The 112635-nt window shown below is 39.2% G+C and overlaps 2 protein-coding genes and 2 long non-coding RNA genes across 7 annotated transcripts; 2 read left to right on the forward strand and 2 right to left on the reverse strand.

Annotated features, from left to right (window-relative positions):
* Positions 1-12789: 12789 nt before the first annotated feature.
* Positions 12790-22101, reverse strand: LOC146544707 (uncharacterized). Its single transcript, XR_014882471.1, has 2 exons — positions 14463-22101; positions 12790-14133 (listed from the first exon to the last, which is right to left on the reverse strand). It is a non-coding gene; the product is annotated as an uncharacterized LOC146544707 (long non-coding RNA).
* A 15531-nt stretch (positions 22102-37632) lies between these two features.
* LOC100543458 (desmoglein-4) lies at positions 37633-59749 on the forward strand. The gene is made up of 16 exons (XM_085220943.1): positions 37633-37817; positions 44271-44306; positions 44660-44788; positions 45900-46055; positions 46208-46355; positions 46995-47158; positions 47472-47606; positions 47868-48053; positions 48233-48492; positions 49469-49611; positions 49747-49962; positions 51105-51683; positions 53544-53692; positions 54178-54238; positions 56313-56521; positions 58778-59749. Exons 1-16 carry the CDS (start codon positions 37770-37772, stop codon positions 59747-59749), a joined length of 3591 nt encoding a protein of 1196 aa, XP_085077069.1. The 5' UTR covers positions 37633-37769.
* On the reverse strand, positions 51299-67295 carry LOC109366780 (uncharacterized). Of its 3 annotated transcripts, none has more exons than XR_014882472.1 (3): positions 67173-67295; positions 53518-53739; positions 51299-51440 (listed from the first exon to the last, which is right to left on the reverse strand). It is a non-coding gene; the product is annotated as an uncharacterized LOC109366780 (long non-coding RNA). The 3 variants fall into 3 exon arrangements; XR_014882473.1 differs by having other exon boundaries at positions 53518-54848; positions 67173-67262; XR_014882474.1 differs by lacking the exon at positions 67173-67295 and adding an exon at positions 54956-56318 and having other exon boundaries at positions 53518-54848.
* On the forward strand, positions 67226-91952 carry DSG2 (desmoglein 2). 2 transcript variants are annotated; one of them, XM_085220941.1, is made up of 15 exons: positions 67226-67315; positions 75160-75195; positions 76112-76246; positions 76871-77029; positions 77268-77412; positions 78642-78802; positions 79606-79740; positions 79887-80072; positions 80954-81213; positions 82029-82171; positions 82833-83060; positions 83939-84169; positions 85264-85391; positions 86537-86884; positions 89378-91952. In XM_085220941.1, exons 1-15 carry the CDS (start codon positions 67241-67243, stop codon positions 90221-90223), a joined length of 3216 nt encoding a protein of 1071 aa, XP_085077067.1. In that variant the 5' UTR covers positions 67226-67240; the 3' UTR covers positions 90224-91952. The 2 variants fall into 2 exon arrangements, with proteins under 2 accessions (XP_085077067.1, XP_085077068.1); XM_085220942.1 differs by lacking the exon at positions 67226-67315 and adding an exon at positions 69463-69678.
* The last annotated feature ends 20683 nt before the right edge of the window (positions 91953-112635 follow it).

Below are 112635 nucleotides of genomic sequence, written 5' to 3' on the forward strand. Positions count from 1 at the left end.
AGTGAGGCTCCTGAATGGTTCAGTTGAGCAATTAGGAAAAAAAAAAAAAAAGAAAAAGAAAACAAAAAGAAAAAAAAGAAAAAGGAAAAAAAAAGGAAAAAAAAATAAAAAAATCCAGAAGAAAGCATTGAACTGATTCAGAGCACTGTAACAAGAGACAAGATTATCTTGCAGCTTAGCTTTAAGTTGCTGTCTATGACAGTTTCTGTCTTAAAGTTCTATTGTTTTTCTTTGCTAATCCTCACGTAGCTAGAACAAGAATAGATGATTGAGATAAATCCTTTGCTTGATCACAGCAGATGACTCATAAGCAAATAAATGTATCTACTCTCTTTTAAAAAGGCTCCTAAAAGACATACATACTTTTTTTAAGCTGTGATGAGACTTGCTGTATTTCTAAAGGATTTATCTTCTTTTATAATATGTGTAATGTTTTATGCGTTTTGCCGTGTTCAGAGTAGATGTTTTTAATAAGTTCATTCTTCATAAAGCTAAAAGTTTCAGCAGTGTTTACAGTATTGCGCTTCTTGTCTGCTCACTGCAGTCGGCTTGCAATGGAGCTCAGTGTGATCTCAAGGTTCCTGTCTCCTTTCTGCAAGAGAAAATTGCATTCACATGTAACTGCAGTTGGTCAAATATCTCATAAAACCAGTGAAATTGTTTTGAGTGCTGTAGCATGTCTATGAAATAGCTGAGCTTAGGTAGTATCTTCTCTAAAACGTCTACAAGCCAAAAGATAAACCTGTTAGACAACTTTCTAAGGTGGGGACATTTTGTGAATAATTAGCCCTCAGCAATGAAACTCTGGAGACACGCCTGGGCTGAGTCTTTGATCTGTCTTTATACAGCTAGAACCGCATTATGGAGTTTATGCATTATCCTGATGTTGCAGGTGATAAAATCTATACTCTTGCATGCACTCTGCAACAAGTATATATATATATTTGTGTGTGTATGTATGTATATGCATCATATATATATATCTGTGTGTGTTTTTTATATATATGGATACAGTGGATGCTGTAATATTTCTTCATTGCTCATTTTGGTGTGGTTTAATCACTTTTATGATTTGTTATTTTTTCTTTCACATAAAAGATGAAACTCAATGACACATTCTTTTTTGATAGCATCAGTTTTAAGAACAATATGTACAATAATCAGTGTGCTGACAGGGCAGGATCTGCACCTGACCTATTTAGCAGCTATACTTTTCAAAGATTGAACAATGAAATAAATTAATCACTTATACCATATATGTTTAATTTTTAGACATCATACCCTTGTTTTAAATAGGTTTTATTAAATAAGAGGAAGAGACAGATAGTCTCATATAACTGACAGAGCTGTGCATGGTCTTTTTTGGACATTCCACAAGAAGTGGAGTTGAATGATAATCAGATTCTCCTCTCTTTTAATCCCTGATGCATTTCCAGCTCTATCTGTAGCCTTGGGCAAATCCCCTGACTTCCCTGTCTGTCTTATACATGCAACGTGATTTAAAATAATATAGAATTAATTGGTTATTTGTTTCCCATTTTGAGGATTATTAGCCTGATTCTTATTTTGTTTATACTCATGTAATATCCCAACTGAATGAATTTGTGGCTGTGCTATTTAACGAAATTCAAACCCAGCTTCTACCCTCATACTTAACACTGCAATAGATCTCTTCTATCATTAAGTTCTACAAATACACATTGTAAAAGCCAATGTTGTTATTAAATTAAAAATAAATTCAAAAAAAACGAACAGAAGACTTTTCTTCTTTCCTCTCACATAGTGATAATTACTTCTGCTATTACAAAAAAAAAAAAAGTTAACTATGTATTAAAGCTATAAGATGATTAGAAATATTATTAGAAATTGTTTTCCTTACACACTAAACTCCAAAGTTCACCAGATCATTCAGCTAATAAAATAAGCCTATTTCTGTAGAAACATATTATTGTAAATACTAATTTTTTGCAATCTGTAGTTCTTCAGACACAGCAATATGTACCTATTTGGTTGGGCTCTTGAACCTGCTTCGATCACACTTCTCACATGAATATTCAAGTTACTGAGAAGTAACCATCTGAAGTCACAGCAGATAAATTATCAGCAAGTATTTGTGAGCTTTAATTCTTTCATCTCTTTTTGAATGTTGAAGTAATCAGGCTAACTTGCACACCCAAGGAGAAATTCAAGATGAGGAAACTTTAATTTTGTTTTCAGAATTGCCATATCCAAAGAGTAGAGTGTTTTATGAACTTCAACATTCTTTGGAAATTAAGTTACTCTAAAAATAAAAGAATAATAAATACCACTTGCCTTCTGTATTACTCAGGCACTTAAGCAAAATAAATGTTCTATACAGAAGGTTCAAATAACATTTGGTAATGACCATATTATAGTGTATATGATAAAAATACAAAATGTTTTTCCTTACAGACATGAAGTGACACAGGATATTAAGCATGAACTGTCATATATTTCTCTTCAGTCAAGCTTTTATGAGGCTGTGAGGATGATGTGTGGTTTATTCTCTAACATCAGCTCCAAGGAGTTCAATGTTAGGCCTGAGCTAGATGTCTAAAAAGGGATCAAAGAATTTAACACATTAATTTTCATCTTTGTTTGAGCAGATTTGTCCTTTTGTATCTCCATACTTTTAAGGACAAAAAATGATTCTCTGGTCCCTTGTGTATCAGGAGGCTCTGAACAGAATACCTTCCTTATTTTCAGGCTGCAGAACATTGTGAATCTTGCTTGTATTCTCTGCTCTGCAGTGATGACTCTGCCATGTGACATCCCAGTTGTGACTCCTGCCCTGGGGGGAAGAGGAGCCACTCCAGGATGCTCCAGGTGCAGGGTATCCCCTGGCTCCCTCTGCAGAAACATCGAACAGGATGAGCCCATCTGTCTTCACAGCTCCAGTAGCTTGATGCTTGCACTCTGCCATCACCTGGGCTTGTTTTGGGGCTTAGACTAACATCTAATCCTCCAACAACATCCAACAAATCTTGCATCTGAACAAGGTTTCAGTCAAAACCTCAAATTGGGTTAGTTAACAGCCGTGTTTACAGTGCTGTGGTTTCAACTTCAGGCAGAGAAAACAAACACTTAATGGGCAATAACTTTTTTAAGAGACTTGGAAAGCAGAGGAATGTGGTTTTGTTTGGCTGTATGCTGGCTCTCATGCTGAGATACCAAATAATGTGTTCATTGAGAGGTTTCTTTCTAAGGCCTGTGCAAAATATTTTCTCTGAGCTGTAAAACACTTCAGTTAGCATTTTACAACAGGATTCATGTATTCAAGCACTCTAAAAATTTTGCTAAGAGGGCTGGTGACAGCAGAATTCCAATGCATAGCTCAGAGCTAGGGTGCACTCCATTTCCTCATTAGCCTCACACCACACAAGCCTTTTTTTTTTTTTTTTTTTTTTAAGTCTCATATTCATCCTGTGGACATGCTGTGATTCCCATATGTCTCCTTTTTAAAAGCTCCAACTCTACCATCAGCATCTCACTTGCATGCTCAAGAATCACAATTATTTTTCTTATTTGCCCCATACTACTAAACCTATATAGCTACTAGTTAATACAGCACACACTCCAGAGAGGGGCCTGAACAAAACACAGTTCACACATAGGTTCAGGCTGGAGAATGATGGTTCCTTTAAGCAAAAAAAAAAAAAAAACTTGTGGGGAAAGATGAGAAATCTTCACAGTTGGAGCAAAGCAAGACAGCAGGGCACACAAGGATTTCTTCCTCCTCAATTTCTCACAGAGTCAGCAAGGTTGGGCCACCATTTGGCCATCATAATACATGGTTGAGTGCATTACATTAAACCAACATCAGTTTTGGTATAAGTTAACATGCTGGGAGGTGAATTGCCGCACCTGAGGAACTGGTTCACTATCACACTGGTGAGCAGCCACAGGCTGTGAGATGGGGCTGGGCTCTGAAGCGATAACTTTCTAAAATGTCTCCACGTTTATTTAAACGTGAGGTATTTATGCTTCTAGAACTGGCTAAAACTAGCTAGCACAACAGGACTGAGAAAATACAGGATTTCAGTGTAACCTTTACTTTTCATTCTACATAAAATCACAGAATGCCCTGAGCTGGAAGGGACCCACAGGGAAGGGAAGCTGTTGCTTTGCCCTAGCTGGTTTGCCTGTCTGCAGGATTCCCCGTTGAGGCATGGTTGCACACAGTGTGCTGTGGTTAACTAGGCCACGCTTCACAGCCTTGCTTTGCGTCCTCTGCCTCGCTCTGCGCTGCGGTCGCTCCACAAAAGCATGCAGAGATGATCTCCAGGCCATGCTGCAGGCTGCAGATGAAGGCTTGTCAGTGTTCACAGGAGGCTCAGATTTCAGCCCGGTGTTTTTGAAAATAGACCAGGCATGCCAGGGGTGAAATATTTTAAGATCGTGCCTTGTTTCCTTATGCGGTTATAACCTCCAGGCAGTAAATACAGTACGCTCTTCTCCCAGGTTGCTTGAAATAAGAAATATTTTTTGTTTGGTTTGTTTGAAAACATGCGTGTCTATGTACAACACAAATGCAACATATATGCAACATGCATGTATATAAACATGAAAATCATTATTCCTGCAATTGGAAGAATTCCCACATTGCCAATCAAATGCCCATTGAAATATATATATATATATCTGTATTTATTACTACTGAGTCATTTATTTCAGCAATATTTCTAAATCATTTTGATACTAAAGAGGAATTATTTTTTCCAGAAGTATGTAATCAGACATAGAACAGTTACCATTTTATACCATTTTATTGGGTCATTTAGGATTGATAATGCAAATAGAATACTTAGGAACACCTCACCCCCTTAATTCCTTAGGGCATACTCCATCTCTGTGCTTTCAGCAGGGAGGTTTACAGGTTCCCAGCTAGCTTGCAGCAGTACTGGGCTTTTCCCAGGCTAGCAGGGCATCATATCAGAGCTGGGGTGCATTATGCCTGCACACAAACCTATGATGACTGCAGTGAACTGGACAGAGCTAATGAAAAACAAGATTCAACAAAATGCACTGGCATGTCCCTTCCCTCATCAGCTTTGGCAAAATGATGCCAGCTTCAGCAAAAAAAGGAAATTTAGAGGAATAATCAATGCATGGAATTAACTGCTAAAGGAATGTGTCAAATAGATAAAATACTCACATCTCTTCAACACAGGAAAATTCAGTGTTCCTGTAAATGCAAAATTGACTTTTTATGGTAATTTTAATTGTATGTGGAAACTATGAGTGTCCTTGATAAATCTAATGCAAAACGCATCAAATTGTCTGGGCATTTCTCCTTTGAAAGCAAATGGAACATGGCTTCAATGCACTGTCAATAAATACACCTGACAAAAAACCTGCATTTTTCTCACTCTCTTGATACATAGGAAATGAATGTAAAAACAAGTTCACAGTTGCAGTCCTTTGTGTACCTTTTTCATAGCTATGATTCTATGATTCTATTCATTGCTTTGTACAATCCAGTACACTACAATTAACACCAGTATTTGATCATTTGGAATAGATTGTTCCACTTTGACCTGCAGTACCATTTCAAGCCTTTTTCTTGTTGCATGAGACTACATTTGGTTCAGAAAATCTGTTTAACATTTGCCTCCTGCCATTGAAAAGATTGTATTGAAAAGATAAACCTGTTTGTAAAAAATTGATTTTAGTATTTATCTGTTTAACAGCCAACATTATCTCAGTCCTTATCTATTGTTTGTTTATTTTTGTCAGCCTTTAAGCACAGTTGTTTCTCATCTCAGTCATGTGGGACTCTTCTGTCCCACATGAAGGTGCTCTCTTTCAGCTCCAATCATATAATTCTACAAAAGATTTTACTCCAGATGTGATAGCACATTCTCTACAAGCTGAAGTAAAAATGACTAATGGAACAAATATGATCCAAGAAGAATCCTCTCCAAGTATTATTAATTTTAGGAGATTAGAAACTGTCAAAATATTCTACAAAAATTATTAGCAAAGATGATCTTTTATTTCTATCTAAGATGTTGTTGCTCTCACAAAAGAGTTAATTATAACTAAGACTTCAGTAACACAATATACATGAGAAATATTAGCTATTTTTTTCTTTAGCGTAGTAAATCAGCTCAATACATAATAAATGATTTTGAGCCAAGCAAGAGCATTTTCACTCACACTTACTTCATAAGCATGATCATGTTATATGTCACTGGCCACATTAGTCATTTAGACAGGAAATGCTTTGAAAAATAAAAAGGAAGATGTTTCCAGAACAATTTAACTCCATTTACAGTCCTTCAAAATATTTTGCTTGACAGCAGAGTGCTGCAGCCCTTACTCAGTCAAAATGACCTTCGCAATTAAAAACTCTTGCTTCTACAGTCATTTGTCCCTGTCGAAAGTGTGCAGAAAATAATTACAGTCATAAAGACATAAATGCATAATTGGTACTTCTTGTTTTATAAATAACTGTAAAAGGAAAGAGACTAATGAAGTAGAGAGTGACTAGTAGAAAGCAACTTCTGTGAGCAACTATCTACACAGTGGGTCTTGTGTACTTATCAATTACACCTTTTTACATATGTATAATACCACTGATTTTTTTAAAGCAGCTCTTGATAAATTGATGTTAATTAAGTGAATTGAGAAACAAGCCCAATCAATATTCTTCAAAAAATTTAATATGTATGATGAAATACATTGAATTGCATAAAATTAGGTAGAGAACAACTTGTCATGACCATTTTCTGGTATTTTCTTGGACTGCTTTATTTAGTTGAAGCTAAGCAACAGGTAGTATCTTGTTCTGTATTTAAAGTCTGTATGCTTCTCTATATCTTCACTACTATATCATCAACATACAAAACCACAACAAAACAGATGAAAAAAGTTTGCCCTTCTCACTGTTTATGTTTTTCTAATGTGTTTATCGCTTTCCTGATTACTATTCCCTCAAAGATGATATAAAACCCAGCTCAGATCTGAAACACTCACTTGTCCTTTATGCGGTAAAATTAAAACTAGGAGGAATGATTTAGCAAAGTAAATCTACCTCCAGCCATTTTTACCCAGTCTGTTTTATCTCCCTTTTTGCAGAAAGCTAAATGAAAGTAATAACACTGTAATGAACATTAAACAGCAAATGTACTCCATCTTCAGAAAACTGTGAAGTTTAAAACGTTCTTACAAGTTTAGGCTTCCTTTTCTTTCTTTTCTTTTTTTCAGAGATATGCAGATAAGTAGCACTCCTGAACAACGCCAGTAGATACTCATAAGAGCAAGGAATGTTCTGATCTGTGTTAGTGGAATGCTATGAAAACCAAGCTGCAACATGCATGGTAATGCATAAATGCTAGGAGTGATTTACTGACATGATATACTCAAGCCCTCCATTCAACCGACATCAACACACACAAACACAAAATACACGTTCAATTTTACTGCTAGAAAACTAGAAAAGGGAACAAATTCTATGCGAGTTTGTCTTCACTGTTGTCCATCAATATATGTAGCCTTTATAATTTTAAAGAGCAGTTCTGTGTATGTAAAAAATATACTCTTCTGGATAAAAATATTTAGTTTCATAAATATGAGATGGAGAGCTAACTAGGTAACAAATATGCAAACTGCGCCGTAAGTCTTTGACAATCACAAGCTGAATTGGACCTGTGTGGTTCTCTCTATGCAAAGGTAAGGTGGTCTGTAACAAAACAGAAGAAGACCCTTTTCCATGCCATTTGAGCTTCCCTCATCCCCTCAACATGGGTAATGTGCCTAGCTTTCCTTCCTTATATTTTTCCTTCCTGAGATAGCTCTTCAAACCTTCCCTGAAAAGCAGAGTCCTCTGAAAGTACCAGTGTGTTTCCTTCTACAGTCATAACCACCACAGCACTTCCAGCTGTTTTACCCTTTCCTTTCACCGCCATGGATTAAGGCTCTATTTGCAAATGGCCTTGAACTGGTCCCATGTGAAGGCCCTGGAAGAAATGCCAAGAAATGAAATTGTGTTACTCATAGGACAGGATATATGCAAGTATGTTTTTGGGAAAGCCTAAAACATTTTAGAAACATTAACTACTTGAGCAGTCAAAACAGCATTTTAAAGTTATGTGGTCAGCTTTGTTTTCAGAGGGAAAAACAGATCCTGGGAAGTGGTACATCTTGCCATGCTTCTTCAATCACAGAAGCTATTAATGATGACAGAGGGAATAAGAGGTGGGAATTCCTGCACTTTGTGCTTTAACCTCAACATTCTTACTAGTAAATTTATCGAGAAGAAAAAAAGAAAAAAAAAAAAGAATCATTTTATTATTTGGCAGACTTACAGTCAGTTCATATCTTTAGCAATATGAAAACTAATCTGAAATACATATGAAAAAGAGACTTAAAGTGCCTCTCTACATTTGAAATGGCTGATTTCATTGTAGACTTTTTCCCTAATTTCTGCCTATGCTTAGATTACCTGTGCAGAAGAAATTTTTTTCTCCCTACTGAAAAACTTTTTCATTTTTTACTTTGTGAACTCATCACTCAATTTTTAAAGAATCAAAACCAGGTCTCGCATTCCACTTTTATCAGATGCTTGAAAAACTACAACTCATCCACATGGATTCATAAAATACCATTTCACTTATCCGGGATTTTTTTTTTTTTCATTTTGCATTGTTTTAGCCAGGCCAAAATATTGAACTATACCAAGTCTGAGCTTTGTTTTAGCTTTCAGAAAGATGTGGCCTGAAAGCAAAAACATGAGAAATATTATTGGTTTTATAATAGTTTGTATGTTTGTTTGTTTATTTGTTTAATGGATACAAAATGGATACTCCTCATTTTGAATATATCACGCATTCCAATTATGACTGCAATTATCTAAACATTAAATTTGAATTGCTGTACAAAATAAAACCTCCTCTGTCAAAATTCTTTACTCTTCATTCTAATGTTTGTTTTGCTTTGTTTGGTTTGTTTTTGTGTGTGTGTGTGTTTTTCTTATAGTGAAAGGGATTACTTCTCTTCTCACAAAGAAAAAGATCTAAAAGAGGAGAAATATTTATGTCCTAAATGTAATGAACTGGAGATGACATTTTACCAAACCCTTCATACAGTAGTTATTGCATATGGTACATATGGCGGCAATATTGAGATGATTAAATGATGCTAAGGTACTGTACACTGTACTGTGTAAGCCAAGAGAAATATTGTTGGTCCAGTGCCTTTCACAATTTCTTTGTGAAATTTGGAGTTGCCACAGATATCATTAGAAGCTGATTAGTAAGATACATATAGCTAGCCACCCCATTTAATGCAGCTTTTTCTGCCTTTTTCTCATAATTCAAAATGTACTCATTTTATGAATTTGTCATAAATGTATTTCAGTATAGGGGCAGCCTCTTGATTTATGCAAATCAACTTGAAATCAGAAGCGCAAATAAATTATTTATCTGCATTTAGCATTCTTAATAGAAATAAAAATAATTATTTATAAAAATGTAAATAATTTTCGGCTCTAAGTTTTTTGTATATTTGTATCCTTATCATATTCTTCCTATGAATTCTAGTATAAAATATGGTAATGTAGGAATAATTATCACTGAGTTTAGGGGGGGACAAAAACATTTTCCTGTAACTACAAAATATTTCTTCTTATTAGGAGATACTAAAATAAAAATTGCTATTATTCCACAGGTTTTTTCAACTGAACACATTCCATTTCCATCTTTATTCACACTTTTTTTTCTTAAATTTGCACACCAAAAAGGAAGAAAATTGCTGTTTTGCCAGGGATATAATACTGCCACAAGAAAAGCTGCAGTAAATGATACAGAAAGGGGCAATAGTTGAAAACTTATGCTACAACCTTTCTTTGAGAATCAGAAGAGCCATTATTTGGTAGTGATGCAGTAGGCATGTACTTATACCATTTCTTGTTTGCTCTTGAAACTAATTCTTCAAACAGGTATCTGCCTCAAATTCCTATCAAGGCGAAGTAGTTAATGCCTGATAGCATCCTCTCCTTTTCTGGATCCAGTCCAATTCCTATTGAAGTCATCAGAAAAAAAAATCTCTGGCTTGAGCAAAAGTTTAAACTGGGCTTTCTTGGGTTTGTGGTATAGCCCTGCGTGAGACACAAGCCCTTTGTCCCATGATTAATTTGTCTGTTTGCTACCTTTCAATATTACAGCAAGCCAAGCTAATACTGCATCTGGAGTGTGTAATTCTTTTATGCTGTATTTCAAGGAGTTCAAAGCAAAGTCTTATTTTATGTACCTGTGTATAATTATAAAACTGAGATCATAATACGTTAGAAGCAGATAAAATCTGTAGGGTACAAAAGGATATTACAAAGCTGTTGTGCTATGCTTTTTTTCCTTCCTACTGGATAATTAACTTTCTGTTTACTATATTATCTGGAGTAAGGACTGTGTAAGATGGTGACTGGTTGACAAAGAGTAATAGTAATAATATTCATGATATTTACATTTTTCCCTTATGATGTTTAAAGTTATGATACATGATACACTGATGACATAACACTGATTGCATTTCTGATATGAGAAAAAATGTATTTTATAAGCTAAGGTTTTTCTATCAGCATGCATTCAATTTTAGGCAGGAAAGCTTAAATTTCTGAGCAAATTCATAGAAAGATTATATAATAAAATATGAGCTTACAAATTCTTGTTTCAGCTGAAACAGGACAGCAAAAGAAAAAGAAAAAACATTTTTGCTTGGAGAGACAGCTTGAAAATTTTATAAAATATTCTGCATGCTTTTCTATGTAAAATACACAATGTGTAGTGGTACTGAAGGAACTGGCTACTGAAGGAAGCCTAGTTCACTAATTATCAGATATGGACAGTAAGCAAAATATGTTTGAACCACTGAAGACAAACATTAACACAAGTGATTGCCATTGTTATCAAGTCAGAAAATAAATATTTAGTAATTTTTTTAACGTCTTACCTCTTCATATAAAGATCATGAAAGATACAAATTTTGATATCCAGAAGGATTTTCAATATTTCAGAAAATTATGCATCAGGAGGGAGTTTCTTATTAAAATAAAGCTTGTAAACCAGCTGTTACCTTGTTGACTGGGGTCCTCAGGACAATGTTACAAATCCAAGTTGAAGCTATATTTTCAAAAAATCAGATCAGTCATAGAACCAGGCTTGATAACCAGTTAGAATTTAATTGTTTTTATAGAGTGGACTAAGTCTGATAGGTTAGAGGAGCGTGAGAAAATAAGCAAAAGGAAACATTTCCAAAAATGCACTGCATGCGTCCTTGTGAATTCCTGAGATGTACTGAAGGTGGGTAATTGTGGGAGACTGAACTGACTAAATGTGTGTTTACTACATAGATACAAATTTCTGAACTTGGAATTTTTTTTTAGTCAGCAGAGATTTGTTCATAGTTGATTAATGCCTTATTCTAAACCAGAGGCCCTCATTTGATCAGATTAATATTGTCCTGTGTGGATTGATCATATTTACTCTATTTCCACTGAATACAGACAGTGATCCTAGATATCCTAGATTACCTGTGTGACTAGCTCTGGTGAAGATGTCACAGATATGAAAAGTTGGACTAAATTAATACTATGAATTGAATTTTTGTAACATTCATTCATATGTTAAACATGTCTAATAAAAGGGCCTGAGTAAGGTACAGTGTAAAATAACCAACTGAATAGGCTACTTTCTTGGAACATGAAAAATTTGAGATATTTCTTCTTAGTTATTCAAAGCAAGGTCTAAAATCACAGCTTTACATTCTTGCAAACTGTATTAATTACAGGTCTACTATAGTCAATATCCTACTGCAAATAGTATTTAAAACTTTGGAAGATCCTCTTCTCATTCAAGGATAGTGCAGGATTCATTTGAACAATCTCTGATAATTCAAAGGAATGGAAAAATATTTTGCTCATTTAGTTCCACATCTTCTTTTGCTAGAGCTTGTACCTCTGAAGAGCATTTGAACATCTAATCCTTTTGAATCATATAGGGAAATGCATAAGCAGAGCTGTAGTAGTTTAAGTGAGAGTTGTCTTACTTTACACATTCAAAATGCTTTTTGCTATCTGCTTAACATAGCACACGTTTATCTGGTCCCTTGGCACATTAATGGAAGCAGCCTTAAATTGCCATTGAATTTCTTAGCCTTACACTATGAAGGCTAAATTCAGCGGTGATATATAAGATAAGTAAGGAACCCAGTTCGAGAGATTTACATGCCTGGGAATTAGATAAACACATTACTTCTAGTGTTATTTCATCTCACAATTACAGCTATTTTAAATCTATATAAAACTTAATTCCTGAAGGTGGCAGTATCATAAGCAAATCTATATATAGCCTTCAATGCATGCAGAGATTCAGAACATCACCATACAATTATGTGTTAATTTAACTGCAGTGCAACATATGGCCTGTGAGCATGTATAACTGAGAGTACATTCTGTGCTAGCATCAGGTAAGAGGTTTGCACTAAGTATTTTCAGTGCTTTTCCCCTGAGATAAAAATCATGTAAAGAACATCCTTTCCCTTTGATGCCTTTTAGCAGTTCATGCCACTGGTCTTCATGAATTATCGTAAGAATTGCTTAACAGAAGTGGTGATTTTTAAAATACTTTTCTGGCCCAAATCTTTGTTTCAAAAAGACTATTTTACATAAAACATGCATAGTAAAAAGAGTCACAACATAGATGCACTATCATCTCTGTTGATCATCTCTGTGCCTCTTCAGAAAGTAAAATGAATTCAGTAATTCTGAAAGTGTTTTTATTTTACTTTACTTTATTATTTACTTTATTATTTGAGAGCTGGGCAGTAAGAAACCGGATGAGGTTCAACAAAAGCAAGTGTAGGGTCTTACACCTAGGGAGGAATAATTGCATGCACCAATACAGGCTGGGGGATGAGCTGCTGGAGAGGAGCTCTGCAGAGAGGGACCTGGGCGTCCTGGTGGACGACAGGTTGGCCATGAGCCAGCAGTTTGCCCTCGTAGCCAAAAAGGCCAATGGCATTCTGGGGTGCATTAAGAAGAGCGTGGCCAGCAGGTCGAGGGAGGTGATCCTCCCCCTCTACTCTGCCCTGGTAAGGCCTCATCTGGAGTACTGTGTCCAGTTCTGGGCTCCCCAGTACAAAAAAAGACAGGGATCTCTTGGAAAGAGTCCAGCGGAGAGCCACAAAGATGGTGAAGGGCCTGGAGCATCTCCCCTGTGAAGAAAGGCTAAGTGAACTGGGTCTGTTTAGCCTTGAGAAAAGACGACTGAGAGGGGACCTGATCCAGGTTTATAAATATCTGAGGTGTGGCGGCCATAGCGGTGAGGCCAGTCTCTTTTCAGTGGTACGTGGAGACAGGACGAGGGGAAATGGACATAAGCTGCAGCATAGGAAGTTTCGCACGAATGTGCGTAAGAACTTCTTCACGGTGAGGGTGACGGAGCACTGGAACAGGCTGCCCAGGGGGTTGTGCAGTCTCCTTCTCTGGAGATATTCAAGTCTCGTCTGGACGCCTACCTGTGCAACCTGGTGTAGGGAACCTGCTTTGGCAGGGGGGTTGGTCTCGATGATCTCTAGAGGTCCCTTCCAACCCCTACAATTCTGTGATTCTGTGATTCTGTGTGATTATTCATAGTCAGTAGCTATGTCTGTGTAGGCTGGCTGGCAACAGAAAAAGATGGGTAATAAGATATTTCATGCACCTGTGTCATATACACAGAAGCATGAATCACCCACTTCTAAGTAAGTAATTTTTTATTTTTTTTTTAAATTGCTCTTGGTAGCAAACATTTGAAATTGTATTGAAATCATAGAAAATGAGTTTAATAAAATAAAATGATTATAGGATAAAACTTTGATTTAAGTGGACTGAAAAGAGCGAAAGCCGGGAAGATGTACAGCCCACTCCTGCAAAGTCCCTGGGACAGCCAAAAAGAATCTCACTCTGCTCCCAAAGGAACATCAGCTTGACTCCCTTTTCCTCAGAAAATGAAGGCTCTTGTGAGAGGGTGAGTCCAGCTTTTCCTGCATGGAAAAACAGGGCAAACCACTTCGTGCAAGCCGGCATTGCCACATGGAGGTAAAGCAGAGTGTGGGCACATTCCCGGGTGCTTCCTCCTGGAAGAAAAAAATTTGCATCACTTCTTAATAATGGCTACACCGGAATGCTGCAAACTAGCCCTCAGTTCATCCTTGCCATCATCCAGTATGCGCAGTGCATTTTCCAGTTAAGCACAACTGACTCCTATTGCCACACTGTCAGGCCCAGAGCAATGGCTGCCACATTGAGGCCAGGCAGAAGGCCCAGTGTCCCCTGCCTCAGAGGGCTTCCTGCGCTGTCACAGGGCATCCCACAAAGCTGGCTCCACAAAACATATATTTTTAAATTAGAAAAAGGAGAAAAGTGCCAAAAAGTGTTGAAATAGCATGAATAATTCTTAACTTACCTGCTTGTCACATGGTTTCCACATTAAACTTCTCTGGAGGGTTTGCCTGTGTCTTGCTCAGCCTTACCTCTGTCAGGGATTAGAGAGGGAGCTTGTGTTTCCTTCATGTCGGAACCCAGATTCTCTGCATTTTCATATCCTCCATCATCTAGCACTTCCCAAACCTGACTGAACTAGACTAAGTGAGTCCCACAGGGCAATACTTCAAAAGACTTTTTTCTGCTTAATGTTAGCATTATAATTTACCCTCATTATTTTTAGTTCTTTCAGCAAGCATTCCCTAGTTTAACAGATAAGCCAGGAAGACTTTAGATAGCTCTTTAAAACTGTGTATGTAACCTCAATAAAGTCAGGATAGTTACTGAACATTATATGCTGCTACAGCATCTCCAAAATCAGCCCAGATGAAATGACACCACTGTTGGCAGTCTGTTATTTTTATTGAGGTGTCCCTGATGTAGCTTCTTTAGAATTGTGCTTAAAAAAAAAAAAAAAAAAGAATAGCAATTCTCTCTGGCACAAATGCAGATGTTAGAGATCTACTGCACTGCCTGTGGCCTCAGTTCTACCAAAGCTGGATTAACTCATCTCTGCTGTGGTTGGACGATAGCCAGTATTGTGGCTGTGCGTTTGTTTTCACCAGGGCCACTCTGCACTCCAGACATGCTTGCAGACTGAGAAAAGAAGGCAACATGTTGGAGTGTATAGGAAAGAAAATGGAGATGGCTGAATGGTATTATTTCAGCAAAGGCAAGCATCACTTGCCTGCCATTCTGAATAATCATCAGCATAAAAAATAACAATTACAACAAGACTCAGAAAAATATATATAACACAGGGCAAAAGTTAAACCAAATGGTAACAAAGCCTGTGATCCTCCACTACCTCTGAAATAGACTAGTAGAAAAGTCCTGAGTGTAATCGTATATCTAAACTGGATAGCACCCAGATGAGGGAGAGTCCCCTCCAGACTTCTCAGGAGCACAGCTTGTCCCAAGCACCTTTCTTGCAGTGGCGGTTAGTCTATCTCCTGATTCTGTGGCCACTCTTCCCTGATGACCATCACACCAGAAGCGCAGGAATCCCAGCTCTCTATGCTGCTTTCCACACCTTCTTCTCTGAAAAGCAATACTTTCAGGAATCTTTTTTTCCCAATTTCTAGCTTCCATCCAGATTATGACTGTCTAAGCCATATCTGCTTTGTACACCGCTTACATCTCTAAATGAAGTGTTTCACTTGTATCTGGATTTCCGATTGTTAAATACATATTGGGACTTCATGGGAACCAAGAGCTTCAGAAAATGGTTTTTAAATCAGGATGACTTGGCTTGGGAGTTTACTTTGGCTTTTGTCCAAGGAGAAAGATCCAAAAGAGCCAATTACACCTCCACACCCAGTTAGAAAGTCTGCAGGTATTAAGCTGTTTGTTAAGTAGAGTCATTGCGTTAGTAATTTTAACTGTGTTTGTTCTTTGCGGAAGGCAACAGGCTTTTCCAGAACGTTTCAAAACATGGCAGGGCAAAACTTGATCTTATTAAAGCTAAGTTTCCACACAAGCTTTTGCTTCTTCCTTTTCTCGTCTCCTCTACCCTTTCCAATCAAAATCATTAATATAAAATACTCTCTGAAGTATTTATTTTAACAAATATTTATTTCATATATTACATCAGAATCATTTATTTTAGAGATGAGAAGCAAAATCGCAATGTCCTCAGCAGATTCCTTTGCCTCATTAACCTGTCTTTTTACAGGTGTTATTTTACTTTTCCTTGGAAAAAAAAAAAAAACAACACCTGTACCTCTCTCTTGCAGAAAAGTCTGCTACTCTTATTTAAAACAAACAAACAAACAAACAAAAAAAAAAAAAACAATGAAATAAGAAAGAAACATGCTTTCACAAAATCAGAAAATCAGATACATGCTCAGTAAGCCTCCTTAGACTTCTACACTAAATATTTCAGGTTCACTCAAAGCTGAAGCTCAGTTCTGAACAGTGAATGCCTTATTATATATGTCAGAAAGCAAAGATGACCAAATAACTGTAGTAATAATCACATGTTTCAGTTCACACTATATAAGTATACTAGGAAAATGTCTTGGAAGTTCAGAACGAGTGAAAAGGTCTAGAGTTGCTGTCTTTCCTCTGCAATAGCAAAGAAATATCCCAACTAGCATCAGTGAAGTGCAAAACATGCTTCAACTCACAGAGGTATAACTGAGGGTAGAGTTTAGTTCAAAGGATTTTATACCTTACAAGCCCAGCTTGTTCCTCTGGCTCAGTGAGACTTCTCATATGATGAGGGAAAACAGGATTTGGTTTTGCAGAGGGAAACATTGCTTGAACTCTTACCATATTAAACCACAATGTAATCCAGACGAAGTCTGTTATGCAGGAGTATGCAGATCCTAGCAAGAGTAATCTTCCTGGCAGAGAACTCCAGCATAATGCAGTGCCTTCAAACCTCCCATATATTATGGTGTCTGCAGACTACTGGCATATCCTGGTGAGAGGTATAGCTGTGACAATTGGATGCACAGGAATTGCAGGCACAACTCTCATGGGTTCCATTTGCCTTGCTTACCACTGTGAAATTTCTGTGCAGACTGCTATCTTAGGGATCTCAGCCGCTCCTCAGGCTCCATAACTGCTATCAACACTGGCTGAGGCAGTTTGAACTATGCCAGCTCTCTGAATGACTCAACTTCTCATGCCTGTATCTCCAAGCGTGCTCAAAAACAGCATAATTCAACTCACATACGTTTTCTAGATTCAGTTGCCATTGCTGTGAGTTGTGATTCATTTCCAAGTTTAACACAGGCAGATGCCTCTTAGTTGAATTTGTAATCTGCAAATGAGATAGATTTTCTTTTGTCTTGTTTTATCTCTGTGGAATTTGTCACAAATTCAGCCTCAGCTTGTTTGGCAAGCTATGTAGAAGTGGATTGGTAACGTATTCAAGCACAGAGTAAGCCTTGGTACTTCTTTTTCAGCCAGTTCTTCCAACACTTGAAACTGTTGTCTGTTTAAAGCAGTAAAAAACCGGTGGAGCATGGGCCCAATAGAATGTGTGGTACTCATTATCTTTTGAAGCTTACAAATCCTTCCTAATGAATCAGAGCTACAAAGTGATGAAGTCTTTGACGTCAGAAAGAAAGAAAGAAGCTTGGAAGAGGAAAAACCTCTGCAGTTACACAAATTACTCAAGATCTCAAGTTCACCAAACACAGATTTACTCCTTCATTAGAATGTTTTCATGAATGAACATTTTAACTTCTACCTGGCTGGGCTTCTTCTAGGTAGACATAGTCTACCTAGACTTCACCAAAGCCTTCGACACTGTCTCCCACAGTATTCTACTGGAGAAGCTGGCAGTCTGTGGCTTGGACAGATACACTCTTTTCTGTGTAAAGAACTGGCTGGATGGCAGTACACAGAGAGTGGTGGTAAATGGAGTCACATCCAACTGGTGATCAGTCACAAGTAGTGTTCCCTGGGGGTCCGGTACTGGGCCTGTCCTGTTCAATGTCTCCATTGATGATCTGCATGAGGGCACTGAGTGCACCCCCAGTAAGTTTGTAGATGACACCAAGTTGGGAGGAAGAGTCAGTCAGCCTTTGGGGTAGGAAGGCCCAACAGAGGGATCTGGACAGGCTGGATAGCTGGGCTGAGGACAATGGGATGAAGTTCAGCAAGACCAAGTGCCAGATCCTGCACTTTGGCCACAACGACTCCATGCAATGCTGCAGGCTTGGGGCAGAGTGTCTGGAAGACTGTGTAGAGAAAATGGACCTGGGGGTATTGGTTGATGCTCAGCTGAACATGAGCCAGCAGTGTGCCCAGGTAACCAAGAAGGTCAATTGCATCCTGGCTTGTATCAGAAATAGTGTTGCCAGCAGGAGCAGGGAAGTGATCATCTCTCTGTACTCAACCGTGGTGAGGCCACACCTCAAGTACTGTGTTCAGTTTTCGGCCCCTCACTACAAGAAAGGCATTGATGCCCTGGGGCGTGTTCAGAGCTGTGAGGGGCCTGCAGCACAAGCCCTAAGAGAAGTGCCTGAGGGAGCTGTGATTGAATCTAGAAGAAGAGGAGGCTCAGAGGTGACCTTATCACTCTCTACAACTACCTGAAAGGAGGTTGTGGTGAGGTAAGAGTCAGCCTCTTCTCCCATGTAACTTGCAATAGAACTAGAAGGAATGCACTCGAGTTGCACCAGGGAAGATTTAGGTTGGATGTTAGGAAATACTTCTTCTCTGAGAGAGTGGTCATTCACTAGAATGGGCTGCCCAGGAAGGTGGTGTTGTCACCATCCTTAGAGGTGTTCAAGTAACATTTAGATGTTGTAATGAGGGACATGGCTTAGTGGGAAATATTGGTAATAGGTGAACAAATGGACTGGATGATCTTAGACGTTTTTCCCGACCTTGGTGATTTGGTGATTTGGTGATTCTATGATTCTTAATTCCAGAATAATTTATAATAACTATAGAAAAGGATAGCATTTCCCATTTAATGGATAGGTTAAGCACAGAAGCCAAATTGTGAATATATCCTTGATCTCATGATGCAGAGGAAGGGTGAAAGGAGAGGGAATGAGGTATATGTACACTGTAACCACAGAATTTTCCTTCTCTATTTTTGGAAGAAAAGTTTACCTTCGTTGTAAATGTCCATAAAGGTCTATAAATGGCTCTGCAGAGAAGACAGAAAAGATAATATGTAAACAGTTTTTATTGCAAACTACTTGTTTATATATTATACAAGTATTGCAAACCGGAAGTAATGACCAACTTATTAATTTGTATATTTATTTGTAATTTAGTCAAAATGGCAATGGCACACAGGTCACTGCGAAATCTGCTGAAGAATTCATTAAAGCATCAAAAAAACAAAGTTTAGAGTTGGAACTGCCAAGTACCACATTTAGGTCATACAACATTATTTTTATCAGCATACTATGCAGAATAACTTTTATAAGTGAATAAATACATTTACAGTAGATTTCTTCAGAGGGATGGAAAGCCAGCTCGCTGTAGGCCTCTACCTGATGCTCTGACGTGCTAAGTTTTGTCACTCTGCACTCCCTCTGTAGTCATTGGGAGGAGATGAGCGTCTCCAGCAAGTAAATCAGATCTTGGATGCTCTGATTCATCTTCTACAGGTGATTTCTCTCTACTGACTGAACAGGGAGCATGTGCTCTTACTTGATTTTCCCAAGTTAGTTGCACAAAGCTGAGAGAATTAAGGATTCCTCCCGACTAGCCAGGGCACTGTAGTATATTTTTCTCTCTTTTTTCTTTCTCCTGGAAAGCAAGTTACGTTGAATTTGTATTTAAAATACCTGTATTTCTTTCTGCATATAAAAAAAATAAAAATAAAAAGCAGTTGACCCCTTTCCTTTTTAGCTATAAATCCTGTGCTCGTACAGCTAAAATTTTCAGCCTTATTGATGGGACTAGTTTAGATGGTAGGAGAGAAAAACCCACCTCCTCCTCAAATGTATTCGTTGTTTTTCTGGGTTATTGCCTTTCCACCTCTGGGAAGAGGTAAGATCTCCTAGGTATTGTTCTCTCAATGCTTGCATGAGAAGGTAAGGAGAAGGGAGAGCAAAGCAGGTTGTGGCCTGTTGTGTGGGGAAATTATGGAGAGTAGAAAGGAAATGGCATAGGACTGTTTGGGTATGGAGTCTCCCCTCATCAATCACACTCACAAAGAAAACAAGTTACTTAGGAGTTTTTAAACAGTTGGGCAGCTCTCTTACTTCTCCACTCTCAAAGTCTACTGTTGGTAGTATGTAATCAGCCATATATACATTTAAATTGAATTGCACAGTTCAGATGCAAAGAGAACAGAATTGGGAACTCTTGATTAAAAGATGAAGACTGCAACTGAGGAAAAAGTCTTGTAGTTGGAGATATCTTCTCCTAGAAGAAAAAGAGATTCCAAAAAACTGAAAAAAGAGTAGTCATTGCAGGAGCTGCCGGTGTTACTACCTGTGATAGGGAGAAGCTCATGTGCCATAAATACTTGTGTGAGGGGAAGATTTTGACATTAGAAGACTCTAAACATGATAAACTCAGAATCTGGATTTGTATTCTAGAGATAAACAGTCTGAAAGAACTGTGCAAATTTGTAAGGTGGATATACAGCACATATTAAATAAATAACCAAGGGAAGTGATGGAATACACAGATTCTATAAGTCAAGACTATACATATCTTTGAATTAGGTACACTAGGTATATTTCTGAATTCTGTACTTTCTAATCCATGGCAAATTAAATTATTATAATGGTTCCCTCTAGCTTCAAAATACATGCACTTGTTGCTTTAGTATAGCAACCTAACACAGCAGGTTGAGGGGAGAATGAATTTATCACACCAGACTCTACTATGTTCTGAAAACCACATCCCAAAGGTAAGGTGCTGGAGAGTAAATTGGTACAGTAAGTTAATAAAAGGCAACAATGACCAATGCAAATGAAGAATTCATCCATACTGTGCTCTGTGCTTGCACCATTCACAAAAAAAGCAACCATGTGAAAAAGCTTGTGCAAATCAAATACAAAGTTTGTACACTACTAATTTCTTTTTTGCAGATCTTTGAAAGTTTTCCAGATCTCCTCCACCTGTATAAAAACTAGATAAATCTGTGATGCATACCTTTTTGGGGTAAAGAATCAAATCTGAAGACACTTAGGAAAATGATGTTTTCTCAAATCATTTTGAATTTATAACAAAATCAGTCTTCAAAATGTTAATTTTATTCTGGCAAATCAGAAATTCCAAGTTTGTGCCAACAACTATAAATACGTTATTTTGTCATTCAGCTATTTCTAGTGATCAGCAGCAAAGGAGAGAAAAAGTAGAGTCTGTAGTGCAGGCTGTTTATTTTAACCTGATAAATGTGATAAATCATGACTGAAGTTTAATAGGATTCTTAGAAACATATTCATAGAAAAACTATTTCAGCTCTTAATCTATGCATTTCAGTGAACTACGTTCATAGAGGAAAATGACAGCCTGCTTTTTGCTTTCTTAGCAATTTCTGTACTAAATTACTGGCTGTGTGTGTCTTTCTAGCAGTTTCCAAAATCCCGTTGTACCAGTAGTGTTGGTTGCTTTATTAGCTTTCTTGTAACACTTTTGACAGCTGCTAAGAAGAAGGATATTAGGTTGTTTTACAAGGTCTTCTTTACACAGAAAGAATCAACACCATTCATAATATCCAAAATTCTCTTATGAACTTATTATAGGTAGCTAGTCTCATTATACATAATATTCAGAATTATTTATGTTAGCATAGATTTTGTCTTCTTTTACTTCTTATGAAATTTTTACATATCTTTCTTTGTCTCGTGTTTTCTTTCAAATATAAAATGTCTAAGCAAAGGAGTGGGGAGCAAAGGAACTCTCTCTTTTAGGCAAAGTAGCATATTCCTGCACAGCATACAGGATTGTATGCATTTCTTTCTCTGTTGTTGACCTAAAGGCAACACTTCACTGCCACATGCCTATTGCTCATGCTTCATTCTAAAGATCGGTTAGCAGGCTTGCACGTCTCTGATACTTAACTGAAATGGCGGATGAGGCATTCTGACTTGTTGGAGTGCTGCTTATTGCCTCAGATGTGAAGTACTGAAACTGTTTATCAGTTTCCCCAGTGACTGGTTGTTTTCCTAGGTGTGTGCCTGTACTCAGTGCACTATAAGGCCACACCTCTCTGTTCTCACTACTCTCATTCCCCGCGTAATTATATGTGCACTGTCATACTCTTGAGAAACCAAGTAGACATTTTTTTATGGTTGAGGCATCAATTTTATATCTAACAATGACAAAGACATTTAGAGCGTTTAATCTTTGCTTCTCTGACAACATCCCTTATTCATCACAGTCATAAAGGCATAAATTATCAGTAATGATTTTTCTTTTCAGAGCAAACTGCTGGTGTTGAATCCAAAATTTGAAAACTTGTTCTTAACACTTGTCTTTTCCACATTAGCTTCATTTTCTCACCCTACATGCATGAAGAAACCCAAATGGTTTTAAGGTATTTTGGAAGCCCAGTAAGGGCAATCATTGGTCATTGGTATGCGTTATATTTTTTTATTTTATTATGAGCAGTACCGTTTTCTTCAGGTCTGTATAAAGTACATCTCTAGCTGAGGGGTACTGTAGCTAACTGAACTGATAAATGGAGGAGTCGGAATGATCTCATGTGAATTCAGTCAAATAGTAGACAATTTAATATTGTCTGAAGTTACACCGATGTCTCACTATGATTTAGCAGATGCAAGGTATACATATATTCTTATCATTTCATTAATTTGTAAAGATATGTCCAAGTTCCCTGTCATATTTTATGCATGCATTAGATATGCCAGATAATCAGTAATAGCACCTGAAATAACCTGTGTGTCTTTCATAGCAGTGAAGAGGGCACCAGAAGTGGAAGCTCAAGGGCACTGCAGAGGTCAGAGGAATGAAGAATCCTATTAGGTATTAGGTATTTGTGCAGGACCTACACAAGGTCTGTCTTCCTGAAAGAAACCTCCAGGAGAACCCAAAAAATAGCATAGGATTCAGCACCAGTTGGTGATGCTGAGGATGCATGGCAGGTGCTAAAGAAAAAGGTCCACCTTGAGATTTGTACAACTCTAGCATGGACCACTTTATCTATCAAACATACACAGGGTGTTGATCAAATGGCATCAGTTACTGTAGTCTTACTGGCTCCATTCAGAAAAAAAAGCTTCCCTACAACAGTAACTCTTCATACAATATTAAAGACAGTACTGTGTTGACAGGGATGCATCTTTCTAACACTTTAAGAATTTGGAGTTCAGAAGTACATACGTAAGTTCATGATCTGTGTATTTTGCAAATAAATTTTCACATCAACATTTTTCCACTGAAATAGTGAAAACATTTAAGTCTTTAATGGGGAAAAATGACTTCAGAAAAAAGAAAAAAAAGAAAATATTGTTCCATGTTAAGGTCTAATCACTGTTTATTCTAGATTAAAGTCTCTTCAGAAGCACAAAAATGCATGCTGCCCAGAACCGGAAATAAATGAAATATCTGGAAATGTCTCCAATTTTCAACTCTTTTTTTTTCTCCTACTTCCAGCTGTCTCATGCTATGTGTCTCTAAGTAGGAAAAGAGCTTCCTAGATTCAGGGTGGCTGGGGACTGCATGGATCCAAACCTACTGAAATCTGAGTGAAACTATGGAGCTGAGATTCAGATCAGGGGTCAATCGCAAAACCTCAGGAAAAGGCTAAAAGTGAAAATGTCCTAAACGAGTTAGTTGCCTGGAACAGCAATCCTGCTTGAAAGAAGGATCTTTCCAGGGAGCACCCAAGTCCAGCTTGTTTCTCACCTATCTCCAAAGATCCCTGCCATGGGCACACCACTACCTGTCTGAACCAATTCCTCAATTACCCAGATTAGCAGGTAGAAATGTATTTCTGCCACACTGTAGGGGAGCAGGTTTTCAGTTCCCTTCACATCTGCATGACCAAAGGAAACGAGGCAAGAGGAACATCTCACTCAGTGAACACAGGCAGATCATCATCACTAAGTACCGGAAGCTGTGGCTGCTGTGGCAGGTGTTATCTGAGAAACTGACAGCACACAACAGAAGGCAAGGATTTTCAAGAGACATACTTAAAAATACATTATTTAAACTGGAGAGCAATAAGAACAGAAATTCTGTAGGAGGAACAATATCTTTCTTCCTTGTTATGTTGACCAAACTAGAAAATTAGTCTGCTGAGATTCAAGAAGAAAAAAACATGGTTTATTTTGAGATGCAAGAAAGACACAAGTATAACACAGAACTATGTAACAAACCTAAATTTCTGCACTGAATACACAATTAATGCAAATTAATAGGTGAATGAGTATGTAAGGAGTATTTAAAAAGAGAAGCTTCAGTAAATGCCAAAGCTGCTGTTTGCTTGCACAAAATTTCATTTGCACTATGTAATGCTGGTAATTGCTTCCTTCTAATTAGACTTGTAATAGGTACCCAACCCAGTCTAGATGTTCTTCAGCAACTTGTCTGAGATGTCCATGGGCCAGATTGCAACAGGAGCTGACACGACCAATGCAGCAACACACAACAAGCCTGTTTGTAATTAAGTGACCTGTGCAGGGGCTGTCACATCTTCAGTTCATGTAGAGTTTGTAACTCGGGCCCACATAAACCCCTCCTGACTAAGTGTCCATCCAATGAAGGCACCAGGGCAAGAAGCATAAGGTTAGAATCACAGTCATTTTGACTTCCAAAACAGCCAAAAGGAGCCATCTCTGGAAACTCATCTTAGGACTGTCTTGAGTATATGACACACTAGTGACTATATATATTCGTGATGCTTAAACTAGGTGGGTGATATGACTAGTCTTCAGATGGATATTTATATTTCCTTCAGGAAAGTTTATCCACACAGCTGGCCTGGTAGGCTGTGGGAAACAAATTGCATCAGTACCAATAGCAGACACACAAGCCAAAATTAGTAACTGCTGTTCAGTCAGTGGTGATCCACTTCAGGCCTTATGGGATTTATTTCTTGAATTTAGAAATTTAAGAAACCTCCACCATCTGTTCTTCAGTACAGCATTTGCAAAGCCCAGCTACCGTGACATTTCCAGGTCTTCTGGTATGGTGCTTAAATGCCCCTGTGACAGCTCAGGAGAATAAATTAAAAGTATGATTCACATAATTTAGGTATTCATGGGTCTATATTCAAGCCATGGGTAGAATTACATTAATTTGAGACACCAATCTCTCTTACAGAAGTGAATTTTCTCTCACAGGACTAGTTTCAAATTCAGCAAACACAAAGGTATTTTTTCCTGTGAATTCAGTTCGGGGTCAGTCACTTCCCAGAGACAGAATACAGAATGATTGGAGAGATAAAACAAGCTGATTTTTATTTCCAGCAACACACCATAATCATCCTTAATGGTACATAATGACTGTCATTTACAGGAAAGGCTGAATCTTGATTAAAAGAGAAGTTTAACAGTCATTCTTAGAAGGTATGCGCTTCATTTTGTTTTGTAGGTCTTCATCATTCAGTAGGTTGACAGTGAATGAAATGGACAAGGTGATTAAAAAAAAACTACTTGCTGCTTCTTATAACAGAGTGCATTGAGTGAAATAATCAGTCCTCATGTTTAAAACAACACGAGGAAGAACATTTTCGCACTGCACATAACTAAATCTGTGGAACTCATTGCCAGAGGATGTTTTGGTGGTATAAAAGTGCTAAAATAAATTAATGGAAGAAAGGTACATCAAATGCAATTAGACATAGCTGTATGGATGCAATTTCCAGCTCATGAAGTTCGTAACCACCAATGACTCTTTTCTGGGTGTTCCTTTCTGAACTTGCCTATTGTACTAAGCAACTGCTGTTATATTAGAGGAAATCTTAGTTTGCTGTCTACAGCTAGTGATGTGACACATGCTTAGGTCATTATCTCCACTTAACACTTCTCTTAAGACATCTTCTATAAATTCAGTATACAAGCGTAGAAAATGCAAAGATCTCTGGCTAGATACACTATTTTATAATATTTATATGAGCATTTGTGGGAACAATTCAGATATTACTAGAGCTCATATAAAAACAAAAAATAACAATGCTATTGCATTAAAGGTGATGTATAATATGTAATGTAAATAAAATGTAAAACAAGTATTACATTATGGAAAACACTAAAACACACATTCTCTTTTACCCAATAAACAAGAATTCTAAAATCTTAAAATATTTTGTTGGATGATGTGGACATTTGTGATCATTTCACAAAAAGCTAGTTGTTAAAAGTGAAAGAACGGGGTACACTACCTAGGAATTCAGTATTTTCCACTGGTTGCAGAATACTGGAATGCCAGTTCTCCCTCTTCAGAGGTAAAGGAAAATAATCTTAATTTTATTCAGTCACTTTCATGTCTAAGAGCTATCTTTAAGTAAAGCACTGTGTTAAGGAGATGTATTTGACTTTACTGTTTCCAATGGTGATATTTTAATAATGATTGCTGAACCATATGGCCTCCGCTTCCTACAAGTTACACAATGAAGGTCTTCTCTGAGTACAAGACATGAACATCCATCTGCTCCCAAAGGATTCGGAGAGGCAGAGCAGAGCCTAAAGCATAATCAATGTAGTAAATAGTAAAACAGCAAAAGCATGCAAGCAAACAGCTACCAGCTACTTTCTTCAGGACCATGGTTCACACTGGAGCAAAATTAGATTCAGGATGTCTTTTTGCTATTTGCCATACTATTCATAAAATATAAATATATGAATATAAAATAATATTCAAAAATAACTGCCTGAGCAGTCAGATGAGACAAGAAACTGCATGCTTTTCTTGTGACCCACATACCTTTTCTGTACTATCAGTTGAAAAGAAGTGATCACACTTTCAGTATAGTCATGACAGCTGATTAGTTAGTGCTGTGGAAGTGTAAATACTTCCTCAGCTTCATCAAAGCCAGTGTGTGAAGACCACTGATCATGCCTCGCAGCAGTGTGTATGAATATCATCCATTGCCACCTAAAACCTATACTGGGATTTCTGGAATCACCCATAAGCATACGCCATTAATTTGAACACAGATGTATGACCTAGACATAAAGACACTGCTTTGCTTTCCCTCCTTTGTCCTTCCTTTCTCCTTCCCAGGAAGAAGGGCAGGGAAGACATTAACCCTGCTAGGAATATCCACCCAATTAAAGTTCCTACTACATCTCCTCTAGCTTCATCACAGCAAAAGCTGGAGAAAGAGTGTGTCTCTCTGTCTGTACCTCACGCACACAAGGTTTGTAGGTGCAAAAAGATGGCCAAATCCATACTTAGGCTTGAAGGAAGAGAGATCCTCAAATGATGATAGAAATAGAGAAAGATGGGAAACCGTACCAGATAGCCTAAGTAAACATTTTATTGCTAATTACAACAAGAAACAAGTAAGAGTACATGAAATAAGCAGCTTAAAAAGCAGTGCTCTGAGATATGTCTGATGCTTTCCAATGGAGATTGGGGAAGGACAAATTTGTTAAAATCCTTTTAAACAGCTGAAAACCCTGAAGGTGTCTTCTTGAGGCTGCTGCCCAGAGTTAATGCTCTTGTAAGGCAGGGCATACCAGTGTCACTGCAGTTGATTGGCTTTGTGCAGTTGAGTGGCTAGTGCCACTCCCGACACACAGCCCTCTTCACACCCATCAGTTCCTATCTTCAGAACTCTCTCATCTGCCCATCCTACTCAGCAGTTTCTCTTTGGCAAGAATGGAAAATAGAAATGAAAGAAAAACTAAATGGGAGCACAATACTCCAGGGGGTTGTTCGCCTTTAGGTATGGTAAGCATTAAGGAAAAAATATAACACTGCTCAGGGTTTAGACATCGGAGATGTTTTAGTACAATACATTTAAATTAAGTTGGGGAGTTTACTTGTACGAGTTCAGGGATTCATTCCTGGTTTGTGTGGAGCTGATCACAGGCTTGGTGTATAGATATTGTGTGCCCAGGCCTGCATCTGCTCTTCCACTTGTTTATCTTAAGTCAAACCTTTGGAAAGTTATTACCTAAATTTTCACTACCTAAAGAAGATTCATCTTTATATTATGTAAGTGCATGGGTTCATGCTTTAGATTGTCAGACCTATATTTTCTTTTTTGTGACTAGTGAATGTAGATGCTCAAAATTATATTATTTCTTTTGAAGAGATACTGTGATGTTGTTACCCAATATATTTTTCTAATTAGTAGCTCTGTTTTTTAGCAGCAGTAAGCTGGTTAGGCTTGACATGATTGATAGTCATGCCACTTACTTAGATGCTAGAATATGATTTTAACAGCCTATTACTTGATCCTGCCTGACAAATCTTTTTGCTTTTTATGATAGTTTAACTGCATCAGTGGAGAAGGGAAGATCCGCTGATGTCATCTATCTGGACTTCAGTAAGGTCTTTGATATGGTCCGCCATAACATCCTTCTCTTCAAATGGGAAAGATATGAATTTGACAAGTGAACTGCTCAGTGGATGAGAAACTGGTTATGAGGTCATACTCAAAGAGTGGCAGTCAATCTCTCAATGTCTGGATGGAGATGTGTGAAGAGCGGTGTCCTTCAGGGGTCAGTACTTGGACCAGTGCTCTTTAACATCGTCAGTGACATCAACAGTGGGATTGAGTACACCCTCAACAAGTTTGTGGATGGCACCAAGCAATGTGGCATGGTCAACATGCCTGAGCGACAGGATGCCATTCAGAAAGACATGCTCAAGACAGGCTTGAGCAGCAGGCCCAGGTGAAAATCATGAGGTAATAAAATCAAAGTGCAAAGTCTTGCACGTGGGTCACAGCAGCCCCCACAGTCAATACCACCTGGGGGATGAAAGTATTGAGAACAGCCCTGCTGAAAAGGACCTGGGGGTACTGGTGGATGGGAAGCTGGACATGAGCCAGCAATGTGCCCTCACAGCCCAGAAAGACAACACTGTCCTGGGCTGCATCAAAAGAAGTGTGGCCAGCAGGGCAAGGGAGGTGATCCTGCTCCTCTGCACTGGTGAGACCTCACCTGGAGTACTGCATCCAGATGTGGAGTCCTCAGAACAAGAGACATGTGGACTTGTTAGAACAGTCCAGAGAAGGACCACACAAATGATCCAAGAGATGAAACAGCTTCCCTACAGGACGTGCTGAGTGAGCTGGGGCTGTTCGACTTGGAAATGAAAAGGCTCCAGGAAGAGCTATAACAGCCTTTCAGTATCTGAAGAGGAGGAGCTATAAGAAGGAAGGAGACAGACTCTTTAGCAGGGTCTGTTGTGATAGGACAAGGGGAAATGGTTTCAAAGTAAAAGTGATGAGACTTTGACTGGGTAAGAATGAAGTTTTTTGTAATAAGGATGGTGCAGTACTGGAACATGTTGCCCAGAGTGGTGGTGAATGCCCCATCCTTGGATACACTCAAGGTCAGGCTGGATGGGGTTCTGAGCAACCTGAACTAGCTGTAAGTGTTCCTGTTCATTGCAGGGGAGTTGAACTAGATGGCCTTCCAAATCAAAAGATTCTATGATCCAGATATGACTTATTACCTTTCATACAATACTGTGATTCAAAAAACTGAAAAGAAGATTTGAATAATTAAGAATTATAAAACTGTTGCTATTTAGCATAAGTAATAGACCTTTTTGTTCAGTGAGCTATAATGACTGCAAGATGCCTGGAATCAACATTTTATATTACATTTTATAACTAAGCTAAAGGCCTTTTGGAAAGTACTGTACTCTCTGAGAGCAGAAAGGGATGGTATTCTTGAGAACACCGTTTCCTTCCCTGCTGTTTCTCTGTACATACCATGCACATGAACATGTATACCAATGGATACATGGGACATATATTTGCCTGAATAATTATGGTTTTCAGAATTCATGTGGCTGAATACACAATATATTCAGAAACTGTGATATTATATTGACCTATATAAATAGTTTGTGCATCCTCAATTCAAAGAGCAGAAAGGAAAGCATTATTAGAAGTGTGGTTTTGACTGGTTTCAAATATTGTCTTGAAACTACAAACTCCTTTCTATACTAGTGAATTCCTTTCCTGGCTTCTGATGGATGTTTTAGATGATGTTAATCTCTTCAATTACTTTTGTAGCTGCCTGTGCTAACATCACAGGTAACGCAACAACCAACTTCCCAATAGCTTTCAATGAAGTAAGATATTTTTCCTTCATGTAATATTTACATTTCCTTTTATTATTTTTTTTTTCATTCATTTTAAGGGAAAAGACTGATTGCTTTCTGGTGTTTCCATAGTCAGACATTTAGCACTGTTCCCTTTACTCCTGAATCTCTGCATATCTAGTGTGAGTTTGGTTCTTTGCTTCCAATTCAGCATCAAAATAAAATCTTGTAGTGAGTTATGTGCAAAAGCTTCGAACTGCTGAAGAGACATTGGTACAACACAGGAAAGTACACTGGCTTCACCAAGAAAGTCAGTAAAGTTACCAGCTGAAATAAATTTTTAAATTGACCATCCAGATAAAATGGTTAAGCCAATGTACTGGATTAGCAAGAAGGAAGTTAATTATACATTACAAATGATGCTTCAACTGTTGCAACTCTATTTGAAGAAAAAAAAAAAGTAATAAAAACTATTTATTTTGCACTTGTATAACCTCTACCCACTGTCTGAATTGAACATGTTTCTACCGTCTTATCAAATCTTTTTATAAATTTGTTTTCTTTATTTAGTGAGCTAATAGAAAACTGATAGATAATGGACAGTTAGATTTGTTCTTACAGTGCAATATAATGCCATGCAGTGAAGCAGCACACAGGTCCTGCTGCTGATGTGTCCAACCTTCTTGCACCAAGAATGCTTTCACGCTCCACTCAGCAGGTAATGCCTCTCTTCTGTGCACAGTTTATCTCCGAGGCTGCTTGTCCTCATACCCAAAAAACTCTCCAAAATCACTGTCACAAGGGCAAGCTAGTGAAGATATTCATTCATGAAGACTTCACTGATCCCATCAGGAATAGAAAACATCAATCATTCTTTAAAATGAACTATAAGTCTTCAGCACTATTATTATCTGTGATATGAGGAAAAGAAACACTGTGCAGAAATTGCTGTACATCTCCTTCCTTTTGTTTGGCATTCAAGTAAAAATTAGGCTAAGTTTTCATTCATGACAGATTGCTGGTCACCCTCCTCCAGCACTTCAGTGTCCTACTCACAGCTATTAATCTTACACCAGAAGTGCAAAGAAGTGCACCATAGTTGAGAAGGGCTTGAAAAACACATCTTACAGGGAGCAGCTGAGGGAACCAGGATTATACAGCCTGGAGGATGCTCAGGGGAGACATTATCACTCTCAACAACTCCCTGAAAGGAGGTTCTAGTGAGGTGGGAGTTAACCTCTTCTCTCTGGTAACAGTGATATAAAAAGATGTAATCACCGCAAGTGGTACCAGTGGAAGTTCAGTTTGGATATTGGGAAAAATTTCTTCCCAGAGTGGTGAGGCTGCCCAGAAAGGTGATAGAGTCATCCTCCCTGGAGGTGTTCAAGAAACGTGGAGGTGTGCCACTGAGGAACGTGATTAATGGACATGGTGAGGATGAGTCGACTAGGGTTGGGTTGGACTAGATGATAATAGTGGTCTTCCCAACCTTAATGATTCAGTGATTCTATGATTCTATGATTCTATGAACTTTGTGCTTTGTGGATGCTGTGCGTAGAGAAAAGCCAGCTTTACATAGATAACACGACAGAGGGGCAAGTATGGCACACGAGTCTTGGACAGTGTTTTGGCTGTGCAGCCTGGGCCCAGGAGCTGGGAAGTGTTCCTATCCTCATCATAGCAGAGAACTGCCAAGAGCATTAACAGTGACTTCAGTGGTGGCTACCCATCATTCAGAATGAGTCATGGTAGCTATATGCAGGCAACACCTTCCTGCAGCTAACCCTAGATACTACTGCAAGCCCTAAAGTCATTGAATTTGACTTCATCAGAAGATAAAATTCACTAGTAATAATATACATATATGTAACAGAATATAAATAACTTCAAAAAATACTATATGAATCAAAGGAAAATTGTACTCCAGAACTGGGAGAATAAAAGTAAGACAGCCAGGAAACCCTAATGGCTTGAAAAAATAGAAGGCCACTGTTTCCTAGGGCACTTATGAATTTAAATGTTTTTCTGTTACAGGTCACTCCAAAGGTTTGACAGAGAAGGCAGACATCATGTCCAGAGTTGGCAATTTCATGATTGCACTGCTCTAATAAGTCTCAATTCCACACATATGTATGTATCTGTGTAACAAAAGATAGACCTGTACATTACATTACATGCATTGCAGAACATCTGTGTGCCTTATGTTTCAAGTAGTTCCTAGAAGCTACAGCTCCATAAATTTAAAATAAAATATATTAGAGGTGAGTGCATTGCCATATGCCACTTGTCACATATCCTAAAATGCAACAGGTGAGATTCTTCCTGTCCCTGCTTTGCTTGTTACAGAAAAATCACTTCATCTTTTCATGCCTTAGGTTCCTCATATTAAAATATGCCTAATCGTGTTGACTTCCTCATCCACTGCTTTGAAAAAGCTAATGATACTTCTCATTTGCATTCTCTTGGGTATATGTATGTACTACAGAAACTCTGTTCTTTTACCTTCCATGTAGGTCTGAATATAGCATTGATAAAATAAATTAAATGTATGTTCCTGGTTCCCGGAAAACAGACAATTTAGGAAAGTCCTACACTAGTTTGTTCTTTTAGAATAGAGGTCTATCTTGATATAGGAATGGCAGATCTTCCAGATAACTTCTAGAGAAACACACAACCTTCAATCAAGAAAATAATGCTATAGTAGAAGAGTTTTATTGTTTAGGTTGTTGTTGAAGGCAGGCTGGGAGGGTTGTTGTTTGTTGTAGGTTTTTTTTTATACTTCCCACATGGGAGACTTTCACTCAAGGCTATGTCTGAGAACTATTTCAAACTTCATTTTTAGGGTGTGTTTTTGTGGTTATCTCACACAGACCCAAGCTCTTGCTGTAGCCTGAAGGGGTTGTCCTACCCATCCTCTGCCCCTGGTTTTGCAGCATTACCTCTTTCTCCCTCCTATCATCTCCTCTGAGGTTTATTACCTTTAAAAATTGCACGTTTTAAGCCGTATAGGAAATCTGAAAATTATGTGCTGTCTGTCAGTCAAGGGAATATATGTATGTTCTTTACAGAGGTGGATAATGCAAAATTGTATTAATATGTATATCTAGTTCAGACAGAAAAAAAATATGAAAATATTTAACACAAATTATCTGCATGAAAGTTCCGTGAAAAAATCAGACCAAATTAAAGCAAATAATTATATATCTATATATAATTGAAAAATAAATACTAATAAAGAAGAAAATACTTACAGGATGTGATCAATACTATGCAACTGAAGAACAAAAAGGAATAAATCAATATTATTACAGTTAACAAAAGCAAAAATTTTTAATTTAAAAATTTAGTTAAATATCCACATTAATCTACTCTATGTCAGTTTAATAAAGTCATCATGAATTTATGACTAAGTTAGTTCAGGATTTAGCATCCAAGACTGTACTATGCTTGATTTTAAAGGTGCTTTTAATTCTTTTCATGTATTTTCCCCTTAAATTCTCCTCTTCAGTTAAGGTTATGATCTTGAGCCTTAAAACACTGAAAAATTAATGCTGGGAATGTGGAAAAAAAACAAAACCAACAAAAACATAGGTTGAGACTTGTCAGTGTCTGCTGGCATTATCTGGAGATAAGCAAACTGTTTAGCTTGGAGAAGAGAAGGCTGCGGGGAAACCTCATTGTGGCCTTCCAGTACTTGAAGGAAGCATATAAACAGGAGGGGGAACGACAGTTTATGAGGGTAGATAGTGATAGGACAAGGAGGAATGGTTTTAAACTAAGACAAGGGAGGTTTAGGTTAGATATTAGGAGGAAGTTTTTCACACAGAGGGTGGTGACACACTGGGACAGGTTGCCCAAGGAGGTTGTGGATGCCCCATCCCTGGAGGCATTCAAGACCAGGCTGGATGTGGCCCTGGCAGCCTGGTCTGGTGGTTGGCGATCCTGCACATAGCAGGGGGGTTGAAACTAGATGATCATTGTGGTTCTTTTCAACCCAGACGATTCTATGGTCCTATGATGCAAAATATTTTTGCTCCAAAGGAAAAGTGCTATTGTACCAGAGATGTAGTTTGCTTAAATGCTCTCTGAAAAGAAAATGTAGGAAGTTCACTAGCTACGCCACAATACTCAGTCTGCCACCATGTTTTTCTAAGTTCTTTAACATTCCTACCACATAGCTTTGTCACTTGTCTTGAAGGGAAGGAGCTGCTGAGCAGCTCTCCTTGAGTAAGGCTTTATGTCAGTATCCACACCGAAGCAAGAGCTGGCAACAGATTTATGCCAGTAGGAATGTCTTATCTGCAATTAAGTTATTTTATCATCAGTGACTACCTCCTTCTTCATATGTGACATAAGTACGCAAAAAAAAAACTTCAAATAGCCTCTTCTTTTGTAGCTATATCACATTTTAAGGTAACACTGACTCTCCTGAACCTGTTAATTTAATTTTCATTCATTTTGCAAAATGATATGTAAGTTGATTCATTTTGTTCAAGTAAGAGCACTAATATAAAGTTAGCAATCACAAAAATTGTTAGAAATTTCATGACATGAAAATTTTAGTCATATTTTGCCATATAGATGAGACACAAGCAGTTGTACCACTTAAACCATGTAAACATGGTGGAGGTTCAGAGTAGAACTGCATTATTGTTATTACTGCTTTCAATATATTTTACACGATTATCTTTTTTGAGCATCTCCCTCTCTGTGGACACCTTACAGATTCTGTTCCTTTTTGTCCATGAGACCTGAACAGTTTACAGAAGAATTCTCTTACCATATTACTTTAATTGTTCTCAGAATATCAAACTATGAATAATATCAACAATCTATCAGAATAAATAAATACATCTACCTTTTCTATGATTTATTATTACTTCATCATGCTCTCCTTTGTAATTTCCTATTCTTATTTTCTAGGTGAAGGTCATTTTTGCTCTTGCACATTGTGCACCATGGGAAATGTTAAAAAAAAAAAATGGCTCTACAATGAAGTATGAAAATAAATAATATTTCGTGGTGTGAAGTAAAGTAGCCTTTTTGAGTGCAAAGCAGATTTATTTATTTTGGAAAGACACCGAGTGGGTGCTGAATTGAAGAGGACAGTGACTGACTCTTGACTGGGGGACTCAGTCATTTCTGACTGGGAGCAAGAGCTCCCTGTTCCCCAGCTAAGGGGCATGGGTAAGTAATACTGGGGACTGTAATATCAATTCCTTTGTTTCCAAAGTGTAACACTGTGTGGTTTAAGATGTCTTCTCTAAGACAGATAAAATCAAAGTGTGAGTTCTTGCATAAGAAAGCATAGTCATAGCAGCCCCCACTATCAGTACAAGCTGGGAGATGAAACAATTGAGCACAGCCCTGCCAAAAAGGACTTGGGGGTGCTGGAGGATGGGAAGCTGGACATGAGCCAGCAGTGTGCCCTCACAGCCCAGAAAGACAACACTGTCCTGGGCTGCATCAAAAGAAGTGTGGCCAGCAGGGCAAGGGAGGTGATCCTGCTCCTCTACTCTGTGCTGGTGAGACCTCACCTGGAGTACTGCATCCAGATGTGGAGCCCTCAGTACAGGAGGCATGTGGACCTGTTAGAGCATGCCCAGAAGAGGGCCAGGAAAACAATGCAAGGAATGGAACAGCTTCCCTACAGGACATGCTGAGTGAGCTGGGACTGTTCGACTTGGAAATGAAAAGGCTCCAGGAAGAGCTATAACAGCCTTTCAGTATCTGAAGAGGAGGAGCTATAAGAAGGAAGGAGACAGACTCTTTAGCAGGGTCTGTTGTGATAGGACAAGGGGAAATGGTTTCAAAGTAAAAGAGATGAGACTTAGATTGGGTGTAAAAAAGCTTTTTGTGATAAGGGTTGTGAGGTACTGGAACAGTGTCCTTGGAGACTATTCAAGGTCAGGCTGGACAAGGCCCTGAGCAACATATCGTAGCTGTAGATGTCCCTGTTCGTTGCAGGGGAGTTGAACTAGATGGCCTTTAAAGGTCCCTTCCAACTCAAAAGGTTCTATGATTCTATGATTGCAAATTTTTTTGTCACTTTTTGCCTTAAAATATATTTTTTAACTCTTCATGTGCAAATAAAGTTTTCTAAAGTTTGACTTTTTTTAAATCTGATTTGAAATGTCATATGGCAATTTTTTCCATTGAAAAATTGTTCCTATTTATCCCCTCTGATAAGTCCATGTGCACTATTCTTCATAGGAGGTATGTCACAGAGAGATACAGTGAAATAGCTGGTGGGTTTTCTTTTATTATTTCTTTTCAATTTTGCTGTAACCACCACTGTTGTTTGGCACACTTTATTATAATCTGTAAATCAAATCAATTTTTCTGGTAATGAAAAAATTTTCTGAGCAAAGATGAGTCTGTAAAAGAATACGCATATGTTACATTTGCAAGAAATAACTTATATTCAGTGATCAGAATGGAAATACAGAACTGGCAGGAGCATAAAGCTTCATCCCAGGAGATGCTGAGTACACCTGGAAGTGCTGAACTCAGTCCTAGGAGATGCCTCGCACCTCAGTAGGCTCAAGGAACGAGAGCATGCTCTCTAAATTGCACTTTTGAAGGTGTACCCTCCTCACAAGTCCACCAGCACAGTGAATATTCAGGTTTTTGTTTTTTTTTCTCAAGTGTGCCAGGCGGCAGTTGCAAAGCCTTCAATGCAGCAAAAAGGCTGCGTAGGCTGAGTAGAGGTTTCTTCATCCCTCACGTATTTGTTCCCATCCTATCCCAAATGAGGCCCGAAGTGAGCACATCCTCCCTTTGCTTTCCACCACCTATCCCTTTGAGCAGTTCTCCAGGTTCTCTGGCACAAGAAGTGTTTTTTTTTTCATCTCCTTCATGTCAGCAAGAGCACAACCCATAGGAAAGTAGAGGTATGGCATACAAGTAATGAAAGCAGAAAGTCTCGTTTCTCTGCCTCTGAATGTTTTTTTGGTCCAATGAGAAAAACACTTTTTTTCCCAAAATTAATATGTCATTTTTTTAATCACAAAAAAGTGCTTGGAGTTTTGCACTTCTGTGGAAATGTGCATAGAACTGACTTCTTGCCTGACAGTAAGAAATGTTTTTAACTCAATCGTTTCTTAAAGTTTATATTCCCTACAGTAATGTTCATAAAGCTCCTCTGTTGTACTCGGTGCAAGGAGAAAACTGGCAAATGCATTCAAAGCAAAGATAAGTTACCATTTTAATGATTCCTTGTGTTGTAATTTATAAATCACTCAGTATCTTCCTCGCAAAGCTTGCCTTCTGTTTTTAAAACGTACCCTTTTGTATTCAACAAAGGGTTTCAGTGCAATAAGCATTAAGGTGTGTCTCTTAGCTTTTACCTGCAAGCAATAATGATGTTGTCAAGCGTTTCAGATGAGACCAGCCCAGGATTTTGGGGTGGGGAAAGACACTCTGTTATACAGCATCTTCAGTGCTTCCTTCAGAGGGAGGCAGAGACACCTTGAAAGGCTGAGTATAAGGACATCTACCGAGTGTCTTTTTACATAGACACCAGACTGGGGGGGGGAGGGAAAAGGAACAGGCTTGCAACCATAACTCAGTTGGACTTGTATCCAAGAAGTCAGATGCAATGGATTGGCTCCCTCACCGAACAGCTGCTTTTCTTTTCCTCTTATTGGTAAGTCAAATTTTACAACAATATCTGGAAACTTTGTGCCGACTGAATCTTCCTCAGCATCCCATTACATTTCACGGTTTAAACTAACAACTCTCCACCCCCTATCCCAGAAAATCTTGTGAATTTAGCACAACTCGCATTTTAAAATTCATTTCTAAGAATTCTATACAAGTAATTTAGGTTTTTTCATTAAATGCTCACAAACGTTTCTTTTGATTATGATTTTGTAGTCTTTTGATGCTTAATATATGTTTCCATGTTTAATGCTTCACTTTTCAGGAGAATATTGTTATGGGTACTATTTAAGGAGTCCCTTTTTAAAATAAAAATCTTATCATTTCTAAAAGAAATCCTGATAACCTGACTGGATATTATTTTGTTTTATGTCTTTATTTTTTGTTAATTGAGAGAAGGTGAAAAGCAAATGTATTTTTCTAAACTGGATAGTTTCAGAACTGGAAGAATCTCTAATCGAGAGAAAAGGATGGAATGTAGTGAAAATTATATCCAAGCAAAAATCAAGACTTACTATTACTTATTTCATACTACAAAGAACTCCTACCTTGCAGTGCGTGTGTGTCGGAGCATCCATGTGCCAAGCAAGCGAATGCATGATGAAAGTGTCACTGCTTGGGTTTGTTTTTTTTACTGTACAAGGAAAGTTGTGGCTATGGTGAAACAAAATACTTGTATAATGTGTTCATCAAGGCACGGAACTTAGCGAGAAATGACTTAAAGGAATTACGGTGGCCCTTTTACTCCTGCATTGTGTTTTTTTCCTTTTTGCATGGACTTTTTCACTCATCTGTGCTGCTCATTTAAATTTAGGTAGAGCTTTAGGGCCCTAAGACTGAAAAGGATAGAATTTATTGTATAGTTATGTTTTCTTGTTGCTTTTGATTTACATAATGTATTACTTTGTTAACTCCTTTTCACTGTCAACTCTGGAGCTATAGTGGTCAGGAAAAAAAGGAGTATGTTTTTGTAGCATACAAAATCCTGAAACTTGTTTAAAGAAGGTTATCCATGGGTTGTATCTTGCAGACATCAGTAAAGTAGAACTAACTCACACAAGGCAGCTGCCAGGAAAATAATGACTAAACTTGGCAAAAGCACGCTATGGTTCGGATATGTTTCTACTTGTATAATGAAGCAAGCAGGTCTCTGAGATTGGCATGTTGCACATTGTGCTAAGAGTGCCAGATTTTTATATAACATCAGTGAATATTCATTTTACTCAGTTACCTGATGTTACACACTCCAGATGGGTTACAGTTTAAAAAAGAAGTTCACTGCGTTGCATTTAAATCTATCAGTTCAGAAGAGCTTTTACTGTTTTATCTTCTCTCTTCAACCTTGAGTATTTTCATTCTTTCAGTGTATTGTTATGATTGTGACTGATTTGGGATGTGTCAAGAAAAAGGAGTGACCAAGAAAACTGACGCTATGTTTTGATGAGTATCAAATATTCAAACTCCCAGAGGAAATGATTGTTGCTCTTGTTGCATGCTTCCCTGCACAGCAGTGGTCCTGGTGGCATGTATAGCATAATAGTATCTTTCAGTGCTGCAGAGGAAAGTGATGGACAAACTGTAGAGATTAAGTATATTATGTAAATTATTTTAGTACAAGACTGAAAAGCAGTCTTGGCTTTTGGCTTGATTAATTTTTCATGAAAATTACCTTAGTGTATGTCTGCTTAGTATATGATTAATAACATGTATCAAATAAAAAGTCTGTGGAGTTACACATATTTTAGCACGCTGCTGCATCTCAAAAAAAGAAAAGTTACCAGCTCTGAAACTAATAATTCTCCATATGCATTTCACCATTGGTGGGACTGATTCTGCAACCCCTACTCACATGACTTCAAAGGCATTATTCTCATGAGTAAGGGAGTTCTGTTTGTGGTACTTGCGCTGACACGTTTTATGGAAATAACCTGTTTGATCAGGTATGACTCTTCTCCTGCCAGCCATCATGTGACAACTAATAATTTTAAATTCACCACATTTCTCATATGCATTTTTGTCTGGCTATATTTTCCCATGTCTTATCTATGCTTTATTTTCCAGTTGTAAGGCTCTAGTTACACCTCCTACTCATAAACTGGGTTGTACTTAAAAATATTAACGGGCTCAATCTTCTCCACTTTGGCACTTGCATACCAAACATCTACTAGGGTGTAGCCAGGAAACTGTAGGCTACTTGGAAAAATTTAAAAAATGTTGTAGAAATAGAAAATAAAGCAATTCTGCATCAGAAGTATCACCCAAGATGAGCTTCTTAAATCTGCAGTTACATTTCTGAGTAAAAATGGCTCCTAAATGGCATTCAGAGCCAGTAGAGTGCTAGCTTAGAGACTCTAATGTGTCTTATAGTGCAAGGACATATTAGAATTCTGACATTACTGATAAAATTTATTGAGGAGAGCATGATTAGAGCACATCTAACTTGAAAAACCAAAATTTGAATGATAATGGCTTACAATGTCCATCAAAATCACTTTTCTATTCATTTTTTAATGGTTGGGCTCAGTTACACTACGGAAATTCATTATTTCTGTATGACTTGTCCTCTGCCACTTTGCTCAGTAGAAAAGAAACAATATCAGTGGAATCTTTCCCAAAGTGGTCTGTTCTTTGAGTAAATACGTTTAAAATAAACACAATTTTGGAATTTATTCCTCTGACTGACATAAATATTATTATATTTCGGATGAAATAAGAGTCGGATCCTCCATCTGGGGTACAGTACAAAAAACTGACTTCACATGCTAAGGCAGGAAGAAACACAAACAGCTAACTTTTGCAGAAGACAAACTGGCAGAAAAATCATCCCCCGAAATTTCCCCTTAAACCTGAAAGCACATTCATTAGTGACCTGCAAAAATGAAAAATACAGACAAAAACCGATCTTTCTTTTTATTTAAAGTTATCAAATGGCTTATTTTTAAGACAAGATTGAGTTTCATATTTCAGGTTTGCTTGTCATTATTTCACATGCATTGGTACATCTTTTCTTAAAGAAGTGCAGAACGTATGATGGGAAAGGTTCATATTTCAACCCTTTGCAAGTCAAAGCTTTGGCTGAGTAAGACGTAAAAGTCTCAAAACGCTGACACAACCAGAGCTACCATGGCACCCTGATGAGTCATATAATGTATGTGAGTTCTCAGCACTCCTCCCATCACAACCAGTAACAATACCGCCGTTGACTTCAAAGAGTGAGAAGGAGATCCAATATGAATAATGCTGGGAAGATGTTAAAGGCATGTTCAGTCATTTAGATACGAGTAGGTGGAGGAGGGAGGATTCCGTAAGTGCGTATAATATATAATATTGCTCGGCAGTCAATTAATGATTAGTTAATTTGTGTTTGTAAATTGCTTTGAAGGTGCAAAGAACCATGCACATCCTATAGGCCTAATTCTGTTCCCAGTTACATCAGAATAAACCTAGAATAACTCCAGTGTGACTCTAAGGCATCATCTTCTGTATAGGGTTCATCATAATAAAATACAGGTTTTCAGACAGACTACTGTGAGAATGACTGTCATAATAAATATGTCTTCTGTTTGCACTTTTCCCAGCCCACACCAGAAGCAGCTTGTGCAACTAGCCTCAAGTTTCTCTGCATTTTTCAGGGACAGCACATCTTGATTTCATCCTGGTCAGCTTGCCTGCCCCAAGGTCCTCAGTATACATTCCACATATTTCAGTGCCTCCTCTTGTTTAAACTGTCATTAATCACTGAATCTATGCAACGTACAGCATGCAGACAATCAGATGCTAGTTTAAAAGGGAAATTTGTTCACTATTTAGAGAGTACAAAACTATCTTGCAAACAGATGTCAAAATGTACTTCTTCACTGGAAATTGCACAGAAAAAAAGAGTTTGCCTCACATAGAGATGTTACACATTGGCAGTTGGAGTTGAGGGGAGCCTTCTAGCTGCTAATGGATGGAAAACATTAGGAAGGCAGGAGATTTTTCAGCCCTGGATCATGCTGAATAGATGTCACTCCAGAACTGCTTAGGTTTAGCTGGTGAACCAGGCAACTTTATCTGGTGTCTGTGTGCCCTCAGTCCCTTAGCAGTAACTGAAAGAGAGTTACTGAATACAGACATCGGGTTCATCAGATCAAGATTTTCAAGAAACATCACAAACTGTACTGAGGACTCAGGATTCAAAACCATCAAGATTTCTTTAATGATTTTTCTATTGGCAACATGTAGTAGCAGGATTATTGCCTTCATCAGTAAGGGACAAAGCTGGAAACAGAGGGCCTTAATTTACAATTGCCAACATTACTGATGAATTAATTATTGGAGCTCCCATCATTGGTGCTCCAGTGGATGAAACTTGTGTAAAAAGGATATTTTTCATTTCTTGGAAGCAGAACTCCATATAGGCTAGAAGTAAGGGGTTTAATGAATATTATGTCTTTAAAAAAGAGAATTCTTTATAGCTTTTTCTTTACGGAGACACCCAACACAGATTTTCAGCTAGGCCTTTTAAGCACAAGAGTGACATGACTGGATGTGAGATATTAGTTTCACTGTTAAATAACAGAATATGCCATAGGTGCAGTCAGCAGACAAGATTCACTGGAATTGCATTAGAAGGTGTATACTCATAATTTTCTGGGTCAAGACAATTGCTTGCATGCCAGAAAGGATTTCAGCCTAAGGGTGGAGAGGATTTCGCTGTACTTGCCAAAGCAAGCTCTGTTATGACAGTGTGATCGACTGATATGAAACGCTGAATCAGTGCAATTTCTGGTGGACTTTATCAGTTAGCTCTCTGGTGAGGGTGTAATCAGCACCTTCCACTCTCCCATGTTTCCCCAAGCCACAAAGGGGATTTAAAAAGTACAGGCTTTAGTTGCTACCAAGGTGAAAGCACCCCACAGCTTAAATGGAGTCTGATACTGCAGACTGCCTTCTCCAAGATGAGTAATGACTGCAAATGAATGCCAACTGAAGATTTAAACAGTCACGAAGATATTAAAAGCAATACCGATGTGGTTAACACAGCATGAACATATCTATTTCCTTTTCAAAGACCTAAAACAACTGTAACGATTTTCCTGCAAAGTTATTTTCTTAGCAATTTGTGTCAATATCTTGCTCAAAGATACAAACAAACAAAAAAAAATCTTACTCCATGGGCAGTCTCATAAATATCAATGTACTGTACACAACAAAGAGGCAAAGTCACATTATAAACTCTCTCCTTCACAGATTAATCTAATCTTACTCTATTGCATGTAACATGAATATTGCATTTAAACATGAATTAAGAGGAAAATAGTCTGTGCCTATCTTTCAGTCTTGAGAGAACAACCTTGCAATACACTTGAATTTAGGAAACTCCCATGACGTGAAGTTACTAACAAAGAAAAGGTCATCACAGATTATATCCATGCAATGTCTGTCCTAAAATACACAAAACAGAATGTCAGTCAAAAAATAAAATAAATAATTAAACTTTACTGGGAAACTATATAAACTTGGAAACTTGGTAACTATAACCATTAGTCACATTTGGCAAGAAAAGGCAAACTCTGCACCAACTTTTTGAGTCACCTAGGTATTTTGTTTCTCCCAATGATGAATGAAGCAAGCATCCAGTCCTGCAAATCCACGTTCTTCACCTTTCATGATCTGAAGAGAGCCGAGAGATCCTAAACCTAAGCTCTGAAGAGATATATTGACTAAGTGAATTTCATTTTCACACTTTATTTAGGAAGAAGGTTAATGAAACTGTGCTTTCTTTTAAATTCTGCTAATCAAGAAATTGATTATTTTCTATGATTTTAATTTTAAAATAATTTCATATTGCATCTAATTCTCTGAACTTTATTTACTCAAGCCTTTGGTTGTGTAGTTAGACCTCAAATCAAAGCCCACTGAACTTTGAAGCAGGGAAGCCTACCTGCTGATTTCAGTAGGCTTCCCATTATACTTTAACTTCAAGAAATTTTTTTCTCCTTTTGTTAAAACTGTGTATTGAAGTATTTCAGGTCTACTGTAGACTAAGTAAGAAAAAAATAAAGAATAAATTATTTAGAATAAATCTTGCAGCCATTACTTTCTCTTTTTTTTCAGCTGAGATGGCTACAATCTAAGAATCCATGTGAAAGTTGCATTTTGATAATAGGTATAACTTAAAATTTGCTACGGCACATCTCTTCACAGTGCCCTGAAAGACAGAAATGATTTTGAATGTATTAATTTTCAAGGAATTGAAGTGATGGATATAGAAAAAAAATGAATGGTACAATAAAATTCACAGAAATACTTCAGCTGTGACCTAGATAGGTTATTGAAATAGACTTCAGAAAACATACTGCTCCTGCCCTGCAATTCTGCAACGTACAGTGGTTGGGTTTGAACTACTGCATTTTGCCCTGCATTTTTTATGCTAATATTTCTATCATTCTTGCAGGTACTCCTGGATTTCAGCACAGGATTTCATGTAGAGGTAATAAATATTTCTTTAGAAACTGATTTTTGATGTTGTGAAACATAATTTAAGAATGACATGGAAAATTCTAAAAAAGGGCATTTCTGAGCTTGAAGGTTGAAAATATATTTAAATATTAAACAGCTGCAAGTAACAGCTTGTTCATCCTCTCAAAAGAATTTCTCCTACACAGGAGTACTTGTAATGAACACATGCACAGTTTTTGAGTTTGGGACTCGTTAACATATTAAAAACATATATTCTATAAAAATTTCTTTTTTCCTTCTTGTTGTGGGATGCTTTAAATATCTGCATTAATTGAAAATATATTGAGGTTGCTGGTGATGTGACACTGTAACTCTGTATCATAGGTAAAAGAATGGAATGGAAATGGAACGGCAAGATGGAAAACTTTCAGAAGACAAAAACGTGAATGGATAAAATTTGCTGCAGCCTGTAGAGAAGGAGAAGATAATTCTAAAAGGAATCCAATTGCCAGAGTAAGTAGAAAGCATAGCAGAGGTGTCCACTGACAAGGAAGCTTTTTCTAAAGACATGCTAATAAAAGAGATTTAAAAGCACATTTGCTTAGACTAGTCAAAGCAAGGAATGCAGAATAAAAGAAAGGTGACTAAGAATTTCCAGCTTTGCTGAGACAGTCTCATAAGGCAAATGCACAGAGCTGCTGAGGAGTGACCAAAAGCTTCCTAGAATATTGCAGTCAGTCTCCTTCCTGGAGAGCTTCAACCACAGTCTCCTTACTGTGCAGTGTCTGTGTACTAGGTCAAGATATTCTTTTCTGACTCTTAGAAACTCCTTGAATGAGCGCAAGTTCAAGGATGGTGCCTGACTCATGTAGACAACAAAGCAAAGAACTCAAGTTCCACGTTATAAGAAGAATAAAAATATTAGTCCAAACAAGGGCAACAAAGATGGCGAAGAGTCCGGAGGCCAAGACCTGAGGAAAGCAGCTGAGGTCTCTTGATTTGCTCAGTGCAGAGCAGAGGAGCTGAGGGGAGGCCTGATGGTGGCTGCAGCTCCTCACAGGGAGCAGAAGGGCAGCGCTGAGCTCTGCACACTGTGACAGCAACAGGGCCCGAGGGAACGGCATGGAGCTGTGTCAGGGGAGAGGCAGCTGGGGGTTGGGGACAGGTGCTGCATGGCACTGAGTGCCGGAGTTCAAGGAACATTTGTACAAGACTGATTTTGTTTGGTGCTGTGTAGAGTCAGGAGTTAGACTTGATGATCCTTGCGGGTCCCTTCCAGTTCAGGATATACTGTGATTTCATGATTCTATTCTCTTTCCATGACACTGTCCCTAAGGAAGTACAGCTACTCTTGGAAGTTTGTCTCCCCTAACATCTACACTTCACTGCTAGAAATCTAAGAAAGAGAAATCTTGTCCAGTACTCAAGTACTACAGATGCAGCTGTAGGCTGATTGTTTTGTAGAAAATACCTAAATTTGTTCAATCAATTGAATCTTGTGATATGTGGTTGGGAGAAAAACTGCCATAAAGAATTTTTAATGAGTCTAATAATAGGGAAAAAGAGCACTGCGGGTGATCTCTGTAAAGTTCTCAGTATAAATTACTATTATTTACTATTGCAGATTCGATCAGACTGTGAAGAAAATAATCCAGTCACATACAGCATCTCTGGAGTTGGAATTGATCGTGCCCCTTATGGAATATTTGTTGTTAACCCAAGAACAGGAGAAATTAATATAACATCAATAGTGGACAGGGAAGTGACCCCAGTATTTGTCGTAAGTACACTTCAGTTTATTCCCTTTTTAATGATGGAGGTAGCTTGGAATAGGAAAAGCACAAGAAGAAAAATGTTCTATTTCATTTGTTTCAGATTGCTGCTTTTCTTCCTTTGCTTTTGGTTTTAAAATGAGTAAATATCTTTATCTAGATACGCTGCTTTGCAAAACACTCAGTGACTGGTATGGATTTGGAACCACCTCTTGAACTTCGAGTCAGAGTTCTGGATATAAATGATAATCCTCCTATATTTGCACAATCGGTATTTACAGGATCTGTTGAAGAATGCAGTATGGACAGTGAGTAACTACATTATGCCTATTATGGTAAAGTCAGTGAAGAATCCAGAATATAGTTCATATAAGCCTGGTGTGTTCATTCTACTTTTTCTTAGACAATGACATACTTTCCCCAAAGCTACTGGAGCAGAGGATGGCTCAGAATGTTATTGGAGCACGGCTCAAGCTCAGTGCTAGAGCAATGCTTCCCTCTCTTCTTTGCCCACGTACAAATACTGAATATTCCAGGTCCTAACTGTATGCTCGCACAGTTCCATTAAATGTGAAAACTTAGAATAAATCAGTCATATCTGAACTTCTAGAAAATCTCATTTTAAACCATGGAGATTTCTTATGTGGATATCTACAGGCTCAGTAGCCACCAATTTTACGTATTCCCTATGGCAGTTTAAGGAAGCTCAGTGAAAATCTACTTTATTTCACCTAACATTAGTCTTTAATGAATTTCGAAGTCATTAACATTTCATCATAATCAGAACAAAATTAAGCTGCTGTTTTTCTTCGTAAATGTCAACAGTAAGATAGCATTTTTTAATTTTTTTTTGCACCTGATATTTAGCACCATGTTCTTTTTCTGCAGGAACAAAGCAGATTTTATGATTCAGTTTTAATTTTTTTTTAATTTTATTTTATTCACAGACACGCTGGTGATGAAAATAATTGCATCAGATGCCGATGAACCAAATCACTTGAACTCTAAAATTGCCTTCAAGATAGAGAGTCAGGAGCCTTCAGGCCAGCCAATGTTTATTATGAATAAATATACTGGAGAACTCCATCTAGCAAATTATCTTGACAGAGAGGTATTATTTCTATTTCCCAAGTCAAATAACACGATGCTGTTGTGTATCTCTAACAGTGATATGATGCCAGGGCACATGGGGGGGAAGGTAAGCAAGGTGGGAACAGCATGGGGGAGGGGAGAGAGAGAAAAAGTGTGCCTTTTCCAAAAAAAGAAAAAAAAGAAAAAATTGGGAAAATACATGTTTATATACATGTTAAAATGAAACATCAGAGGGAAATTCCTGTATGAAGAAACAGTGGCAAGACATTATTATTTATATTTTATAAGATGTAGAGTTTCTTGTAACAGGATAATTTCTTTTTCTGCGGCAGCAACACAGTAGTTACACTTTGGTTGTGAAGGCATCAGACCGGGATGGAGCAGCAGATGGAATTTCATCCCATTGTAGCTGTCATGTGAAAGTTATTGATGTCAATGACAACTTCCCAACTCTTGCTCAAAGCTCCGTAAGTTTTTAAAACCAAAAGCATCATGATCAGAAAACACAAATCCATTTCTGCTAAGCTTCCTCTGCAAACGTTTGGAGTGACACAGCTCTTTATATCTGCAATCAAAATCAAAACAATTTACATAGAACACACAGGGTTTTTTTTATTAAATTTTATTTTTTATTTTTTATTTTAATATTGACTGTGGACATGACAATCTTAAATAAAATTATCTGTGGTCAGTTGTGTTTGCTAATAAATATTTATCTGTCATTCCAGTTTTCAGCAAGTATTTCAGAAAATTCACTCAGTTCAGAAATTCTACGAATACAAGCTCTGGATGCTGATGAAGAGTTTAGTGACAATTGGCTGGCAGAATTTTTCTTTATATCTGGTAATGAAGATAACTACTTTGAAATTGTTACGGATCCAGCTACAAATCAAGGAATCCTCAGAGTAATTAAGGTATGGATAAATGCAGTGATTCAGCTCTTGAAATAATCATATTAAATTGTTTTGTTAAAAAATATGAAAAATTAACAGCTCTGTCAGTCAAGTATTTAAAATAACATAGTTTGAATGGCTTAAATAAGATTGAAGTCCGGGAAGTTTTGTTTTCTGGTTTTCCATGTTTTCTTTTTTAGGAACTGAATTATGAACATATCCCAACTCACTCACTGAGCATCGGTGTCAGGAACAGAGCTGAATTCCACCATTCTGTTATGTCTCAATATCAAGTCATTGGAACACCCCTCATAGTAGAAGTAAAAAATGTGATTGAACCGCCAATATTTAACCCATCTGCAATGATCTTATCTGTACCACAAAGAACAAGGGTGAATTATGTTGTGGGAACATACACAGCCTTTGATGAGGACACAGGCACTACTGCAAATAATGTTATGTAAGCTCTGCTCTACTTTACCCCTCAGATGGAAAAATTCTTTAAGATTTCAATTGAATAAGTATTTGGTAATCTCTATTGCAGTCAAAGAAGTAGAAAGGGTACTTACAAAGGGTACATTAAAAACAGCATAAAAAAATTGTTAATAGAATAATAGAAATAGAATATTATATTCTTATGCTATGATTGTTCTTGTTTCCGACACACTTTTCTTAGCCTTGTGCATGAGACAATTTAAATAAATCAGAACTGATTTTTGTGACCTAACTTAGAGATATTCTTTTTGTGCAATCTGAAATATTTACTAAAAATAGAGAATCTGTCAGCATCTCTAAATAAAGCAAGCAGAGAACCACAATAAAGGATAATACTATAAAATCAGAATAGAAGTCACAATTGGCTCACTTCATAGTAAAAAAATAAATAAATTGATTTTGTATTTATTCCTCATGAAATTCATAACAGTTTTAATAGAAAAATACTTTGTTTTTAAACAAGTATAGAAATAAATGCACCCAATTAAAAAAAAATTGAAAAGTTTTCATATAACTGAAAAATTATTAGCGAACACAACCATAGAAAGATTATCGGAAGAGTCGTGGATTTAGCTATTTATATTATCAAGAGTTCTATTAAAGCTTTACAGGATCCAGATAGGTCTCATTTACTTTTAGATTATGATATCACTTTCAAAGTATAATGGGCTCTATGCACTTCCTTTATTACTGTTTTTTTTTTTTTATGGTGTACCTCTTTTGACACCTACAGAAATCTTACTTGAATAGGTCAAAATACATTGGCATCTAGCATAGCCTAAAGAAAAATTTTCTGAAGTGACAAGTATAATTTACAAAATGAATATGAAGTAGACCACTATAGCATATGGAGTCCATGTAACTGAAATAATTTGTTCCACTCAAATAACTAGGTCTCTTATTCAACTTTATTCTGAATATTTTTCCTACACCAAATACAGTTACAGTATAGGACGTGATCCAGGTGCCTGGTTCAGAATCAATCAAAACACTGGGGAAATCACATTGAGCAAAGTTATTGACTGGGAATCCTCCTATGTAAGAAATGGGCAGTACACAGCAGAAGTTCTGGCTATTACCAGAGGTAAGAAACAGATTTTGAGTTCTGAAACAAAATTCTTCATTCAATACATCTTTTTCAATTCCATGTTTTCCCATCTGAACTCACTGTTTATAGTATCAATATTACCTCCTGATCAAAAATACCTTCTTTTTACAGGGATTCCTCGATATACTGCTACTGGAACCATTGTACTTACAATGCAAGACACCAGAGACAATTGTCCAGCTATTAATACAGAATTAAGGAAAGTGTGTATGCATTCCCCATCAGTGATTATTACAGCAAAGAGCATAAATGATCAATACGCCCTCCCCTTTACATTCAGCATACATGGTGAACCTCAAACCACATGGATTATCAGATCAATAAATGGTAAACTTACTCACATTTTATAACAGTATATCATAGTAATAAGCTCCTATCTGAGATAACAGATTAGGATACATTTTTACTAAAAAAAAAGTAAAATAGTCATTAAAATGTATTCTTCTCACTTAAATGTGATTTTATGTTCATATGAATCCAAAGAGAAATTGCACATGTACATATATTAATGTTAGAATCAAAGGAGAATCATTACATATATTTTATCTAGTTCTCATATTTTAAAGGAGACTAAAAATGTGCTGGTCAAAAGAAAACAGCAAAACTGTGCATGAGTCTATGATAACCAACTTTATTGGTTTAAACTTAATGAGGCAATTCAAAAGCAATAAGTTGATAACTTCTTATTTTTATCTAAGAAAAATCCTAAGTATATGGCAAGGCTCTTATATTTATTTATTAGAGTAAAAAGTTCTTAGTTTGTCTCTGTTTTTATGAGAGTCTTATGAAAATGACAAAGATTACAGGTTTTGCAGTTCATACTGCAAATTCTGCTTTTTTATATCTCTAAGAAAACAATTCAGTCTCCGAGCTTATCCAATTTCCTTCAATAGGACTGAATTAGCTAATGAATTCATCAAATCTCACACTTTACTAAATGACAAAATTTGTATAACTTACTGTATGCATAGAAGGCTATGTTAAATGGTAAATATCATACCTTGGTCTCATTTTTCCTGGACAGATGCAACTGTAACATTAAATATTTTTTTAAAAAACTGAAATACTTTTTGAAAAATAGAAAGCATAACTATCATGGAAATTTGTAGTAGAGAAAAAAAAAGTGTATAAAAATTGCAATTTATATTAAAAATCATGGGAATAAAAATGAGGAAAATCATCAGTAAGGTATAAGAATGTGCATTGGCATCTTTTATGTTTCTCAAGTTAAAAAGTGATGACTAGACTGATCTAGCTGAAGTTTTGCAATATTGAAAAAAAACAGCATAGGTCAAGATCATGTTTCAGCTTTAAATAAGTACTGTCTGTGCATAAGTAACTGAAGATCGAATCTAATGTAAGAACGAATCTAATGAAGACCTTAATATTATTCACAATATTGTATCATTGTGCAATATTCAGAGTCAACACCTTAATCTAAACATTTTCCTCTTATTTTCCTCCCAAAGCTTCCTCTGCAGAATTAGTAAATCAGAACATGGACTTTTATCTTTACAAGATCTCTATCAGAGTAAGAGACAGCCAAGGTCGAAGTTGCTTGCAGCCGTATGTGATTCCTCTGCAAGCTTGTCGATGTGACAGTCGCAATTACTGCAGCAGTGGGGCCACAAAAGTTGTTATCATTGGAGGTGGTGGTGGTGCTGGTGGTGGTGCTGGTGGTGGTGGAGCTGGTAGTGCTGGTGGTGGTGGATCTGGTGGTGCTGGTGGTGGTGGAGCTGGTGGTGCTGGTGGTGGCGGAGCTGGCGGTGCAGGTGGTGGTGGTGCTGGTGGTGGAGGAAGCCAGGCTGGTGGAGGAAAAGGACAAGACTATGATGGGACTGGGTATGAAGGAGGTGGCGGCAGTGACTCCAACACAGACTGGGATACTGACACTGGTGCAGACACTGGAGGTTATGACACTTATACTGGAAGCACGGATACTGATTACGGCAGAAATGAATATCCTGGTGGATACGCCCAAACTGGTGCTACCACACTTAGCGGTTCTGCCATTGGCCTGATGTTTCTTGGTGGATTAATATTTGTTTGTAAGTAAATTTGTAAAATTAAGAAAATTGTTATATTAACCTTTTTAAAGGTGTATCTTTTTATTTTTCTGAAGACTTTTTTGGTCAGTTATTTACTTGTGAACTCCCATTGTCAACTCAGCAAAAAAGAAATTTTAAATTATAAGAATATATTTATATATTTATGTTCTACATACACACGTATATTTCATTCAGAAATAATGATTTCCATCCAAAAACTTAGGTTTTTTTCTTAGGTATTATTCTGTTCTCAGTCAACTAGGCAGGGTCAAAATATTTAGCAGAAGATTTAGAAGATTCTGGGCAAGACCTGCTCTTATTACTTTACAACATTTGTAATGTTGCAGTTTGTTCTGTAGTTACGTTACTAAAACAAATGGGTCAAGTTAGGTATGAAAAGATGCAGGGAACAAAATTCCTTTGAACCCTAAGCCAGATTTCACTTGGAGAAAGATAAAGCTCATCAGCTTACTTTTTTAATTTTTTTGCTAGTGTTGCTAAATAAAATGTCTGTTAAAAAACAGTGATGTCTGTAACAGGATCAGAGCAGATCATTCATTCATTCACGTGTCCGAGCATTTTTGAAAGAGCATGAGTTTAAGGGAGAATAATGAGTCAACCTAAATTTTATGCAACACACGAACTTCAGCAATTACTTCCCGGGCCACCACAATCATTCGTAATTGTTCTTCTTTCATGATATGAGCATCAAGCAGTGCAGAAATACTGACTACAATAACTATGGAGACCTAATTTTTTGAGGAGGGTAGTCATATTGGGTCTTGGTCTCTAATTAGTAGGAATCGACAAACAAAATTTTGAAGTTGTAAAAGGCTATCTTGTTTGTAGTTCCCATGTGGTTAATGTTACAGAACAGACTGCCTTTCTGTCTTCAGAAATCTCTTCTAGTCAGTGGTCCGGAATAAATACATCCTTATTAATGAGGTATGAAGTAGCACTTCGTGCACTGTATACCCCTTTCTATTTACCAAAGGGAAAACTTTGGATTATTATGATGTTAAAGTGAGAGTTTTAGATACTTTGGATAGTTTGCAGTAGGCAGCTGTCTCCCTCCTAACTCTGCAGGCATACTAGGTTACTAACTTAGATATCTAGGTTAACAGCCTAAACACAGTCAGAATGAATATCGCAGCCCTTTCTTAAAATGAACAGTGTCTTTTTTTATGCTAGTTTTTAAAGTATTCAGCAATGCACAGCACTAAATTCTTGCAAGGAATAAACATAATATACCGCATTGAGAAACCTGACTCACTTTTTCTAATTATTGGTTACTGGGATTTGGGGTTTGACTGTATTATTTTTCAAATAAGCATCAAGTATATGTGATGTGGAAATGCAACAGGAGAGTTAGACAAAGACCACTTCAGCCAGACAGATAGCTCTTTATTGATTCTCTTAAGGTTAGTGTTATTAATGTGTATTTCTTTTCAATTACAATTTCTGAAGACAAAAACATAGTCTTCTACATACAGTATGAATATCACTGAATGCTATATATAGCAAGACAGGTTTTGTTTGTTTAATTTTCATATATCTGCATCTTATATTCATTCCATTGAGGTAGATCAAAGTCTGTTCCCAGGTGTATAGGCATAAAATCAGAGACAGCTCTACTCCACCCTAATTTTGTTCTGCTGTAACTAAAGGCAAAATTATTCTGAGTACCCAAATACATACATTTCATTCATACTCAGCTAATGTTTCTGAAGGCTAGACTTGCAGGTTGCTTAGTTTGAAACATTTTAAAAGATACATTTTCAAAAGTTCTTGGTTACTAGTAGCTATTCCTACAAAGAAGAGAGGTTCTAAATACCTGTTTCCTGTTTCTTTCCTGTTAAGTGATTCCAATTTTGATGTCAATGAGTGATTGTTGTGGTTGTGGACCTGGAGCTGCAGCTGGAGTTGGAACTGGATTTGAACCTGTACCTGAATGCACAGAAGGGGCAATTCATCCATGGGGAATAGAAGGTGCACAGCCTGAAGATAGGGTCAGTATATTCCGTGTTTCGAAAGTCCACAGTAATTTTCCATTTGTCTAGAAGAAAGAAAGGGATTGTAGCACTGTGACATCTTCTAGAAGAAGCCTGGCATTTTCAGCCATTGTCAGGCAGGCACAAATGTGATTCTTAATTAATATTTGCAGATGGAGCTTTTGTGCGTTAGGTTAGTTTGTCCCAACAGTTTGATATTACTATTCCCTCAGCTGAAACATAATATATGACAAGCTTTTCAAATGCAAGGTAGAGGAAAATAACAGAAATCTTCACTAATAGTCTTTTACACTGACAATGAAAAACACTTTGAGTATTTTTTTATAAATGGTAATTCATTGCTATCACTAACAGTTCAGAGTGAATTCATTGCTATCACTAACAGTTCAGAGTGGTAATTTCTTAACATGATTCACAAAGTCTTGGTCTTCATATGGGAATTTCGAAGTCATCATTCAAGGAATTAAAATATTGTTTTCCAGGATGTTTCACACATTCTCGCCCCAACAACAGCTGCTGGAGGTGATTTTGGTGAACCCTCTGGTAAGAAGACCTTAAGATTTTCAATGTGCACTATCATTAAGCTATCTTTCAGTACTTCATGTCCTCTGCCTCAAGGAGCACACTGCTTTCTCAGCTACAACCCAGCCCTTCCAGTCTTGCCTCTGCATATAATCAAACCAACACTACAAGGATTGCCAGCATGTACAAACCATCTGAGGTTTGAGCCCTGAATATGATCAGATTCATTTCTGCAAATTTCTTCCAGCTAGTGGATGGAGGCTCTTTTCAAAATACCAGTTTTAGAAGAAATCAATCTCAAGATCAAATTAAGAAAATTTTCTTTTATAACTTAGTGGTAAAAGATTAATCTCTTCCCATTTCCAGGCTCTGCTTAGAAAAAAAGGAGAATAGGATCTGTCGAGTAGTCAGTTAATTACTGCCTAATTGTGTGCAGCTTAGATATAGAGCCAGCACACAATATAATAAATGTACACTTTTGTAATGAAGTTTCTCCTGGAATTTGATGTCCATGGAGAGTAAGTTTCCCCATTCCTTTAAGTAAAGATGCTGGTACACATCCATTTTCTCTAGCTTCTTATAGGAGGGCACTTCACTCTGCAAGCAGCAACTTCTTTGATGATGTTATCCTCTAGATAAAAAGATAGGAGAACATTTAGGGCCATAAATGGGAATTAATAGTCTTTGTTCTAAGGGAAGTTTTACTGCTGTGACAGTTGAAAAGTTTAAGATTTTCACCTGTGATTTACTTTATTTCCACTGTTCGGTATTGCTGTATTGCTGCAGTGTGAGCCTCAGGTTCAAATTCTACCAGCTGAGACCAAGATCAGATGAAAAAAAAGAAAAATAGAATTTGACCTATATTTCTTACTGTAAGCACAGCCAAGACTATTGCTTGCAATGGTTTCATATTATATTACACGGTAATATTTAAGATCACACTTTCATTGTTATCATATATGAAAAATTATGGAGAAGATATAATTCTCTGGGTATGTTGTGGTTTAACCCAGCAGGTGACTCAGCACCACACAGTCGTTCAACCAGTTTCTCCTTCCCAGTGGGATGGAGGAAAGAATTAAAAAAAAAAAAAGAAAAAGTAGAACTCATGGGTTGAGATAAACTATTGACTAAGATAAAGTAAAATAATTATGACTATATATATAACAATATATATAACAAGTGATACAAACATAATTGCTCATCACTCCTGACTGATGCCCAGATAGCCCTCTGAGCAGCAAAAGGGAAAGAGATAAACTCACATCCCCTTCAGAACTCTCCTTCCACATGATGTTATATAGTATGGAATATCACTTCGGCCAGTTTAAGTCAGCTAACCCGATTCCATCCCAGCTCCTTGGGCCCTTCACTGCATAGACCTTGGCTCTGTACAACACTGCTTAGCAACAACTATAAACATAAGCATTATCAACATTGTTTCTCTTCTAGAACCAAAACATAGCATCATACCAGATACTCTGAAGAAAATAATTCCATCCCAGCTGAAATTATGACAGTATGATTTTATAATTTAGTGTAAAGTTTATTTTCATTCTTCATTATTAACATCAGTTATGATCAACTCTTGTTCACTTGATTCCCCATTAATAATCTAACAACTAGAAAATGTGAAAGGATTTACAAAGCTATTTCTTTCAGTGACAATCACAGAATCATAAAATGGCAAGTTTTAGGCAAACCGACTTTAACTCGAGAGGGATTATATATATAGCTGTATATTTTTGCATAAATATCCATAAGCATTATCCTATTTGCTAACGCAAATCCCATGGTAGCATATACATACACCAGAGAGAGAAATCTCTCCAATTACACAAGTCAATCATTGATCTTTTAAAGCATGTATGCTCAGCCTCGCAAATAAAATCCAGGTTTTAGATGACTTCTAGTATGCACTTAATTTGTATTGCAGTTTCAATGTTTGGCACATTTTTGTAGAACTGTGTCTAAAATTAATCTAAAATGTCTTTAGATGATCAGTACTGTCATTATACTCCTTACAAAAACAACTGACAAATCCTGTGAAAAATTTCACACAGCACAGGAGGAATAACTTATTTTCTGTTTGCAGATATATATACAAATACATATGGAGGAGGAGGAGTAGTAGCATCTGGTGTGGAAGAAACGACAGGAGTTGGTTATGGCACTGGTACTGGTTACGGAACAGCTGGAGGAATTTCTGGAACTGGGGAAGCAAAAGGGTCAGTTGGAGGAACAATAAAAGAATATCGAGAAGGAGGGGTGAACATGGCCTTCCTGGACAACTACTTCTCTGAGGTAATGACATGGTCTTTTTTTTTGTGCTATATATGTGAGACTGTTGTTACACTATCCTCCAATAGTGAGACTGGAAACACAAAATTGTAGAATCACAGAAACACAGAATCATAGAAACATGGAGTCGTTTAGGTTGGAAAAGACCTTTAAGATCATCAAGTCCAATCATCAACCTAACACTACCAAGTCTACCACTAAACCATGTCCCTAAGAATCACATATACACGCCTCTTAAATACCTCCGGGGTTGGTGATTCCACCACTTCCATGGATAGCCCATTTCAATTTCTAACTATAAATAATTCCATTCTACTGAAACTTCCATGATACACTAAATCTAAAACCATGAAACTTCCATGAGAAGCTAATTGTATTAATAGGAAAAAAAAAAAAAAAAAAAAAAAAAAAAAGAGGATATTAATAATACTGCTTTGGAGTTGTTGGCATATGAGTCTTAGTTACTCAGTAGGATTCCTTTTTGTAAAATTGATGGATACATTGTGGCTATGGGCAAGTAATTAAATTATATAAACTTAATAAATGACCATCAAATCTATCAATTTTCCACCGTTTCCAGGTACAAATAGATATTTACAATGTGAAGTTGTTCTCAATTACTCCAGACATTGTTGAAGTTAGTAACTTTAACTCTTAGGGAACTGTAATTACTGGTTCACCTTCTTCCATATTTTTATTGCCATTTCTGCTCCCTAAAAGACTTGTGAACAGCATACGACACAAATATACTGCTTTGTAATCAGGAAAATATTAATTAGCCTTTATCTATGGAGTTTACATGATTAATGGGATATATTTTTTATGATTAGCATGTAATACATGTAAGACACAGTACTTTAATCACATATAAAACTCAAAATCATATTAAAAAAAATATGTAAGGATTAATTTCAAAATCTATGCAAGATTCAGTGGAGAAGATGAAATATCAGTCCTGAAGTCCTGATCACAGATTTCATAGAATCATAGAATCACCAAGGTTGGAAAAGATTTACAAGATCATCCAGTCCAACCATCCACCAAGCACCAGTGTTTCCTACTAAACCATGTCCCTCAGTACAACACTGTCATGTTCCTTGAACACCTCCAGGGACGGTGACACTACCATCTCCATGGGCTGCCCTTTCCAGTGCCTGACTACTCTCTTGGAGAAGTATTTCCTAACATCCAGCCTGAATCTCCCCTGGTGCAACTTAAGGCCATTCCTTCTAGTTTTATTGCAAGTTATATGGGAGAAGAGGCCAACTCCCACTTCAACACAACCTCCCTTCAGGTAGTTGTGGAGAGCAATAAGGTCATCCTTGAGCCTCCTCTTCTCCAGACTGAGCAATCACAGCTCTCTCAGCTGCTCCTTATAACATCTGTGCTCCAGCCCCCCCACCAGCTTTGTTGCCCTTCTCTGAAGATGCTCGAGGGCCTCAAAGTCTTTCTTGTAGTGGAAGACCCAAAACTGAGAACAGTACTCAAGGTGCAGCCTCTGATCTCTTCCCTGCTCCTGCTGGCAACACTATTTCTGATACAAGCCAGGATGCCATTGACCTTCTTACTCACCTGGGCACACTGCTGGCTCATATTCAGCTGAGCATCAACCAATACCCCCAGGGCATTTCCTCTGAACAGCTTTCCAGCCATTCTGCCCCAAGCCTGTAGCATTGCATGACGTTGTTGTAACCAAAATGCAGGACTCAGTACTTGGTCTTGTTGAACTTCATCTCATTGGCCTCAGCCCAGCTATCCAGCCTTTCCAGATTGCACTATAGGGCCTTCCCACCCCCAGGCAGATCACCATTTCCTCCCAACTCATCTGCAAACTTACTGAGTGCACTCAATGCCCTTATCCAAGTCATCAGTAAAGATATTGAACAGGACAAGACCCAATACCAGACTCCTGATTTCTCCAAGATTGTGATCTACACAGCTGGCCTAGGAAAACTATGTATTAATTTTCTGCTAGGATATACTTCTTTTTATATAAAAGTCTCAAGTCTCTGCAGTAACTGTTTTAATGAATTCTGAGATAGTAAGTGTTTGCAGAAACAAGAAGAAAGTATGAGTAGCATTTGGATAAAGCTTATTTCAAGGTCAAAACATTTTGATGATTTTTTTTTTTTTTTTTGTCCTGTGATGTTCTTTTTGAATCAGCTAGGCCCTACTGCAGTAGGGAAACCTCATTATGGTTTGAGCCATCATTGTTAAAAAACCTGACACTGTTTACTTTTCTGTTTTTGCAAACTACAGAAAGCATTTGTGTATGCAGATGAAGATGAAGGTCGGCCAGCAAATGACTGCCTATTAATATATGATCATGAAGGAATAGGTACTCCTGTTGGCTCTGTTGGTTGCTGCAGCTTTATTGGAGAAGATACAGATGAAACATACTTGGAAACTTTAGGACCAAAATTTAAGACTTTGGCAGAGATTTGTCTGGGCAAGGAGATTGAACCATTCCCTGACGCCAACCCACCTTGGCCAGGCATTAACGTCACCTTCCCCAACTCTGAATGTGACCTAAACCTCCCACCACCTGGAACCACAATCCTTGTCAACGGATCTGCACCTATGGCTCCCCCAGCCGGCACTACCACGGTTGTTACCGAAAACACCTATACATCTGCATCTACCGTACAGCCCCCACGGCCAATGCCTGATCCTTTGCTCCACGGCAATGTGACGGTGACAGAGACCTACGCCTCCGGTTCTCCCTCTCTTTGTGTTGACCCACTGCGTGCATCCAATGTTGTTGTAACAGAAAGGGTTGTTGGTCCTGCGTCTGCCTCTGATTTGCGTGGCATGTTAGATATCCCTGATCTTGCAGATGGGTCCAACGTAATCGTCACAGAAAGAGTCATTGCACCTAACTCCCGGCTCCCAGCATCTCTGAGCATTCCTGATTTGGTAGATGGGTCCAACGTGGTGGTGACAGAAAGGGTGTTCAGGCCTGCCTCTGGGATGCCAGGCAGCTTAATAAATATTCCCTCAGAGTTATCCAATGCCCACAATGTGGTGGTCACTGAGAGGGTAGTGTCAGGGTCTGGGATGAGCAACCTGGCAGGGGGAGGACTAGGAGGAGCCAGCCTGGGTGGACTGAGCAGCACGGGCCAAATGCTCAATGCTGACTGTCACCTTGGTCAGGCAATGGGCACAGCATCCCCTGGCACCTCCCGGAGAAGAGTGACAAAGTACAGCACCGTGCAATACTCAAGCCAGTAAGGCTCCTGACAGCGCACCTCCCCAGTGAAATCACCACGTACACCAATACCTATTAGCTGCCACTCACCAAGAATATTGTCATTATTTATAACTAGCACACAGCACTGAAATTACAGGGATTCCTCCTTCAGTAAGGATCTCAGAAGGATGCCCTGTTACAAAGTCAAAAACTTTGTCAGTGAAAGGAAAGTTGATGTTAGCTCTAAATTTTGCTCTCTCTCCACAGAGCTGTAAGCGTGTACAAACAGACACTAATGTTTTTGGAGAGATATCTGATTACTAAGCAGATCGGTGAGAGGGAATCTTTGCATGCATGCAGTACCAGCATGAATTAATGTAACATGGAAGAGTGTTAAAATACTATATTGCTAAGCGATCTCCCACAGTAAGCAGATTTAGGTTGATTGCTCCTTACTGACAAAATAGAAAAAGAAAGCAATTAATAATTAGTCAATACAAGACTAAATAAGCACTTTCAAATGTATCACTTTACTTTTCATGTAATTCCAGGTGCGCTGCAAAATGGCACTTTGAATCATTTCTCTTATCACCAGCAAAAGTTAAATGTAATGATCATATAAATGCAATACTTTTTCATAGCTTACGAAAGTTCTCAATGAAACTCACACTCTTTTATGACCTTCTATGTTGTAAATGCTCCTGGCCATGAGTGTGGCCAAGAATTTGCTGCAGCTGGAGCTGCAACATTGATGCTGTCAACAGAGAAATTGCTGGCTCATCTTTTCATGAATACCATTACAACTTTACTTAAATCTAGAAGGACTTTGGTGATAAACAGGAGCATTTAGTTGGATTTTTGTGCCAAACTATGACTACCATTTAAGTCTCCAACACAATGTTATTTTATGAGGACTATAACATAACATGCCAGTTCTCTTTTCAAAAACTGCCAAGAAAACGAAGTTATAAAAGCTTTGTGATGTGGGGAGGCAACAGCAAGTATTGTAATACTGATAGTGGTAGCTGAAGATCTTCATCAAAACGAAAAAAAAACCTTGGGAACAACATAAATTTGCATATATGCAATGTGGAGAATTATTATTTCATGTGTCAATGTATTTTGCATTGATATTTTGAAAATGTATTTGAATGTGTTAATTGAAAAAGTCTTTTTGATTCTATAATCTTAATTAAATCCGGCTTTTATTTTCCCACAAAAACAACTCTACTGGACTCTGTTATTCTAGTAATACCTTAACACACTTTACAACATGATCTGAAGGAGCAAAATACTGAAATATAGTATCTATCTCATTTTATTTCTGTATCATATGTATAGTAAGCATGGTGTATGCTACATCGCTTCAGTGTAAATACATCAGAGTTATATGGAGGGATTGGCTTGTTTTGCTAGATCACCAGATCAGTGCTTTTTCTCAAATTTTGCTACTCCAGCTTTGATGGACAGGTTAGTGAAAAGCTGAAGAGTTGTCTGTGAACTTCCCACTCAACAAAAGAAGAAATTTTCATATCCAGATTAACTCATCTCAGAACTGGGTGACAAGTTTCTGATTTCATTTCAGGAGCAAGCTATTTAAATGATGCTTTCAGAAATGCAACCAGATCTGCTCTCAAAGACAAGATGCAGAGTCAATGCTACAGCAATTTACACCAGTGCTCCTCAGGAGTCACTGCCAAATCCAAGGCTACCTTGAGAAAGGGATTTTCCAGAACTTCAAGCTTTTCCTGGAAGCAACTGAGCATGCCAAATGCTCTCTTCTTGGTATCTGAAGTAATGCTACTTACACTTCATCCTGTAGCTTTGATTATCACTAAAATTATGTTGATTTCAGTGGAATTATTCTCTTCTATATGTTCATAACTACTGCAAGAATGGTTTCTGGAAGTGTTCTTTAAGAAAGGAAAATAGTTACTAATATATAAAGCTGTATGTTTTTATATGTATGTCTCAAGATCAGGTATTACATACTAAAATTCACTAAAATGCTGAAAAGATCCATTTTGTTTCACTGAACACCTATTTGCATTAAAAAAAACCCACACAAGTATTTCCAAAATCAAGGGCACTCTGTACATTTAGAAAGCCTATGCAATATAGCCAAAGCCCATTAGAGATATTTTTAATGTAAAAAAAAATTTTTTTGTAAATATTTCCAAAATCATGATATTAAAATAAGAAATATATTTCCTAGCTGTGTTCCAAGGTTATAAATTCAGATTCCAGGAGCAGATGCTAAATCCTTTGTAGCTTCTTAACAGTAATGCTGTGTGAGGTTCGGATGTGCAAACTGACTCTGATTGCTTGCATGTTTAGTAGAATGGGGAAGAAAAAATAGCAAAAAAACTTTTCTTAAAGCACAACTTTTGGTAATGTAGTGGTTCTCTATTTACTAGCACTGTCTTTTCCCAACTTTTTAAAAGATTGTTAGATTATTATTTAATAAAAATTCTCAGAAAAAAAATCTTAGTTTTTTTTATATTTTCATGATTGGCAATGAAACAGCAATCACATAATCTCACAATGCATTTCTGAATCTTAATTTTTGTTGCTGCATATTTTTTACAGACCTTCTCACAACTTTTCTCAGTAAGACTTTGAAATGTTGAGATTACTACAAACTGTGGAACAACAGTGTATCAAAGATGTGAACAAATACACTGTTCATTAATATTCAGTGCAAATTCTTTTTCTAGCTTTATTACTAAAAAACAGTATATAGATTTATTCTCACTAACTGACAATAATTTTTCTTCTTTTTCTTTAACTACAGTTTAGAAGCCTGTTTGGTGACTGGCTTTAATCTTGTTGTTTAATAAAGAAACATGAATGGATATAATAGTGATCTCAATCCTGCTATAAGCCATTCAGCAAAATACTCCTAATAAAGTATCAGCAGAATGCCACACCAAGTCTGTAACTTCTTTACTTGGATGCAGGATCCTACAGTCTTCCAGAGGCTCACTGAGACCTTGGCAACACAAAAAGCATATGGCAGAGGAAGTGAATAGAGCTACAAGCTGGGGATCTCAATAGAACACTCTCTCAATCAAAACTCACAGCTTTGATTTTTTTTGCTCTACTCTGATTTTGTGGTAATAAATAACACATTCAAGCTGGCGTGAGCAGTATATTGTACTACTTGCAAGATGAAAAGACCACTAAATCTAAGCAAAAATCCAAAAGTGCCTACCATTTTGCTTGAATTAGTACAACTGCATAGTTCAAATGTTCCTTCCTACTGAGTAACCAAATGCATTTTCGTTCTACTTAAAGTATACAAGTAGTAGTGCAGTGTAATTGTGTTTTCATAAATAAAAATATTAGAGTTTTGCCTGTAAAAATTTCTGAATGACTCTGAAAAAATACAATAAATGATCATTTGAATCAAATTTTGAGTAACTGACTTGGGATTTTTTTTTCATCAATCAGTGGAAAACATAGTTTTCTTTAAAACTGAAGGTTTGTGCAGACAGTATTCACTTTAAGTTTTCTTTCAAGGAAAAAAAAAAGATTTAAAAAGTTGGGGTATCCCAAGGTAAAACTATTTCATGTGTCAAAATGGTTAAGATACTTTAAGTTTGCACAACAGAATTTTTTTCTCACATCCCACTGGAATTACAGTGCAACTTCCTCAAGTAATAATTCTCTGTATTGTTCTTTTCCATTAGATGGCCTTCCCTGTGATACTCATCTGTTCCTCATCTCTGAAATAGTGCTTCAGAAAATCTGTAGATCAAAGAGAAGAAAATGAAGAAACAACACTTGAACTGCAATGTTTGGGCAGCCCAAGCCCATGTAGACATCTGCCCAACTGAAAATGCAAGCAGAAACTATTGAAATGACAATTCATGCATTCTAGTCACAAGTCATAAATGAAGACCCAAACACAAGCTGCAGTAAAGAATCTGGACAAGGAATTACTTGAGGTGATGTCTTAACTTATAGTTTTATGTGTCAGAGCTCTATTTTCCCAGCTGAATAATAATGGATTTCCTGCCTAATGTCTCTTTTGCCCATCTGCACCCCCTGACTCTCCAAAAGAAAACAGAAAGATGAAGAAGGAGCTTAATTAATTGCAAAACGGTGAATATTATTATTCTTCCTCATTTTCAAATGCACTTAATTAATAATGTTCTTACTTTCTTGTTTTTTTTCTCCCTGATGTAGAAATACTAGGAAATGCTGAGGCAGTTTTCAGACATTAAATATAAATACTTATGGCAGTATATTGGCATGAAACAATTTTGTAATTTATTTCTCATTAATGAATTTTAAGCTGTTTCTTTACTGCCAAGGGAACAAAGAGTAATAAAAAGATCAAGCTTGTTCTTCTTTCAACTCCTCAAATAATATTTATCCAAACTGTAGAGGACTGTTTTGTTTAAGGACTGTATAAAAATAGGAACATAAAAATTGAAAGGCCAGCCCTGTCAGTCCACATGCATAGGTTTTAGTATTTGCTCATCTGGAAAACTCTGCTCTGAACACACCATCAAGTGAACCCACCATCATGGGTGTATGTGAGGTGATGTCCATGTGCAAGGTTAATCACACAATCGTAGGAATCCTCTGAATATCATTGAGCCCAATCCACTGCTAAAGGAGGTTCCCTAAACTGGGTTTCACAGGAAAGTAGGCAGGATTTGATTATCTCCTGAGAAAGACTCCACCCCTCTCCAGGCAGACTGTTCCAGTGTTCTGTCACTCTCAAAGTAAAGAATTTTTACCTCACGTTCATATGGACCTTCCTATGTTCTAATTTGCACCCATTACCTTTAGCTCTTTGCTGGGCACTACTGAAAAGAGCCCAGCCCCATCCACTTGATTTCTACAAGATCCCCTCACAGTCTTCTCTTATTTAGGCTGAAAAATCCCAGAATACCTTACCTCTCTCTCTTTTTTTTTTTTAATTTTCTGATCCTTATATATAAAGAGAGCAGAGAAAAATGATATGAGAAAGAACGGGCTTGATGAATTTAAAAGGGGGATGTTACAGAAAGAAAAAGTCCTCTTTGCTCTCTTTCCATATGAGCATTTGGTGAATTTCAGACTCTGAACTTTACTACAGTTGTATTTACAGATAACCGATTTCAGGTGAAATTAGTGTCAGTTTAGTGCACGTGACATCATAGAAGTTTCTTTTGCTCTAAATCTTTTCAGGTGGTCTTAGCTCTTTGCAGCTGGCATGAGCAGGGTTTTGTAGGGCTCTTTCTCCCTGAAGGGCTGTGAACTCAGGTTACTAATTCAGTGCAGGCACTTGAAAAGTATCAGCACTAAACAAGTCAGCCTGCAGTGCAGATAAACCAACAGTACAAATAAAAGTAGAGCCAGAGGTCAAAGCTATCCTCTCTGCTATACCATCATCACTGTAATTTAATGAGAGGTTTTCACACATAGATTGATGCTGTGATGATTCTAAGAATCTCAGTTAAATGTAGTGAAGACATATCCTAATGCATCAGCATCTCCTATCTTACTGATTTGACAGACGTGCACTCTCAAACAAGCCAGCTATGTGCTAAGACTATATTTTTCAGCAAAGTACTCTGATGATTTGTTGCACATCAACAAAACTTTCAGATTCCCTTTGTAAAGTAAAATGTGATGGAACCTTCTCTGTGAACACATCCACTTCCTTAAAAACTAGCAGCTACATTGCAGGATCTCCACTAGTTGACAAAATCTGCCAAAAAAATAGTTGAGTTTTTGTCCTCACACTTCCAAAGAAAGTCACCCTAAACACTGCTGATTTGCTTGATTTTCTTCTAATTGTCAGTCTAAACCTCAGATGAGTTAATATCTGGTTTCATGCCTATACTATTCTTTTAAAACAAAACTAAGACTTTATTTTTGCTAAGCCAAACACTTCTAATGTTACCTGATGAATTAGTGTAATGGTATACACAGTAAACTTAAAAGTATTAGCTCATGTATCTGAATCGTGACATGAGAAAAAAAAAGATACTGTCTTTTTCGTGACCAGGGAATGCCACATATCTATATCTACAGTTCTTGAAATCCTTCACGGTAGTGGTGCACTATAGCAGCTGACAGTGGATCTGATAAATAAGACAAGATGATATAGTTTCCATAGTGCAAGTGAAATTTTTCACAGCAGTCTTCTTCTCAACTATAGTTTGTAGTTACAGATTTATAGCTCTTATTAATGTTCGTGGACTTAAAAAAGAAAAAAAAGGCTAATATTTCTACCAGCTGCACAGGAGGATCTTGAGCAATAGCTTGTACCTGCCCGAACGCTGTCTGTTATGTAAGTTTTCCCACAAAGATAAGTCACAGTGCCCTGAAAAACAAGGTACATAGGCACCCCTAGAGCAGGCTGGGTTGCTACGCAGCTGGGAAACAACAGGAGAGTTGTTCTGCCACTCCTTGTTTTACATACATAAAAGGCCTTGTATTTCAGCGCTGTCAGGCAGTAACAAAATGCCCGTGATAAAGGCAGGAATCTGGTGCATGCTGTTACAGCCCAGCCAGACTTACAGCTCAGCAGGATTACTCACTGCCGCAGCTGCCGCACCTGGTGGGTTCCGCAGCCTGGCTGTTAGGAAAGGAGAAGAAAACTATAAAACTGAAGAAAGGGAAAGTTTATTTCTAATGATTACAAGGCAATGAACAGCATAATTTTTTGTGTAGAGTGTGGCAGAATGCAGGGAGAGTCAGAATCAGGGTTATTGCACACAGGAAAACAATGGCTCCATTCTGAGAGTGTGAAATATTTACTCAAAGCACCAAACCCTGGAGTTAATGTACTTCTGTATTATTTTATTCTACTTTTATTTTTCCCACCAAGGGCCCTGGTCATGCAAGCACATAGGAGATGGGAGCTATCATGGATGGGACTACTGATGCCAAGAGCCACTAGAGCTTTGGGATACTTCTCTGCAACATGTACATTTTTTCACAGAATCTACAACATCCTTAACATATGCCCCATCTTTGGAGGCACTCAAGGCCAGGCTGGATGGGCCTTGGGCAGCTTGATCTGGTGGGTGGCAGCCCTGCCCACAGTAGTAGGGTGGACTGGATGAGCTTTGAGGTTCCTTCTAACTGAAGCCTTTCTACTACTCTATGATTCTATGGTATTTTGAATAACTAAATATAATTTTGATGCATTTAAGTGGAGCCTTGATGCACTACTTTCTTCTGGTATCTTTTTTACAGCTGAGTGGAAGTTGGGGCTCCTATCCAGTAAAGAATCTTTAAACAATGCAGAAAAGTTTCAGGAAATAGTTTCAAACATTGGGAAATATTTTCATAGTTCAACATGAATCACGATGAGATTTAAACATTTATTTGCTGAGGATATACGCTGGATTTTCCATCTTAATCCCACTTGCTAAATACTGTACTTGGGTCATGTGATTGGATCTCTTGACTAAAAGAATAACTTTTCTATGGAGGAAGCAAATAAAAAACACCTACTTTTCAACGGCAACAGCAGGATCACCTTTGCTTTTGTAAGAGGCAGAGTTTGACTGCTGATCAAAAGCATGCCCTTGTCCTCTGCCCCAGCCACTCCCTCAGCACAGAGGGAGCGGCTGCTACACTGGGATCAGGAAGGCTGGGTGAGTCACTAAGCCCCTTGCACAGAGGCCATAGGTGAGACCATACCTCACCAGGATGCTTGTGCTGACAATTACCAGCGCTGGAAGCAAGCACTCTGTCTCTGCAGGAAAGATATGCATTGTTTTTGAAGATAATTCATTGAAAGCCTATAGAGAGAATGCCAGTAGACATCTGTACTTCACGAAAATAGCACTTGATGCATGCTATACATCTTGGAGAGCCCCTTTCCTGGGCCAGCTCTAAAGAAGGGCATGGCTGCTTTTAAGGTTTTAAAACCTTAAAAGCAGCGGTGAATTTTCTTTGTTCTCTGGAGCATGTGAACTTTGAACTGCTGCTATCTCCAGAAGGAAAACAAAGATCTAATGCTGCACGGATCCTCCCATGCATGCTGGCTTTGGGGTCAGAACTGTGGTGGGAGGAGGACAGTTTTGCAGCTGCCAGTTTATAGTGGATAAAAGCTAGAAATTCAACTTCAGGGGATACTGGCATAGCTAGGAGCTGTTAGAAGCAAACTGATGCTCCTTGACACTTATTTCAAAACATCAGACATTTTCCTTCTGTAAAATATGAAATAGTTTTCCATACCAGAGAACAGAAGTTTCTTAATATTCAAATTATTCCTGCCTTAATCTGTTAAAAAATAATTATTATTATATAATGTGCAGAAGAGCTTCTGGTCTTCTTGTGGGCAAGCTGCTAGAAGAGATTTCCTTTTAAAGGAAAGCAATGTGAAGGATTTTTCAAAGAAAATTAAATTAACTTTTTATTCCATCATATCAGCATTCAAAAATGGCAAATAATTGTAAAAATATATGTTTGCTAACACATCTTTAACCGTGCACTGGATAGGCAACTAAAAGCTGTTTCAGAACTTCACAGAGCCGATTGAAAGATTAAGACAAAAGCTGCAAATCAAGGTTCTTCTCTGACAGCCATTTGATAATGAAATGCTTTCAAGTTATGCTTAAGCATCAGACTAGGATTGGAATCTACTTCTCAATCACCATATTAAAAGGACTGTAAATAAAGGCTCTCCAAGACATGCACTATGTCACTTATCTTAAACAAGAATTACTAAAAGAGAACTTCAGTGTTTGGCTAATATTAGCTGCGTCTGTCATGTTGGTTGCTAGATCTTCCCAAAACTACACACCTGGCCCTAAACTCTTGGTCAACAGCAAGTGTCCCTCTTTTAGTCAACAGTGTGACCAGGCAGCCAGGAAGGGCAACCATATCACGGGGTGCACCAAGCATGGCATTGCCAGCTAGCTGAGAGAAGGGTTTGTTCTGCTCTACACTGCGCTGGTGTGGCCTCACATTGACTACTGTGTGCAGTTTTGGGCACTATAGTACAAAAAGGACATAAAACTATTTGAGAGTGTCCAAAGGAGGGCTACAAAGATAGTAAAGGGTCTAGAGATCAAGGTGTGTAATGAGAGTGGTGAGGTGCTGGAACAGGCTGCCCAGAGAGGTTGTGGATGCTCCGTCCCTGGATGTATTCAAAGCCAGGTTGGATGGGGCCCTGGGCAGCCTGGTCTAGTATTACACGGGGAGGTTGGTGGCCCTGCCTGTGGCGGGGGGGGGGGGGGGGGAGAGGGAGGCATTGGAGCTCCATGATCCTTGAGGTCCCTTCCAAACCGGGCCATTCTGTGACTCTGTGACTCTGTGACTCTATGATTCTGTGATTCTGTGTCATTGAGAAGACTGCAGTAAGGCTGGTTCCCTGGTGAGCATCACTGGTAGCACTGTGACCAGCTGCTTCCAAAATTATTTATAACAACTGAGTGTGATCTTAGAAAGAGCAATCAGGTAAGCATCTCCTATAACAAAGGATGTACAGGAAGTGTATTTACTTCTTTCGCCATCATTAATAACCAGTTATGTCTTTGTCAGCATCAATTAATGAGGTGTATCCAGCAGAGATCTCTGCCAGATAGGAGTAGGAAGGACATAGCTGGGAGCACGTTAAATAGAGGATTACGGGAATTGTCAGAAGGCCGCGCTAAAACAGTTCACCGTTTCATTTTCCCACGAAAGTGTATCTTCTCCTATCAGTCACTCATTAATTTATCGGTTGGTTGTCAGTCCTTTCTCGGCGGGGCGGTACCGGGGGCTCTCCGCGGTCTGGCCGGGCCGGGCGGGGTCGGGCGGGGCGAGACGGGCGCTACCTGCCCCCTCCCCGGCGCTCCTCGGCGCTCCCCGGCTGCTATCTCCACCCATCCGCGGCTACTAGCGCGCCCCTCGCCGGGCTGCCTCCATTTCCCTTGACGGCCGCAGGAGGTGACCCCGTCCCCGGCGCGGCGCGTAGACGGCGGCCATGTCGTGGGGCAGCGCGGCGGCGGCGCGGTTGCTGGCGCTGCTGGTGAGTCCCTGCCCGGGGCTGGGCCGGACGGTGGGAGCGGGGAGGGAAGCGTGGGCGCTACGCGGTGCCGCGGGGGCCGTGTGCGGGCGCGGGGCGTGGGGAAGGTGTTTCCCGTCGAGGCTTGGCTGCTCTTCGGGTTCGCTTCCTGGGAGGGAGGTGAAAGGAAGATCCGAAAGTTGGGAAAAGTCGGGAAAGGCGATGAAAATTCTGTGCCTGGAGATGAGTGGGTTTTGTCGGGCTCCGGGAAGATTAGGGGAATTGGTACTGCTGTCACCTTCTTGTTCAGTATACTGTCTGTAAACTGTGTTACCTGTTGGAAGGTGCCGTGCCAGGAGGAAAAATGGATTGTATGTAACATTGACTGGAAATCTTAGAGAAAATATACGAAACTCTTACAAATACAAGATAAATAAGTTTTCCCCTTCCTTGCCCTCAACTTTTAGACCTTTTGTCCTATGCAATGGCTTTCCATGTTAGAAGCAAGTTCTGAATTTACTGAGACCAAAGAAAGCTTGGGTTTGGTTCGGGCTGGTGTTTTCTGGCCATTTCTAGCAACTCCCCAAGAAGCTTTCCTTGAAATCAGAGGCATTACTGAGCAGCTCACTCTCCCTGCTTGGTGAAACTCCTGTGAAGTTGGGCAGCCACTGCCCAGGCAGGGTGGAGGCCAGGCCTGGCCAGGAGCAGAGAGCTGAGCGGATCTCAGGAGGGCTGCAGGGAGCTGGGCAGGATTTCTCACGCTCGAGGTCCAAGAAATCAGGTTGAGTGGAGATCTGTTGCCTTGCAGCTTTAATGCGGGATATAATATTCCAGGGACTAAAACTGCCCTGCTTGGTTGGTGACAGGAGAGAGAAGAACTGTGGGGTGCTCCCTTTTTGTGTGTGTGCTTTTGTGTGTGGTGGTTTTTAATCAAGACAAACCCATTGTTGTGGGTGAAAGTAGCTGCTTGTGTGAGCATCCAACTGGAGTCAACTGATGTCAAAAGGCATGCAAAAAAGACATAGGTAATTGCAAAACTCAGAGAACTGACTAAAAAGCAAAATTTTAAAAAGATAATGATCACAATGTACCTCCCACATTAGAAGCCTTGAGAACTATAGGTTCTTCCTTTCCTGTTTTTCCTGGATTAACTGCTCTCTCTCTGCCTGTGGTCTATATCCGTAGCATCAGTCCTGAGGATTGTATGAAGGTCCCAGCAGTTTTCCCATCTCTACCTCTGACTTTTCTCTAGGAACATCAGGGTATGCCCAGCGATGGTGCTTGTAGGGTTGGGACCAACATGGGTCATGTCCAGGGCACACACCTGGAGCCATGGCCATGTCACATAGGCACAGCCAACAAGGGTCATTGCACTATTGTCTTCAAGAGAGGACATGTTAGAAAGTGTTCTGTATTTGAGTAAGAATGGATTTGAGATTTTTTTTTCCCATGGATGTTTTCTTAGGTTGTATGTCCTTAATATTTGATATTTTAGACATTAGGCTAGTACAGAATACTTGGAATCACTATTGTAATGTTACCTTCAGTAGCAATTTCTTTTCAGAATTCATAGGAATACCACAAAACTAACTGCATCAAAAGAAGTGTAGCCAGCAGGCTGAGGGAGGTGATCCTGCCCTTCTACTCTGCACTGGTGAGGCATCCGGATGTGGAGTGCTCAGTACAAGAGGAGACATGGACCTGCTGGAGCACATCCATAGGAGGGCCACAAAAATGATGCAGGGGATGGAGCACTTCCCTATGAGGACAGGCTGAGAGAACTGGGGCTGTTCAGCCTGGAGGAGAGAAAGCTCTGGGGAGGCTTGAAAGCAACTTTTTAGTATCTAAAGAGGCTGTATAAGAAAGAAAAAAATATACTCTATAGTGAGGTCTGTTGTATTAGCATTAGGGGAAATGGGATAATGGTTTAAAACAAATGACAGGAGATTTAGACTGGATATAAAGAAAATAAATTTATGATAAGGGTGGAAGAGGTTGCCCAGTAGTGGATGTGGTGGTGCCTCATCCCTGTAGACATTCAAGGACAGGCTAGACCAGGCTCTGAGCAGCCTGATGTAGCTGTAGGTGTCCCTGTTCATTGTAGGGGAGTCCCTTCAAATTCAAACGATTCTATGATCCTGTGAAACAACCAAATAAAACTGACTAGTTTTAGTTATTCTAGAACTGATTAGTTTTAGGAAAAGCAAAAGTGAGGTGATTTCAAGAAGCCTACTTTCTGTCTGTGAAAACATGCTTCTTAAAAAGAAAAACAAAAAGAGATGAAAGTATGAAAGTATCTCACGCCTGAGATCTGTGATTTTATCTGTTTGGCTAAAGAGGTGTGTTATCTCAGATGCCATACATCAGAAGAAATGGAATTATTACAGGAGAGACTAGAGAAAAGCAAAAAAAAACGTAATATAAATTCAAGTATTCCTAGTTTATCATTCTCATAGTGATACTAAAGAACTGCGATTGTGAGTAAGATGGATGATAAGTTCTCTTATATACGAAAGGTAATTGTCATGAAGAGGGAGTTGTGCTGTTTCCTAGTTATGTTATGTACGTGACAAAGAGATTCAGTTTGAGATTAAGACATCTCAGTATGGCTGTTTTGGTGTTGGTTATAGGAAACACATGCAGTGGATGTAGACTGCACCTATTTGATTGGATCAAATTGTGCTTTTGAAGCAAATCTCCAGAGTGTGACAGTCTGATTCTTTGAGATTGAAACTGTCCTGAGAGATGTTTCCATCACCTCTGTGGATGTTTATTCCATGGTTTCAGGCTAATTCTAATCTAAGCCCACAAACCTTTACTTGGGTACTGTTGTGTACTCAGCAGCAATGCTGCGATCTCCATCACTAGTTTTTAGAAACAGGTTAAACAGATGTCAGGCAGCAGGTGGATGTTATTCATCCTACCCGAGGGCAGGGAGAAGGACTCAGGGATAACCTCCGTTGTCCCTTCAGCCCACTTCTGTGCAGGATGTCCACTTGCCAATGGTCTTCAGCAGCAAACTGACCAGCACAACATGTGACAAGACCACATTTATATGGTTGAATTTCTAGTTTCATAGCAAAGCAAATAGGTGTACAAACCTTCTTGTTACTCATTCTATATCTTCACAGAATAAAATGAAGCTGTGTTCAAAATCTGTCTCTTCAGTTACTTCCTTCACAAGACATAAGCGCACATTTGCGCAAGAGCAGCCTTGCACTCTCTATACATGTCAGTCACTCCCTCCTTTTCCCCTGCCACCTCACCTATTCCAGCTGCTTTCCTGCAGTATTTCATTCCATTTTTATTACTTCAGGCTTTAGGTTTTCTGACTAATTTTCTGTAACAATCCAGTTGTCTTTTGCCAATGCCTTCCCAGCTCCTTGTCATCAGTAGATTTCATCACTAGATGTCTGAGTTTTTGTGCAGGGGCAGTGATTCACACCAAGTGACAGATGGGGGTTTTCCTATTGAGCCACTTAATAGAAGGCAGCTGTAGTATATTGAAAAAGGGAATTTCAAAATTCAGCACATGTAGAGTGTGACTTTAATTTTTCCTGAAAAATAATAAAAATATTTTTCTTAATTTTGATATTTTAGTGTCTTTTACAAATTTTCAGTTAAATGCAAGATATGTCTATCTTTCATAAGTATTTTTGCATCTCATAAATAAAATACCTCCGTTAGATTCCTATATTAGATCACTTTAAAATTCCCCATGGACCACTGACTATTATAGATTAAAAAGTAAAACAACAAAATCATCTTTTTTAGCAAGAAACAGAGTGCTTGAGGCTCTTTTGTAAGACTTTCTAATGACTGACGGGATTTTCTCTTCTTCCTTGATGTGCTCTTCTTTTATCTCAGTCCACTGAGATATTTGCAAACTTCAGGCTTTAGTTTACACTGTGGTTCTCAGGCTTCTGATACAAGGAAACTTCTCTCCTGATGCTCTTGTCTCTGTTCATTCTTTGTCCCTTCAGTTTGTGAAAGCAAATAGGGATGTTCAAGATAACACTGACAGCTGCTTCCTAAAGAATTATAGTGCTTGTTGGAAAACCTTGACTGGAAAACCAGTGTTTCCCTGTTATGCATTATCTTACTGGTATAATCTCATTAATCAGAAAAATTTAAAAAATTCATATGAATATTAAATAAGATTAAGAATATTAATAAGAAAAACTTGATCTAAGATCTTGCAGCCCTCACAATGTGTTAGGGAACCTCCTGCTTGCTGAATTTTGTCTTCAGGATATACAGTCTGGGAAAATTGCTGTTTGAAAAAGTTTTGTTGTACAAGTTGAAACCACAGTCTGCTGCTTTTCCCAACTTTGTCCACTGCTGTGTTGCATTGTGTGAGAAAGAGAGAATTTTAAAATATTCTATCATGCTGTGATGTAGCAATCAGTGTAAGACAGAAGGGATGAATAGTGAGAGCCCAGCTAGCAGTTTAAAAACCAGTCTAAGAGAAAATTTAAAGTATTTAACATATTCTCAGTGGCTTGGATGAAGGGATAGAATCCACCCTCAGCAAGCTTGCTGATGATACAAAGCTGGGTGGAGTGGCTGACATAGCAGAAGGCTGGGCTGCTGGTCAGGGAGACTTGGACAGGCTGGAGAGGTAAGTGGAGAGAAACCTTATAACGTTCAACAAAAGCAAGTGTAGAGTCCTGCACCTGGGGAGGAATAATCAGGTGTCCAGCAGGTTGAGGGAGCTGATGCTCCTCCTCTATTCTGCTCTGGTGAGGCCATATTTGGAGTACTGTGTCCTGTTCTGAGCCCCTCAGTTCAAACAGGACAAGGAATTTCTAGAGAGTCCAATGGAGGGACACAAAGATGATGAGAGGCATGGAGCATCTCTCTTATGAGAAAAGGCTGAGAGACCTGAGACTGTTAAGCCTGAAGAAGAGAAGGCTGAGGGGGGATCTTGCCAATACTTGTAAATATCAAATGGGCAGGATCAAGTGAATGCAGTCGTGCTCCTTTCAGTGATAGAACAAGGGGCAAGGGGCACAAACTGAATTGCAGAAAGTGCCACCTGAACGTGAGAAAGAACTTTACTGCAAGGATGACAGAGCTCTGGCACAGGATGCCCAGAGAAGTGGTGGAGTCGTCTTCTCTGGAGGTATTTAGAACCTACTTGGATGCCTATCTGTGCAATTTACTGTAGGGAACCTGCTATGGCAGGTGACTACATGATCTTTAGAGGTCCCTTCCAAGCCCTATGATTCTACGGTTTTCTGACTTCAGTAGGCGATCACTTCTCTAAGCCTACTTTTCCTTAGGCCTTAGGATCAATAAAAATCACCTTTGGAGCATCAAGGAATGCAAACACAGGATCTCTGATAATTTGACTGAGACTCTACTTGCTTACAGTTAACAAGAGGCACCTAACTGCAGTGTCTGAGGGCATGAATAGCTATCCTGGGCTCTTAGTGGATAAAGACATGTGCTGCTAAAGTGACACTGAATTAATAATAATAGTTAACATAACTTTCATTACAGATCTGTCTCACTTGTGGAAATGGACTCCATTGGAAGGTAAGAGATAATGCTTTTCTTCATCAGTACTTGAAGAAGGGCCTTCTGAAAAAAAAGAAGCATCAAAGACATGCTTTATTTAACTTGATAAGTATCTCAAGTTCTGCTATTTTCTGAACAATGAAATCTGTATAGCGGGTAGCAAAATGAAAGCACAAATGTAAGAAAAGGATTAATTCCACATCCATCAAAAGAGTGACATTCAACTTCAAGAAACTTTAGCAAAAATGTTACATTTGTAAGTATCTTTTTTAACTCTCCATAAATGAAGTCAACGGCTATGGTATAGTGTTTGTTGTGGATCTGGAGACCAGCAGGACAGGAGGAGGAAGGACAGGAGTCAGCAGGAATGTGTGGTACCTGGGCAAGGATAGCTGAGACAGTGAATGGGTTGCTTATTGCATGTATCCTGTATTACAGAAGAAGGTGAGTATTAGTCAGTATTGATGAAGCATTAACCAGCATAATGAGGCAGAAGTAGTTGTCTATAGCAGTATCAATGGCAAACTTCATTCCACATCTGGTGACAAGTACTTAGATCTGTCAGAACAGGTATTTTCACCATACCCTGGTCATGTGAATGTGCCTGTGTATTTAAACCTTGGGTTTTATATGTCTGTCTTGATTAAAAAATTACTGTAGTTTTTCATTTCAAACAACTTCAGGAATGTGTAGTTTTAAATTGTGCTTCAGAAGGCTAGTGCTGCTCTATGATTTCAGAATTACTAACTATTAAAAGAGTGTGTAGCCTCCTTGGAAGAAAACAAATGGTAAGGTTTTGCACATGGTTTTGTGCAAACAGAATGCCCAGGTTATGGCCTATGCTATTCAGAAACCTGGACTAGCGCAGCAATAAAGCACTTTATCTTTAGTGACTAGAAGTTATGCTGACATTCAGCCTTGTTTTTTTTCACAGATTTACAATCGAAGTGCCAGAAATGGCACATTAACTCATCCCAACAGCCTTGTCAGACAAAAGCGAGAATGGACGGTCCCTCCTGCTTTCATACGGGAAGAGGAAGACAATTCCTATAGGAATCCAATTGCTAGAGTAAGCCCTGAAAAGAGATAAACACAGAATGTTTCTTTAATTTTAATGAACTATTGAATACTGGTAGAAGATTGGCACATTTCCTTCAGTTTTCTTCTTAAGATGAGTTACTTTTGAAGCCTGATTTGGCTGAGTCTTCCATCTTTTCCCAGTCAACAGTTTTCATAATTCTTTTGGAAATGTGTTTTTGAATGTGTTTTTGAATTTTTTTCACTCTACCACCCAACCAGTTACTTAGCTCTGGTTCAAGCTGGCTAGCAGCTCCCAAAACTGCTGGTGGTGATTGGACAGAAAGGTGTACATGGAGCAGTCAGACTCTTCCTTGCACTTGTATGCTATCCAACTTTCTTTGCCAAGTCTTCTCCCACAGACCTCTCTGTTCTGTGGTTCCCAGCTGTTGCACTGTCCATCACATTACTAATCTCCCTTGGACTAGATCTTCAAAGAGAGCATGTAACTTTTTCTTCTGCTTTAATGTCAACATCTACACACTGTAAACAATGTAGGAAAACTGTATTTGATACTAATATTTGGTTGTTCATTATGAAATAGCTAAAAGGGTTATGTGTTTTTAAATGTAGTTTTATTTACCAATTACTATTTACTCTATCATGCTCCTCCTAGATACATTCTGATTTTGAAGACACAGGGGTAGTGGTAACTTACACTATATCTGGTCAAGGAGTTACAGAACCCCCTTATGGACTGTTTGTTATCAATGGAAAGACCGGAGACTTGAACATCACAGGAAAGGTTGACAGAGAAAAGACTCCAGTGCTATTTGTAAGTTGAATAGTAACTTTACCCTTATAAATGCTCTTATTTCCTTTTTTAATAAAAATATTATTTCAATAGGTTTTATTGTTTCTGGACATTTATATATGTGTATGTGTATGTATATATACATATATATAACTGCTAATAGTGTTATGTTGCTACATATTTTATATTTTGTGTATGTACTCACGTATATGTATTACAGTCGCTCATTTTCTTATTGTTTCTGTCTGAATCATTTCAGTTGCGAGGTCATGCTCTAGATAAGACCGGAGCAAAACTGGAAGAGCCAATAGACCTCCCAGTTAGAGTTCTAGATATAAATGACAATCCTCCAGTGTTTTCACATGAAGTTTTTGTTGGTTCAATTGAAGAATTAAGTGAAACAGGTAACATTTTATATATTTTTTTTTAATTTACCTATCCTGTATTCAAGGACAGAAGTGAATATAGTCATTGCAGCAGCATATCTGTAGTAACAATAATGCATTATCTTGCTTGTATAGGACAGGTTATCCAAGTTTGATTGCACGTTTTTATTCAGGGCTGAGTTGTGCAGTGTGATGAAGGGAAAGTATGCACATAAAGGCAACAGAGAACAAGACTTCTTCTTATGCCAACTTTGTTTTTGGGTCAGAGCTGCCACTAAGCCAGGGAGTCCTTAAGTAGACACTGCATAGGGAAATCCATCCATCTTCTGGCCTAGCAATCCCAGCCTATTTTGGAGGCATTTAGCTCTGCTGTGTTTTAAAGTTCTCCTTTATTTAATAGTCTAGAGAAGCACTTTGATGTTAAGAGTATACGACCATCACCCAAACCTCAGAACAAGCTATTGGCAGTTCTTCTATTAACGACAGTAAACATAAGAACAGATCTAGGAGCAACAGACTATTTCCCAGAGTAAAACATCCTGATAAGTACCTGATATCCTGCCCTTTCAGTGCCATAGCAATCTGAAGATAGAAATTACTGACCATCAATTTATGTGAGGTATTGAATTCCCCGAGCTGCCTTTCAAGTCAGGAGCAGCCATATGGTAACTGTCTCTCTTCTTGAATTCCAGCTGATGCTCAAACCCAAGTAACAGTGCTGGACACTGAGGTTGGCCCTTTCCAAGTACAATATCCTGTGTCATGCATATAAGGGGCTTGCAGCATGGGAGCCACCATTGATTTTGAATTAAGCTGTTGAAGGGCATCAGTCTGTAAAGAGCAGTTGTTGTATTGATGTTCACGTACAAAAGTTGTTCTGCTTCCTTCCTTTAGAATGATGTGTGAGGGAAATTTACTATCTAAATAAAGTTTCCATCTTCTTTATACAATATCTAAAGTTTTCTAGAATTCTTGCGAGAGTTCAACTCATTGGATAGTTGTGATGAGTTGAATTCTACAACCTTCAGATCTGTGTTGGTATGTAGTTTTGTTTTTGAGGTTTTAACATAAATTTGATTTCAAGAACACTTCTTCAGCTCTATTAGATATGTCAGAGGTAGGGGCATCAGAAAATTGTGCATTACATCTGGCAGCACACTCTTACCTGTAACATTACATTAAAAATACTTGCCAGTGCATGGCAGCATAACCAAGTATTGTATTTTGTTGGTTTTTTTTTTTTTCAGGTACAATTGTAATGAGGTTAAATGCAACGGATGCAGATGAACCAAATAACCTGAATTCCAAAATTGCATTCAAGATCATTTCCCAAAGCCCTAGTTCTGCATTCAATATGAATAAAGATACTGGCGAGGTTCGAGTAGCAGCAATAAACCTTGACAGAGAGGTAAAAAAAAAAAAAAAAAAAAAAAGTATCTGTTGATAATATTCTTCTGGTACCTGTTGTCACTTCTTCCTTCATCCCAGTTGGACCATTCCTTGTCTGTCTGATGTATGTTTTCCAGTGGCTTTGGGAAGGGATGAGGTAAAGCTTGCTTTCACCCTGTCTCCTCCTCTCACAATGCCAGTTGGTGGCTGTTGTTTTCTATCCCTTCTGTGCAGCTGGGCAGCAGTTACATGACACGGGGGTGTCATTTCTTTGCTGGTGAACCTGTGGATAGAGCACCCAGGTCACCACCTGTAAAGCTGCTGGTTGAATTTAGACTTTTGTAGATTGCTGTACAAGTCAGGACTCAAAGGATAAGAAATGGTGCTGCTGTGAAAGTGTTGAAAGCCAGGTACTGTCAGCAACTTTCCTTATGCTTGCACGTATTTTCACTGACCAGCAGATGGTGATCTTTATATTAGCTCACAGAGGCTGTGGATGCTATCTCTGTATCTAGATCTGTCTTAATGTGCAGGCATTGCTGTGCCCTGTTCGTTGTGGCTACTGAAATTTTTCCATTTTCCATCTGAGCACAGTCTAACTCTTTGGGAGGAAAATGCAAAACTCCCAAACCCTTTTCTAAGGCTCAGCTTTACTCCATTAGAAAGAGCTATGTGTAAGATTTAGTAGTAGAGAGAAAATGAGTTTTGATTGGCCATTACTTGAGAGGTTTTGTCAAAATAAGACACAGATAATACAGTAAGACAACAAAAATTTAGACTAGTTGAAGCACTTCTTTCTTTCTTTTTTTTTAATTATGACAGACACAAAGTAGCTATTCTTTGGTGGTGGAAGGAAAGGACCGTGGTGGTGCAGCAGATGGGAATAGTGCAACATGCTCTTTAGAAATCAAGATTTTGGATGTCAACGACAACCTTCCTGTGCTTGAAAGCTCTGCAGTAAGTACATTCACCATGATATTTGGTGTGTTTGTACACCTGCTGGTATCCCATTGCTGAAGAAAATCTTATGCAGACTTTCTTGGACTGATGAAATGCAGTAGACTGGGACGTGTTTTTACATTTAAATTTTTTTATCCTTGCAGTTTGAAGGAAGCGTTGAAGAAAACAGAGCAAATGTGGAAATTATGAGAATAAAAGTATTTGATAAAGATGAAGAGTTTTCTGATAACTGGTTAGCAAACTTTTCTTTTGTCTCTGGTAATGAAGGCGGCTATTTTCGTATAGTAACAGATACCAGAACAAATGAAGGAATTTTGACTCTTGTGAAGGTTAGTATATTCTTTGGAGTCTCTAGAGTAATTGATTCCCTTAATAGAGATTGATGTACAAATTATTTATAGTTAGTAAATAAACGATAAATGTACTTGGTGGATGCTTCTCTTATATTTTTTAGTGGTGTATTCAGTAATTCTGTACAAAATAATGATTTTGTCCACCACATTCTGTGTGGTGGGAGTATGTATCCAGTGGAACAGAAATCCCCAGATCTTCCTTGTTGTTGGGCAGCAGTGCTAGTAGTGCATATGCTGTAACCTTTCCCACATTTTTGCTCTCCTTGCTTGTCTCAGTTTATTTATTTTCCGTGGCCACAGATAACTGCATGCAACACCTACTCCAAGAGCCATGGCTACAGACTATTTATATTGTGGATTTCCGTGGAGCTTTCACTCTTCTTTAGTGACAGGAGCTGAAGATGCATAGTATGCTAAGTTTTATTTTTCTTCTGCTCTGGTTTCCTTATCTGGAACTTGGACATTATTAGAAATAAAATAATAATAGTTTAAAAAAAAAAAAAGGCATTACTAAGTAACCAAATCATTTTAAAAAAATGGAAGAGTAGAATAATTCAGAGTAGGGATTCACTGAAGGCAAATGCAAAATATTTGTGTAGGACTCATTGCACATATCTTAAATTAACTTGATGATATAAAGTAATACCAGTGGTGTCATCCATGGAAAAACAAGGAGTAATCTTCTTAACATACTCTTCAAGAGATGTTTTGAATTGAGAATAACATGCTGAACTATGGTTCTTTCCACTGTATCATCCTCCATCAGCATTATTTAAATATTAAACATCTGGATGTTGTCTCAGTATTGAATACCATCAAATTCTGAGGGATTTTTTGTTTGTTTTTGATTGCTCTAGGAGCTAAATTATGAAGAAATGAAAAGCCTAAACCTGGGCATCGTTGTTACAAACAAAGCAGAATTTCACAAGTCCATTAAAAGCAGTTATAAAGCACAAACAATTCCGATCAAAATTAATGTGATTGATGTGCGGGAAGGCCTTGTATTCCCAAGTGGCACAAAAATTATTGAAGCAAGTGAGAGTGTGCGAGTGGGGCAGGTCATTGGACAGTATCAAGCTGTTGATGAAGACACTGGAAAAGCAGCAGTGCGCGTTAAGTAAGAATCTTTTTATATTCCTCATAACTGAACATGTCAGAAACTACAGCTTACTGTAAAAATATGTGTATTGACCTGAAATAATTTCAAAGGCAATCTGTTCTCTCCTACGCATAATTCACAACTAAAAGAACACCTTTACTATCAATATTCTATTAGGCAGAAAATGACTGACTTGAAAATACCATTTATTTTCTGGTAAATGATGAGTGCTTGTGCTGAAGTTGTCCATACTTACATGCAGAATCTTCAGGAAGAAGTATACAGAAACACACAGAAATTGAACAAAAAAGAATGTTCGGGTAGATAAGCCTGTGTATGCATTCATGTGGCTGTTTTTAGCTTTTGAATTGTAGCTCATCAGCTAAAACATTGTTGAACTACTACTGTGGTGGCATTTAGAAGTGTGAACTGACAGAGGTACAAACCTAACCCTGGGTCCCTTTCCTTCATGCCTGTTGTACAGCCTTTCCTGGGGCCTGCTGCTCACCCATGGCTGGGAGGAGGGTCAGGGGAAGGGAAGCATTGTGGCCAGCAGCACGCTGCCTCTCGAGTGGAGCAAGCATTCTTGTTTCACTTGATAACACTGCCACACCTATGTCCTGGCTGCCTTGAGAGGGAAAAGTAGGTTTCAACATCCAGAGTGGGTTTATAATCTAAGGTTAATAGTTGAAAGCAATTACAGTGGCAGCAGCATCAGAGTTCGGCCTGCACAAAAAAAGAGTAGGCATAATATGAAACTGTTTTTTCTTCTGGTGGTTGTTTTGATCTTATAAATATGTAACATTTTTACTTTTTCATGTGATTTTCATCAGATATATCAAAGGAAGAGACCCAGCAAACTGGATCACGATAAATTCAAATACAGGTGAAATCCAACTTGCTAAAAACCTCGATTACGAATCACATTATGTAGTAAATGGTACCTACACTTTTACCATGTTGGGTGTAACTACTGGTAAGTTTAGAAAGTTCTGTTTCTGCATTACTGGATCTGGTGTCTTTTGTTAATTTCCTGGTTTTTGATTTGTTTTATTTTTAAGGGCTTAGTTTGTATTTCTATAGCTACAGTTGGCTTAACCTCCCTACCTTAAACTGCCTAAAATCTAGGTGCCCAGTACAGTTTCCAATAGGCTCTGTGTTTAGTGGAGGGACAAAGGCAACTATGAAATGGGACAAACCTTGAACTGGGTTCCCAGGATGCCTGTTTCTCTTTGACTGCATGGAGATGAACTTTTAAAACAAGTTTTGTGAAAACATAGGTGGAAATTGTCAGTATCTTACCATGATAATAAGCAGATTTCAAAATCCTAAATTTTCTAGAAAGCTAAGTTGGAAAGAATCTCTGAATCTCTTGTATATCTAGTTAGAAATCTTTGTAACCTGCTTATTTGTGTAACTATGCACAAGAAATACATTTTTACATTAAGGTAGTGAAACAACTTGCCTTCAGAAGAACTTTGTCAACACAATAATTGACATTGGGAATGAAACATTGCTCCCGTAAACTCATTTCAGAAGTGTTTATGTTTGGGAAAATGTTTTTTTTTTTTTATTTTAAGACAAAATTTTTGTACTTGTCAAATGTTGATTTAATTTTTCATATTTTGTAATCTTAGATCTTCCTACAAAAACAGCCACTGGCACCGTTGTTATTCAAGTTCAAGATGAGAATGATAACTGCCCAGTTATTGAGAACCCTATACAGACTGTGTGTTCAGATGCAAATTTTGTTGATGTTACAGCTAAGGATATAGATAGTTACCCCAACAGTGCTCCCTACAGCTTTTCTGTCATTGATGAGCCAGAAGGAACAGCAAGAAAGTGGATAGTTGCATCCAAAAATGGTAAGAAAAAATATTTTGAATTACTTTCAGTTCTCTGTAGTTCTACAGGAGTGTTGTACTTCGATAATTCCAATAATTCAGCTTAACTGATTCAGACAAAAAATAATTCATATATGAAATCACATGTGAGGATACATTGCTTGTGCCTTCCCTCTATCAGCTATAAAAATAATCATGTTCTGGGGCCTGTTGCCTTCTCTCAACTGGACCATTTTAATCTAGTTTGAGCCAGCTATATGTAGATCATAAATTAAAAATTATTTTAATGAATATTTCAAAACTAGATTAGCATTTTCTTCTTACATTCCTATTCTTATAAACGTGGGAAACACTTGAAGGAAGTGCTTCAGGTAGACTGAAGACACCAGAAAATACTTTTTCTTCTCAAAACAATTCTTGTTATTCATAATCCTACAACACAACACTGCAGATCTGGGATCTCTTGGGCACCTTTTGCCCAGTCCTGTCCTAGACATGGCATGGTAGTATGTCTGCCAGTAGCTTACAACAAGTTAATTTCCTAATGACAGAAATTGATTTTTGTGAATTCAGCCTTTAGCTGACTGGATGAAATGAAGGTTAGTGCTCTGTAAGCAATCAGGCTGTCTTTTGTGATGGTCTCTGCTGATGCAAAGCTCTTCTGTGATTATCTGAGTCTTCAAGAGACTGTGGCGTTTGTTACCAGCATAGATTACCTGATTAAATAAAAAAGCACATATGCTGCCACGGATATAAATTTAAGTTGGGTTGCATTGACTGGTCCTAAATGGAGGGAGCTTGTTGGAAGTTTGAGAAGGTTTACAGGTGTTAACTTTCTGTCCACTCATTCTGTATTTTATTTTTTTTTCTTCTTCGTTAACACCACCCTTCTGCCTTAGCCACCAGTGTACGATTGGTTCCCCAGAACCTGAAGGAAGGCAGTGCCAAAGTCTCCCTGCTAATACAGGATTTCCAAGGGTTCAGCTGTGCTCAGCCACAGTCCCTGCAACTGTTTGTTTGTACGTGTACTGCTGACGGCGCATGCAAAGATAGAATTACTGGCACTGGGTCAGTGGGTCTGGGACCAGGAGCGATTGCACTGATCATCTTGGCGTTTTTGCTTCTGCTGCGTAAGTAATCATTTCATGTTATGTCAGAAGCACCACAAATACGGTCCACAAAGCACCAGGGAGTAAATTCTTGTACTCCCAGGTTTTATCATCTTGGTGTACTTTATGTAAACTCCTAGGCTGTGCGCAGTCATGACAGATCTCCAGTTAGTTTTTGCAATATCACCGTTATACATTCAGAAGCTGTGCGTTTTGAAGTTAATATGTACAGTTCATAATACTAGTTTATAATGCTATAAATAATAGGTGGGGAAACACTAAGGAATCCTTTTAGCATTTCCCACACTTCCCTGTATGAACCCTAGCTCTTCTCACTCAAATCACAGCACTCTCTCAATGTTCTCCTTAATTACAGACCCAGATCTGGTTCCTTAATCTGAGCAGTACATAATGTAAGACGTCACATTGGTAAGACAAAGCAGAGGCTGAAAAATAAGAGAAATAGTTGCAGTCAGGGTATGGTCATATATACTAGTACTGCTTTTGAATCATAGAATCATAGAATCCTAGAATGGCCTGAGTTGAAATGGACCACAATGATCATCTAGTTTCAACCCACCTGCTATGTGCAGGGTCGCCAACCACTAGACAAAGATGAAAGGGCAATAATTTGAAAGGATAATAATTCATTTTTTGTAGTAGTAGCACTCTAGCTATGAGAAAACAAAGTTAATTCCACAAAAGTATGTTTTCCTTCTGAAATTGAGTCATTTTGAGCTCTCCAGGTAATGATGTAAATGTGACCATTCATGGGAGTGTTCCGTATGGAGGTAGGTAGTAACGGGACAGGAGTTGGAAATGCTGAGGTTGTACACTTTTGGGGCTGGTTTTGCTATATGAGATCTTCAGTAGCAGTAAGGATAAATACATGCACAATCATCTGCAGGAGTCACTTTACTGTTTAGAAAATAATCCCTGCTTATGTTTCCAAGAAATACCTTGAATTTCTGGGAATTGGCTGCACTCCTTAGTTGTTTGTATGATGTTCTTTAACTCATTAAAGACACATTTCTGGCCAGACTTCAGTATTGGCTGTTAACATGCTTTGGCCCTAATCAGTCCATCGCTAATGACAAACTTGTGTTTCCTTGCAGTTATTCCGCTATTACTGCTGTTGTGTCCGTGCGGCTCAGGAGCAAAGAAGGGATTTGCTGCAATACCAGATTGTAGCGAAGAGATGTTGCGTAAATGGAACAGTGAAGGAGCAGCTCCTGAGGAGAAGGCAGGTTTTCCCTAGCAGCGTTTTTCTTTGATTTCCAGCCAAGTGCTCAGTTTTGCACTCGTCTCTACCACATAATGGGCTGATGTTTCCAACTTGCACAGCAGAATTTAGCCACACATGAATATTAATTAAAGTTAACCCCATCAGGCTCAGTGAAGGATGCATGGAAAGGGAATTCCAACAGCAGCTCTAGAAACACCAACCATAGTGTTAAAATCCCAAAGTAAAGGCAAAGAAATCAAGCACATGCTGATAGTATCTGATTAGAAGATAAAGTGTGGGAAAAGCATCCATGCTATTTGCATCTGCAAGCCTGGAATGTTCACTGTCTGTTTGGGAATGTACAGTAAAGCTGTGAATGATCAGGTTGTAAAGATTAGCTTCCCATCACCAGTTCAGAGTTTCAGTCTGCATCTTAAATTACTTTCTTGTGTTTATCTTCTTAAACAAAGGATTATTTAAAAAAATAATATGATTATTATAAATATTATTAAATATATAAATATTATTATTATTATTTTAAAATTAATATTATTAATTTTAAAAAGGCAGAAAAAAACTTCAAAATGCAGAGGGAATGCAACAGAGAGAGCAGTGAATGCTAGAGGTGTTTCCTCTTTCTTGTTGTCCACAACACAACTGAAAAATAATGGCACTGGCTTGTTTTTATATGACATTAAGAAGTAAGGGAAAAAGCTTTGATTTTAGGGCCAGCTCTCACGTCAAATTCTTGATGAAAGACTGTAAACTTGACAGGGAAGCCAAGAAAAAAAGAAAGGGCCAAGTAGCACTGCAGGGACAGCAGACAGTGCATGCTTCCCAAAGTTGGAAGGCTGAGCATGCTGGAGTTTCATAGGTCTTTTTCTTGTTTATTTTTCCCCCCTCTTTCATTCTCAACCCTTTGAGTTTTAAGAACAATGACCAGTGGAAATACTTCTATGATCTTCCTTGGGAACACAGTCATGGAAGCTGCACCCTCTTTCAGGAAGTTCTTTACTCTGCAGCAACATGAATCAGTACAAATTCGAACATGTCCTAAGTCAGCACCCTCCCAGGTTCCACCCAGCCCGGCTGCTGGTTTGGTGAGCTCCATATGCTAGATAGCCCCGCTTTCATGTCACATCCTCATTTTGTTGTTCTTGCAGTTAATGCCAAGTGTCATGCTACCCACTGCATCAGGGAACTTGAAAGAACCGGCCGGCAGAGCAGCAGTAACAGCAGCGGCAGCAGCAGCAGCAGCAGGAATGAGTGCAGAGGAAGCTGCAGCAGGAGGGAGCAGTTCTGCCTCTTACATAAGAGGACAGAACAACATGATTACCAGGGAAGAGCAAAGACATCTTTCTCATGCTGATTACCATACCAGAACCATGGCAACTGGAGGGTCTGAAGGCATGGTAGCTGGAGAAGGCAACATGGTGGTGACTGGAGGAGGTGTGGCGATGGGATCTGCAGGGGCCATGAATGAAGAATTTTTAAGAGATTACTTCACTGACGTAAGCATATGACCTGAGAATAACAGTATATTTAGATGTATGCTTAGCATTGTGAAATGCTTTTTATGTTATTATAAACATGAATAGATTGTATATACGTAAACAGTCCTGATAAGGGTCAGTGTTCTGTGTGTGTGGTTAGACTTTTGAGTTAGGCTCGCATGTGGGATGTAGACCTCGACAATGCTAAGTTTTGTAGCATCATTGGGTTTTTACAAGATCTCCAGTGATAAGGCCCTTCTCAAGGTTTGGGATCCAGAGTATTTAGCAGTGACCGAGGAGCCTTATCCAGGAAGAAGCCATGAGGAAGATGATGGATATAAATGTTGGGGACTTGAGCGTATTAACTGTCCTGCAGGGAGGCACTGGTGACTCTTGATGAGTCACGGCTACAAACCTTTCACAGAGCAAGTTTTTGAAAGATAAGCCATAGATGTCAAATAGTAGAGGGTGGGTCTGCATTTTAAAAATAGCTCATTAAGTGGTGCTGGATTTGTCTGGTTGTGCAGTAGTTTGAGTGAAAGGCAATTCACCAGATGCACATCAAGCGTATGTTGCAATCCCTTTTCTGAATTATTTTTTTGTGACCTAACTATTGAACAATAGGATAATCCTATTCATTGCAACTATTCCTCTTTCTATTATTAGTTGGCTGGTGAGCTACTAACAGGGAAGGTTCCGCTTTTATATGCTAGGGAGTGCAGAGATCATCCTTCGCATCTACAGATTAAACATCTTCAGTCTCTATAGCTGACTGACAGTGGGGCTGGGCAGAGGAGTAGCTGTGCAGGTTTGAGTCACCTCAGGCTAGGGAAGGATTTGTGTATCTCCTGTGTGTTCTGACTGCTGATCTAGGTGAGCAGACACAACAGTAGCGATTCTGCTCATTTTGCTTCTGAATGTTAAGACATTCTGAGCACAGCTACCTGCTGAAGTCTTGCAGGAGATGGTTAGTAGATGTTATACAACAGGAGGAGAACAGGTTAGTTAATATGATAGTCCTTTGGGTGGCTAAAATTGGGTGACTAAAATACTTCAGATACAGAATCAAAAATGAATGAGAAAAGAGTAAAGAACAAACTAGAAAAATATCTGAACCAGTTAGTTCCATGTGTGTGCTGATTTCTGTAGAAGCATCTCAGATGATGTGTCTGCTCCCAGGATCAAATGCAGATAAATATATTTAATCAGTTTGGATCTGGATACATACCACATTGCATAGATGCCTGAGCCAATAAGCACTACAGTACTTCAAATGTGGCATGAGTAGGTCTGAGCACAAGCCAGCAACCATATTAGTAAAGCTGGTTCAGCAGGCCCAAAGGATTTGGCCACCTTCATTCCTGCAACTGGGGCTGCTGCAAGAACATACAAAGATTTGTGCCAGCATCAGCAGCAACCCAGTTGCAGGGCAAGTTCAGTCTGAAAGCAGCATCAGCAGCAATCCAGTTGCAGATGCTGCCTTCAGACTGAGCTTGCCCTGGAAAAAGTACAGTCAGAACTTGGTTAATCCTTCTTGTTCTGGGTAGAGCCAGTGTATGCTGGAGTATGTTCCCATACATACCAAACTGTTAACTCAGTAATTTGTTCACTCTTTGGCTCCTTGGGTGTGATCCTGCAGGCTACAGAAGTGAAAAGAGCCATGACAATGATGATATGTCAGCCTTTTCTCATGAAATGTACTCTTAAATGTTAGATACTCTTAGGCATGGCACTGGCACTCTCCCATAAAGACCTACTTACAGGTGAGAGTCATTCACTGAACCAAAATGTGAGTAGACTCTTTTTGAGAAAGGAGTAGTATCATAAATGGTTATCTGGGAGAAATAGCAGATGGTGGTGTGTACCCAATGCTTTCCATTAAATTCCAAAGTACTCTTTTTTCTTCTCATCACTTTACTGTCCAGCTCAGACTAACTTCAAACAAGCAAAAAAGCAGTTCTAGGCACTGCTTTAGGTTGGTTGACAGTTGCTGTTATTATAATCCCCTTGACCAAGCATTCAAGGTTTGTGAAGGGCTTGGAGAATGTGCTCTTTGAGGAGTGACTGAAGGAACTGGGGCTGTTTAGTCTGGGGAAAAGAAGGCTGAGGGGAGGCCTTATTGCTGTCTCCAAATATGTGAAAGGTGCTTACAGCGAGAGTTGGGTTGATCTCTTCTCACTGGTGACAGGTGAAGTTTAGGTTGGATATCAGGAAACACTTCTTTACAGAAGGGGTTGTTAAGCACTGGAATAGGCTCCCCAGGGAGGTGACTGAGTCACCTGGATGTGTTTAAAAACTGTTTGGATGTGCTCAGGAACATGATTTAGTAGTGGGTTGTTAGAGTTAGGGTAGTTTGGTTAGGTTGTGGTTGGACTTGATGATCTTTAAGGTCTTTTCCAACCTGAGCAATTCTATGATTCTGTGATTTTATGATTCCTGATTTTTTTCAAGTTTACTATGTCTAGAAGTGCTGTTAACAAACTTTTGCTTTCTTTTGCTTCCCATCTTTAGAAAGCTGTCTCTTTTGCGGAAGAAGATGAAGCTCAAGCTGCAAGGGACTGTCTCCTGGTTTATTCTCAGGGGGAGTCAGGCTCCCCCCATGGCTCCATCGGCTGCTGCAGCTTTATTGAGGGTGACCTCGACGACCACTTTCTTGATGATTTAGGAGAGAAATTTAAGACTCTGGCAGAAATATGCATAGGCAGACACATCGACATGAAAGACACTAGCTGCAAGAATGAATCCAGTTTTGATGTTAATGAGCAAAAGGCTTTTAGCTCCAAACAAGTCTCTGCCTCAGGTGGCTACTTCTCACCCACCCCATCAGCGCAGGCAGGAGGTGCTGTAGTATTGGAGGAAACATCCTATTCTGCAGAGGGCCATACCCACTCAGCTGCCAGCTTTTTAGATCCTCAGTTTAAGGAGAACATAGTGGTGACAGAGAGGGTGCTGGCCCCTGCCTCGAGCTTGAGGGGAATGGTGGAAATTCCCAGCCTGCCCTCCGGAAACAACATGGTGGTTACAGAAAGGATGGTGACATCAGAGGGCTTTGAGGTAGGAACCATGGCAGTTCAGGACCCCTCCGACTCGAAGTATGTGGTGGTGAGGGAGCGGGAGAGGGTGCTCGTGCCCAGCACTGAGCAGAGCTCACTGAGCATTCCCACCTTGTCTGAAGGGCAGAGCATGATGGTGAATGAGAATGACCTCACAGCCTCAGCAGGGCCTGGTAGAGCTGAACAGGTGCTGATCACGGACTCCCTGCTGAGCTCTTTGGAGGGGGCACCTCCTGCCAGCTCCACGCTGAGCAAGTCCTCAAGAGTCACCAAGTACAGCACAGTGCAGTACAGCCGCTCCTAGTCTTGGCACCTTAACTTCTTTGTGCAGCTTTCTGCAGGCTTTGTGTTCAGACCTGGATTTTGTAGTCCCTTTAAAAATGACACTGACTTGCATGTAGTGTCTTCTTCAATAAGGACTGTGGCCAAAAAGCTAGCAAAAAAATCTACTATTATTATAAAACATTGACAATGTTTTTGAAGTGGAACGATGTAAGATATGTATCGTTTGCTATTTTTGTAACTGTTTTGCTATTTGCTATTATTGAGTTAGTGTAATAATATGTAACTACAAGCGTAATTATGGGAAAGCAGAATACTAAAATCTAGTGATGGATGTCAAAACACAAGTTAGGTTTCTGAGCTGCTGTTGAGTCTGTCTGCTGAACCCTCCTTCCTACTCCCCAAAGGGGCATCAATCTCACCACATTTTCTGTCTGTTACCTTGTGGATCAGCAGAGCTCCCCTGAACTGCAGTTGCACCCCAGTGAATTCATCAGAAACCTCCTTCCTGAGAAACCCAAGTTGCCAAAGTCCTCTGGGCAGCAGTGTGTTGATCTCCTAGAGAGTTGTCACAATTTCAGGTTATCAGCATCTGTACATTAAGCAATCAATACTTCTCTTTAACCTCTGTGTTAATATGCAAGTAGCAAAAAGAGCTGAGAACTGCTTTTCTTCTGTGGGTTTTTTGTTGATTTACTTTTTGTTGTTGTTGTTTTGGTACTTCAGTGTAAAATTTCCATTACTTGGCATAGATGTAGACTCACATGGGAAAAAAAGCATTTGCATCATGAAGATTTTTCACTGTCTCTTAATTGGTCATTTGAATCAATGGCTTCTGCTTGCAAGGTTTATGTCCCTTGGAATCTGCTGGATCTGATTATTAAGTGCAATTAATTGATTTTATTTCTATCTGTGAACTCACAGATACAAGTAGAGGAATGAGGCCATATGCATGTTTTTGCAGTTGTGGTGTGGAACCACAGAACTGCTGTGGCCTCTGCAGTGCTGTGTCGTGGCAGCTGTCATTAGCTCTAGCAGGAAAATAGAAAAACTCCCTAATTTTGTAATTTTGCAACACTTGATATTACTTTTCTTTCTATTAAGTCTGTAGTAAAAGAGAAAGTACTGTAACGTCTAGCACTATGTATATATGCACATGTATTTATTCGTTTGCAGTTTTAAACATTTTAATGTGACTTTTATAGCAAAAAAAAAAAAAAAACAACAACCAAAACCTGTCATACACTACTGATGTTTTATCAGAGTAGAAATGTATTGGATCATACATTAGTACTGTATGTATCTCATAACTGTAAAATCAGTAAGGTAATCCAAGGGTAGTGCAAAGCCCATGGACTGCAGAGCTTTCTGGTTGTCTCCAACTCTGCTGAGTTTTCACATCATTGTAAGTTACGTGTTTTCCACTGTATTTATTTGAGGGGTGAGGCAGAAGGCGATTCAAACACATAAAATAAGTACGAGCAGTGACTGTGCTCATCACAGTATGCATAAGTGTGTTACAGTGGAGAAGTATTTCAAGCAACTCAAATGATGCACTTGCTTGGGCCTGTTGCTTATTTATCTCTTACACTTTATTTTTAAAGTACACATCTCTGCTTTTAAGCACGCAAGCAGTTTTAAGTGGTAACCAGTTGTTTTCTCTTGCAGTTAGAGAGAGTGAACTTACCTCTGATTTTTTAATGGAGCGCTTCTGTATTTTTATGCAATCTGAAATAAAGAACTCTACCACACTTTTTCTATTCTTCCTTCACTATTAGATAGCTACTCGGATGAAAGTAAGGACTTTTTCATTGCAAATGCAATGTGTAGGTATAACTCGGTTTGGGATTTCCCAAATAGCCTGAAGAAATATCTTAAAGATACAGATACAATAAAAGTTTCTTTCATGCTAACTTACAGACTATGGAGGGGGGCCTGGGGGGAAAACCAAACATTCATTCTGCCTGCTGCTTAAAAGCAATGAATTCTTTAAGACTACAACCAAGATAACAGCAGCCCTACGCAGATTTATTGGGCTTTTGAGTCATACTCTTTAAATTGATTTACATCGCTTGTGCACATGACATGGCTCAAGATACTGCCTGTTTTAAAGTTGCTAAAGCTGAGACCCAGAAGGGGCTGTAACAGTCAGGAACGTGAAAACTCCAACTTTACAAAGTATTGTTTATTTACAACTTCACTTGCTCAGTAATCATCACAAATGTGCTAGTGCTGTAACAAATCCATTAGAACAGATTAATTAACAGTGACTCCTGTGGCAAGAGATTACTGGTCAAAAGGAAAAACAGGCTTATTACTAATAGTTAATTTGGCATGTTATGTTGGGGTTAGGTAGAAGCATTCTTCTAAGAGCTTTTCACTTGTTTAGACTTCTGCCTTTCTGTAAGAAATTCCAGTATGTAAGGTACAGAAAAAGTTTAATTGCTGGTGCATTAATATTGAATAGTGAAGACAAATAATACTTAGCACTTACTCAACATTTCATCCAAGGATCTTGAGTGACTTTATAAATGAAATCAGTTTTCTCTGTCATTAATTACAGTGACTGTGGAGAGCAGCGGCATTATGTCTGCCATATCTCATGCCCTTTAATGGAAAACACACCAAAAAAACCCAACTACTTTCATCAACACTTCATATCAGCATGTGCAAGTGCTGGCAGAATACCCATCTGATTAAATGTATTTTTTAATGGAGCTGTGTTTTGCACATGGTTGTGGGAAGAATGCACAGACTGAAATTAATGGAAGTGCCTGGTTAGCATCCAACTAGTAGATAAGTCTGGGACTGGCCCTAGACACTTATCTTCTGGCTTCAAAAGGAAAAATCACATCTGTAATTTTCTATCTAAAAATAACAGCACGTTAGGCAAGGGCTGAAATACCGGAGTGACAGGGACTGTATCCACACTGCTCTGCAAGAGTTATGTTTCCTGCAAAACCTTAAAGAGTACACCAGGCTTCACGAGCATGACCCGGCATGCAGCAATGAGGGTGCAGCCCAGCAGGATTGCCAAGAAGGGCAAGAGGGGTGCTGGTCCCCAGGACCTATAAGAAAGCATTTCTGTGTGTGTGTGCTTGGAGTCAGGCTGGGTTTTGGAAGACAGGGTGTTTCCTTCCTGCCTCCATTGTCTGCTGGGTGTTTGACCATCGTCCACCATCAAATGCTTAAAGCTTGGTCGGGTTATCAGCAGTCAATCACTTAAAAGACAAAAATAATCAGCTGCTCCTCCCAGGAGGCTGGCCCTGCTGGGAAGTGTTTATGGCCTTGAAGAATCCAAGCAATCTGTCACTCCTGCAGCACTCTGGTAGCCAAGTTGCAGATGCTGGCTGTCCCCTTCACTGGTCCCTTCACCCTCTTGGTGGCCTTTGTGGTTGCCCTGTGCTCAAAACACACAAACGTCTGTTCTTCCTGCCCGGTGAACGATAAAAGGGGAGCCTGCCCCTGCTCCTCCAGAGGAACTAACTTGGGCAGAAGGCCTGTGCACCTGGACCTGGTCTGAGCTGCATTTCCCCAGCCTTGCCTTGCTCTGCCTGCACACATCTCAGCAGGAGCTTCGTGGTGGGCTGGGGGATCAGGGCCTTTTCTTCAGTAGTCTGAATGCCCTGGTCTGCTAGTCTGGGATGGTCCAGGTGAAGTATCAAGGGAGAGCAGGGTAACAGCCTCCTGAGGCAAAAAAAGTGGTGTGGAGAGGTGGCGGTGAGGAGAAATGGAGGTTCAGCTCTCTGCAGATCTCACACTGAATTAAAAACCTGAGGTAGGGCCCATGCTGCTGAATAAACCATGCCCGGTACTCCAGCCCTCCCATGAGAGCCTCTATCAGGAAACAGCTACACAAATGCAGTCCTCATCACCCTTTCATCGCACAGAGGTTTCAGTTTCCGGCTCCTAGTTTCACCAGATGGCCTCACCACATAGGCTGGTGCTTCAGGCTCTGGAACAGGTGCAGGTTGTGGTGTCCCCAGCACGTCCTATTGCTCAGCCTGCTGGCAGCTGAAAATCAAACTCAGGAGGACTCTCCCAAGAGGAGAACAGATGGCAATGCAGGCTGCGCAGCTGCTCCCAACAGGGACATTTACCTTCTGAAGCTGCTGCAAAGAGCGGTGCAGAATCATCAGCTCTCTGCTGCCTCCCTGCCAAGAAGGACAACTCCTCAAGTGCTTTTGCACCTTGAGTGTATATGGACAAAAGCTGTACCAAAGTTTGGTAGCAGAGACCTATGCCGCCTCTCTCATTGCACTATGTCTTTATTTCTGCAGCCAGAAAAAAGACAAGAGTAGAAAAAGCTACAAATGTAATTCTGAAGCAGCACAGGGCTGAGTTTCTTATCCCCTATCACACAAGTGCAGTCTGTGGGAAGGTTATCTGCCTTTTTTACAGGTCCTCACTCATGCAGCTACTGAGGCTGTAATGAAAGGCCTGTCATGGTAGGGGCCACGGCAGAAAATTGTGGTTTTATTTAATACTAAGAAAGTTTTTGACTTGCCACAGACTGAAGGGAATTCCACAATTACCTTACATTAGTTGGGGAAGCCCAGGGATACAGAGATATGCACTGTCCAGATGTTATAGTTAAGTCATTATTCACTTTTAGTTACTGAAGTATGCATAACAAGTGATGGCACTGCTATTAAAATTCCCCCAAAACTCATTTTCTTGGGATATATAACAAAAAGTGTCTAGCTGAATGGTGGGAATGTCTCCAGAAGGTGCTGGGATCGTTCTGGGGAAGAAAAATGCCCAGCCAACAGCTGGTTCTGCAGGATGCTGGGGGTTGAAAAGTTTGTAACCCGTCCTACACCATCACCACGCTGGTTTCTGACCTATGATTCAACTGTTTCATCAGATTATTTCTTTTAGATCTGTTATCTCTAGCAAATAAAACTCAGAGACGAGCTATCTCCTCCTGGTGATTAAGTAATGACCACGATTGATTTTCTGGCTAATGATTATCCCAGATCTTTGGTCTCCTGCAGGCCTTGAAATCTGCCTCCTTAGGCCGCCAGCCTGCTGGGAGCAGGGTGGGGGCCACACCTGGTGGGGAACATGGAGCAGGTGGCAGCAAAGCGGTGCCAGAAAGGTGGGGCTGGGCCCCAGACCATTCAGAGGCAAAGCAGCTAGGCTGGGACGTGGGGCTGGAAGCATTGGGCTTCATGTGCAGACTCCTGCCATTGCTGCCTTCTCCAGCAGCCCACATAAGTAATTGCTTTCCTCACTTCCCTTGACTTCTGCAGTTCCTGAAAAAACTCCCAACATTGTCTCTCTAACGTGAGCCAGATTATTTTTTTAATCTGCAAACGTTACCAGTTGCCTCTTTCTTCTTTTCTTGATACAATAATGAAAAAAAAAATGCAGAGCAAGGAATCCTGTACTTACAGCATTGGGTATTAATTGGAGCCAAATCACATCTTCTAGATGATGCATTGCACCTGATGTAACTCTCATCTGACAGCACAGCTCATGCTGGCAAGGAGAGAGCTGCTTTTTGTTAAAGGGAACCCACCCTTTTGCTATTTATCATCCTGTGATACACCCAACACTTTGTCCTGTAGTCAGCTAGCTTGACTTGTGCAACAACAGGAAAGACAGAAGGCTTCTCAGAGTCCTGAATCTGGGCTTCAGACAGATGCTGCCAAAACAGGAAAATTAAAGACAGGGACTTTCTTGTTATCTATCCGTCCTGCCTTCGTTTTGTTCCTGTGAACAAGGTATGTGCAAGCTAAAGTAAGGATCCCTACAAATAGTGGATTTTCCATAGTGGTGCTAAGTTGGAGTGGGGCTGTTTTTCCTCATACTCTGTCCAGCAGGAATAAAATATTTAGCATAACAAAAATCATCACTGTTCAGAGTTCTTGAGGGATTTCAGGCATCCCATCAAACAAGCATGCAAGTCAGGCTGAACATCAGGTGGCTAAGTGTGGCTGCCCCCTTAGTCTCCTTTCTCCAATGTAGAAAACACAGTAATGACTAATGCTCATGGCATCTCTCACTGAGCTATGCAGTGAACAAACTGCTGTAGCTGAAGCAGATAAAATACACTGGAGTGGGTAAAGATCTGGAGCAGCTCTCAAGGACATGCCCTAACCAAGGACAGGAGGATCGCTCTGACACTCTGTTCTTTGAATTAATGAGCACCTAAATATTTGATGCCACATGAAACACATCCAAGCAGAGCGACCTCACAGCATCCTTGCAGCTCTTAGGATGTTCTCATGAAAGAAAGTGAAAACAGTGGAACTGAACACAGGTCTTCCCTCACGTGAAGATTTCCCTTATTACTTGAATAGAGCCCATTATAAATCCTGCTCAGTTTTCTGGTTCACTCTGTTCATATTATTTCATAAAATACTTAGTGTGAAATAGTCATAGAGAGACACTCAGAATCTTTCTGTTGGAGACATATAGTGTTTTTTATTAAAAAAAAAAAAAAAAAAAAGCTGCCTTTAAGTCCTCATTCACTCCAGTTGTGCCCTCCTCCTTTCAAATCCAATAAAATCCCTGCAAAGTCTAAAAGCATTTGAGCACCTGTTGAGCATAAAACCCCATGGTATTAGGTGCTGAGAAAGCAACCACAGAAAAACCGGCTGGTTTTCCAGGCCACTGGAGGCATGCAGTTAGCTCTCCAGTGATAAGGAAATCTTTTAGAGGAGATATTTAATCAAATATTCTGCAAATATTCTGCTAACAAATCTTGAGCATTCAGTGTTCCCTGAAGGACATGACTGGAATAGAAACACACCTGAGGTGACTGGTGTTAGGAATAAGTTACAACCTAGTCAAGAAAACAATATGGGTTGGAAAGCTTTGGAGCAGTGATGTTCTCTATAAACATGGTTTTATGTTTCTACAAATTGACTTATTGCATCAGCTGAAGTTTGGGATTAATGGAAAAGGACATTATGACTGTAAGTGATAGCATGGAAAAAGGACATAAGCTGTTCTTTTAAAAGTTATTTCTGGAAGGAGATGTGCTGAATGCAACTCTAAATCTGAGCATACAAAATTATCCTCTGCTCTGTGTTAGAGGGGAAATAAATAAATAAATAAATAAATTCTGTGAGGAATGTGTGCTGCCCTGGGAGGAATTTCTATCACAAATAACAGCATTTAGTGTGAGTGGGGCTCACTGCAGAGAACCTCCTCCAGAAGGCCCTATGGCTCAGACAGCTCTTTCTTTCTCTTCCACATATACCTTTTCCTGCTGTGCTCTAAAGCAGATTAAGGGATCAAGAAGAATTGCAATACTCTCCTGTGCTGTCCCCTTGACGGCTCTGCGCTGTTTTGTTTAAAGGAGTTTGACAGCCTGAGCTATCTGAGTGCATTAGGTTTGTTTGTGGAGCATCAGGAAAGAGATCCAAGCTTTCAGAGAGAAGGGAAACTGCCTTCTGCATTTCTTTTCTTTTTTTTCTTTCCACCTTGGTGACTGTACAATTCTTTTTTTTAAGGCTGGCTCAGTCTGACACAACAGATAAGCTTCTGAATCACAGGAACAAAGGAATGTGTGGCATTTTCCCTGGTGTAACTGAAAAAAGAATTGATTCATTACATTTATTACCAGTGGATGAGCAGCTACTTCCTTAGAAACACCATCAGCTTACCCGTATTTCTTGAAATGGAACCATTAACATCATTCTTTCTGGACAGAATAGCAAGAAGCCCGAACCCAAGGGAAAAGCCCCCGAAGCCCTGAGCTGGTCCGGCCTCCGGGCGTGCAGCAGAGCCCATCACAGCTCCAGCTCTCGCCTGCCCAGGCAGAAAGATCGTAGAAAAGGTATTTCCCTGAACAAAACTAATGGTAGGAGCTGGAGGCCTGAAGGGCCTCCGACCAGCAGGTGGCAGCCTGCTGCTGCTGCATGCCGTGCATCTCCTGCAGGCAAAACGCTGGGTGGCAACGGGCTGGGGGAGGGTCAGCCAGACCACAGGGATGTATGCAGAGATTTTTGGTTCAGTCAGAAAGAAGTCATTAACTGGCATTGAAATGGAACCAGGGGTGCTTAACAAAGCCCAAGGGGATAAAGAGCAAGCTCCTGGTCTACAATATAGCCTCTGCTCTCTTGTGTTTCATTTTATGTAGGTAGCCAAGAACAATTTCCCACCTTTGTCATTGATCTCTTAAACAAGACATTCTCTGAAAACACACCGCTATTTTTTTTGTTCTCAAAGCACAAATCACTTAGGATGGACTTATGGCATTTTCCTTTCAGAAATTATGAGATTTTTTTTAGTGAAAAGAAAACCAAATCTCTGACAAATGGAATTGCAGCTAAAAGATGTTGCCCTAGGGAAGCAAAGAGTTTTCTTACTGCTCCTGTCATCAAGTAATTCCAGAGCAAAGGCTCCAGCAGCAGCTCTCCATCCCCCTTTCCTTCATCTTCTGCCCCTTGTCTGTGCATGGCTTTACACTGAGGCAGCACTGCAATGTGCTGGGCTGGTCCAAGCAATCAGCAAAGCTACAGGGGGAAAAAAAGACATCCCATCATCCCAGGTCAGAGTGTGATGGTTTCTGTTTGACTCTCATCCTAGTTTGAAAGGAGCAACTCATCAGTGACACCTTTAGAAAAGAGCCCTATGATGGTCCATGCTTTCTTCATCTTGGTTTACTTCATATTTTCCTCTGTATCTGGGTGTAGGCACCAAGACAGTCTGGCCATTCCTTTTCCTTCTGAGCAAAGCACAGTCTGGGATGTTAAATGAGTGAAACTTACCTTAAGCTGGAGTTCTGTATTTAATTGTGGCAGGCATATAGGGAAATTACAAGATCAGGGACAGGCCAACTTGTATTCTAGACCTGTAACCAACTTGTTGCCCTTCTCTGGACACGCTCCTGGGCCTCAGTTTCTTTCTTGTAGTGAAGGGCCCAAAACTGAACACAGTACTCAAGGTGCGGACTCACCAAAGCTGAGTACAGGAGGACGATCACCTCCCTAGTTCTGCTGGCTACACTATTTGTGATACAAGCCAGGATGTCACTGTCCTTCTTGGCCACCAAGGCAAACTTCTGGTTTATGTTCAGCCAAGCATCCACCAACACCCCCAGACCCGTTTCCTCTACATAGTCTTCCAGCCAATTCTACCCCACGCCTCTATCATTGCATGGGGTTGTTGTGACCAAAGTGCAGGACCCAGCATTTGGTCTTGCATCTCACTGGCCTCAGCCCAGCTATCCAGCCTGTCCAGATCCCTCTGTAGGGCCTTCCTACCCCCAGGCAGATCAACACGTCTTCCCAACTTGGTGTCATTTGCAAACTTACTGAGAGTGCGCTCAGCATCCAAAGGAGTGCCAAGAAAATGATCCAAGGGATGGAATGTCTCCATATGACAGCTTGGGCAGTTCAGCCTGAGGAAGAGAAGGCTCCAGGAAGAACTGAAAGCAGCCTGTCAGTATCTACAGGAGAGCTATAAGACTCTTTAGCAGAGTCTGTTGTGATAGGACAAGGGAAGATGGTTTCAAACTAAAAGAGAGGAGATTTAGACTGGATATAAGAAAGAAATTTTTTGCAGTAAGCATGGTGAGGCACTGAAACAGGCTGCCTGCCCGGAGAGGTGTCCTGGAGACATTCAAGGTCAGACTGGATGGAACTCTGAGCAACCAGTTCTAGTTGTTGATGTCCCTGTTCATTGCAGCAGAGTTTAACTAGATGATCTTCAAGGGTCCCTTTCATCTCAGACAAGTCTGTGATTCTATGATTCTACGATTCTGTCAAAACTGGGTATTCTGGCAAATAGTGGGCTGCAGTGATCCAAGTCACTTCCCTTATGAGGACAGGCTGAGAGAGCTGGGGCTCTTCATCCTGGAGAGAAGACTCTGAGGAAACCTTGTAGTGGCCTTCCAATACCTGAAGGGAGCCTACAGAAAAGCTGGGGAGGAACTTTTTTATGGGCAGGTAGTGACAGTACAAGGTGAAATGGTTTTAAATTATGAGAGGGAAGATTTAGACTAGATATTAGGAAGAAATTCTTTACTCTGAGAGTGCTGGGATGCTGGAAGAGGTTGCCCAGAGAGGCTGTGGATGCCCCCTCCCTGGAAGCAGTCAAGGCCAGGCTGGATGGGGCTCTGAGAAACCTGGTCTATAGGGAGGTGTCCCTGCCTGTAGCAGGGGGGCTGGAACTAGATGATCTTAAAGGTCCCTTCCAACCCAAACCATTCTATGATTCTATGACGTAGATTTCTTGGGTCCCAAAAAAGTAGATTTCGACTACTTTGGGCAAAGATGAAGTTCAGACTGGAGATGACAAGTCACAAAGCCTGTAGAATGACTGTAGGAGTGAAAAGAGAAAGTGCTCTATTTTTGAAGGGTATTTTTCCTCTTTCCAGAACAAATTCAGACAAAGGATCCTACATGATTCTTTTTTTTTTTTTAAACAAAAGTAGACTGTTCATGTGGGCAGCAGCCAAAAGCAGAGGCTGCACATCACTCAGAAACGCTGTTCTTCCTGCTCTTTCTCTGCTTTCCACCATGTCCATATTGCAAACTCTGGAGCAGTCCCTGAACACTGCTGTGACGAAGTCAGTTGCACTTATTCAGAATGAAATCCCCAAAAGCTGTGTCTCAGAAGTGGGCAACAGAAGAGACTCTGACCAGGAAGAAAGATAGGGAGATGTCTCCTGTCCTCATTCATGGTGCTGTGCAGAGCACAGCTGGCTGCTAAGAATGAGGAGAAATGAAAACTAATTCAAGAGGCCCATAACAAACATAGGAAAAACTTGTTCTAGGGTAGGAAATGCAAAGTGAATGTTTGCCTTGTACTTAATCAGCTGCACTAGCACATCTTAATAGGAGGAGTTCCCAGTTTTGGACTCATTCCTCTGGTTGCCACCAACTCTGTTAAGTGGCTGCTGAGCTGAAACTCAATTCAGCAAAGCCAGAATAGTTACCTCCAAAGATAAATTGCACCCAAAGCTATGGCAGAAGCAGGCAGCAGAACTACACACACTGTTCAGAAAAAAAAAAGGTGCATTTTTGTTCACTCTAAAATCTCTCACACATGCACACAAAATCTCCTCTGCAAGGTGTTCCAGCAGGGTACCCATAAAGAATAAGGTATTGAATAGGCACATGGGCAGCATGTGCCTATTAAATGTCAGCTTAAAACACAGAGACTTCAGCCTTGTTTTTTTCTTGAGTTCCCGCTTCCCTGGGAGGCTTGACCATAAAAGACCCAGCTGATAATTAACCCCCCTCCCCATTCTCTTTCTGTCTGCAAAAGTAATGCTAACCAGTTGTGCAGCTTCCTGATTTTTCCATGCATTTTCCATTGGTTCCCTCTAAGTAAATTTTTGTTAGGGTTTAACACTAGTTTAACATGTTGTAATTCCTTGACTAATTGGGTTTGTTTCTTCCTTCACTTTCTGAAGCTTCTTGAGCACTTTTGCTTGAGAGAGTGGAATTGTGTTGGCTGGGAAAAGAGAAATAAAAATAGGAAATTTCTCAAAGATGTACGCAAGTAGGAGACCTCTGAAAGATCTGAACTCCCTAAGCCATTTTACTCACTCCATCCCATTTTCTCCTGACCCCAACCATTCAGAAGAGTAGGATCTTACTCTCTGAGACCTCCAAATAGCAGAGACCATCCACACAATCCATCAGTGTCCATTCACCTTGGACACTGAAGTTACTGAACAGACCCCAAAGACAACAGATCTATGGATTGGTGAAGGTGGGGTAGGGGCATGGTAACTAAAAATCAGTTCTCAAGTAAGTAAATGAAATGTGTAATTACACAAGAGCACCGAATAGAGATTTCTGTTAATCTATGATCCTATAATCTGCTTTCGTTGCCACTTAGCAACAGAATTGCAAATTGAGGACAAAAAGCCAGCATGACTTAACATTCCTCTTTTTGTTTGGAAGAGGGGAGAAAAGGCCCCCCAGCAGACAGAGCAGCATTTTCAGGTGCAGGATGTATTGTGTGTTTCGTCACTATTATGCAGAAACCTGAATTCCAATTTGCCTAAAGTCCAGCTCTGCTGGGCAAATAAAATTCTTTATAACAATTAGGAAGCTTTTATCACCAAAACGTGGGATTAATTCAAACAAATATATCATAGACTAGTGTTAAGGTCATATATTGTAAGCAGGAGGAGCATGGAAGGGGCTTATACCAGAAATTTATCTTTATTGGCCAACAGCAGCCCTCACACCTCCCACAACTGTGGGATGCAGTGTGCCACAGGGATGGTAGGGGAATGGTGCAGGAAGGCATCACCCTGTGGCCTCCGACTCTATCCAGGGCCACTGGCCTTCATCGTCCTACCCATACCCAGCAGTGCTATCCTACCTCAGCCCTTTCATAGACTCAGCTATTTTCTTGAATGGCACAAAAAGTTCTTCACATCTCAGCCTGTTTTTCTGTTTCTCCTTCTTACCTCTTTTTTTTTTTTTTTTTTTTCTTTTTACCTTTCTACTACCACTGTGCTTCTTTTGCTAATGGGCCTGGAGCAGCCACACAAGCTGAAATCTTTTGCAATGTTTCTATGGATCTGATCCAATGAGGCAGGCAAAAGACATGCTATGAGCTGCCTGGCAGCTCAGGCCTTTTTTGAGCAGTTGGTTGGACAGCATGACCTGTTTGCTGTTCAAACCAGAGGCAGATTCTCCCTCATAGTCCAGCTCAGATGTCTGTTTTCTTGCATGTGGCCTGATATTCAGAGACAAGGCTCCAGTAACGACAACTTCTTCCCACCTTAAGCACTGTGCTCCTTCTGTACTGCAGGAGGGATGGGCTCCTGTACCCACAGTGTTGACTAGAAGCGGAGAAGAGTGGGAAGGTATCCCAGCCAAAGGGCAGCAGAATCAACAGTTAAGATGAATGTTTCATTTAATATTTACATTTTAAAAGGATTAACTTTCACCAGGTTTGTTTATCTTTTGTCAAGGACATGTTTGCTTTTATTTCTTTTTCATTTTTACAGTACTGTTTTGCTCCAAAACTGAACAGCCAAGACCTTCTTTTTATGCCAGACACATTCACCCTGTTTAACCTACAACACGACTCTCATCCAGATTTCACAGTCCAAACTAACCATGTAGTCATAAGTCTGGCCATCGGGATTACAAAAAGTCATGGATTCCCCTCATTAAGGAGATAAGAGACTGGTGAACGGGAAGGACAGAACTGGGAACTCTGCTCCTTTGCCTCTTTCTCTTTGAGGGGGCTGGCCAAAAGAGACAGCCAGAGGAATTCTGGCTTTTCAAACAGCCCAGGATATGGTTTCACAAAGCAAATGCACCTGTAGATGTTACTGGAGTACACAGAGATGTCTGCAAGAAGTAACCACACCATCCACAAGCCTGCTCTACGCATGCTGTCATGCATACTACTTCAAGCGAGAGGAAAAACAAAAACAAAAACCTCTAATAAGCCATTTATATGTGCTTTTACTCATTTTTTCCCAACTTCTGCATGCCAACTCTTCATTTTCAAAAAAAAGACAAATTGCTCAAAAGAAAGGAGTGTGACAAGCAATTATTCTCTTTTTCTATTTACAGTCTTCCTCATACAATAGTAAAAAGGAGCAAAAATAGTACATGTTCCTCTTTTTATATGACTCTCTGTAATTTGTGGAGGAAGTTCAATAGACCCATCAAGCTGATACTAATAAAGAAAAGATCTGCAGTTCTGTCTATAGTCATTCCCCAGCTAACAGTTGTAGACTGTTTTTTTTCCCATCTTAGGCTATGCTTCTTTCATCATTATTTCAAGATCTAAAGCACCTACCTGGAGAGAATCATCTTAAATGATTCTCACATGATTTGATGGCTCAAATTAGCTTCTGCTCTGTCACCCAGCACCCAATAACTGGCAATATCAAGTTCACAGGAAATCATAGAATTGTTTGAGTTTGAAGGGACCATTAAAGGTCATCTATCCAACTCCCCTGCAATGAACAGGAACACCTACAAGCTACATCAGGTTGCTCAGAGCCCCAACCAGCCTGAGCTTGGATGTCTCCAGGAATGGAGCATCCATCACCTTTCTGAGCAACCTGTTCCAGTGCTACACTACTTTACAATAAGTAGTAAAAAACTTCTTCCTTATATCCAATCTAAATCTCCTCTCTTTTAGTTTGAAACCATTTCCCCTTGTCCTATCACAACAGATCCCGCTAAAGAGTCTGTCCTCTTCTTTCTTGTAGCTCCCCTTCACATACTGAAATGTTGCTATCAAGTCTTCCCAGAGCCTTCAATCATCAGTATAAAGCAGTAGTCAGTAGTGTAGAGAAGTCTTAAACAGAGGACTGAGGGAATCTTTTAGATTGAATGAGGGAAAGCAGAATACAGATATCGTCCAGAATAAGTCTCTTATCCTATGTCTTGATGAAGAATGCTAACTGGCAAGGATGGATAAGGATTTCAACCTGACACTTCAAAACTTTTTTGAAGGTCCCAAGGGATCCAAAGGACTTTTGGCTACACTTGACAGTTATTTAAGGCAGTGTGGGAACATAAAGTGTGCTAACTATTCTGCTAGTTGTGGACAAGCTTTCAGCCTCAGCGCTTTCTCTGGTCAAAATGAAAGAGGATTAAAATTCCTTTGAAACACATTCAGAGGGGAAAATCACAGATGAAGAGGATTAAATTAATTTAGTTTACCAGCACATAATTCCCTAAGCTAGTTTCCTGTGGCTGTGATGTTATGTGCTTGTGATGGAGCTTCAGGAAAAACATGGAGTGCTGTGTACTTCATTGTGTATCAGCAAAGGGATGTACATGGTGAGTAGCACCCACCAGTTGCCTTTGGGCTCTGCAGGAACACTGGAGATGTCCAGAGCAAGAGTGATCCATGACCTATAGTCTTGTCTGTGTTGCTAAAGGGGACAGTACAACAACCACAGTCTGAACGAGAAGGACTTCCAGGTCTTCTTGGATGACTTTACTAAAGTGACACTGAGTTCTTCATATATTTTAAAAGAACAAACTCAATTTCTGAAGGAAAAAAAATGTCCCTTGTTTTGTTTAAGCAAAACAAACAAAACCTTGGCATGTTTCACTGGTAGGATCTACAATACAATCTACATTACAGAATTTATAGATTTTAGAGTCAAACAAAAAGTGTTTCAACTAATTTTCTGAATACGAAAGACTTGTGGGGTTATACTGAGGTCACTGACATATAGCATTCAGGGAACAACATTTAACATCAAGAGACCTTTGAACAGCTCTGCTTCTACCTCAAATTGCTGCAAGCAAGAAAAATGAGCCTTCAGAGAAAATTACTAGAGACCTCCATGTCCCATGAGAGGTCAGTCAATGGTAATAATAACCCCAAGATAGCCCCATGCTCACCCAGTGCTGCAGATCACTCTACTTGCACTGTGGTTTTATACACAATACTTAAAATCACTATGAGGACTCACTTTTCTTAAGCAAGATGTTGGAGCCTTGAACTAAAACTGTCTACCTCTCTGACTTGGGCACAGGTCATCATTTCATATCTCTAGCAGACATCTAACTGTCTGCTATTGTTTTGCACCCTGGGCATTACATCCTTCATGATGCTCTGGGAGTCGAAGGTGAAAGGTGGCTTCAGTTCTGTTTGCTTTCATTCTGAACATAGAGCATGCCTCTGCTTCATTATTCTTACTGATAAAAAATCCTTGGATGTAGAGTAAAATGGAACTTTTTCTCAGCAATGGTATGTGGCTGTACCGAACACTGTGCAGACCAAGAAAAAGAAGGCATACACTCCCCAGGAAGAACAGGCACAGGCACAGATCAGAAATGAAATACATAACCCAAATGCATTTCAGACTTGTAATTGCTGTGATTGTGAATTTAGAGCAGTGGTGTGTATAGGACTGCTGAATCACAGCCTGAACCTCTGATTAATCACCTGAGGCGAGCAATGAGTCAGCCACCAGAGCACAGGTGAAGGCAAATCACCTGTGCTGCAGGAAGGGGTGGAGCCTGGCTCCACCTCTCCTAGGCCCATTTAAGAGCTGACTGCCAGTGGGGAAGGATCTCTTCTGGAGATCCACTCCTCTGGACCCCAGAATAGGGTGAGTGTCCTTTTCTGCTCTAGTATAATAATAACATAAGCTAAGCTCTCAAATATACTATATCATCTGTATATTCATTGATTGTATGGTGGTGCAACAGCCATACCTATAAATAAATTGAAGCCTCAGCAGCTGTGTACTTTATTTATGTGCTACAGGAAGTGTTCTGAATGCAGTTTAGAGATGGCTTGTCCTTAGCAAGGGTTACGCTGAACTACTGACAAGCTTACACCCTACAAACTTGCACATGTGTGTGCTACTCGATTAGAACTTGGTCTCCCAACTTGGCTGGCAGTAGGTAAAGGGGTTATAAGCACCAGACTGAAAATATGAACATGTAGTATCTGTTGGTTCATTTAAAGTGGCAATCTGTGTTTGCACTGATGTGGAATATATAGCACTTCATACAGAATGTCCAAGGGAAAAGAAATTGTGTTTACGTATGTTGATAGTGATAGGACAAGTGGGAATGGTTTTAAGCTCAAGAAGGGAAGCTTTAGATTGGATGTCAGGGGGAAGTTATCTAGGGAGAGTGGTAAGGAGCTGGAACAGGCTGTGGATTCTCCATCCCTGGAAGTGTTCAAAACCAGGTTGGATGGGGCCTTGGGCAGTCTAGTCTAGTACCAGATCTGGAAGTTGGTGGCCCTACCTGTGGCAGGGGATTAGAATTTGATGATCCTTGGGGTCTGTTCCAATCTAAGCAATTTTATGTTTCTATGATTCTATATGAAGGCATACACACACTGTATTTTCCCTTACAGTGTATCAAGCTATGCTAACTCATGTAACCTACAACATTTCAAAGTAGGTACAAATGACTTTTGTTCTGCTTTGTATAAAACTATCACAGTTTACTGGCAATTTGGGCACTTGAATGGGCTGCCCAGGGCGGTGATGGAGTCACCAACCCTGGAGGCGTTTGAGGAACATTTAGACATTGTGTTGAGTGACATGGTTTAGTGAGAACTATTGGTGACAGGTAGACGATTGGGCTGGATGACCTTGTAGATCTTCTCTAATCCTGGTGACTCTATGATTCTATGAATCCAAAAGCTACTCATTATTTTTGCAGTATTCCCTCACCTCATATTTCCCATCTTACTCAAAGAGTTAGCTTTCATGTTTGCTGCAGGTAGAGACAGCTTTTCACTCAGGTGAGCTGATCTAGGAGCAGCGACAGACCTCCAACAGCTATCAACTCTTTTTCTTTACTTCTGCTTGCACATCATGCTGTTGCTGGTTCTGCAGCACTAAAATAGTGAAGCCCATAAAAGAAACAGTCACCCAGTTTGTGAGACAAACTGGGCAGGTCTACAGGAGGATTAAAGGGACTCGGCAGCCCAGGACACGCAGTACAGCATGGTAGGCATTGCAGGTACATTTCACCTCAAAGCTCCATCCAGACAAGTCCATGTGATGATCTCTATATTGATTTCCACTAAAGAAGAAAACTGAGTAATTTAAATGACGCTGCAGGACAACTAAGCATTGACCAATGGCTAGTTTGGCTCTGTGCAAATTTGAAGAAGCTTTTGAAGAGCCTACCCAGGTGGACCTGCATGCTGGAAAAACAGGCATTTCCACACACCTATTTGTATTCAGGTACCAGAATGAAGTGTCTGGGAATAAAACCTTAGACTCAGCATTTTACAATCTTAAACAGCAAGATGCAGAACAAAGTACATAGCTGTAATAGCTGACACAGGACCTTCAGTAAATATATAGGTAAGCTAAGAAAAGATTATAATTTAACTCTACAGAATCTTTCTAATGATCGTAGTAGGTATGGGGAAGATTTTCGTTGTCATCACTGATCCATAATTTGTGGAGATTCCCTTAAAAATTTAGCCCTGCAAAGGCACTGTGAAACTCATATTCCCTGTTACTGCTTTTTATGCTATTAAAAACACTTGCTTCGTTGCTTCATGTTGTGGATTTCTTGTGTACCTCTTACTAAGGAGGGGACAAAAATAAATGAACAACTTTCACCATTTTGCTAACAAAGGAACTGAGCTTTAAAAAACATCGAACTCAAGGCAAGTTCAAAGCATTTTTCAGCAGTACAGGAGGCTAAGACACCAGGATTGGTGCAAGAATTAAGTTAGTCTTGTGTGTAAATTGAGGTGGGATTTATTTTTGCAATTACTTGTCTAGACTGATGGATTAGTATGTAAACATAAATACATACTGAAGTTGAAGAACAGAAACTTGTTTTAGAGGAAACTAACAAAGTAGCACTGATCAATGCCCAGCCACCTTTGGAGCTGAAACACTTCGGAGTGAAAGCTTGCTCCGATGAGAAGATATCAGAAATCACAAATGCCCCAGAGCAACCATCATTTACTTAGATGTTTCAGTTTTTTAGACATTGGGCTATGTCTAAGGAGCAGCCTGGGATGTAACCTTGATATGATCAAAAACTGGGATTTTTTTTACCTGAAACTTAACCCAACCCATCTGTCATCCAAGTCATTTGCTAACAGAATAATTGTGTTTCATGTAGTGTACAAGGTAAGGATGATTTTCTTATTTTTGTATTTCAGAGCAGTAATATTTCCTTACTTTCCACTTAATGACCCAATGTTAGGAACAAGGTAATTGGAGGATGATCATTAAAACTCTAAACATAGACACATTCCCTATACAAAATCAAAATGTACAGCAGACTGACAAACATGCACTCACCAAGCGCATCTGAACTCACGCTATTTTTAAAGCAATTCTTTGAAAACTCAGGCTCATGTGTGAATATCTCTGAGCACATTTTTTAATCAGAAAAGTACTATTCCTGGCTCTGCAGAGTGGAAAAATAGTGCATCATTAGCAAATAGCAAAATCAACGGAAAATCTCTCATTGACCTCAGCAGCACCCTAATGTGCCGGAGCTCAGCCACAGCAACTCAGTGGCAGATGCCTGAAGTAAAACCTGTTCACAGAGAATCACAAGCATACAGAGTCTATTTTCCTTTTAGAATAGCGGCCTTGGTAATAGTTCTTGACTCTAGTTCAGAATGTTCAGGCAAACTTAGTCAAGAGGTAAATCTTAGGTCTTCTCCTCTTAAGTACTAATGGAAAGTAACTCCAGAAAAGTGGGGGCAGGAAAAAGTGCCATGGTGAAATCTCTATACTATAGAACATATTTTTTTTTTTTGAGCTCAGAAAACATTACTTTTTTTAGAAAAACTGCTAGGAAAATGATTACCATCAGCCTCTTAACTCCCAATATCAAATGAGTAGCTTACAGTACTTTATGCTCAAAGTCAGCAGCACCAGCCTGTCTGAATGTTATGCCATGTAGAAACAGTTGGATTACTAAATAAAATCAAACAGAAGAGAATGGAGCAGAGAGTAAAGAGATTATCTGTGTAAAATAAACAACTGCATGAGACTATGCAGAAGAGAGAGAAAGGTATACTGCAAAGCAGTTGGAAAAAGCCTTGACATAAACAAAAGTATTAGTGGGACATGTTTGTTCTTGACCTGAACGCTGTAAAGCTTCCAAGCAGGGAACATGCTTTCTATAAAAATAGGCATTAATTCTAATTCTTCAGAGATGAGCTTCAATTGATTTGGAATTCAGATAAGCTTTAGAGTATTTACATATTTGAGGATTATCTATTTTTTTTCCACAGCTGGGGGTGTCTCATAACTCTTGGTTTCCATAGGATCATGGTTACTGTGTACACCAGGGACTCTGCCTTTCTCTCCTTCAGCTTTCTAATCACTCTGTACGTTTCTTCCTTACTCTGGTTCTGAGTGCCCTTCAGTTCCAAATAGCCTCTTTCTGTTTCCATGTTAGCTACATAACCCTACTTTTTCTTCCACACCAGGATTTCTAAGTGTCTTTCTTTTGAGGTGTCTTCAGTGATTGCATTTACTCTCTCCCTGCAGTAGGGCTTTTATGCTGCTGCCTCATGCCTAAGGTTCTGTGTTGCTCCCCTTTTCTTGTGGCTCATACACTGCTAGCAGAGGCTCTGGGTATTGCCCACCAGTTTATTGCTCTTCCCTACTGCTTCAGAAGTCTGTTTGCTCTTAGTCCTGCATGCTCCTCAATGCTCAGCTTCTTTTCATTTCCCTTATAAGCTGATAATATTCTGCTTATAAACTTCAGACTCCCATTATTCTATAAAATATTAGAGCTCAATTGGATGCAGATGTCAAAATCTCTGCCAGTTCAAACATGCAGGCAACCTGGATGACAGCAGTTTTGCAGCCATGTCCTTTAAGAACTGCCCCTCCCTTCTCCTTTTAAATCCAGCCAAGTAGGAGCCTCTATCTGTTTTTTTGGTGTCTTCATTTCTTCTCACTCCAAACAGATGTGTTGTTTGTTGTTTTTTTTTTTTCAGCTAATACTTCAATATATATATATTCCGCATTCCCAGAAATTCCCATGTGTTTTACCAAAACTATTTCACTTGCAATATTTGTGTTAATATGTTGAGGTTGACAAGGAAAGGAGGAAGGTCTGACTAACATTCGTTTCACTAGTCTATATTAATTTTAAATTAAGTTCAAATGGGGTTTTAATAGAATTTTGTGTGAGTTCTAGATGTTCAGTGACCTTCCAGATTGGAGGAATATTAAAGGTGCTTACCTTTTCAAAGAGGATCACAAACACACAGTTTATTTTCCTTTCAGAATGGTGGCCCTGCTAATAGTCAAAGAATCCATATTTAAATTATGGATGGGATGGGAAGAGTCCAAAAAAAAAAAAAAAACCTGTAGTGGAAGGAGGAGAAAAAATAAAGTAAAAATCATGTTTGGAATTTTCTATGCTTATTTCATCTGCTTCAAAAGCCAGCTACCAAAAGGTCATTCTATAAGGGGAAACTAAAATAGATTATACAGACAGATGAAATATACTGTCCTTTTAGACTTGTTTTTTCAGAAACTCCTATCTTGCAGTAAAACCTAGTAAAAATGATTATTTTTTTTTAAAGTCATTCTCCCATAAGAGGGAATTCTAGGTTCAATTAGGCTCATTAGCTCCTTGACATTTTTCCCTTGCAGAAAAGCAGATAGCAAATGAGAGGACAGTCTATTTCAGCTAAAACACAGATCATTTATTGTCCTGATGTACAAAATTTTACTGCTTCAGAGAAATACTTGCAAACCACAGAAAACGAAGTAAGCAGATAAAGAACTGATGCACTGATCTAACAGCAGTATCTACCTCTCCAGTACCTGAAGAGAACTCACAAGCACTAGGCTGCAGCATGATTTGTTACTGCTGGTCACCTTGCACTAACTTCTATGCATGGAAATTGAACATAGAATGCTATCTACGTATCTGCTTGCTTTGCTGTAAGTCCAAAGGGCACTTTGATTTCAGTTTGGGAGATTACTGTAATATAGATTTTCTTTTTTCCAAAAAACAACTTTGCTTAGAGAGAACAGACTACATAAAGTCATCTGAAATCATGAAAACCACTGGAGAATACTGTCCATAAACTCACTCTCTCTTCATCATAATCCGACCGAAGTTAGGAGGCAAAAATGTTTTTTGTTAGAATACTTTGAAATGAGAATTAGGCTTATCACCTCTGAAGAGCAGAAATATAAAGTCAGAGTTTTTTAGGATATGGGAATAAGGAAATGCCAAAGGAAAACTTTTTTTGTCATTCAACGAACACAGGCAGTACAGACAAGCTTTATGTAATGTAGCTGGGAAAAAAAAAAAAAAAAAAACAGTTATCCTATGCATATTATTCCAACAGCAATCTCCTTTCCAATTTACACTGAGGCCAAATTCACCCCTGAAACTACTCTTATCAAAACGTACATTGTAGAGTATAACAATATCTCTGCCAGGATGGTAAGAGTTTGACCATTAGATTTTAATTTAAGCTACTGATCTCTGCCATTTGGCTTTGCTTATTCTGGTGTGCCATGAGGAAAGAGAGGACTCCTCTCACTTTTCTTAAATCTCTATCTTCCCAGAAGGACAGGTCATTCTAGGTCTCTCCCCAGTGACAAACAGGAAGCTTCAGCATCTGCCTGAAAATTAGGCATGATGAATCCTTGGAGACATCTAGGTTAAGTTTCAAAAAGGAACAATGCTCCTTTTAAACAAGCAGGATCAGACATGGGAATCTGTCTCCATGCTTGGACCATTAATGCTGCCTGAGCTAGGCAGCAAGCAAACTCCATCACTCATGTTGAATCCACGTCTATATTTGGGAGCTAGTCCTTGGAAAGCATTAAAAAAAAGAAACACAAAGCACATACAGAGAAAACACTGGGGCACTATCATGCACAACCTGAGAGCAAGGGAACATCTAGAACTGGCTGGATTTCGAGGCAAGGAAAGGTTGCTTACATTATTTTGTGGAGGGCTTTTTACAAGTTTAATCTCCCCCAGGCAAGGGTCATGTTTGTGTCCGTTACTTATTCTCTTTACTCTAGTGATCCTG

This window comes from Meleagris gallopavo, chromosome 3 (genome assembly GCF_905368555.1).
Source record: "Meleagris gallopavo chromosome 3, MGAL_WU_HG_1.1, whole genome shotgun sequence".
NCBI lineage: Eukaryota > Metazoa > Chordata > Aves > Galliformes > Phasianidae > Meleagris > Meleagris gallopavo.

Bases quoted from the DNA above. Each gene is read 5' to 3' on its own strand.
- DSG2 (XM_085220941.1), top strand. From the start codon at position 67,241: ATGCCCTTGTCCTCTGCCCCAGCCACTCCCTCAGCACAGAGGGAGCGG. The intron at 67,316-75,159 runs GTGAGTCACTAA...CTTTCATTACAG, and splicing joins ACTGGGATCAGGAAGGCTGG to ATCTGTCTCACTTGTGGAAA. The intron at 75,196-76,111 runs GTAAGAGATAAT...TTTTTTTCACAG, and splicing joins GAAATGGACTCCATTGGAAG to ATTTACAATCGAAGTGCCAG.
- LOC100543458 (XM_085220943.1), top strand. From the start codon at position 37,770: ATGGATTGGCTCCCTCACCGAACAGCTGCTTTTCTTTTCCTCTTATTG. The intron at 37,818-44,270 runs GTAAGTCAAATT...TCATTCTTGCAG, and splicing joins CTTTTCTTTTCCTCTTATTG to GTACTCCTGGATTTCAGCAC. The intron at 53,693-54,177 runs GTCAGTATATTC...ATTGTTTTCCAG, and splicing joins GTGCACAGCCTGAAGATAGG to GATGTTTCACACATTCTCGC.